The sequence below is a fragment of the Lagopus muta genome, chromosome 14 (genome assembly GCF_023343835.1).
Source record: "Lagopus muta isolate bLagMut1 chromosome 14, bLagMut1 primary, whole genome shotgun sequence".
Taxonomy (NCBI): Eukaryota; Metazoa; Chordata; class Aves; order Galliformes; family Phasianidae; genus Lagopus; species Lagopus muta.
Genome location: NC_064446.1, coordinates 8,201,618 through 8,331,341, shown reverse-complemented (window position 1 = coordinate 8,331,341; position 129,724 = coordinate 8,201,618). Strand labels below are relative to the sequence as shown.

Sequence of the window (129,724 nt, the reverse complement as noted above, 5' to 3'; positions counted from 1 at the left end):
GGGCCACTCTTCTAAACTTGGACAAGCTGGGCACACACATCACGCCCCAGCTTTGTGCTAACAGCCCAAGGCCGTGGGACGCAGCACCCACACGGCCCAGCACAGCACCTGTTGCTGTTGCAGCCATGCACAGCAGGAGCTCAGTGCTATTTCTGGGCCGTGCTGGAGGGCAGGAAGGGCTGGTGTGCCCCATAAGCAGGGGAGTGAGCTGGTTATGAAGAAAGGGGCTTAGCCGCCATGCAAACACAGGAGGGGGTAGGAAGGCTGTCCTGCACCCCCTCTGCGTGGATGGAGCAGGGCAAGGAGCTTGGGACACATCAAGCAACAGCAGCTGGGACAGTGATGGCAATTCTGCAGCAAGCCAGACGGTGCAGGGCTGAGCTCCCTGAGCATCACTATGGGAAGCATCCTACACCAGGGTAGGACAGAGACATGGCCCCCAGATAGACACAAAAGAGGGGAGCAGGGAAGGAGGGTGTTTATGGTCAGGGAATTTGCCTGAAAAGCGGCAGTCTGCATAGTCCAAGGAATCCAGCAAAGGAAATTTTGGGAGGGGTTTTTCTTGTTGATGGGATCCAGACTGTGTGATGGCACCCAGAGCTGCCAGGAGAGCTCCAAAGCTGACAGAAAGACACACCAGCAGGGCAAGTCCCCGGAGAGCTTTCAATAAGCATTGTTTTCATCCCACTGCATCTTCTGCCACCTGAAGCCCTCATCCTGCCTGAGGCCTCAGAAAGCGTGGTCTTCATAAAGAGTAGTGGCCAGCACAACCCCAGAGCCTCATAGCTGTGAACTGGTGCAGTGGTGGTGGTTCAATAGGAGCTGATGTGTTTTTCTGCAAGATGCCACTGCCAACATCATGGGAAAGATTTCAGCAGATGTAGAGCTGGGACTTGCAACTTCAGCATGCAAACCCAGCATACTTCAGAGGAACAAAAGAACAAATGGCCCCAGAATAGAAATGAAAGCCCATTTCATTAGTTCATAATTCCCAGTGTTTATTTAAGCATCAATTCTTGGGGCGGTTGTGCATGCATAGAGCTGATTAGCAATTACAGAATGTACCAGAGCATCGCCACAGCACAGCTGGGGACTGCAGAGCCAACTGGGTGACACCATGTGAACCTCAGGGCAACGTCTTTGTGATGACTTTTAATAGGAAACCACTTGACTGGGTAGTTTTGAAGGAAGAAAACATGTTTCTAAAGTCTGTTAGCTCAGCACTCTCTTGCTGCCTGGTGGAGCAACTGCCTGAGCTGCACCCAGGAGCTTCCTTCCTTCTCTTCTTCTCACATAGGGATGTATTTCCTTAAAGCCCAACCTCCATTTCGTCACAGCAGCAGGAGCCTTACAACTTAACACTGATCTCTGTCATCTTTTATATGGTTGATGAGAAGAAACAGTCTCCATCCATCTATAGCACGTCTCCCAGGGACATTTCATATTCCCCTCTTATGACAACTTAGCCAATTCTGCTCCTGAGCTCCACACATTCATCCTAAATGCTGATGAAAGCCTGTCCTGGTTAATTATAGCCATTGGGAGGTGGAGGTCCCAGATTGAACCAGACAAGGGTATCAGAGGGCAATGCAAGAGGGGCTTTCCTCCTCCAGCACTGCTTTCTGCAGCCATCCCACTGCCAGTGCACCAGCCAGCTGTGTGTATTCTATTGGCTGCCCGGAAAAAATTGTGATCACCATAAAGTACAACATAGCTCTCTTGGTTTGAACCCTGCTCTATTATTAACTTGGCCGAAGAACAGGAAAACTTTGTGCACTCAACCAGGGCTTGCTTTCTGTATTCTCCATCTTCCTCTGGGACATCAGGTGCCACCATCAGAGGCATTGGCCTCAACACAGTAGAGGTGTCAAGTCCTCCTCTCCTACAAGCTGTATTTTCCTTGTTCAGAGAGGACCCTGGGCAGCAGCACTGGAGTGTTTCCTATCTCCCATTGGGCAGAAATTCAGAGGGTAAGAGCCCATGCCAAGGAGATTTGTGTGCTCAGAGCTCTGAGATGTTTGGTGAGTCCTCCTGGCTTAATGCCTCCTGCTGCTGGCTATGCTAATTCTACACAGGGGACATGGGCATTTCCAGAAAGTCCAGTAAAAGAACAGTCTCATCACTATTCATTCCTTCAGTGCTGTTTCTCTTGGACCCGCATGTACTGACAGGGTATTCACATGGGTGAAAGCCAGGGTCCAGCTCCCTGCTGCTGCCCAACACGCCAAGCTTCCTCCTTCTGAGCTGAGCAGTCAGCAGCAATGAGAAAATTAGGTAGGTTTAATTAATCAGAAACAGGAAAAAAGGTAAATAAAAGTAGCATCTCTTGGGAAGGATAGAAAAAGGAATTTACACTGTTGGTTACAGAGCTGCTTCTGGGAGCCGAGGGATGTCTGTAACAGCAGGAAAATGGGAAGGAAGGCCTGAGAAGAAAGGCTTGCAGACGGGCTGGGACGTGGAGATGAAACTCTGAATAGAGTATGTAAGTAATACGCCTACTCCTGCAGGAACCCAGGCTGTTAATTGGATTGACAATCCATTTGATCTTACATACACATCTCCTGGCTGATTCATGCTGAGACATACTTCTGATCTTTTGAATACTCAACTTTTTGGTGAGAAGTAGAAAGGGAGCCGTTTTCTTTCAGCAACTGAGTAAAAAAGTAATGCTGTAGTACTCCTCATTTTCTTCATCACAGTGAGTCAGCATCTGACTAATGAACGCAGTCAATAGCTGAGTAATTTAACCTGGTGAGAGCATGACCCTGCCACAGCAAGACCATCTCCTGCAAATAGTAGTGTTAGGCACTGACAGATAAACAGAGATTCTGCCAGGCTGAAGGGATTACTTTCCATAGCAGCAATTCATCAGCCACAGCTTTTCCCAGGATCTTCTGGAACAGCAAAGCTCTGTTGTGGGGACTTCAGCCCAACTGCAGAGAAGAGTCCTGTAGGTGAACTGGCTGCTGGCTGGGGTGGGCTGTCACATCCAAAAAGGGTTTCACCCCCATTTCCACAGGTGTAAACCCGGTATCACTCCATGCCTATAGTACCAAAGCATAAGCAGGCCTTCCAGTAGTCCTCAAACCTCTGCTTTTTCCTTGAAACCTCCCCTGCAACCTCACTTAACCCAGTCCCCAGCTCTGGGGGACCCTTCTCATGGTGGTATTATCAGACAGCAGAAAAAGGAACCTGACTCACAGGGCCTGCACTGCACCCGAATTTATCCGCAGGCTTGTTAGCAGGGAATGCAGGTTCACGTCAGGGCTGTTTTTCCATCCCCTTTTGGGGGTTAATCTCTCCAGGGCAGCAGCTGCTGGAGGAGTCCGTGGCTCTGGCCTGCTGCAGGCAGATGTCTGTCTGATGACAGAAGTGCCCTTCAGGCCTGCCTGTGTGCTCCATCTCACGCTGAGCCGACCCTGCTGTGCACCAGGTGGGGACACGGAGCTGGTGCACACACGTGGAAGGGACACCCAAAGCCCTGCACGTGAACAAAGCTTCAGCTCCACCTATACAGATGTCTCCATTCCTTTCCTCTCTCCACAGTTTTAAAGATAAAGTGAGGAGAAACAATAGGAGCTCTGAGTGGGAAATTTCCTTTTAGCTCTGGATGTAAAGTGTTGAAAAGTAGCATTTCCCCCACTCAAGTACAGGGGTGAGTTTGGGTGGCAGATACACCTCTGTCTTAGTGAGTGCTGCAGCCTTTAGCAACACAAAGTGCTCCTGCTGATACAACAGGATTTGTAAGCAGGGGAATCATTTACTGCATCAGGAGCAGAGCTCCAGATCGTTCAGCTCCTGTTAACAAAATCACATCAAAACTGGTGATCAGTCCCTACAATGAAGACTCACTGAGAGTCCTCCTCAGCAGACAGGACAGAGCTCTCTGGGCAGAAGCACCAGGAAGAACTCAACCTTGAAGCAGCACTGCTGTCTCTTACAGCTCAGACCATCCCAGCTAAGCAACAGCAGAAGCAAGCACAGGGTCTGCCAGAGCCCTTTACACCTTCATGCCTTCCCACCAGCCCTGCCAGCAGCCACTCAGCACAGGTGGGTCTTTAAATTCTCTGCAGCTGGACTTGCCCCATAGCTCTGGGTTTGTGGGTATAGAGTGGAGGAAATCTGAGAGCTGGGGTTTTTTAATGAGTGGGTCAGCAGGTTAGTGAAGGTGAAGTGAAGGAGGTTTCTTTTAAGTGGGTGTACTCTGTAATCCAGCTCAGAGAAAAAGGCTTGAACTGCTAGAGGTGTAGAGAGAAGTTGCTTTGAGAAGGTAGGGCTTGCCTTTGTTTCAGGCACATCAGGAACTGAAAACATTAAAGGGGCATATCTACTGCTCATGGCTGTGGGATTCCAACTCTGTGGCTGATGTACCCTATCTTCTAGAGAATGGGAGCTTGGGAAGTAAAAGCATTACAGCAGGAGAAGCTGGAGGAATCCCAAACAACTGAATTCTGTGCTGGCACCAGCAAAGAGGATCTGTGCTGGTGAGCAGTATGGGGTCTCCCTTTAGCAATGGGCTCCTCATCAGGAGCCAGGAGCAGCTGCTGGGTGCCCTGGCTGCCTGCTCTTCTGCAGGTGCCTCTAAGGAGAGCTGAGAACCGGGCTCAGCACACCGTGCTAGGTGTGGGGCTGAGCCTGCTGGAAGGGCTCTGTCAGTCAGCAACTGAGTCGTGCCTGCATGAATGACCACAGTCTGAAGCTCTCTATCTGCAACTGCTTGTGATTTTGAACATCAGTTCTTAACAAATAAAACTCTGTGGAGTGTTTTCCCTGTATCACCTTTGAGGAAAAAGAAGAACAGATTGAGGCTGAAGCAGCCATGATGGATGCTGAAAGCAGAAGGTGGGTGGGTGCTACACCCAGCCCCAGCCCATGGCAGTGCTGTACCCATACTTTGGGCTGACTGAGCTGGTGAGGCATCTCCCAAAGGAAACGCTTCTTCCTTTGCTCGTTTCTTGCATTCACTGTTTCTTCTCACCTTGTGGCTCTAAGATAAGTAAATGGAACACATCTCACCTTTGATCCTGTGATGGCCAGGAGGAGCACTTACCTATAAAGCTTGTCATTGGAGAGCTGGCTATGTGACAGAGACTTCCCCTGCCCTGGCAAGCAGGGTTTGCAGAGAGAAGCATTTGGTGATGAAGCCTTTGAAGAGGGTTTGTTCCACATGGAAGTCACAGAAGGAACATTCCTGAGGCGGTGAGATTCCTCCTGCTTTTGCATATAGAGCACTTAATATGTTTATTTTGTCTCCTGTATTAAAACACTCTGTCCCTCCCTTATTTATCTTCTCCTCCAGGCTGTTCTGGATCAAGCCAAGTGTGCTCTGGCTGCAAGCTCTGTTACCACAGCCCTGCAGGGACAAGGACAGGCTGTGCTGGAGCCCAAATGGCCATGTGGAGGTGCCTGAGGTCAGCTCAGGTCATGCTGAGAGGGAACTGAAGCCTGTGACAGCAATTAGAAAGAGAAAAGATTAGGTATTTGCAGAAATAGCCCTCATTGAATCCTGGTGTCATGGTCAGAGCTGGAGTTGTCAGTGACAAGGGGGCTCAGAAGGTCACTTTCTCATCTGGACTTCCCACTGAAAAACAGACTTTCCATGTGCACTGCTCCAGCAGACCTCATCTGATACAACATGAGCTCAGCATGGAAGGGAGGGAGGCCTCTGGTTCCTGAAATAGCCCTGACAGGTGCCCTTAATATCCTGGCTCCAGCATGACAGCGCTGAACAGGCCACTAAGGAGCCTGAAATGGATTTTGAGTCACCGAGTCAAAGCAGATGTAACCCCAGACCTCTGGGTCACTTGTATTTATCCATCTCCTATCAGGAGTGGAGGCTTGGGCAGAAACACAGATGTGCCCATGAGCACACAGCTCTGCTGCTGCATGTAGCACTGGGCTGCTGTGCGTTCTGTCCTCAGCTGAAGTGTCACTGACCCTCCCAGTGGGCAGCACAGAGCTCCCGGTGAGCTGTCTTCTGCTGCTGCTTGGTGTCTGTGCTTCACTGATTTCTTACTGGAACTTTGATTTCCCTTCCTTTCAAACTGCCACTAACAACTGCTAGCTTACTGGTTTCATTGCTGTGTCCTCTGCTTGTTTTTTGTCTTGCTATTAGTGATTGAGTACTCTCAAACAAGAGGAAAAATAAATTCAATGACAGCTCTATTTGCAGTGTAACTCTGTGCTGGTTCTCCAATAGCACTTCCCCACGGTTGTGCAGCAATTGCATCTTGGTGCATGGAGCTTATTCCTCCTTCAGATCCAATTCCATGCATTGTCAGTGGAGGATGGCATTTGGATGGACAGTGGAAACACAAAGGTAAAACTGCACTGTAGGCTGTGCTGGGGCTTTAAGGTTGTCCTTTTAGTGTTGCAAATGGAGAACATAAAGTAAACTTCTTTTGGTGCTTTTGTCTTTTGATTTTCTCTTTAAAGGCATGGAACATTCTCCAGGACTGGCACCAGATGTTGTGGTTGTTTGTTCCAGCTGACAAAAGCTGGGACACAAATGTCAATGTCTCTTTTCTAACGATCCTGAAAAATACAGAGGGCTTTGGGCACCTCTGGCCACAGTGCTGCTGGGGTTTGCTGAACCTGGAGGGGTGTGGGCATAGATTTGTTGTAGGGTGGCATCACCCAGAGCTGGTACCCCCTGCACCCACTGTCCCTGCATTGCAGGTGGCTGGCAGGGGGAGGAGTGAGGTGGCAGTGGGTGTTGCAACACAGCATCCATCTAATTCAGCAACACAATGTGAATCCTTTGGAGGGAAGCTTTTAATAAAAGGTGAGAGGGTAATTCTTCATTTGCAAAATGACACAATGTTCCACAAAGACGAGGGGGAGGGGGGAAAAAAAAAGCAATATAACTGAAAACAACACACCCAACCTCAAAACAGTAAATCCAATCAAGCTTTCTTGTTAAACGCAAGCTTTGAAGAACATTGTATTTAATCATTAACAGTGCTGGATCAATATGAATAATCTGAAGCGACTCTGAGCAGCAGGGGCAGGTCATCTTTACAAAGAGATGAATATTGATGTGGTTGCTCTGAGTGCTGCACAGCCCCATGGCACGGTGGCAGAGGACCAGGGCCACTGGGGCAGAGCCTGCAGGCCAAATACATGGGCAATATGCACTGCATGTGCATAGCGGGCTGTTCTCTGCTTTATGAAGACCCGAGCTGTGCTGTGGTGCAGGAGAGCCCAAAGCACGGGCTGGTTCCCATTCCTTTTCCCGCTGCTGATGGAGGCATTGCCCGCACACTGCCATCCAGGACCAAGTGATGTCTCTTCCTTCCTTCAGCTAACTTTCCATTGCAAAATGTAACCCCTGGGGCATCAGGATAATGCTCTCTGCCTGGAATCACTGTAGGCAGAGCAGGGGCGGGCAGTTGCTGCTCTGTGATTCACAGAATCCTTCAACAAGTGACTGCTGAAGTTGTAGTTCCATTTGCTGTCCTATTTTTTCTTTTTTTTTTTTGGCCTGGCCATTTGACAGCAGATATTCATTAGAACAGTTTGTATTTGGACATTTTTGAGAGGCCCGTTGCCTTTGGCTGTGAGTTGCCAATCTGTTTTTTATAACAAATTCTCATGAATTTCCCCCGGATGGAAATGAACATAGGAGCTGGAGGAGGGGGGAAGGTTTCCAGTTTCTGGGAGCGCTTTGCAAGCAACTCAATTAAACAGGCGGTGGTGTTCAGTTAATAACGGATTTTGTCAGAGTTCAGCCAATTAAGCTCAAAGGAAAATGAGCCATTTTTGCAATGCAGCCACTCCAGCACTGTTGTCCATAAAGCTCTTCTGCTGCTCCGCTGTGCCTCACTGCTTGGACATGTGACACTGGGGATGTTCACAGCGATGGCAGGGCCCCAAATATTGCTGTCACCAACCCGCAGCCTGCTGCCTTCTTGTCAACGTGCAGGAGGCTGCTCTCCTTTCAAGGCTCTTGTGGCCTTCCAAGAGTTTTCTCTTTGATTCCCTTTCCTCTGCGCAGTTCCTTCCCCTCAAAAGAGAGGAAAACAAACCCATGTTGCTGATGAAGAGAAAAATTAAAGGAAAAAAATCCCACTCTTCATTATCTTGTGGGTACATGAAGAACGAAACAAACAACACGTGCTGGTCTCTTTTGAAGGATTGAAATGGACTCACTTTCTATGCTGGTTTATGATATTTCCATAGTTTTCAAAATGTTTTACTGCTGCCGCCCAAATTAACCAGCTTGTTCCAGAATGAGAAGTCATGTTTGGATTCAAAGAGCATTTCCTGCTATTTGTCTTTGAAAGTGGTATCGGAAATGACAAAGAAAGTTCCTTTGGAGAAATCGTTGACATAAAGAGATTGACGACTCGGAGCCAGTGATCTCATCATAGGTCTTTTGTGAAAATAGAGCATTTTGATGGCTTTTCTCCAATTTGCAGTACTTAGCAGCAGTATTGATCCGAGAGGACAAAAAGTAAGAGCAGTGTAAATGATAATCAGGAGCTATTTGAAATGAAGCTTTTCTTGCTTGCTCGCAGCTGAGGACAGAGAGAGAATGCAGCAATCAAAGCGTGTCTCCGTAACAGCTTACAGGTTTATAGCACAGAAGTCACAAAAGGAGAACGTTTACAAACTGCATTTTGCTGATTGCTGAGGGAGGTTTGAAGACTCATGTCACAGCAGCAGCAGGAGCTCCAATGCATCCCATACACGAAGCCCATAGCAGTGCAGTCAGCAACACGTGAGTCCCTCTGCAGAGCAGCTCATCCCTGAGAGATGGGCAGTGGGTGCTCCGTGCTGTCCTGCACACAGTGCAGAGAAAATGCAAAGAGAACTGAAAACAAACCATGTCCGCCTCACCTGCATGTGGCACCTGCACCCCTGGTTGGTGAGGTTGGTGAGAAATGGGGCATGGGAAATTATACTTGCTGGTTAAATAAGTGGCTGGTTTTGTGCTCAGCTCCTGTTCGTTGTCTGCGTTCTCGCAGGGAAATGAAGAGCTGTGTTTATACCAAATGGGGTTATTGAAGTATCAGAAAGCACAAATCAATTTGCAAATGAAATTATGTAATACCCCAGGAATCAAAACTGACAAACATAGAGATTTGCTGCTAAATGAATTGCAAGCTAAGATAAAAGGCAGACCATACAATTAGCCAGGTTAATACACTCCCTCGACTCAGGAGCTGCTTCCAGCTCATTGGCACGCTGCTCCACTTCAGAACTAAATAAGCAGCAGAGGGGTTTTGAAATCAGTATTGTAGCATGAGCGGCAAAGCAAACTGCAGAAGGCCTGTTGCCCTGGGGGATTTTTCCTGCCTTCATACATTGCCCTGCATCTCCCCTGGGTGTACACCCTGCCTCTGGCTGCAGGAGGACAGAGCTGGTGCCCAAAGCTCTGGAAGAAAAACATGCAAGGGACCAAAGCCCATTCCCAGGCAGGCTCTGTACAAGGACGTGACCACTGTGAGGATGCAGCAGCCCCTCAGCAGAGCCCACCCAGTGCCAGGATGGCACGGCTTGTCTTCTCTTGGATCTTGTGTGCATTATTCAAAAGAATCATTTCTGGCCACAGGACGTTGCCTAAGCTGATAACCAAAGGAATGAAAAGATGGAGGGATTAGGAAGTGCAGCAAGATAAATTCAGGCTAAAAGCAAGGTGCTGATAATAAAAAGAAAACTGAGCAAGCTTCCTAGGAATGCAGGTGTGCTTCTTACCACTGTGAAGCCAAGCCTGGCTGTCACTGCAGGGCAGGCTTGCTGCTCTCCTGCTGCCCTTACATACCTGGTGCATGAAACACATGGGGGAGCGTGGGCAGGAGGCTGTGTAGCCATTGGGACAGCATCTTCCAGCCTTCAAGTCCATTAACCTCCATCTTTCACCTCCTTCTCCAATAGGAACAGTCATTTTTTGTCTGAGGAACATGTTCTTTGAAAAATAAGATCCAACAGGGACACATCTGGGTCCATAGACAGCACAGATCAGGCAGTGCAGGCCATGCGTCAGGCCGTGCTCATCCTGAGTGACTGGAACAAGCTGCCCAACGTGGGCTCTCAAAACAGGCAGCACCTTGGGCTTCACTCTCCGAGCTCATTTGACATTTTCACACGTTTTGTAGCGCTGCTCTGACTGGTGCCACTTGCTCTTCTGTCATCTAATTAACTAACGAGACATATGATGAAGCCATGACATGCACAAGGAATGACAGGGCCACCGAGCGCTGCAGTGTGACGTTCCCTGCGGCGCCCAGCAGAGCAGCAGAAGTAGGGCAGGCTTGCAGAGATAAGGCACTAATGGATATTGAAGTATGAGCACTTCTCAGAGTGAAAAAAACCAGAGCCCCAAAAGAGACTCAAGGAGCTTTAAATTTGCTGCAGGAGGAAACTGCTGCTTCCACTGGGAGCCAGCCCTGGCTGGGCAGTGTGATGGGAGCTTCCCAAAGTCAATACAGAGCCCTTGGATCTGAAGGACGTGCTGCAATAACTCCCTTGGAATGTTTCAGTTTTGAGTCAATAAAGCTGTTATATCTAAATTGAGTTATAGGTATCTGATGTTACTCTATTCAGTTTTCATTGCCTTTTGCTTAGGAAACTAAATACCATGATGCATAATAATAATTAAAGATTGGCAGATGAGCAGGAAATCAATCCGTGTCTCCTGGGCAGATATTAACTCTCATTCACATTTTGGTTGTTCGTTCCTTTTTACAAACATGCAGCCACACTGCCTTACCCACACTGAATTAGCAGGGCTCACTGATGGATGCCCTCACTGATGGAGCATGGCTGGAACTGCTGCTCCCTGGAAGAGCTTCCAGCATCCCCTGTGACCCCTCTGCAAATGAAGTTTGCAGAACAGACTCTCCTCTCTTTCAGAAGCTCTCTCAGTACACAAATGACACTTGCAGCTCTTACAGCCAGAGTGAGTGACATGCCTGAGAAAATAAAAAGCCTCTGCTCACCTGGTTTGCAGGGGTAGATTAAAGAAACCTAACCTGTTTTCTTTGAAAGAGGAGACAGGTGGGTAACTTGATTACAGCCTACAAATGCTGTCTCAGAAAAAGCTTTGTGTTGATGAGAGGGGCTTCAGTGAGTAACTGAAAACACAGGTAGATCCAGAACCTGGAAACTGAAATCAGGCAACTTCAGAGTGGGAAGCAGGACGAGTAATTAAACAGCAGAATGGCATTCGTGGGGATAAGTGATTCACCATAATAGCAGGATGGATGTCTTTCCAAAAGATGGCTGTGACTGAAGCAGGAGACTTGTGCCAAAAGGGAAACACATGCAATTATCTCAGGGATGGTAACTGTAAGCATTAACCTTGATAAAAACATGAATAATGAGAAAAGATTTGGGATTTCTAAAGGCACTGTGAGGAGCACACGAGCACTTCCACAAGGCTGGGCTAGGGGGTCACCTGCAGGTGACTTTCTGGGGCTGGGCACTGGAGCACTGCCTGCCACAACCCTTCAAGGAGAGGCAGGAGCAGATTTTTGGTTTGGATAAAAGCACCATGAGATGTCCAGTGATTGCAGCTTCATCCAAGGGATGCCTGCTGGCTTCCAAAGTCAACAGCCTTCCTGCCAACAAAATTGCCAGATGTCCATTCAGAAATCGTTTGGATTTTTAAGTGCGTAAGAGACATTTTTGCCTAAGTGTCTCTTTATCTGTGTTCTTCCTGCATGAAAACACAACAGATAGGTAAGATCAAGAGATTTCCAATCCAAGAAGAGCACTGGAAGCACAGCACAGAAACAACAGCCTGCAGGGGCTCACGGCTACTGGTTGATCATGATGGCCATTGCAGGGGAGAAATGCTCCTGCTTCTTGAGAACTGCCAAGGAGGTTTGAGAGGAGAAGATGCGGATCCCAAACCTTAGGTAGTGTCAAAGGAAAACAAAGCTGGTAGAGAAGTGCCACATGCCAGAATATGTCCTGCCACCCTCAAAGACTGGAGCTTCTGCAGTACAGAATATCTTGCAGCATAGATATCTGATGGATGACAGCCTCAGAGGTCAGCGAGATGAGTCCAAAGGCAATGATGCTCTCACTGAGTTTGGCTGTGTTGTCACCAAGAGGAACACACAGTGTCCCTGCAGGTGCCTTGCACTTCAGTGATGCTCCAGCACAGCCTGCCCACCTGTGAATGGGTTGGGGGAGAGCCTGGGAGACTTTTTAGCAAAACACAGCCCTGACACACAGGAGGTATTTGGGAACTCTTGCAAATCCTTTCTAAATCATTAAATTTTTTAAACCTGATTAATATTATACTAATACTTTGAGATCAAGCATGACTTAAATCTTGGGCAGCAATGGGGGAAGGTCATGCTGCAAGTGGAAAACCAGCTGCAAGGAGCTGGAGGTGTCTCAAGCAGAATTAAACTTGAGCACCATCAGTGCCGCAGCATTGCTCCCTGTGTGTCCATGTGTTCGTTTATGGTCCCAATGCCACTGTCAGAGCAGGTGCAAAGGAAAAGAAGAAAAAGAAACAAAATTAAAGTAGCCCTCCATAACAATCCACTCATAACCAAAGCCCCTTTGTGTGCTGGTTAAGTAAGAATTTATTCTTCTTTCTCCAGAACCTCTCTGGTGCTCGGGGACTAATTGCTTTGTGTTCATCCCAGTTCCTGGACTGCATCCCAGCAGGCTCCGTGGCAGCCAAATCCTGATCTGTTTTTCCCCTCTACTCCTTGCAGTGTGATGGGACTTGTTGGCGCTCGTGTGGTTTCCTACAGTTGTCTCCATGCTGTGACAAGGGAGCCTCGTGCGAGGTTTCCTCCCAGTGAGGAGCCAGGGCTGGTGGGACGCCGTGCTGAGCTGGGGAGCCATGAGGAGAGCTGGGAGCATTGCTGCACCCTGCCTGCCTTGCCACCGCACAGAGGACCACAGCTTTACCCAAAGACATGTAGTCACAGCGAGTGATTCCTGGCTGCTGTGCAGAACCTCAAGCACACCCCCAGCATGCATATTTATGATCCCAATTATCACCAAACAAAAAACACAGGTTGCTGTGTAAATAACTGATTTTTAATCTAAATCGCCCAGCTTACATACTTCACCCAGCCCTGCTTAGCAGAACAGCTGGTGTTTACCAACTTCTCATTGCTTTTCCAAGCAACGTGGAAAGACGCTGTCTGCAGTCACAGCTGCCCCTGAGATAAGGAGAGCTCAGGTTTGCCTCTGCCCCAGACACTGCTCCCTCACATCCTGACGAGCCCTGGCAGCAGGGTGTGCCCAGCAGCACTTCTCTGCTGACATCTGGGCTAATAAATGATGCCCTACCCAGCTGCACAGTGAGCACGGGCCTCCAGCAGAGCCCTCTGAGCTGCTCTGTGCTCCCTGCAGGGCTGCAGGAGGGTCAGCTGGGGTTGGTTATTTTGGTTAGGGTTAAGGTCAGGGTTAGGGGGCAAGTGCAGAGCCTTGGGAGGGGAGTGATGGCTCCTACCCATGTCACTCAAGTTCAGATTTCCCTCCCAAGCAGCAGCACTCCCCCACCCAACTGTTGGACCCTGACATACTCAGAGGTTTTCTACCCTTTGACTGTCCCAGGAGGACCTGAGGTCAGCAGTGGGTGAAGACTGTGTCTGGTACAGCTGGGGATAGGAAGGTCTCTCCACCTAGCACAGGCAGTGAGGATTTGCAGTACTGTGCAATGAGGGAATGCTGAAAGGTGCCTGCTTGTAGTGGCTATTACTGCTGGGTGTTCTATTTCTGCAAGAAAGAGTAGTTTCCAAGTAATCCAAATAACTCTAGCTATCATTATGCTTCTGTCCATATCTATATTTGCAGTTACAAATACTTCCTTTTTTCCTAGCGCCTCTGGAGGCTAACATCGGAGCTACGATGAGCCAGGAATTATTCTTATCATGGTATTTCCACTGCCCAAGAATGAGCATATATTAAAGAAATCCAGTCCCTCTTTATTCCAGGATTTAAATGGCCCCCTGAGGCACCAAACAGACAGATTTGGCTTTACGTGGGCTTGCATGGTGGCTGGCAGTGCTGATGCTGGCGGTTCCTTTAGTAGCACTCGCTGAATGTGAGGATGTGAGAAGACTTTATCTACCCTTTCCCCTAATTTTTCCTCTGTCTGCCCATAATGACATTCATGCTGATGGAGGAGGGCTGGGCACTGGTGACCGGTGTCTATAGGATGGACATTGACAGCCCAGCTCCTCTGCCACAGCTCTGATCTGCCTCTGCGCCCTGCAGCACCTTGGGTTGCACACCTCCTGTACGATCACTGTGCTCTGCACACACACAGGGCTTCTCCTTGGTGTGCCTAAGGGACAGCCAACTCCCAGCCCTGTGTCCCAGGGTGATGGATGTCATGCCAACACACCCAGGAGGAGCAGAGGATGATAACCCCCAGCCCAGCTGCTCCAGGACCTGTTCAGGCAAAGTCACCTCTTCTGCCATAAAGACCCCAAAGCATCTAATTCTCCTTGGCACTTCTCTCCAGGCAAGGAGAATTCTCCTCTGTGGCTGGAGGAACCCTGGATCCTCAGCCTCCAATGTCTTCAGACACAGGAGCTGGTATGCACCAAGTTTCACGGTGTTGTTATGATGTTTAATCAGTACTTGCTACCTTGACCTCTCATCTCACCAGGAAAACAGAGCTGCTGTGTCAGCATGAGTGATCAGTTTTGTGCAGGAAAGAGCTGGTGGATGAAGGAGAGGGAAAATGGTGTTTTATGGGATGTTCTCAAGGAGTGAGTCTCCCTTACCCCCAGGCACCACAGAATCATTTGCTGTGCTTTAAAGAGCACACATTTGGTTAAAAACAGTGGGCCAGACCTACAATCCCTACATGTTTGACTCCATGGAGGTTAGCTGGTTTAGATCAGCTGAAACACAGACCCTCTATGTTTAAACAAAGCCCTTATTTTTTCACTGGTGCTCAACAGAAAGTGACCTGCCTTTAGTGTAGATCTGTGAGGCCATGGCCCCATGCAGCTGTGCCCCCATGCACAGTTCCTGTCCCACAGTGCTGCACTGCTCAATGCGCCGGCAGCTGAAGCCCTGGGAAAGCAGGACCACAGAGGGTGCTGGGCCAGCAGCCTCATGGTGACCTCAGGCATCATTTCAGGGTCCACAAAGCCAGTGCTGAGCACCAGATGTGTGCACAGCTGGGCTGCATGCAGCTGTGCAGATTTTGGCCTCTCTGGGTGAGCACCGGGCGCCTGATGTGAGCCCATGGAACGAGCCAAAGGGATTCCTTGCACTGCGTCCCCCAAAACCTCACTGTATTTCATATGGAACAGAGATTTACCTCTTCTGAGCATAGGGCTGAGGTTCTTCAATGGCAGGAACGTATGATAAAGAAGCCGTATATTCACTGCCCCAATGACAGATGCTCACAGAGTTTGAAAGGGGAAAATGAAATCAGCGTTTTCAAAGTGCAGCGAGGAAATAAATGTCCTGCGTTCAGCATTTACAAGCAGCGGACCACGTAAGTCAGACGGGGTGCCTTGCAAGAGGCCCCTTTGTGAAGCCCCAGCGGGCTGCCAGCCTTCGGTCCGAGCTGCAATCGCGGGGCTCGGTTGCTCCCTGGCGGTGAGCGGCCGCCTCGCTGCCTCCTGACTGCCTTCCCCTCCCCGCCCCGAACGCTGTGTTTTCCCGTCCCTATCCCTGCCTCCTGCTGTGGGAGGGCGGCTGTGCTTTGTATCACAGTGCGGGGCACAGACCCGCACGGAGCAGACAGCACAGAAAACAGCCAGGATAAATAAAGAGCTACTATTCCAGTTAATACACACTCGGGTCAGAGTCCCAGGTGGGGACGGGCAGCACCTTGTTATCATCCCCACCGCACACAGCTGCACTCCTGCTCCAGCACCAGCTGCTGGGGCCTCATCCTGCCCCGCTCTGCCTGCAGTGCCATGCACACATAAATGTGGGCAGGGCCTCAAGTCCCTCATGTGATGGGCACAAGAAACCAAAACGCTGCTGGTGGCAGGACCTCTGCTGATTGCTGCATCTGGAGAACATGTGGATCATGAGCATCTCATGGTGACATGTCCATTTGATCAGACAACGTGGCCTCCTTCACTCAGCCACCTGGCCCGGTACGTGGCACAGCCTGGCACGTCCACGGGTCGCTGCAGGGCTCTGGAGATGTTGGCCAGCTTGGCACCAATGAGGCCCTGCAACTCCACATCTCCCAGCTCAATGGCTGCAGCAAGGGCCAGGAGGAAGTAGGCTTCTGCGTCCTGTTCATCCTAACCATAAAGAACAGAGTGTTAGGAAGTAGTTTAATGTGAGGTCATAGGGTGCAAGGATGCTGCAGAAGAGCCCAGTGGTTCTCCAATGGCAGGAATGTATGATAAAGAAGCCATATATTCACTGCCCCAATGACAGATGATCACAGAGTTTGAAAGGGGAAGAGACAGAACCCGATGACTTGAGTGTCGTGGGCTTCAATTGAGTGAAACGGGCTCTGCACAGCCAGTGCAAAGGATCAGCACATTTCTTCCCACACTGCCTCTCAAAGCCTGGAGATGCCAGCATTGTGTGTACTTATTCTAAAGCTGCCTACAAGGGTGGCTGCTCTGCTGGCAGATGTGGTTTTCCACCTCCAGCCCCCTGTCATAGAATCCTAGAATGTCTTGGGTTGGGAGGGACCTTAAAGCCCATCCACTTCCAACCGCTGCCGTGGGCTGGTTGTCTCTCACCTGATCAGGCTTTGCAGGGCCCCATCCCACCTGGCCCTAAGCACATCCAGGGATGGAGCACTCACAGCTCTGGGCAGCAGTGCCAGTGCCTCACTGCCCTTTGGGTAAAGAATTTCTTCCTAACTCTAACCTGAATTTCCCCTCTTATAGTTTAAAGTCATTTCCCCTTGTCCTATCACTGTTAGACCAAGATCAAGATCTGAAAGCTCAAAGCAGCACCACAGAAAGCTGCTTCCTACCTTCAGCTTGTGCAGGGTCAGGTTGCCAAGGTGGCAATACACCTTGCAGTAGTACAGGGCTTCTCCAGAGCACTGCAGCATGGGGGGGTGCAGGGCGAGTGTCTTCAGGTAGCAATCTTCAGCCATCTCATACATCTGCAGAAAATAGTAGACTGTAGCCAGGCGGTGGAATGCAACCAGCTCTTGCAATTGATCTCCTAGAAAAGAGTTGCTGATATAGTCAGCCTGCAGCATGCTCACAAATCATTCCCAGCCCAGCACACCGAGCTGCATTTGATCAACAGCCCTGGGGCATAGATCTCTTCATAAGGAGACACTATGGTTGAAAACAGTCCAAAGAAAACAAAGCCAAGGGCAGGGCTGCTGATACCAATGCAAGACAAGTTGCCCAGGGAGTGTATCATTCAAAAAGGGGATTTCTTGGTGCTGGAAAGTGTTATGACAAGACTGGTTTCATCTCAGACATTTATGCTGGCATAATGCTGGCCATTAGACCTACTTCTGTAATGGAAAGAGGGTTTATTGGGTTTATTGGAACAGCTAGGGCAAAGAGGAAATGTTGAGTCTCATGCCTTCATCAGACTTCCTGTGCTCTGGTGTAGCAATAGCCCTCTGCCCAGCAGTGCCCCCACTCCTGTGGGACTGTCACACAGCTTAAAAAGGGAAGTGGCCTTAAAGAGATGTTACCCTTAGGATAAGAATAGATCCAGAGCACTTATGAAAGCAGGAGTATCTTCCCTGCATGTGCATGCTGTCTTACCCAACAGCCAGCCCGCTTTGCTAGCAGCTTCGTGTACCCTTGGGTTTGCGTCACTCACCCACCCTGATGCTCAGCCTGGCTGCCAGCGTGGCAAACTCCAGCGCCTTCTCATAGCCCTGCAGCCCGATCTGCAGCTCCGTCAGCTTATTGAAGAGCCGCAGCTCTGTCTCAATGGCCTGCAGCTTCCTGGCCAAGGGCACTGCACCACCCTGGTAAGAGAACAGTGAGTCTGGTGTGTTCCTGGAGGTATGATTACAGCACTGCCCACAGAAGGGTGGAAGTGCAGCAAGAGATGAATTGAGCCCTTGGCAAGGCAGGCAGACAGTGGGGTGGCTGGGTTCTGGGCATCCCAGTTCTAACCCTTAACATAAGTTCGATATCCCAGAGTATGGTCCTCAAAAGCTGAGCCTCTCATCTCTACCTTTCCTTAAGTGTATGAAATTCTGGCTCTGAGCACATACCCAGAATGACCATCCCACATCTGAAGCTGCCAGGATTGGTAATGCACAACCCTGCTCCCACCCTGCAGAATGACCTCTGGGGAGATCTGCAGCTATTGCAAAATGGGTCTGTGCTCTGAGATGCTTCCTAGCAAAGTTTACGCAGATGCACGCTCAGAATTCTGATAATGTCCCTCTCCACCTTCCGCCCCATCTCTCCATCCTGGCCACACAGTGCTGCAGTTCCCCATGCAGGGACATAAGGAACATGCTCAGAGGGGTCAGTACCCTGTAAAACTCCACTGCTCGATCTCTGTGCCGGCTGCCATTAAAAAAGTTATCGCCTGCTTTTTCATAGAGATCCATGGCCAAGGAGAAGTTCTCAGCTTTCAGAGCAGTCTCAATAGCTGCCTAGAAGGAAAAGGAACTGGAGTGAGACTTGGAAAGGGACATTCACACACAGATTTTAGAACGATGAAGTAAACCACATCATCCTGCACTTGAACCTCAATGCTCCAAACAGCACAGACACAGGTTGGCAAGGTGTGTGAGACTGTCATGCTGCATTTGTAAGCAACATGTGAGGGTGGAGCCAAGAGCTATACGTGTCCCTGTGCAGGGTCAGAGTGCCAGACTGACCAGCTGGGGCATCCCATGAAATCAGGATGAGAGTCAGGGCAGCCACAGCCTGCCTGCTCTGTCATTACAGTGGTGGAGGCAATGTTGAGACTGGCAAGGTGAAGAGATAACCAGGACAGGGAAAAAGTAGAGCCAGTGGGATGGGAATGATGGCAGGTACACGAGCTTCTGGGAAGAACAGATATTTGTGCCAATTGTACACCCTGCCATGATGCCATCCTCCAGCCAGAGCATACCCCTTCCATCATTACAATCTGTCAGTGCCACTGACCATGATAGCTCAGTTGCCCAGTCACCAGTTCAGTAATGCCTCCAGGGTAACAGAGTGAGGACCCAAAGCATCCCTTATGTGTGCTCAGACTGGTGATTTTCTGGACCCCAGTTCAGTGCAATGCCAGCAGACCCAGCCAGCCTTCTGCTCAGCTTTCTCTGGGCATGTGGAAGGATTTTGTATCTTTTAATAGGAACTGCTCTTTGAATGATAGAGCTCTAAAATTTTTGTGGAAGCTTTTCCTCTTTGCAGCTCATCTGATAGAATAATGTTGCAGATGGAAAGAAGCCAGTAGCCTTCTGCTCCAAGAAGTCTTCAAGCACTTCCCTGGCACCTCAACCCTCATCTATGTGCATTTCAATGGGAACTCATCACCCTCTTTCTTTGACACCCTCTCATCACTTTCTGTCCCAATGAATTCACAAACTTTCACCCAAGAATCCTCTAAAACCCGTGTATGAAAGGAAAGTTAGGACATTTAATGCCAGATAATGCATGAATGCTAAGGCAGCAGCTCCTCCTTCCAGCAGCAGGTGTCCTATGCTCATGAGAAGAACTTTCCCTTCCAAGTTTTTGAGCCCCAAATGGCTCCTGCTGAGTTGTGATGGGAATGCAGCACCATTGGTGCTGGGAATGGGATTACTCCAGACACCTCCCTCATACCTGAAAGTACATTTCCACCAGCTCGTCTTCCTGCATGAGATAGTACAGCCTTCCTGCCTGCAGCCAGGCCTCTGCTGCCTTGCCTGTCTCCTCAAGGTCAATGAAGATCCTCAGACTCTGTTTGGTGCAGTCCAGCGACTGTCTCAAAGCCCTGTGATGGTAACAGGTAAGAAAACACTACAGAGGAATCACAGGATGACAGCAACCAGCTGCAGAGCTGCCACCACACCTTCACTTCCCAGCCAACGTCTGCCACCCAGAACCAAATCTGTGACTGTTGTTTGTCCCTTGGTGCTGGCAGAAGGACAGTTCTGTGCCACACATGCAAGGCCAGCTGTCTCCTTCTCAAGCCCAGTGCCATTAGAGGACAAAGGGCAGGCAGCAGGACGAGGTGTTAGGTTGGACATGCTGCTTGCAGAAGGTGGCTGCAGCCAGGGGTGGGGGCAGTGCCCAGGACATGTTTGCTAGCTTGGCATCTTGCTTGAAACTGTGCTCCAGCTGTCCTTCCAGGGACCTGGGTGCTTTGGAACTGAAATAGCATTGCTCACATGACAGGCGTCTGCTTCCTAAATTCCTTCCCTCTGAACTCACAGTGACCCAGAGCGGGAAGGTGAACGTCCAGTTAGGGAAAGCCCCTGCCCACTTATCCTTCTGGGACAAGGGGCCAGCCCTCCACTGTTTGACATGTCTGCCTTGAAAAACTGAAGAAAGCCTGTGATTTATCCACATCTTCTTCTTCCCTTCTGCCTAAACTAATCCATCACCTGCATGTGTCAAACAGGAGATTGAAAGGTGAGCTGATACGAGGTCTGAAGTGTATTCTTGGGGAAAATATTCTAGTAGCAATAGGAAGGGCAAGCTCAGTGGCTGGAGGCTGAAGCCAGGGTTATTTAAATAACAGATAAGGAGTCTATTTTTACTAGTGAGAGGTGATTAATCACTGGGATAAGCCTCCAAAGGAAGTGATGAATTCCCTGTCACTAGGTCCCCTCTGAAGAAGGCTGGATGTCTCTCCGGAAAGCTATGTTTGGCCATCCCCCAGTTTTATCCCAGCTAGCAGCACAGCATTTGCTGGCTGTCCCTGCGATCTGGCTGACATTGAGCTCTTCCTGCAGAGCACAGGGAACCTCCCAGATCTCAGCCACTCACCACCCACCACCTGCGAGCACCCCACCTCCCTGCAGGGACTCTGCTGTGAACACCATGGAAAAGCCACTGCTCTTGCATGGATGAGCGGAGACCCCTCTCTAACAGCATCTGCACAGGAAACAGCAACGCTCAGGACTTACTCAGGGGTGCCCAAAGCCTGATAGAGTTGGCTGAGGGTCTGCTGGACATTGCCTTCTAGCTCTCTGTCCTGGAGTTTCTGTGCCAAGGAGACCCGGTGCTCGTGGTAGGTAATGCAGGCCTGGAGGCTGGGGCACACTTGGCTGTAGAAATGGCAGAGTGCCTCAGTGACATGAAGCTGACCTGCATGGTAGAGGGAAGGGAAAGAGACAGCTCAAAGGGCTGTGTTGGGGATCTGATGGAGTTCTGCACTGAGGCAAGCACTGCCCCATCCCTGCCAGAAAAGCTGTACTCACTCCTCATGTTGTGCCACTTCAGGGCAAAAACCAGCGCAAGTTCATAACAGAGTTTGCCATCTTCCATCCTCCGCCTGCTGACCATGGCCTGTGCCAGCCACAGCAGCACATGCACCGACTCCAGTTCCAGCTCCTCGCTGCCCTGCAGCTCAGCATACAGCTGGGCAGCCTGCAGCAGGTAGAGCTCAGACAGCTGACTCGCCCCACACGACTGGCTCAGCTGCCCCAGGTTGGCCAGGGCGATAGCCTGATTCCTCTTGTTCCCGGTCTCCTTGGCTTTGTGCAGTGCCCGGATGTAGTTCTCTGTGGCCTCCTGCACCTGCCCTGCTCCTCTGAGGGCAATGGCGAGGAGGTTGTGCACCGCTCCACCTTGAGTCACACTGTCTGTCCCATGCAGGGAATGTAGGAGCTGCCCCATGATGTCTGCGGCCGGGCCTGGTTGGCTGCTCAGAAGGTACATCCACCCCAAAGAGAGGGAGGACTCAAAAGCCTCCTCCTCACCTATCAGCCTGCTGAAGACCACAGCCTGGGCTGCATAGCACACCGCCCCGTCCAGCACACCGTGCTGGAGGTACATCCGGGACAAAACAGTGCACAGAGTCCTCTGGGTGGTCACTGCTCTGCTCTCACAGGAGAAGTGCAGTGCTTGCTTGAGGTAGGAACACACCAAGGCTGGGATGCTGCTCCTCTCCAGCTGGCTTCCCAGGAGCTTGGACACATTCTGGAGGATGAAGCCAGCTTTCCAAATGGGCGTTGGTGCCCCTTTGATGCCACTGGGAACAAAAGACCTGGCAGATGCCAGTGCAATGTTTGGCAAGTACTTCTTGTCATACAGATAGCTCAGGATGGGGGTGGCATCCAGCGGCACAGCACTAGCGTCCAGGCTGAGTGAAGTGGTGCAGAGACATTGAAGGTGCTCAATAAAGGGCAGTACTTCATCATTTTTTCCCAGCTGGAGGAAGAGCTTGACAATAAGGAAGCAGACCCGTGCTTCCAGAGGAGTGTTCCCCACAGCAATGGCCTCCCTCAGAACGTACATCATGACCCTCAGCTCGTGCTCAGAGCTGAAGGAGCGGCCGGGCAAGCAGACAAGCAAGGCCACCATTTTTCCCAGCAAGGAGAAGAACTTGCTCTTCATGTTCTGTTTCAGGTAGATGGAAGCAAGGTTCACGTGCAAGGCAGCCAGCAGGGGCAGGTCCCCAAGGCCCCTGCCCAGGGTGCTCATGGCTTCCTCAAAATAGACTCGAGCCTGGGAGAACTTGACTTTTTTCATACAGAGCTTACCCAAGAGGAAACAGAGCCTGACATGGGCCCAAACTGAATGAGTCCTCTTGGCCCAGTTCCTGGATGTCTCAAGGTACAAGACCAGTTCATCCTCATCAGAGAAACCATAAAAAGTGGAGTTGAGAAAGGAGAAACTGAGGTCATAGAGGCTTTGATAACAGAGCATGTAACTGTCTTGGTTAAGGAAGGTCAGAATGGGTTCAAAGACATCAGCATCTTCCATGTGTCCAGCATTCAGGTCAATGAAGAACTTGGGATCATCAAAATCATTCAGCTTGTCCAGGAGAACATCTTCCCATGTAGCAGGGGCTGACTCACTCCCTGGGCTGGACTGCTCCGAGGTGCTAGCTGTGACCAAGCTGTTTATCTCCTCCCAGGACTGGAGCAACTGGGTGTCCTTACAGCCATGGAGAACAGCCTCTGGAAGGAGATAGGAAAACTACAGTGGGACACTTCTCCGTGTCAGAATTCACTCTCTGGCATCACTGTAAAGACATTCTCCATACACTCACCTGATGGCGCTTTCGGGAACATGGCTGTGGGTTCAAAACCATCTACACAAAGAGACAAAACAAACAGCCCATAGGCTTGATTAGTGTCAGTGCGCAGACACAGCACTCAAACCTGCCCCAGACCCATGTCTCAGAGAGCAGGGTCACTTCTGGCCACAGACACCACTGCAGTTTTAGCCCCTTTATATTCTGGAGTTTGGCTTAGTGCACAAGCATGGAGAAAAGGCAGAGCTGTGCTTTCCACGGGAGCAATGGAGCTTAGTAAGGAGAGGGAACTCACCCAGGCGGTACACAGAAGTGATGTCAGTGCGTGCCAGCTCTCCGAGGAGGGTGGCAAAGTGCTGCTCACCACCGTTGCAGGGGATGCGCAGGAGAGGCAAGTTTTCTTCTTCGCTCAGAAACACCAATCCCTTTTCTCTAGGTTAAGGTGTGTAATATGGAAAAACAGTCAGTGTCTCTGCTGTTCTGTAGTGTTAGAGAAAATTGCCTGAGATTTATCTTGAGTGAACCTGACCCAGGAAAGCCCAACAGAAGCAGACAGACCTAGCAACAGCTTAAGAACTCCTTAAGAACTCCATTCTTCCATATGTAGTCTTGGAAGAGAAGCCTTTTTGGATGGGTATTGAACTGGAGGTGTCTTTAAGCCAGCAACAAAGACAGCTGTTGTGTCCTAAGAGTGCAGTTGCCAGCCATGCTCCTCAGATAGCCCTGGTCCCTGTCCCTAGCCTGGCATTCAGTTCTGTTCAGTGAGGAACTGTGCCAGTAGCTGCACCCCACAGAAGAAGGCAAGGGGGCAGAAGGAAGCAAAGAAAAATTCTGTTTTCTGAGCAATTATCAGAGCCCCCATCCTTGCCAGACTCACTGCCCCTCAGAGAAAAGCTACTAGGACAAGAACATTTCTGATTGAGACTGTGAAGCCAGCTCATCTGGTACACAGATGTCCTGGGCTGCCTTATCCAGCTCTAACCCAGAGCCAGACCTTTTCCTCTCCAAGAATCACCTGAAGCAAATGAAATATGATGGCTTTGTGTGGGCAGAGACTCCTGCAGCCTGTTGGCAGAACAGCCTGGGTGAGGCTTCTGGACAGACCTCACGTGAATCCTCTACAAAGTCTTTGCAAAGCAAACTACCTGCCCTGGACTCTCATAGCCTCGAGCTGGGACTCGGAGTTGACCCATCTTTTCCACCCAACTTGAAATTCAGATAGCAACAGTAAACTTACAGAGATTCACAAGCCTCAGCATTTACGGATTGCACTGGGACAAAGCCGATGTTCCCACTGCTTAAAGATCTGCCCACAAACCACGGGAGTCCTGGGAGGAGGAAGCCAATGACTTCTATGCTGTCTCCCTTGGAGAAACTCAGTTCATCCCATGCTGCTCCTCTGTGATCCACTGTGGCTGTGCACTTGCCTTTGACTGGGAAACAAAAGCAAACAATGGCATTTCATTGTGAGGATCACTGTTAAAACTTCCTTGCTTGAAAAGACTTAGGTGAAAAGAGCAGGATGTCATCTTGAGAAGACTGCCTCTCTGTTCCCCAAGATTTGTTGTGCTCTCAGGCTCAGACCTCTACAGTTTCTTCTTGAGAAAAAATATTTTGATAAAATATACAGAAGGCATAGGTAAAACCCCACAAAGCCAAAGAGTGAAACCTCTGGGAGCTGCACTAGTGAAGGCAGCTGGAAAAATGAAGTTGCTGTAGTTTCACAGGAGATGGACTGTCAACTTTCTGCTAGGAGTGAAATCCTTAATAGTGCAAATGTATAGGAGAATCTGAGGATGCAATACTCCCGTGCAGCACCTCACAACGTGGTGCCATTGTCAGATCAAGAGATGGACCCTTTGCATTTCGGACCAAACCCAGGTCTTTATGAGCCATGTCCATCCCTGGGAAGGGCAGCCACCCTACATGGTTATCACTCACCAATCGGCTGAGAGGTTGACTCACTGATCTCCTTGGAGATGCCAAAACTCATGGCGTAATTCCTCAGGAACCACCTGTAAGGTAAAAGGGAGCCTTGCTGATCCTCTCCAAGCAGCCTTCAAGCCACTCCCAGGGATGGTCTCAAACAAGCAGAGCAGATGGACAGTACTGCCAGTCCAGCCATGCCTTGCCATGGTGGTATGGGGCATGGAGGGCAGCTCGCATCTCCCACGTGCAGCTTCACACCTTGTGGAAAGTATAGGATGATTTTGCCAGCCCATAAGGAGGATTTCACCAGTAAAAGTATAAGATCTGTGCATATCTTCATGACTCAGCAAGGTGTGCAACATCAGGCCACATTTTGACCGGCATTACTTAAGATTCGGGATGTTTTTTAGTTATCACAAGTAATCCTGTGTATGACCTAAATCAATACTATACAAGAATGGTACCTGAACTAAGTCCTTGCTCTATCCCAATAACAGAACCTGAACTGGTTCCGATCATCTCAATGCATAGTGCATATTCTCAAGGTTATAGGGCTCTTGCCCGATGCCAGAGGTAAGAGCAGCTCCTCTGTTGTCCTGATTTGGTGTTAGCTGTGAGTCAGGAATGGATGCTTGGCTTGAGCACCATTGATTGCCTGTCTTACTACTTCTACTTACTGGTAGAATGGGTGAGGTACTGGCTCTAGGGCAGTCACAGGCACCAGGCTTCGTTGGCCTGTCAGCAAGGACATCCCTTCCCATTTGGAATCCTCTCCAATGTTCTTCACATGGACCAGCTCATTCCTGCAGAACTTCAGGCCTTCCTCTCCCTCCCTTTCTGGCTGGCATGCACCAGGCACTGCTCTGGAAAAAAAGTGACCTGTGGATAGAAAGAGTCATGGCCAGGTCAGTGGCATTGGTGCAAGGCAGAGCCCAGAAGAGGGCTACACCACAGCCCTGCAATCCCTCCTCACCTTCCTGGAGCAGCAGACCCAGATATATGGTGGCCAAGCGATTTTCATCCATGGACACTCTGATCTCCGTGTCCTCCACAAGTGCACAGTTCAGCCAGTACTCCTGCTCAAAGAGAAGCTGCTCCAAGCAGCGGCCTACATAGCCTAAAAACAGAGGGGAAGCAGCATCAGCACCCTGCTTTGCTGGGCAGCACAAGCTGCTCTTCGGGTGTCTCCCAGTCTGCCATTTGCAGCAGAGGTGCAATAGAGGAATTACCAAAAATACAACCTCCCAAATCTTTATCACTGTTCCAGAGAGTGGTTTTGTGAATCTGTGCATGAATACCAAGGCCCTTTGATTAACATTCCTTTCACTTTAAGCTCTTCTCTCTGTTACACTGCGTTTATTTGTTGTCACAGAATACCTTCTCCAAAAAGGCTCTTCACACTTTTTTTTTTGTATCCACCCCACCTTGAAAACATTACCTAAAGTTAAATATGTGGAAAACTTCCAGACTTCTTCCAGGGTTTTGAAGGTGAGAAGGAACCGATCTTCCTGTGCCTGTATGCACAGCAGCCTGGCTGATAGCTCCTACATGGACACAAAGCAAGACTGAAGGGCTGGGAGTTGAACATGGGGTCTCCTTTGGCAGTGTGGCAAGAAAATCAGACCCCAGGGTGTAGAAGCACACGCTGGGGAACTTCCCAGTGGGTTGGGTGTCCCATCACACACCCATGCCATCAGGCCAGGAGTCCCCCTGTGCCGTGCTCTTCTCCTACCTTGAACAGAGCACAGACATGTCTGTCGTCACTCTCCAAGGCCCACAGCTTCCTTCTGGCTGCTTCCTGCAGCTGGGCATTGGGGCACCGTGAGGAGCGGCTCTCAATGGAGAAGAAGAGTGAGATCTCTTGAAAAAGAAATGTACAGGGTTAGAGGGGAGGAGGAACTCCATGCAATACATCAGCATCATCAGGGCTCAGCCTGAGGTAGCGTGAACCAATCCCATCCTCCTCATCCAGACACATGGATGAGGAACTCAAGGGGTGACTGTGCTTGGTTAGCACAGTGCTAGGCTGCTTTAAGTTGCTGGAGATATTGGTGATGCTGAAGGCAGCACCTTACCTGGCGGAAAGCCCTCCCCAGCTGCCAGCAGCACTGAGGAGGGCTCTGGGGAGCCTTCTGCTGCCTCAGCTGGGCTGCTTGGCTCTGACGCTCCTGCCTTGCCTACACAGGAACACAGAAAAGCCACTGTCAAGTTTTGTGGTGGAATCTTGAACATTGTGCCTAAACACAACACCTAAAAGCAAAGTCCATGGGCCATGCTGCATGTCTGGCTGGGGAGCTGCATGCTCATCACCCTAAAATGATTTATTATTTAGCCAGCTTTGCTAGGCAGTCAAATAAACTGTTATTTCCACAATAGAATTATAATCCTTACATATAGTCAACAGCAAAGAATGGCCCAAGGCTGGACATGCGATTAATGGGCTTTTCTTTGAAAGAAAATCCTCTACATTTCTCAACAGCTGATGTGAGAGCTCTTAACAAAGGACTTCATCCAGGAACTCCTTTCCCCCCCCCCCCCCCCAACCCCGCCCCTGCATGGGGAAATGGAGGCTGGGAAGCAAAAGGAGACGGAGGCAGAGCTGAAACAGAGTGCCTGCTGCCAGGGCTGGGCTGTGCCTCCTTCCCACGTCCCTCCCTTCCCCTCAGCCCACGGCCCAGCAGCCCCTCAGTATGGTTTTTCCTTCCCAAGGACAGGTACCTGATGCCATGGTCTTCTCCCACCACCATCGTCCCTGGCGCTCGGCTGCTCTGTGCTGCAGGCGGTCCCAGTGTGGCAGGAGCAAGGGCGAGCAGGGACAGCAGGACTCACACTCCTCAGCTGGGGAAGAGGAGCAGTGGGGAGAGGCATTCAGACCCCGGGTGGGATGCTCCCAGCCCAAGGGCTCTCGTGGCATCTGAGAGGCAGCTGAGGTGAAGGAAGGGGCAGGTGGGGCACTGCTCATGCTGGCACTGCCAGCGGTGCAACCAGGCATGCTGGGGCTCCCCACTGAGCAGGCCAAATGGACAGAGCAAGGGATCCCGTGGGTGAGAGGAGAAGTGGGTTTGCTCCCAGCGGTGCTGGCTGCTGCTTCAGTGGTTATTTTCATTTGGGCCCGACTCAGAAAGGGAACTAGCGAATTTTTCAAGAGACCAATTGAAACTGCTGGTGGAGAGTTGTTCCTAGCTGTGCTATTGACTCATTTACCTCCCAAGTGCTGAAATATTTTGCAATATGGGGCAGGAAGCAGCCCCAGCCCCAGGTGAGAGTGTTTCCAGGCTCTCTGACCCCTCTCCTGGCGCTCCCTGGCTCTCCCTGCATTACCAGCCTCCTGCAGCACCCCAGGGCCCTGCAAGCCTTCCAAACAAAGAAGCCAGCACTCAGCAATGAGACCTCAGCAGCAGCACCAGCAGCATGACACCCCTATGTCCCACAGACCCATTTGAACAGAGCAGGACTGTGGCCTCCCAACAGATAGCTTACCTGTACACCCCAGGGCCAGGTCCTGGTGCCAAGGGGCCCCCAAGCAGCAGCCCATGTGTCCAGCATCGCCACCAGCCCCAAGCCGGCAGGCTGCTGCTGTGCTGCCAGAGGAAGCGAGCCTCTCACCACCAGCTCTACTGCAGCTCAGCCCATCCACAATGTACAATGGGCTTTCAGAGCGGGCCCTGTGTGCCAGCAAGGCGGGGGCTGGGCACATCCCACCGGCCAGCATCACTGTCCCACTGTTGCCCCAGGCTGTGCTCTCACCCTCGCCTTTGGGCGCCTGTCACCAGGCCCACGTGGCACATTCCTCTCATTCCTCCTGCTGGAGCACCAAGCTTCAGCCTGACTATAGGGAGATCTGCAGCCCCGATCTTCCCCCAGTCCAAAGCACCCCACTCCCAGTGCCGCTGCGAGCACCCCTCACCTGCTGGCACCACCTGCAGCTCCTCCAGTGCCCTCCATCCACTCCTGCATTGCCTTCAGTTCATGGGCAGAGCTATGGCCCAGCGAGCCGCCCGTCTCCGCAACACAAAGAGCCGGCTCGCTCAGGGCTGGCAGGTCTGGTCTGTGGATCAGCAGAGCTGTCTGAACCCCAGCATGAACCCAGGAGGACTGATCAGATGGCTGCGCACTCTCTGGGCTGCCCGTGGTGGATTCTGGCTCTCTCTTTGCTCACACGCTCTGACCCTCCCCAGGCTACAACAGTAGGACCCGCTGGGTGGCCTCAGTGTGCTACACGTGGCAGAGGTGTGCAAAGCATCCCTGGGAAAGGTCAACACAGCCCCTGCATGAAAGGAAAAAAACACCACAAAAGAAACTCTAGGGAGACAAATCACAGGTAGACTGGGCTTCTAAGAATGCACTTTTCCTTTAGGAAGGGCTGACTGCCACCACGGCAATGCCTTGCTTGCCATGCAGCACCAAAACATTGGAACTGCCACCCATCCTTCTCACCCTCCCTGCTGCAGCCCTCAGTGCGAGTGCCAAACACCACTGTTATTTCCCAGCATGCCAACACTGAACTGATCCTTCCAGTGCAGAGGAGGACCGGCGCGAAGGTGAGCAGCTGGGACACACTCTGCCCCTGGCAAGGAGGCCGCCTGCTCCCACTGAACCATGTCCCAGAAAGCTCCGGATTTAGAAAATTCCTGCAGTCGACCTAGAGATGCACTGACACTGAGAGGGCTGAAGGAGGAACTGTGCTCCCAGCAAGGCTCCCAAAGCACCCAGGTGGCACACGCACAGCCCAAGTCTGTGCAATGCCAGGCACAGCTTTGCAATGAGGTTCTGCTGGTTTGGGGCTGCATCGAGGCATCTCTTTTCTAACAATCTTGTTGCTTCACACAGGGTGCTGTTTGTTTTAGCAATATCTATTTATAAATTGCTGTCAAATCCTTCTGCATGGAGGACAATACTGAAACAAAGATGTTGTTTCATTTGTTGTTTTGAAATCTCTGTGCTTTTATCTAGACAACGTAGGGACCAAACCCACCCCTCTACAGGTAAAAGTAAACCTCATGTCTGACCTGGAATGTAATTTTCCTTTTGGCCAGCAGCCCAAACCGCTCCCAATGCACTCTCCCACTCAGTACCTCAGTAGCACCAGGACTCGTGCACAGCCCTCACTGTTGCTGATACCAACCCAGCCTCCCAAATTAGGAAAGGCTGCAGAGCAATGCTGTGGGATCCCATCTGGTACAGCCCACTGCTGACCCCCAGGGCCCCCCCTCTCTGTGCAGCCCCAGCAAGCGCTGCTGCCAGCTGTGTGTCCCTCCCAGGGCACTGAGTGGGAGGTGGGGGCTGCCCAGCACCCCTCACCCAGGGATGCAGCACTGCCAATCTCTGGGGCTGTCTGACAGCTGCATCCTCCTGGCACCAAATCCACTTTGCTAGATTTAGAGACTGCTGGTGTGATTTCTCCTTTCATTCTCCCATTGGCTCCTGAATACGAAAGACCTCAGACAAACTTACTCCTCTCTGGTATGCTCACAACCCCCTTATCTGAACCCCAAACTCCACCAGGACTAATAATCCTAATATGGATCTACGCTTCTGTGTCCCCACACTGAGCTGCTCCAGGGACCTGCAAGAACTGCTTCCCAGCTGTGTTTGCTCAGCTGGGGCTGGCCAGCACCTAGCCAGCAAGGTATGGCCAGCACCTAGTCAGCAAGGTATGGCCGTCCTGCCCCGTCCTGCCCCATACTGACCTGATCTGCAGGGCCCCACACCGTGTCCTCCTCACAGAACCTCAGCTCCCACCTCTCCACGTCAGGTCCCCGTGTGTGCAGAGGTGCAGACGTGCCCGTGAGTGTGCCCAGCGCCGCCACTCCCTCACATGGGGAAAGGAATTTCTTCCCAGAGCCACTTATCATCTCAGGAGCCTCTGTTTCCCAGCAGAGCAGAGGTCAGCACACTGCCCTGCCATAATCCGCCCGGCACGCTGGTGGGGCGCCGGCTCTGGGGAGAGCCCCACTGCTAATCCTGTGCCACATGGAAAACAACAGAAGGGTTAACAATCTCTTCCACCATTCCCGTTTCCTTTGGGGAGTGCGCAGAAGTTGACCATTCCGTGGCAGGTTCAAAATGAAGCCTCCCTGCTTCTCACTTTGTGCTCTAGAAGGGAACCTGAAAGAAAAAGGAAATCAGCCCCAGCCTGACGGCAGCAAGGACAAAGCAAACAAACGCGATGAAGCATTTTGTTTCAGGTCAAACAAATTTCTCATCCGTGGTTTTGATGCTCGATGCCAGGCAGAGCAGTGCTTTCCTCCCCCACCCTCTGCGACCCCCCCCCCCCGGCCCCCCCCAGCGCCAGCAGCGCTGCCGGGCATAGGGCAGAGTGCGGTGGGGGCATTTCCTCATTCCTGAGCTCCTGTTCCTGCTTCCACCTGCAGCGGGCAGGCTGTGACGGGCACCTGCAGCGCAGCTCCTGCTCTGTGCAGCGCACTGCCGCCCGAAGGCGCTGCTCCGCACAGGGGAACGCGCTCCATCCGGCGAGCGAAGGGTTACACGGCCACGGGGCTGTGCCCAGCTGAACTCAGCGTTTGGTGCTCAGAAGTGCTGAGGCCTGCGCCTCTCCCAGCTCGCATTGTTTGCAGTCGGGGCGGAGGAAGTCAGCACTGCTGGACAGCAGGCGGTGCGGCTCAGCCGTGCGGCTCGGAGCCCCCAGCTGTGCTGCTGCTGCCCAACGCCTGTGCTGATCGTGGGGCCCGCAGCACTTGGGGCTGCTGCTGTGCTCTCGTCCTCGCTGTTTGGTTTGGGATTCGCAGCCTCCTTCGCACTCCCCATGTGGCCATTGTGGTACTAATGTGGCTTTGGAGCAGTTGTGGGAGATGTGTAGTGGGTTTTGGAGCTGTCATGGAAGTGACAGCTGGTGTGATTTCTCCTTTCATTCTCCCATTGGCTCCTGAATACGAAAGACCTCAGACAAACTTACTCCTCTCTGGTGTGCTCACAACCCCCATATCTGAACCCCAAACTCCACCAGGACTAATAATCCTAATATGGATCTACGCTGCTGTGTAGATCCTTGCCTTGATCCTTCCAAAATGATGGGAGTGCAGAGGCAGCACAGAGCTTACGTCCTCTGCTAAATAGGAATAACAGCTCATAAAAGAGCCATGACCCCTCAGGACTCTCCTCCCAGCCCACCTCTGGCTGGGTCCCTCCTGCCTGCACTGGGACCGGAGGAGGGGGCTGGTTCCAGGCTCCCACCACACAAGGGGACACGAGGTATTGTGAGCTTCTAATGTCCCCAGCTTGTTCCACGTCCCAGACCCCCAGCCCTCCTGGATCGTGTATGTGCGGGGCAGGCTTCCCCTCAGCATAAGGCACAGCAGGGGAAGGTCATTTTGCTGCGTCCCCTGTGGAGCAGAGGCTGCTGCCAAGCCCAGAGGCTTTTCTATTCCAGACCAATAAACCTGAAAGAAAGAGGCACCGTGCCCTTATTTGTGACGGGCTCGGGAAGCCCCCTCAGCAGAGCCGTGTGCTCCAGAGAAGCACACCTGAGAGCCTTCCCCTGTGTGACCAGCAATGCCTTACCAGACTGTTTCTGCTTTGAAGTCCCGTCTGCAGTCCCACAGCTCCGCAGGGGACGCTCATTAGCTAATAGCCGGCTCCGCAGAAGCACGCAGCGCAGGCAGCGGGGCTCTGCCCCTCCGCTCCTTAGTTGCCAGAGCCAATAGATGGCAGCAGCCGCCGCGCCATCAGCTTCCCGACTGAAGCATTGCTCCGCATCACTCCCTCTATTACTCTTCCCTGCCTCTATTCTTACCCTTTTCCTATTTTGCCACTGAAACAGAAATGATCAGGACAAGAAAGGAGAGCTACAAATGACGGAGTGAGCACAACGCTGCGGATCTCCCATTTTTCATTTTTCAATCTCAGCTGCTGTAAGAAAATACTCACAGAAACTTGTTTAGCTCACCTTATAAACAACGAACATTTATAAAATCCCCACAGTTTCCTATCCCTTCCCCTTCCAGTATTCACAACACAAAACGCAGGGCGCTGGGTCGCTGGGTCAGAGAGTGCCCCAGGTTGGAAGGGACTCTTAGGGATCACGGAGTCCAGATCCTGGCAAATTCTGAGCTTCCAGCTCAAGTTCTGTGTGACAACAACACAATAAAAAGAAAGAATTTTAAAGAAATGTTCCGGCACTTTTGGCCAGCCAGGAGTTGTAGGCTTTCCTCTGGAGGAAAGAGTAAAACTGATGAAGATAGTAATTGCTTATGCTGATCTTGAGGGTGTTTTTGAAGCTCTTAATGAGCCAAGCTGCTGGTGAAGGTGTTGGTCCTGGTGCCATTTGCTTTTAAAAGGAAACAAAGCGGCTCAGCGAGGCTAAGCATCGTGTTTTGATATTTTCAGGGTGGAACATTGTGATTTGTTGGCTTGCAAAGCTTTGCTGCTTCAATTTTTTTTTTGTACATAAAGCGGAGGTTGAAATCAGGATGAAAGCTTTCAGTTTAAGCTAATTAATCTGAACACTTTGATGCAAATCCCATTGTGTTTTCTCAGTTTTGTTCTCCGGGAATTTATTTTAAGTGTCTGCATTCCATTTTCAGATTGGGGGAAAGGAAAGAAAAAAAGTGAGATTTCCTACAGAAGAGATAACCCGCCGTCCACCCAGGGCTGGAAATTCTGCAACAGTTCTTACATTAAGAAGAAATGATTTTTTTCCTAATTGTGTGGTTCAGTCTCACCCTGAGCTGCCCAGGCTGTGAGGGATGGGGATGAGCCAAGGGCCTGTGATGGGGAAGGTGATGTGTGGTGGTGGGGAGGAAAACTGTGCTCCCAGAAAGGGCTGCTTTGTGCAAAGAGCGCTTGGCCCCAAAAGTCCCCAAGTTCTGCAGGAACTGCTCCGATTTCAGTTTCCCCGTGAAACAATATGAGGAACAAAAGGAAGAACAAGCCCTTGCGATAACACAGCTCCAGCAATGAGAAAGCAGCAGCATGTGCCAAGGCTCAATGTCTCTTATGGGTAACACGGCCGGGTGGCCCTGGGGAGCTCAGCAGGCACCGTGCCCTGCTCCCCTGCACCTGCTCCTCCTACATCCCTCTTTGAACACTCATTGCCCCAGAGCCTCATGGTGGGCACAGCTGCCCAGCACCACCATCCTGTGATCCCGACCCGGGGCTGGAGGGAGTGCAATGTTTGCCCTTCCATCAGTCCCCATTGCTTCAGGGAACTTAAAAGGGAAAACTAAAAATAAACCCAACTCCCTATGACCTTTCATGGGTTGAAATGGGTCTGGCAGTGGTAAAGCGGGTCAGGTACCTTGGGGCCAGAACCGCAGCTGGAATAGATCTCCCTTCTCATCACTGTGCCTGGACCTGTGGGTGGGTGTGCAAGGCTGGGAGCAGCAGCTGCACCCAGACAGGGCACAAACTTGGGTGTGTATGCAGGGGGTAAACAAAGCAGCCCCAAATATGGGACCTGAGGGTGCCTGGAAGGCCGGCCCTGCTACACACAAGCTGGCTTTGCAGGATGGCCGCAGCCCACAGATAGCACACACAGCATCACCTGGAGCGCACTCAGCTCTCAGCCTTTCTCCTTTGTCTGCTTCTATTTTTTCATTATTTCTTTTTCCCTGAAATCATTTGCACAGCACTAACGAGTGAAAATTCAAGTTTGCTTGAAAACAATCTATCATCTGATTATCGTGGTAATGCAGGCAGCCTGGGAACAGCTGCCTCTGCCTGTCTGCGCCTCCTCCTGCCGACACACGGAGCTGCTGGGAAGGAAGGGCCGTCGTGCTGCGGTGTGAGCTGGAGGAAAGCCAAGCTGCTGGTGAGTGACTGGTAGAGCTGTGACTGAGGAAGAGGAGCGGATCCTGTGCTGGTGTAGCACTGTGCTGCCAGGTTCCACCACGGCCCTCAGGGTGCTAAAACATCCACTGCCCATTCTGGTTCCAGTCGCCCTGTTTTCCTCTTGCAGCTGTGGAGCACGGGGCTAGAAGTGGAGGTTGCTCTCTGAGATAACTGTCAGTCCAAGGGCAAAGGAAATGCGTCGCAAGCCTGTGAGCCCTCTGAAAGTTCTTCCATGTGACTGTGAGTGTGAATTTGTATGTACGTGTGTATCCAGGTGCGCTGAAGGGAATGCTGTAGCTTCAAGCGAAACAAGAATGCAAGAGCTCAGGCTGATGATAGGCTGACCCCTATGTGTGCTGAGGACAGAGATGCTTATATGAATTTTAACTGTCATCTCCTGGGTCCATCAGGAGCTGTGAGCTGATTTGCCCTTGTAGCATCCCCACTGCCACACACTGCCCCGGTCCCCACGTCATGCAGCAGGGAGCAGGGATTCCTTCCCTGTGGCCCCCGCAGCACCCCACTCTGAGGAACGGGGCTGCCCCAAAGCCTCAGGGGCCAACATCCCTACTCTGGGACAGAAGCCTGCATGGAAGCCCACAGTTGGTGTCTTTCTGAGCCACTGCCTGGGGAGGTGGTGGGCTGATTTCTGTGAGTTCCTGGTGCTGCTATAGCACAAGATATATTTTGAAGGCCAGCCCCAGCAATTTCACACGCAGTCAGCAGCTCCTGGCTCTCCCAGGAATCAGCCAGCAGGAGTCAGGCATCAGGGAAAGAAGCAACCCAATTATCACCCATGTGGGGACAGCTTGGTCCCTTGACATCTCACAGGGAGAAGGAGGTAGGGATAAGAAGCCCTGTGTCCAGGGAAGCAGTCAGTACGATTAAATGAAATTAGCACATTTTTCCCCCTGTTCTCCTGCCCTCATCAGGATCCCGTGTCCCGTTTTGCTGAGTCCTGCAGGCAGCAGCCTGAGTTACTCTGTGCACGCTGTGCTCTGAATGAGGCAGGCGCCTTATGGGAAAAACACACAGCTAATAATTGCTGTGAAAGACTGTGTTACAATGCACAGACACAAAGGGATGAAAGGAGACTACGCTCACATCCTGACATTTCCTCATTTCTGAGTTCTTGTCTCAGGCATCCCTAATACGCTTTCAAGGCAGCTTTTACAGCCAGCTTCCTCTGTCAGAGGAAAGGAAACGGAATTTCCAAACACCCCAGGATGGTGTGGGGCACGAGGGGCTCAGCATGGTGACCTGCCAGCCTCTGCCTGGGGCCAGCCCCAGCACTCCCAGAAAGAAAGCACTTAGAAACATAGTATTATGGAATCCCAAAGTTTGAAAAAGACCTCTGCAATCATCTAATCCAACCATCAGCTAAACGATGTTCCCTATAACTTGAGCTCTATCCCCACCCAGACAGCACCTCTCCCTCTTATTTCTGCTCCTGTTTCCATCTTGCAACAGCAAACAAAATTTTGTTAAGGGGAGACCTTTGCCTAGATGCCTCTGCGGGACCCCACTGCCCATGGAACCCCCACACTGCCCCTGCATGGGTTCCAGGATGGGAGATGAAGATGGGGACAAAAGAGGGCTGTGCTGGAGCACCCAGAGCTCTGCCAAGGCACCATGTCCTTCTCTGCAGCAATCCCAGCCTGTCTCTGCTGGAAATTTCAAGTTGTTCTGATGGCAGCAAGTTAACAAGATTTGGAAACCAGGTCAACGGAAGGAGCTTAATTAGCTTGCTGAACCGTGGGGATCAGCTCTCATCGTGTCTGCTTTGTTGACTCCTGGGATGGAGGTTATCAATACGGTTTTTGTGAGCCTCGCACCCCTGGTGCTCCCCAGGCATAGGGAAACTTTGCAGCCAAAGTCCCCAAATCAGCAACATGGAACAGTCCAAGCTGCCCTGCTGTGTTGTACGGCAGCACTGCTTTCTCCCTGCCTGCTTCCCTTCAGCCCTAAAATGACCCTCAGAGCCCCCACTGCTGCTGGCTCAGGTCCTCCCACCCAGCCAGCACTGCTCGGTGGGGCAGAGCCAAAGGGGACAGGCAGTGAGCTGGCAGAGTCACTGGCAGTGCAGGCACTGCTCACACAACCTGCTGCCTGTCTTGTCGTGTCACCGACAGCATCTGCTGCCACGACGAGAATAGCAAAGACATGGCAAAGCAAAAGGCCCTCTCTGAGAAAGGAGCGGGAGGGATGCAGGGCCCTCCATGCTACATGAAAGCCCCTTTCAATGGAGGCATGGCCATGGCTCGTTTCTCTGAATGGCAGCACAGCTTCTCGGGGCTCTGCTGGCATGTTGTGCTCAGCCCCATCCCTGTTCTCACCCCGGGAGCAGCTCCACCAGGTGATGCTTTATTCTGACAGGTGATGCTTTATTCACAAACAAACCAAGGAGCTAATGGTTTGAAACCCTTCCAGGAACTCTGACATGCTGTCTTTGCTGTTAGTGAGAAACGAGCCCCCTCTCCATCCTGCAGCCAGACACCCTGCGCCCTGTGCGGGACGGACACCGGGGTTTCCTGTGTGGGGCAGCGTTGGATGGCTGCTGGGGGGAACCTCGCTGTCAGAATACCCCCTCCCCACGCCTATGTCCTGGGACAGCATCTCGTTGCATCCTGCACCACCGCAGCCCCGAGCCAGAGGGATGGCAGCACAGCGGTGAGAGCATCCCGGGGATGCCGGAGGCTGCAGCAGGACGCAGGACAGGGCGCGGGGCCGCGGGCAGGCGGTGCCCAGCAGATGGCGGCGGTGCCGCGGCGGAGCCCCGCAGGCATCCCCGGCCCGGCCCGGCCGCCGCCCCCGGCGCTGCCCCCATTGCTGCCCCTCCCGGCCCGGTCCCGCACGACTCGGCCCGGCTCGGCTCGGCCCGGCTCGGCCATCCTGGGCTGCTCCGCGGGGCGGGGCGGGCGGGCGGGGAGAGGCGCGGCACCGCGCGGCCCCACACCCCGCTATAAGAGCGGAGCGAGCGGCCGCGCTCCGCAGTGCATGGCAGCGCCGGGCCTGGGGCCGTTCCTCCGGGTCGGTCCGGGCACCCGCCCCGCTGCCGCCACCCTGACCTTGGCATCGGGACAGAGCGGGCGGCGCGGCGCTGGGGATGCCTTAACGAGAACGCGCAGGGACCTCTTCTAGCGAGGGGAGAGGCGACCTCCTCCCCGCTATCGGAAGAAAAAGAGGATTTAAAGAGCGGCTTTGCCCCCTTTGTTGACTGCGAAGGGCAGAGGAGGACCGGCAAGATGAGCACTAGCAGTAAGTACGGCTCTCCCTTCCCTTTGCTATGGGAACAGGGCTGATGTTGCGTGAAGCTGGTGGGGAGGAATCGGAAAGAAAATGTGACACCGGGGCTGACACATCGGATGGGCTGGGTATCTTTTTCTCTGCCTCTTGCTTTCTGACAGGGTATGGCTTTGCTAGTGTTCCCTTCGTGCGGGCTGAGCCGTGGTGCTTATCTCCCCTGAGTACTTCTTGGCTTGCATTTCTGGGCTTGGAGGGCAGATCATGCAGTAAAATGTCGATATGCAACATGGTGAGAGGGAGCCAGGAGCACTCTGCCAGGCAGCAGCCACACTTGCTGATGCTTCTGCCCACGTATAAATAGCCATTAGGAGAACAGCCAACGGGGATGAGGAGCAGAGGAAGGGGGTACCCAGGAACTGGGGAGCTGAGCAAAGCACAGATGTGGCACAGAAAAGCATGTGCCTTCTGCAGCTGGGGATGTGGGTGTTCCTATTGTGCGCGGGTGAGAGATGGGGACAGAGGCGTTCATGCACTACGTAAGAATTGCTAAAGAAGCAGAGCATAGCTCAGTGCTGCATGAGATGAGAACTGGCACCTGCTCCTGGTCCAGTTGCTCCTGGTTTTGCATCCCTGTTGCAAAGTCCGGAAAGATTGATCCAGTCACAGTCAATGTCTTCTCATTGCTGTGAGGGTGTGTGACAGCTGTGTCCACCTTGCTAGCAGACCTCTGGCCTCTTCCTTTAAAAGCACATGGCACCGAGCCCCCAGAGCTGCTGCTGGTTGCCACCTGCCTCCTGGGACAAGGTCCTGTCCCTCCTGCGTGTCCTCACAGCTGTGTGGAGTGAAGAGGCAGAAAGTAGCAGAGCAGTGACTTCTCTGTCCCTTTGGTGTGCTGAGGTTTCTCAACCTGAGATCTTGGGGTGGTTCCCAAGCAAAACACCGTGAAAAATGTCTTGGCATGCTGCAAGCAACAGAACAGGTGATTCCAGATCTGTAGGGCTGTGTTAGAGGTGTGAACGCTTTCCAAGTGCCCTCTGCATGAGCCATGCCTGTGGCAGGAGTGGTGCCCTGCTTGGGGGCAGTGAGGTTGGCAGTGCCCAGGTAGGGACTGCTGGGGACTCATTTGTTCCCAGCTCTATGGGATGCCTGGTAGCACCTGGGTTATGAGTAATGATAGTGGGTCTGGTGCAGAGGACTGCAATGGCTCTCAGTGTTTGCTGGGGTCAATGATTGTGGTGGCCAAGTAGGGCTTTTAGGCTTCTTCTAAGCCAATTCCAACAAATGTGTGTTAGTTCCTCCTGGGGGTTCCTTTCCAGCTCTTAATAGCCAGCTTGGATGCTGACAGTGATAAGGGTTGTTTATGGTGCCAACGTATCGTAAGTATCTGATTACACCGCAAAACTTCACTTATTCCTCCCCCACGTGGGGGGAGTGGTGCCAGCAGAGCCACACGTGCATCCTGCCTGGTGCTCTCCTGCGATTTGATGGGAGGAGGCCACCAGGTTGGGGGGTTGGGAGCTGGAGCCCCCTGAAAGCCACATCTCCTCCTGCCACCAGCTCACTCAGTGCCCCTGGGGGCATCACTCAGCTATGCCTTGGCTTCTGAGTCTCCCAGCAGCAGACTGGCACTGTGGGTCTTGCCTGAGCCTTCGGATGGCTTTGCTGAAGCGGTGCCATTTCCCTTTCCCAAGTAGCTACGTGGTTTGGTGAGATGTGGGAAGCTGCTCCAGCTGCAGTTTGGTTGCAGTGCTGTGGGCTGATCACTGGGGGTGGGCACTGCTTGGAACAACACCTGTACAAGAGCTGTGCAAGGCAGCAGGCACTACCCTGCTGAGCTTCCAGGCTTTTGCAGACAGCTGAGGGCTCAAAGCAGAGCTTGCCATACCCACATTCTGGCTTGTCCTTAGCAATGGCATGATCCTCTCCCAGCTGGTACTGAGAGCACGGGCAGGACTGGGGCTTCCACTTGTGTGCTCTATGGCTGCTGTGAGCTGCTGAAAGCTGTATAGCTTCTTCTCTGCCCAGCCTGCAGCCCTCAGGCCTGTGTGTGCCTGCTGGAACCCTTGGCATCCTCTGTGCCATCTGGCTGTCAACCTGTGGTGCCTGGCTATGACCTGCTGTGGCTCTTGCAGCCCTTTTCCAGCAGCTGCTGGCTCAGGAGCTCACTACCACTTGTTGGCTATGGAGCAGCTCTACTGCTCTCAGCAAGGATTCTCTTGTCTGTGAGGGAGGGCTCTGAAGCAGAAGGGCTGTGCCTGCAGGTCAGCTATGCTCAGCCTCCCAAGCCTGGTCCTGATGCTCGAGATGCTGCTTATGTTGATGTTGGAGGAAAAAGAGAGGATGTCATCACCTCACGCAGTGGGACTTGCTTTGCACCCAGGGTTGGAGGACTTCTCCTCTCCCATTGAGCAGAGAAGGCAAAGCCATGTGAAAACTCTGCTGTTAAGGGGCAGAGGAGAAGGCCTTTGATCCTGGGTGTAAACTCATACCCTGAGGCTGCAGAGTGAGAAGACCTGAGGGTGCAGAGTTGTGCTGTCTGGGAACACAGCCTCCTGGCACACGGCTGTGAGCGTTTGGAGGGCACTATGTTGATATTTACATTCACTCTGCTATTTATACCTCCCATTCTGGTTAGCACTGCTAATTGGTTGCAAATGGATTCATGCATTCCTAACCAGGTCCATCAGTGCTGCATTTCTGCCGAAGCTCCATCCTGTGGTACAAAGCTTTGACCTAGACAACATCCCCTTAAAATCACTCCAAAACCTCCTGAGCTCTGGGCTCCAGCCCTTCCCTGAGTAGCTGGGGCAGGAAAAGCCCATCCATCCCACCCTGCTCCCTTGGAGCGGCTGTCACCTGTTGGAGCACGGGGAGTCTGTGGGGGCTTTGGTATGCGAGGTGGAAAGTTTCCCCAGACCATCCCATCCTGGCACCTCTCAGATCCCCCTGCAACAGCTCTGCTGGTCTCAGAAGGCCCAGAAAGGAGGTATGAGGAAAAGCCGGCCGGTACGGCGCTTGGGCAGAAAGGCTTCATGACACACTGATGAATGTAACGTGTTTGCCTGGTTATTTTTGTCTTTCCTAAGTCGTGTTCCCTGTTGCATGATGATCCACTAAGCGTAATTACCCAGTAATCTGCAGGCACATGTGGTTACAAGGTGTTTACCAGCAAACTCTATTAAGTCCCTGTGTAATTAAAGAGGAATCACACAGTACCGTGCATCTCCAGGAGCCTCAGCCCTGCCCCATAAGCTCACCAGGTTGGGGAGGTTCTGCATCTCCTCACAGAGCAGGGCAGGACGTGCTAAGGAGGCTGTGAAGCTGCTGAGGGACCCATTGATACGATGCATCGAAGTCATCTCTTCTCCTTGAGCTTGCAGTGCCAGAGATCTCCTGGTTCTCAATACCCAGCCCTCTGCTGCCACCAACATCCCAGTACAAATCCTCTCCTTCCTCCTGCACAGCCAACCAAAGGGACAACTGTCAACGGCATTCACTTCAGTGCCAGAAAATTCAGCGCCCATGCAGTCTCCCTGTCCTCAGGCTGGTGGATGGACTTTGGGCGCTCCTGCAAACCCTCTTTCTTGGCAGCTTGCCCTTCAAAGAGCAGAAGCCATGGAAAGTGGCCCTGCAGTCCAATGAAGTGCATGCTGTAAAGTCAATTGAAGCAATTGAATTATTTCAAGGGCCTGCCATGCTCTTATAAAATAAATAGCAAGTTTTCTAATGACGGAGTGACGATTGGTTTAGCCAGATAATTGTATTTGTGATGCCAGCAGGCTGGACTAATGACAGACTGTCCTGTTATCAGTGTGGTGCTGCCCTTGTGCTCAGCAGAGCTGCGAAGGAGCGAAGGCAAAGCCACCAAGTTCCTGCCAGACCCCGCAGTCCTATCATGATGATGCCATAATGAAGTGCTTGGAACATCTAATCAGATATTTTTAGACTAAATACATCAGTGCCTCTCAGTTGTGAGCGCTGCAGTGCCTCTGGAAGGCATCCTGGGGGTGGGCTGGAGGTGGGAGAGAGACGGGGTAGAGAGGAGGGTTTTGTGAAGTGGATGGGGACAAGGAGTGACTGCAGCAGGTGGAGGGAAGGCAGAGCTCGACTCCAGATGTTTCAGCCCCAGAAAGCTTGCTCAAGTGCCCTGAAGAACAGCCCCATTGGAAACACTTCCCCTTCCAGAAAAGGGCTGTCTCTGAAGCTTAATAGCACCAAACTGAGCAAGTGTGGCAGCAGACTTGAGCATATGGTTCCCATATATTTGATGGCGGTTCAGATTTTTGATAGGCTGTAGTTGATAGAGGCTTTTTCCAGTTCTGGCATAGCCCGAATGCCTTATCATTATCAGCCACAAGCCCAGGGCTGGGAATTGACGTGCTTTCTCTGCTGCCTGGGGCAGAGTTCTGAAAGAAAGAGGAGCCAATATGATTTCCTTACGCAGCCTTCCTGACCTTCCTTTTTTCTTACCCGTTTTACCTTGGCAAAGTCCTTCTCTGAGCCTCGAGCATTGCTTGTTTTTCTCTTCTTGCACATTCTACTTTACTCCCATCTTGAAATGTTTTTGAAGCTTGGACAATTGGAGAAGTCCTCAGGAGGAGGGCATTGCAGAGGAGCGGGAACATGTAAGAGAACAGTACGTGTCTGCAGCCATCCTGCTGACCTCCTTCTTTGCAAGGAGTGCCCCACAGTAGGGAGCACCAGGCTGCCTTGTTGGTGCAGTGCCACCCCAGAGCCCTTCTCAGATCTGAGTCCATTGCAATCTGAATTCAGGTTCTAGGGGTTGACCTGCTCTCACAGCAGTGAGCTGCAGCAAGGTTCCTCAGCACAAGGGGATCATAACCTAGCACAGGACTGGAGGTGTGAGCCCATAGGTGCCCACACCAGACTCTGCAGTACCACGCCTGCACAGCACATGTAGCATCTCACAGAAGCGCAATGCAAGCGCTGCTCACCTTTCCCACCCCTGTGCTGTGTACCCTCCAGCCCTGGAGGTGTTGCTTCTCCTCATACATCCATTCTTCTGCCAGCCTCGATGCAGGCATCCCACTGAGGGCTGTCCTGCCCGGGGCAGTGGCAATAGGGATCTATTTATAAACAGCTGAGGTTGGGCTGGGCCGGTCCCTGGCTCAGCTCCGCTTGCTGGGACATGTCAGGCAGTGTGATGGGGATGTCATGCCACAGCTGCTCCCCAGCCCGGATTCCCTGCACAGGTGGGGGGGCCCTGCAGGGTGGCGGCGTGAAGGAGGCTGCTTCCCCCTTGGCCAGGGATTTGTCTTCTGAAAGCTTTAAAAGAGGAGGAGGAGGACAGGAAGCTGTATGTGAGCCTGCTACTGTAGCATGGCAGGAGCTTCCTTTGAGCCCCAGGGCTGTTCAGGAGGTGACTGCATCTCCTGGCACCCCCCTTCCAAACCAAGGGCTTGCCTTAACCCTGGCAGGGCTGCTCCCTGCTGCTGCCCTGCCCTCCACCTGCTGCTCTGAGTCACCAAATGCTTGCAGGTTAAATCACCCCTGTCTGCAGCACTGCCCAGCTGGGGTTGTGAGCAGCTTCATCACCAGGCTGTGCTATGCCAGAGCAGTGGGGTGCCTGGGGATAGGCTCCATGCCAGCAGGGCTCTGAGCTGCTAGGAGAGACCCAGGGCAGGTGCCTGTGGCTCGAGTGGCTCGAGCTTTGTTTGCAAGCTGGACATCAATGATCAGGTGCAGAGTGCAGCGGAGGTGTGGGGAAGCTCCCCTTGGCTGGGGCAGGTCCCAGAGCAGGGAGCCAACCACACTGCTCTCAGCAGCCCCCAGAATGCGGTCCATAAGGGCAGGGCAGACAGGCGTGCTGCATGGCTCAGTGCCGGCTTTTGCTGTCAGCTCTGCTCCAGATTTTCGCTCTCTCTGCTCAGATTGCAATCCTCAGAGTGTAATAGGGTGCTTCCCCGGCTCTGCACAGCCGCTGTCTGCTTGGATCAGGGTGCCGGTCCCTGCCAACCCTGCCTGCACTCTGCTGGTGGCACAGGGGTGCCCCTGCCTAACCACCCCCACCTCAGCACCTCCTGGCTCTTGAAGGATGGAAAAGGGGGGGCAAGGTAAGCTGAGCTCTCTCCAGCTGCTATAAATAGCTGCATCACCCACGTCATCTGAGAGTTCTGTGCCTGGGCTGGGGCTCCTGGGTGCACTTGAACCAATAGAGAAGGGCTCTGGTTGCTGCTGGAGGCACAGAGTGTTGTCATGTTAGTGCCCAGTGGGATGCTGCTCAGGCTATACCTGGCCGGATCACAGCTGGCACAGTCTGCAGCAGGGACCTGCTGCAGCAAGCACTGGGCAGAGCCCATCAGCTCTCACCAAGATGCTGGGGTGTGTTGGGGGGGGCACAGGTGGAGGATTCCTTGTTATTCAAGGCAGATTTGAGGGAGGAGGCTCTTCTGTAGGGAGTGATCAGATCAGAGAGAGAAAAGTGGTTCTCCTTGTGCTGTTGAAGTGCATCTGAGGTTTCTGAGTGCTTTTGCACTCCCTCTGGGTTGGGGTTTGCTAGGGAACCTTGGTCATCGTGATGTCACCCAGGCTGTCTCCCAGGATTCAGTTTTTGGGGTGCTCTGTGTCTTTGTGTTTGTGGCACATCTCCCACTTCTTGGGATCTCAGGCTTCTTGATCACAACATGCATGGGTGCACAGGGAGATTCACAGCCATCTTCCCAGCATTGGAACTTTCCTGCTTCTGCCTACAGACACCGGGACACCAGCCTGGGTGAATCACAACTCAGAGCCCTTAACCAGTGGGAAAACATTCCTGAACCCATCTGCATCTCCTGCAGAGGGGCCTGGCTGTGCTGCCCCAGCATCTGTCTCAGCCATCCCCAGGAACAGTGTGGTCTTCTGTCCAGGCAGAGCTGTGCAACGCAGTGTGTGCATTCTCCATTCCTCTGTTTCTTTTTTTCTTGCATTTTTTTTTAAAGTCACTGTCTGCGTGGAGAGTTATGTGGTGATGACAGTTTGTGATGGGTTACATACAAAATCCCTTGCATCCCTGAGGATGCTACCAGTTGAAAGCTTTTATGACATTTTAAAAATAGCCACAGAGAGGGAGAGAATGAGTAGATGGATGGGTAGGTGGATCCCTAATAAGGAGAGAAGAGGAAACAGCAAGAGGGGAATGGAAAGACTTCAGTGAACGGCATGCGAGTGACTGCTGGGAGAGGGGGTGGTGTGGTCATACCGAGCTGCTGAGCTGCGTGCCCAGCAGGAGTGGGAAACCCTATAAAAAGCCTGGATCTGAGCTATGCTCCCTGCACATGTCAGAGGGAGGGATGGGGCAAGCATCAGTGTGAGCTGTCTCTCCTGCATGCACTCACTGTGTTCTACAAGTAGCTGTTAAAAATAATCCCTGACTCGGGCTGGCTTCTGCTCTGGTGTGGTTCCCAGAGCATCATCTGTGCTTCCCTCCCTGCTGCAGGGATCGAGCTGAGAACTTCCTTGGGAGCTGACAGACAGGGCTGGCCCTGGCGTTCCCAAATGTCGAATTCCAAAGTAGGCTGTGCTCCAGGAAGGGGAGGAGGCTGCTTCTGTCTTGTGCTTCCCCCCCTCCCCCCCGCCCTGCTGCTGGCTCACAGCACCCGGAGGCAAAATGTGGGGTTGGGGCTGTGGTCGAGGGCACAGCATCCCCACACTGCATGGAGCAGTGATCCCACTGTGGGACAGCCCTGCTCTGCCTCGCATCACTGCTGGTGCAGCTCTGCAGCCCTCGTGGCAGCTCTACCCATCACTCAGGGAAGATTATACCGAGTGTCTCCAAGAAATGCTAATTGCTTTGGCTTGCACTTGGCACAGCAGAGCCATCGGGCACTCGGAGCTCTGAGTCAGCTCAGAGATCTGCCAGATCCTTGCTCTCCTTCCCCCAGAGTCAGCAGAGCTCTGCTGTGGCCGTGCTGCTCCCTGCATCCCTAATCCCACAGAGCTGTGCCTGGTGCCCCAGCTGTGGGACACTTGGGGTCCTGGCACCTGTGACATAGGATGGCAGGAGCTTCCTGTCTTGGGAAGCGCATGGCACTTGTCCTGCAAGAGAGTCTATCAGCACCCTTCTATCCTCCCTGAGCCCTTCTGCTGCTGCCCTGCTGTCCTGCCCCTGGCAATTAAAGTCCTGTGAAGCCAGGCAGGCTGCTGGGAAGCATTTCTTGGCTGTGCCCCCACTCAGGCAGCAGGAAAGCAGCACTAACAAGAGTCCTCTGTCCAATGTGCCAGCCTGTCACATCCAGGCCATCTAGCTCTGCTCCCCCATGGTTGCTTTTCCCATGTGTGTCAGCAAGGCACAGAACTAGGGAAGCTGAAGAGCATACTCCTGGTCCTGTGCTTCCCTCTCTCAAAGGGTCTGCTTTTGCTCTCCATTGAAATTCTGCAGCTCACAGCTTTATTTAGCGCTGTAGCAGAGGAGCTGCAGCCCAAACTCAGCTTAGGTGCGTGCTGTCCTCACCCTGCCCATCACCTGAGTGTGGTGGCATCCCACACTGCACCCAGTGGTGCTGTGAGCCCCTGGGGTGTGAGCAGGGGGAGGTGTGGGAGTGTCCCAGTCTGGGGGTGTCCCAGAGCATCCCTCAGGTGTGGGGTGAATCGGGGCCTTGCTGAAAGGTCATTTGTGGCTGTCCTGGCTCATGATGTCCCACATGGCTCTGGTGGCACAAAGGGTCTGATTCAGAACATAGTTTTGCTCCTTGGCAGGCAGTCCTTAGCTCATTTGAGCTGAGAGCACGCACAACAAAGTCTGTGTTGATTATCCCTCATGAAAGGGAACTTGTTCCCTGAAAAATGCCAATTCTGTTGGGCATGCTGACTGCCCGTTAATTGGCACTAATGAGGAGCTGGAAGGTGGCTTCTAGGGATAGGCAGGCTGCACTGATATGTTCGGGGATGGGAGCAGTGTGGGCATGCTGAGCACTGGGCCTGGGCTGTGCTGGACAACATCACCGTTCTCCTGCCTGCACGGGCAACACTTAGCCCAACCTGGAGCAGAGAATGAGGAGGGTTAAGAGAATCTCTGATGCTTACTGTACACAGATGGATTTATTTACGTTTATATGCAGAGAGGTGGGAGAGGGGGGCTGGACTCCCACTGTTGCAGTCCCCACTGGGAGCACAGTGCTGCTGGGCAGCAGCATCCAATGCCAGGCTTGGTTGTCTGCCTCCAGCCCAAGCAGCAGAGGTTCTCTGCCTTTTTTCTCCAGGCCCTGATGAAAGGCACTGAAGGCTTTTAGCAGCAGACAGCCGTGTCTGCCCGCCCGCCGCTCCTTGCGCTGGCAGCTCCCCCCGTGCCTTTTGAAGTCAGTTTCTGGGCGTATGCAGAAGCCAAGGAGAGCATGAGAGTGGGAAGGAGGAGGGGAGGATGATGTCTGTGCAAACCCCTGCCTGTACTTGGGGGAGCTCATTGTTTAGCAGTGCTGCTCCCTCATCTTGCCACATTGTCCCCTTCACACCCAGCATCCCCAGCACCCTTGTGCCAGCAGCAGGGACACCCCATGTCCACACATGGAGGTCCAGAATGCAGCTGGGGATATGAAGCACAATCTGAGAGCATCACTCCCCTGACAACCAGCTGTGGAGAAGACAGACCCACCCTCATGGGGCTGGGATCAGACCCACAGCTTGGCTGATCCCCCTGTGCTGGGGGAAGGAGGGAGGTGCTAAGGAACTGGACACAACTGCCCAGGCTCTCACTACTTGTTGCTTTAAGGGTGTCTCTGATGTGAGGTTCTGTCCCAGAGTGTTGGAAGGGCTCCTCCTGGCTCTGTAGCAGAGCAATGCCTCCACATACCTGTATAGGATGTCCTGCAGCATAGCCTCAGGCTACCAGCAGGGGAATGGCCCTGGAGGGAACTTTTGGGACAGCTGCAATGGGGGCTGATGGGCACCATCCCAATGGTATAGCTCAGTGCACACCCTGGGTCACATCCCCAGAGGTCATCCCAAGGTGAGCACTGAAAGGCAGCTCTCCTCCTCCTCCTCCTCCCCCCCCACATCCTTGTGCTTTCTTGCCCCATCACTCCCTCCTGCTGCAGCCTTCCATTACTGCAGACCTGTCTCCCCTTCCTTCTTTTTGGCTTTCCCCCTTTCTTTCCTCTCTTCCCTTTTTTCTCCATCAGCTTTGTTCGCTCTGGCTGTGTACCGGCGTTGCCATGACGACTGCTGGAGCATCTCTGCATCCCGCAGTAGCGGTCCTGCACCCACCCCAGCCCTGGGGAGCAGCAGGATGCCCTCCTGGCCCTCAGAAGGACAGCCACCCCCTCCTGCCAGGGTGGGCTCATTGGAGACACCTCTGCAGCACATCCTCTGTGTAGGCGGGGATGGAGCAGAGCATGGAGTGTTACTGCTGGTCTGGATGGGGCCATGCAGCTCCTCATGTGGGGGCTGGGAGGGGTGCTGGCAAGGCCAGTCTGGGCAGATGTCTCTTCACGAGCTGTGTTCTGGTTTTTGGGACACGAGCTGAGCCACGGCTTGGAAGCAGAGTGTGTTTTGTGTCTCTGGTGCTGCTTTGCAGACAACATTTTCTTTCAGCATTTGTCAAAGCTTCCGTGCCCCTTTCATGAGATAATTAGGGTGACGTGTTATTAGTTGGTTACTGGGGGAAAAATATATTTACTGAGGATTTATTCTGGAAACAACATTAATCTCCTGTATAGTTGCTAAGTCCCCATACATAATCTGGTTTTGATAATCAATTGCTATTGCAACCTCCCTTATAAATCTCAATTAAATGCACATTTAATTCACATAAAGTTGCCAAACTTGCTTGTACATTTCTGTCCTGCTGTTTGCCGTAGGCAGCTGTCTGTGTATGTAGCTCAAGTTTGTTTATCAGCCAACCTGAAACCAGAAACTCCTTTGCCAAGGAGAGCGGCAGCGCTCCTCTCCCATGGTCCTACAAGGAGATCCCTGCACATCCCAGCTCCTTCTGGCAGAGCTGCACAAACACAAGTGCTCTGCAAACATTGGCGTGCGCAGCCCTTCCCCTGCTGTTCTTTGTGCTGGGTTTGCAGTGGGGGAGCAGCAACGTAGAATATCCTGAGTTGGAAAGGACCCATAAGGATCATCCAGTCCAACCCTTGCAGCCTCTCTGTGCACAGCAAGGCTTGGATGGAAACCCAGGGCTGGGGGGGGGCTCTGTGGGGCCCTGACCACCCCGGGCCAGCAGCAGGGACATCTCAAGCAGCAGCCAGGTCGGAGTGGAAGGAAGCGGGGGCTGTTGTGGGGCGAGGCAGTTGGCCTCAGCTAGCAGGATGTGTCCCGGCCAGCTTCCTTTGGAGCTGCAGGGAGATTCCAGCCATGAACTGCTTCTCATTGGGGCCATGGTGATTTATTTCATCCTTGTGTTTTTGCAAAAAGCATGCAGTGAGCTGTGTTGGTGTGCACCCTGGAGAGGGAGCGGGACAAGGTTTGTTCAGGCAGAACTCGGGGCCACAGCTCCATGGCATCTACCAGGGGACACACAGACAGACTGGGCAGGAGCATGCACACCTCTGCTGCCATTCTTGGCATTGGCTTTTGTATCTCACCTGTACCCCGGGTGCTGGAGCTGATGCTCCCTGCAGCACAGCTTGCCTGCTGCTGCCACTTGCCAGTGGGGGGTGGCTGGAGCTGTGACAGCCTCAGTGACAGGGGATCATGCTAGGGGAGCCATAAAAGAAATGATGAAGCTGTTGGAATTGCTGGGAAGATGTCTACTAAGATCTCTTCCTGAGCCTGGCTGGAGCCCAGCTTGCTAATTATGGTGATAGGGGAAATACACAAACATACAGATGGCACAAAGAACAAAAACTGCTGTCTTTTAATATTGAAAGCTCTGCTTCCGGCCAACTGCAACCAACACATGGCAGGAGATAAAGGCTAACAGCTTTGGGCGAGACCAATGTGTGCCGACAGCCTGCATGGGAGCTGCAGGATCCCTGCAGAGCCCCACACGGCTGTGTCTCTCCTGGGCAGCAGTGTGGCCATCCCCATTGCTGCTCTGGCTGTCCTTGTTGACCTCTGTGGTTGCAAGGGCCTGAGTTATAGTTTATAGAAGATACTCTGTCCCACACGGCTTTAGCATAACCCCTGGTGCAATGGATAGGGTGGGGAAGACACCAGGAGACAGCCAGGTGTCCCGCCAAGCTGTGCAGAGGGAGCAATCTTTTTATGACCACTTAAAGGCTCCATTTGCTACCTTCAACAGAATTAGAGCAGGGATTATGTTAGATTAAGGAAGGCAGTAAACACCCTCCGTGCTGCCCATGTAACGCGCAAGGACCACGCGGGGGCTGTGCTGAGCCCTTGTCCAAAGGCGGGCTTGCATGGCCTTTGTGGGGTATCCACACTGAATGACTGCAGGTGTGCTTTGTCTCTTCTGCTGTGGTTTGGTTGCTTAGCAGGGATGTGGCAGTGTCCTTCACTCCGCAGCTGTGGGCTATGGAGCGCCCCTCCCAAATCCCAGTTGTTTTAGCCAGCACCTTCCTGGGATATAAGAGCGGAGAGAGGAATGTGAGCCTGCTGGGGAAGCTCCTGGTGCCGTTTTGCTGCCAACCCCGAGCTGTAATTCATCCCCAGGAATGGCACTGGCTGCGCGGCGGCTGGTCTGCAACCGTCAGCCTCCGAGCACGCACCGGTGGCAGTGAGGTCGCCCTGTAACGTACACCCCTTTGTGTCCTATTTATGGGGAGAGTGTCCCCTCTGTGACGCCGGCGCTCGCTTTGCCAGCTGTCACCCCCAGTCCGAATTCCCATTTTGTTGCATTCATATCTATACCGTGTCTCTGAATAGAGATTTGATTTCAAGTTCCCTCCCTGGAGTAGAAGGAGTTAAAAATAGCAAATCCACCACCCCTCATTCCCTGGCTATGACGCAGTCTCCCAGGTTGGAATTACAATGCCGGCACGAATACGGTCTAAAATAAAACAAATGAGCGTATCACACTCTGCAGAATGAGAGAACGAGCTCCGTGTCTGGAGCGATGACATGGAGGAGGCTCTGCCTTCTACCCTGTGCTTGCAGAAGGAGAGAATTCATCTCTCTTGCAGTGCTTGTATTGGCCAGATAAATGATGCTATGCACGGAGCGATTAGCAGAGTAATAGAGGAGGCATTCAGCCCATCAGGGAATCAGCGGATCGCAGAAGAAACAGGAAGAAATTAGCTTAGTGCATTACAGTTTAGAGCTGTCTTCTTTGAGCACCACGTACCAGCCGCCTTCCAGGCAGCATCCAGATGCTGAGCTGTTAGCTGTGCTGGGACACGATACATCAGCAAGAGCAGGGTGTGGGCATCAGCCTGCTTCCAGCTCACCTGATGGGGCTCTTTCTCTGATCTGGGTTAGAGAATCCTAAATCCCCCCATTTCTCGCTCTCAGACACTGCCCCACTTTAAAAAATGCTGGCTCCTGGCTTGCTTTGTAATACTTTAAATATAGCATCCTTTATGTTTTTTGATGTACGCACCATATGTTTTGAAAACTGCAACAAAATCCGTGGCGCTCGTGGGTGGAGGTTGAAGGGAAAAAGCATTTCCATACGGGAAGCCGCAAATACGAAACACAGCAGCAAACAGAAAATCCCTCCGTGCAGCAGCCAGCAATAAGCTCCTTTCTGCCCCGGCTGCCTCAGTGCGTGCGAGGGGCCGTGCCGAGCGCTTCCACTGTGTCAGCCCCTCTCTCAACCCGGCGCTGACTCCTCGAGTTCTGTCTCCACCACGCACATCTGGAGCCCCTGACTGGAGGACCCCTGGGCATCCGTGCACGTGGACACCCCAAACCTGCCCAGCCCACCGAGAGCAGAAAATAGCACTGTGTGGGCTGGGGCTGGGCTCAGTCTGCAGCCAAGGCGCTGTCAGAAGCTGCTGGGTGAGTGCTGTGCTGCTGCAGCTCACCCACTTGTCACGCCTCATGAATAAAATCCGGGGGAGGTGATGGGCTCCTGCCGGCCCCAGGCTGCTTCCTTGTGAGCCAATTCATGGTCACTGTCACCCTAGGCAGGCTGGAGAGGGGGTGGCGGCAGTGGGGAGGGGGCTGGTGAGACACATATAGGACCACTAAGGTCACCCTCGTGTCTCTGTGCCCACTTGGGGTGCAGTTCCCAGCCTGGTTTGGGGAGCAAGCAGGGCTGGAGCTCCTGTGCCGTGGGTGCGTGGTGTATCATCAGCGCAGGACACACTCATCCGCCTCACTCCGCTGCGCTCATACACAATTTATTGGTATCTCTAGCAGCCTGGGCAAGATTTTTAAGCTGAACCAGATGTAAGGATGAAATTCCATCGTCAGCTTCGCAGCAGGGATCCCTCCTCGTCCGCCTCACACAAACCTTCCTGCAGCCCAAAGTGCTGAGCTGGGGAGCGCCACACATCTGCGGGGCCAGCTGTGGTGGCAGCTGGGCAGTGGCAGGGCTGGGTACGTGGTGGCTCCTGTCCCCGTGTGTCACCCCGTGTCTCTCCTGCTGATGATTGCTCTGAAGGGTGGCTAAGCCCTCTGCTTCCAGAGGTGATCCCTCAAGAGAAGCCTGTTTGGACTCTCTGGGCTGAAATCCAGCGTTCTCACAGCCTCCCAGGTGAAGGGCTGATGTGTGTGTGTGTGTGCTGCTGTCTGCTGGGGCACTGCATGGTGCTCTCAACTTCCACTCAGGCAAGCAGAGCCCCGGGCAGTGCATGTGTGCTTGGGTTCAGCCCTGGGGATGCCTGTATACTGCATTCCCTCTGCCCCACACACACGTGCCTCACCCTGCTCTCTTTTTCTCAGCAGCAAAGAGAATGGATAGCTGCTTGTCCAGCCCTGCTGGCCTATGCCATGTCCCCACTCCTGTCTTTAAGTGACTCTCCCCCAGCAAATTAAGCTTGTAGGTGCTGGGCAGAGATGCTTTGCCTGAGCTGCAGCACCACAATAAGGCCCCTCTGCAGATTCTCTTTGCAGCCTCGCCCTGCCCTCACATCTCTCCTCCCACCAGCTCCTGCAGTTTCCCTCTGTTTCCCTTTTGGCACGCTGAACATGCACATCCACATCATGTCTGAGGCTTGGCCTAATGCTCCCTCATTTCTTCTGGTTCAGCCTGAAGGCTTTTGCTCTTCAGCTGGAGCAGCTCAGAGTCCCAGGATGCATGCACCCAGCCCTCAACCCCCAGTCCACTGCCAGCCTTGCCGCTAGGCCTTCAGTGCAGCATCCTTGCTCCTGCTTGGAGGTACCTGAGGCAGGACCCTGTGCCATCTGCTGTCACCCAGGGACTGCCATGCTGTCCCCTGCCATTCAGTGTAAGTCCCTGCTTCAGGCTCACCGTGGTTCCTGCCCTGGGCAGTGAAGCATTTCAGCCATTATTAATTAAAATGCAATCTATCCTCTCTCTTCTTCTCCCCAAGCCACGAAGAACTGCTAAAATATTCTCAGGGATAATAGGGAGGGGAATTAAATAGTTACTGTGAAATTCAAGCTGTGCCTTTTGGAGATTGATTGCTGCTCCTGGAGCCTCCAATTCCCCTTTGAGTACTGTGTACCCACAGTCATGCTCGGTGAGATGCACAGCCTGCCTGCAGACATCATACCCCAGGTTCTTGGAGAGGTGTCTCTTTCTTTCTTTCCACAGGGGTGAGTGGTGGTGGCTGCTTTTGGCCCATGGGGGACGAGAAGCACCCAGTTTCAGGATATGGGGGGCTCTGTTGCTGCGATGCCTGCAGGCAAGCAGTGCAGTGGCACCAGGCTGCAACGGTAGTTCAAGGAGCTCTGGTTGCCATGACAAGCTGAACAAGTACTGGCTAGGAAAAAGGACCCCGGCAGTGCTTGGTGGGGATGGGAGCGAGGCAGTGGGCACGGCGGGTGCACACACCTACATGAGCTGTGCATGGCCAGGGGGACCAGTGTGGGTCCAAACTGGGGATGGGGCTCCCAGGGCTACGTGCTTGACCTGTGAGTGGGACTGCTTTTCCTGGATGATGTTTGCATCAGTGGTGCTCTGGGTGTGCCCGTGTCATGGTGAGCCTGTGGTGACGGTGCGGGGCTGCCAGCACGGGTGTGAGCTGAGTGCTTTCTTTTGCTGTGCTGTCCCACATCGAGGTCCTCATGTTCCCCAGCAGCATCAAAAAATGGAGCAACAGCTTCTTTCTCTCCTTCTTGGCAATCTGGACATCAATCTCCAGGCAGGGGTTCTTCCAGCAGCCCCTCACCCAGTACTGCCCACATTCCTTGTTGCTCGGGGTCTGCCTGTAGGTTGGGCTGACCCCGCAATGGGTCCCTGGACTCCCCTGGTCCTGGCAGGGAAGTAAACATCCTGCAGGCTGGGGCTGGGTCAGCGTGGGGGACAATCGCCAGCTTCCTCAGTGCTCACGTTTAGAGAATAATTTCCATGAACACAGCCAGGAACTAACTCAGCTGCACAGGCAGAGCCCAGAATATTCGCTGCTCTGTCTGTTTTCTCCTGTTTCTTTCTGTTCTCTTTCCTTTTCTCCTTATCCCCACCCCCAAGCCCTCCATAGCAGTGCCTGACCTCCCTCCTCTCTTTTCAGGCTGGCAGCAGTGTTTCCTCCAGGCCAGCTCCCTGCTGTACCCTTGCCACTAGCACAAGGCTGGTGCCACCTGTGTCACCCATAGCAGCAGTGACAGCATAGCAATGACACCATGATGGTGACAGCTTGCTGCCCTTTCCCAGCTGCAGTGTGACGTTACCCTGGGGACCCCCAGGGCTGGGATCTGGGGAGCAGAGCAGTAATGCAGGACCCATCCCCACTAATTGCACCCACATCCCATATCCTGCTGCCACCACCCCTGGCACCCACATGTTGTTTATGTCCTGTGTCACACCGAGAGAGGTGGGGAAACAGTGTAGGGCAGGTGGATCAGTAATTGGCTGTGATCAGATTAGGGCTGGATTAGGGTGGTGGCACACTAAGGACTCGCTGTAAGCTGTAGATGGCCGCTGGGATCCCAGCCCTACCTACTCTGCACTTCCTAATGATGCTGTGCTCAGAGTCCCCCAGCTATTTCGAGGCAATTTGGTGACCTTCCAGCTGGGTCCTGGTGCACTGTAGCTGGGATGCGCACACCTGCACTGTGCCTCACCAGGCTGTGCACAGCCCCAGTGCCCTTCCCCAACAGCAGAGCTGGGCACAAGCACACCCACGGCACCACCCGGCTCCCAGCTCATCCATCCCTTCCTCCCACAGCATTTTTACAACCATGGCCGAGCTCCTCCCACCCTTGGCCAGGACGGACCCTCAGCCCCACTGTGATGAGAAACTCACATCCACACCTTCCACCCTTTCCTCTCCACAGGGGCAGCAGGGCTCCTGCAGTGATGGGAAATCCTGCTCCTCGCCTACCTCTGCTCTTCTGCTCTGTCTGCAGAGTGAGGGGATTTGGGCTCCTGTCCCCAGGGTGCAGCCTCTCCCTCCCCATCTCCCTGCAGGGTCTCCTTCATGCTCCCCAGCCCACCTAGCACAGCACATCCCGACCTCTCTCTCAGCACCAGCACTTCCAGCAGAATTCCTTCCTGGCCACTCACTGCCACTCCTCAGCCTTGACGCCTCTGGCCTGGCACGCTGCCTTCCTCTTCCCGAGCCGCCCAGCCCCATCCCGGCCTTCACCTCCACCCACCCCAGGGCTGCAGCACTGCAGGGTCAGGGTGCCCAGCTGCATCACCCTTCCCAGTGCCACCACATTCCCACGTTGCAGACCAGCCCCAGCAGCACCCACCTGCTTCAGTTTTCTGGTTATTAATTAAAAGGTGAATGCTTTGCTTTTTTTACAGTCCGAGCATTGTGCAAGTATTAATTAACGGCAATTAATTATATCAGGCCTCCACATCCCCCTGCAGAGATGCTATCTCATAAACATAGTGATAGCAAACACAGCGTTGAGTTGGGTGGGAGCCTCTCATTACCTGTTGCTAATGGTACAAAACCCACCTGCAGCAGTTGCCTAATTGGCCTTACAATTAGAAGACCTAACAGGCAGGTAGAGGGAGATAGGGGTAGGAGCTGGCCTGAAGGATGATGGATCTTTATCCATCTATGCACCTTGGTGTGCTGCCATGCAGGAAGGGATGGCACAAAGCTGCTCTGGTGCTGTCCGGGGGCACTGCCTCTCCCCAGCGCAGGCTCTTAGCCCCTTGTTTGCATACAGCCGAACCAGCACAGGGCACTGGGCTCTGACCGGAGCTGCCACATTAATCCGGATCAGCAGAAATCTGCCACGTGCCCACGCGTGGTGCGCTGCCGTTGCGGTCTGCCAGTCTGGTGCCAGCAGGGACGTGCGGCAGCCCCGGCCCCGGGCAGCACGACGGCACTAATCGCCGGGCGGAGCCAGCTCAACGTCCTGCTATACAGCAGCAAACCGGGGAGAGATTATGGCGTTCCTCAGGCAGTGCCCACCCCCTCGTCCCGGCTGCTGGATCCCAGCCTGGAGGCCGCTAATGCTACTTACATTATTAGGGGATTATTTGGGTGTAATGAGCTTTGCCCCGCTCAGCTGTCCCCTACACGGAGCTGCAGGGATGTGTGACACTTCCTGCGTGGGGCCGCTCCCAACCAGGCACGGCCCCGCTGAAACAATGCCGTAATGTTCCTGGTGAAAAATTCCAGCATGAGGCCAAGGTTAATCCCAAATCAGCAGCGCTGGGCTCAGCTCTGAATAAAGGCAGTGCCAGGGTGGCGGTGGGGCTCGGAGCCGGGTCCTGGCACGTCACCGTGGGTGCCAGTAGGTGCCACAGTGAGGCAGTGGGTGCCCTTCTGTCCTCCAACCCTTTTCCTTTCCTCCCACCAAGCACAGGGGTTTGGAGATATGTTGCTATGGCCACAGAGAAGTTTCCCCTGGAGACCAAGAAGCTCCAAACAAGTGATGCCTGCACTCTCTGACACCGATTTCCCCCCTTTTAAAAATTATTATTAATATTTAGTGAAGTGTTGATTTAATTTGCAGCCTCTTACCACCCCGCTCCCCCCACTGCTTTTCCGGCAGTGGATTGCTGTGGCAGTGTCCCAGGGCTCAGCTCCCGCCTTGTTCTGCGCAGTGAGAGCACAGCATTCGTGCAGGGGAACGTTCCAGCACTGTAACTCCTGCTGTGCTGGACACCCCTCCAGGATGGGAACCCCCTTAGTGGGGTCAGTGCAGGGCATTGCACCGCACTGTGCATTCATTGAGCATGTCCATGGGCACTTGGCCTTTAGGATGGGCTTTTACCGTGAGACCATCTCTAATGTTACTTTGACTTTTCTTTCTGTGCTTTGCAAGCCCATAATGGGCTGTTTCTGTTCCCCGTCACCTGATCTGCCCCTCGCTGAATGAAGAGCTCTGCGATGAGTGCACTCCTCTGTCCCACACCTGTCCCCTCGCCCCTTGAGGTGTGCACACCTCCGATCGGCTGCTTCTCCTGTTCCTGGGAACAGAGCACAGTGCCTGGTCAGGAAGCCACCCCAGCCCTTTGAAATCCCTACCCCTTAATAGCTGGGCTGCCCAAATTGCAAGTTGCTCTCTGAACTCTCAGCAAATGAGCACTCTGCTTCTTGGCTGTGCCCACAGCTCACAGCAATGGACAGCCCAGAGCTGCCACTTGCAGGTGGAGCGGGGAAAGCAGGAGCTCCTCCTTGCAGCATTTGCTGAGTTCATGTCTGGGGCCTGTGCTGAGACAGCAGAAAGCCCCTCTGCTCGATGCAGTTCCTGCCCTGGATGACTGTCAGCAGCATTGTTGTCCATAGCAGGGGTGTCAGTGCCGTGACGCCTGGCCAGGCTGTGTCCCAAATGCTAACAGACCCTTTTCCTCCCACTTTTCCTTCCCTCCTTCCTGCCAGCAGTTCCCTACCAACAAAACCCCTACACCGCCGGGAGCGGCTCCACCGTCATCCAGTGCTACCGCTGCGGGGACACCTGCAAGGGCGAGGTGGTGCGTGTCCAGAGCAACCACTTCCACATCCGCTGCTTCACCTGCCAAGGTAGGACGGGACAGGTTGGTGCAGTGCTCACAGTGTCCCTGAGTGTTGTCAGCATCACCAGGCTGTGTGCAGGAGTGGCCGACACCTTGGAGCTGCTGCTCCCTGTGAGCTAAGTGAATGCCACCAAACACATCTGGGGAGCTGCTGTATGCTTCAGGTGAACAGGAGGATGAGGGGGTGCCACCAGCTTGGCTGAGCTGAGTTGTAGCAGGGGAGATGGCCAGGGCAGGCAGATGGCACAGCTGTGCTCGAGGTGCCACGGATACTCTGTGCTCAGCTAGGATTCAACTCCCCCAGGAGGCTGTGGAAATAGAGGGGAGAGGTTGCTTGTCCCCTGAGGACGGGTGCAAGAACAGAGCTGGGGAGCTATAAAAGCCAACAACCCAGAACTGATGCTGCAGGGCTCCTCAGCGCATTTGTGAAAGCAGCCGCTCTCCAGCAGGCCCGCGGCTGGTTCTGTGCATTGTAAAGCATCTCATTACCGGGGCTTTTAAAGGTCTCACAGCACCCTGTGCTAAGCAGGGCACATATCCTGTCCCCTTGGCCATCATCTTGCCATTCCCCCAAGCACCCGGGGCTCAGCAGAAGGGGACAGTCCCCTGGGGCTGTCACCACTCTGTACAGCCCTGGCTTGCCTTGGGGGCCAATGTGCACGGCCCATGCTGAGCTCCTCCCCACCCCTCTCCAGCTCTGGTGTCTGTGAGCAGAGGGAAGCTGCTTGCTCAGACAGCCGCTGGCTTCAAAGGGCACAGAGCTGCTGGAGAGCTTGGCACAGTTCACTGCCTGCTCTGCGAGTGAAAGGGAATAAATAATGAGAGGAAATCCTCCTGTCTCACCTTCCCTCTCAGCCCTTACCCCTGCCACTGGCTGCTGCCAGCTCCCGTGCCAGCCCTGAGGCTTGTCCCCGTGTGTCCCCTGGAGTGTGGCACAGCTGTGAGGATGTTCTCTGAGTCCCACAGCAAACAGGGTCTGATCCTTCCTCAGGTGTTCATGCTTCTGCTTCCCGATGCCACACAAGAGCTGGGGGCTGCCTGCCTGTCCTGTACCTCATCATTTGGTGGGATGGGTGTTATGCATCATGTCCAATGGTCCCTGTGCAGTCCCTGCTGTGCCTCCCAGAGTATGAAGCTCCTGGGGTCTGTGTAGACGGAAAAAACGTAGGAGGGAGATGACACCAAAGAGCAGGGCTTGCCGTGTCTCCTTGCATCACGCTGACGGGCCGTGCACCACTCACAGCTCCCACCGGAGGGGATGGAGCAGGGCTGGGCTGGGTACCGACGGACAAACAGCAGTGCGAGCAGCTCCTCCGGGAGCCGCGTCCCGCACCCGCGCGGCCCAACACTGACACCTGCTGGTGCTGGGCCGGGTCTCAGCGGGGAACCCTCGGCGATACCCGCGGGCAGCCGGCCCGGCGCTGCGGCCGGGCAATGCACCCCGGCCTGCCCGCGGGTCCCATGGCCGAACCCCGTGCTGATGGCTGCGTGTCCCCCCCGCAGTGTGCGGCTGCGACCTGGCCCAGTCGGGCTTCTTCTTCAAGAACCAGGAGTACATCTGCACCCATGACTACCAGCAGCTCTACGGCACCCGCTGTGACAGCTGCGGGGACTTCATCACTGGGGAGGTCATCTCGGCGCTGGGCAGGACCTACCACCCCAAGTGCTTCGTCTGCAGCACCTGCAGGTGGGACATCAGGCACACGTGGGGGCACACTGGTTTGGGGGCTCATCTCATACACTTCATCTCACGTGTCCCTGTTCTTCTCCTCGGCTGCAGGAAGCCGTTCCCCATTGGGGACAAGGTGACGTTCAGCGGGAAGGACTGCGTCTGCCAGAACTGCTCCCATTCGCTTATCAGCACCAAACCCATCAAGATCCACGGGCCCAGCCGTAAGTCGGTCACTAGGGTGTGATGTGAGGGACCCCAGGGGCTTCTGTGGGCACTGCTCCTCAGGCTGACAGGGCTGTGTGCACTCTCCCTGATGTCCCTTTGTAACCCTGTCTTCATGCCCTCCAGCAGGGTTTTGGCTGTGCCCATCATCACTGGGGTGGTGCTGGGCACAGGTGCCAGTGCTCGGGGATGGGAGGGGCTTTTGGGGCTGGCATGCAGCACGGCACGAGCATTTGGGGAGGTTTGGCAGGAGGAGCAGAGCAGCCTTTGTCTCCACCCAGGGTTGCAGGTCAGTGCTGGTTTCGGAAACTCCCTTGCCCTGTGCTTGACCTGGGTGGGTGCTGCTGTCTTGTCCCTGTGTGAGTTGCTTGTGCTCCTTCCCTTGTGTTGCTGATACCAACTTGAAACTCAGCAGGACCTGGGGGAAGGCTGCACTGGGTGGGTTTGGCCGGCCTTCACTATGACCTCCCGTGAGTTTGGGGATGTGGCTTCACTGGTGAGCCCCAGGCACAGCACAGGACTTCCCTACCTTCCTCCATCCCCACGCTGAGCCCCACGGATGAGCTGGCAAGAGCTGTTCGTTGCCTCCTTTAGCGGGGCCATAGGAAGGGGAAAGGCAGCCATATGCTCGGCCTCTCATCAGCTTCCTCCTTTCCCACCCCTTCCAGCCAGTGCTCCCTGGCCAGCAGAGTGGGGTTACCCAAGGGCACTGTGCTTTGTTCACAGACAGCAGCCAGTTGTATGGTGTCTTGGGGTCCTGGCACTGCCACCCAGGGGAATGGCAGGGAAGGAATGCCTCTGCAGGGCTGCCACCTGGGGCTGCTGCTATGCTCTTCAGGAGAACAGCCCTGGGAGCAAGGTTCTGTGCCTCTCCCTGCAACTCCAGATTGGGGAGCAACCTGAAAACCAGGCAAGCAGCACTTCTGTGAGGGAAGGACCAGATCCCAGCTCAGCTAAACTGCCCGCCTGTTTTCTGCCAGGGGCTCACCCAGCTTTGCTCCGTGGGCAATGGCTTGGTGTGGAGCTGCCCAAGGCTGGGCTATGCAGAAGGCCTTGCTCTGCTTGCACAGTGCCTCAGGAGGGAGGAGGGCAGTGAGGAGAGGGTTAAGGAGCAACACTATGGAACCTGCTGCACCGGGGCAGAAGAGGATGAGAAGCCAAGGTCAGGGGTCCAAGGCCCATGTGCTTCCTGCTCGCAGCCTTGGCAGGAGCCAAGAGTAGCAGGGAAGGAAGGGAGTCTCGTAAATACTGTGCTGGGGCCGGATGCAGTGATGGAGAGCGCAGCCCTTCCTCTACTCTGCTCTGCTGAGCACTTCCCATCCCTGTGCCCCATGGGAGCCCTGGGCAGCACAGCCCCACGGAGCCCTGGCCAATGCCATGGTGCCAGCCCCAGCAGAAAGACTCTCCTCCCGACTCATTCTGATGACAGGCAGGGGCAGGTGATATCTTCCATCTGTGGTGCAGGGATGATCCCCCAGGGGCAGAGTTTTCATCCATTCCCCCTCCTTTTTGCCCCCCTACTCCAGACTGCGCAGGCTGCAAGGAGGAGATCAAGCAGGGCCAGTCCCTCCTGGCACTGGAGAAGCAGTGGCACGTCAGCTGCTTCAAGTGCCAAACATGCGGGATCATCCTCACCGGAGAGTACATCAGCAAGTGAGTGCTGCTGGTCGAGCTTGGCTGGTCTGTCTTTGCCTGCTGGTGCTGCAGTGAGCATCTGCCTCTGGGCAGCTGGCTGTGGGTACCTGGCTATGGGCACCTGGCTATGGGGGGCAAAGCAGCAAGTGATAGCCCATTGAGCAGGTGACTCTCAGGTGTGTGGTGGGATTTTGGCGGTACAAGGAGTTCTTGGCCTTCTTACCTGCCTCACCCATCTCCTTCCTCTCCTGAAGGGATGGAGTCCCATACTGCGAGTCTGACTACCATGCGCAGTTTGGCATCAAGTGTGAGACGTGCGACCGGTACATCAGTGGCAGGGTCCTGGAGGTGAGTCCTGGGGCCACGGCCACCTGTCCTGGGCTGTAATAGGGACAGTCCACCCAGAAGTGTGTGTCTTGGGGAGCTGTGGGAGATTCATCACTGCCATCACATTATTCCTCCCTCTGGGCCTTGGGCAGTGGGTGTGTGGACACCTTTGTCTGGAGTGTGGCAGTAGAAGGAAGAGCAGCACCACATTGCAGACCTCTGGTGTTTGGTACCAAAGCACCCAGTGCCATGGACATGCCCCACATGTGGAGACTCCAGCTCTAACCAGCTACTGCCATACCTGTCTCCAGAGCATCCCCAGCCTGCAAGCACATCCCTTGCAGACTGCTGGTTGCCTTGGAAACACATCCAGCACAGCCACCCACCCAGGTGAGGGCTGCGGCACCCAGCTATCCCTGTCTCCCCCCCCCCAGCCAGGGCCCTGTCCTGGGCCAGATTCAGAGGTGGCTTTGCCTATTGGCCAAGTCTTGGCCAGCAGGAGCTGCTTGTGCCAAGCTGCTGTGGGATGCAAGGATGTCATGGGGATCCAGCAGCAAAGATGAGTGCAAGCAGCCATGGTGCAGGTTTGAGGCAATGGAGCAGCTGCACAGCCTGCAGCAGCCAGCAGGTGGGAATTGCTGCCTGAGGGAGGAGAGGTCCTTCAGGGCCAGTCCTGCAGCCCCTGCTCCTGGAGTGGAGGATGCAGCCATGCTTACTGTTCCTACCCAAATGTCTGCAGGGGATAAAAGGCTGGAAAACCCAGCCTGATTATAATCCAAAGGGTCAGAAGGTGGGAGGCAGAGAGAAAGATGTCAGAATAAAACATGCTGTGGTTTTTAGATCCGCTGGTGTTTCCGTGGAGCTGAGCTGTGGCAGGATGGGGAGGTAGTAATGCTGAAAGCATGTGCAGCTGCTGCTGAGACCTGGAGCTGCTGGGTGGGGGAGTCACTCCCAGGGCAGCACTGTACCCACCTCTCTGCCATTCAAGAGACCCCTGACAGGGAGCAACATCCCCAAACCCGGGGTACCACAGCTCTACTGTGGGCTGAAGAAGCAGTGGTGCAAGCGACAGCTGAAGGAGGGGTCTGGAGCCTGCTGAGAGCTGGGACAGGGCACCTCCAGCCTGGGTCACCCACAAGAAGTAATCAGCCACCCCCTCCCCCCAGTTCCTGTTAGCTGAGCTGAGAGCACCAGGCCTGGCCAGGGAACCTCCCGTGAGGCTTCAGCCAGGGCTCTCCAGCATCTTGCTCCCATCCTTCTTCAGGAGCTCCTGAGCCCAGGAATGCTTTCTGCTGACTTCAGTTTCCAGCACTGGCTGCTGTGAGCATGAGCTCAGAACTGCAGCAGCTGCTGTGGCCAACTGCCCAGCATGGGGCGCTCAATTGGAAACCCCAGAGAGGAGCAGGGCGAAGCCAGCGCTTCCTGAGCTCAGATCCTGCTGGCAGCGCTGGGTGGCACCGCTGGCACTGCTCAGTGCCTGCCGGAGAGCTTCCTCCTGGAGCCAGGGGTTCCAGTCGTCTTCTCTAGCAGAGCACAAAATGAAAAGGGCGCCTTTAAATAATGTGAGGCCTTAACGAGCCTTCCCGTGCTATCCATCAGCTGCTGGGTTTTCCTAAGGGCTGGAGCTGTGCAGCCAGGCACGAATGATTAATGAGTCTGTAAGGGACCCTGTGTGATAACAAGCAGATCTCGCCACCCACAGCTTCTGCCACCCTCTTATAAGCTGTAATGTGAATCAGTATAGTAGAGGAAAAGCATGCACACTTCTGGGATGTCTGCCTTTGGAGGGATGGGTAGTTGCTCAGGCTCTGCACTTCACAATGGATGAGGCCCTGCTCCCCCTGCCAGGTCTGGTGCACTTCCCTGCCAGCCTACCGCAGCAGCACATATGGACAGACAGGAAAAGATGTGTGTGTTATTTCTTAGTGTCAGCACACTGAGCCACTGAGGGGTCTGAAAGCACCGACCTCACTTGGCTGCAGCACATCCTGGCTCCAAGAGGGACCAGAGGAGCAGCAGAGCATCTGGGAGGATCTGTGTCTCTGACATGAGCTGACTCCAGCAGCCCACAGTCCCATTCCCGTATGGGAAATATGGAACTGCAGATACAGTGGCCATGGTGTTTAGGAGCTGAGGCTTAGCTGCATTGTTTTCAGTCTCTTTTCCCACAGCTTACAGCTGAATCCTCCGATTGACACAGTGATGGTGGATCCCTCTTGGCACAAATCAGAGGGGAGAAGCCACTGACTGCCATCTGTGCCCTGGGAGGATCAGTTTCCTGCTGATTTTATGGGCAACCACCTCTTCTCTGGCACTTCTCGCTAATCTTCACATCAAATTTTTCTATTGATCTTCCCTGCTTCATACTGTTCCCAACTCCCCCTGTCACTGCCATTCCTATTATCAGCGAGAGCCTCATCTTCCTCATCTTCTGCTGCCCTCAGTCACCCTGCATACTGGTTGTTGCAGGAATGCAATGACCGGTGGGGCTGTGCCCTGAGCCAGGGCTCCCAGACCCACAGGTCGGGTCTGTTTCTTGCATGAAACACGCTCTGCTTTTCTCTACTTTGTGTTGCTCTCCCTGAGGTTTTGCCCCTGAGCATGCCCAGGCCCTGCCCCACTCAGGCTGTTCCCTTGCAGGCGGGTGGGAAGCACTACCACCCCACCTGCGCCCGCTGCGTGCGCTGCCACCAGATGTTCACCGAAGGAGAGGAGATGTACCTCACAGGTAAGAACTGCAGCCCTGATGGGGGCTGTGCCCAGTGCAGGGAACCCCAGGACCCCTTCCCACCTGTCCCACCTCCGTTTTGTCTGGGTTACACTGAGCATCTTAAGGCTCTGTCTGCTCAGCTGCTTTGGTGCTGGCAGGAGCTCATTCCAGCCTCCATAGGAACCATTCCCAGCTGCAGTGCAGCTGGGGACAGCATAGCCAGATCCCACTGGGGGACAGCAGGCTCTGGGCAGGGGCAGGAGGTGGTGGGGCTGGGATATGCAGGGACAGGACGGGGCTGGGACGTGCAGGCACACAGCTGGGTGATATCTAGCAGTGGGTGCGAGCTGTGCACAGAGCTCAGGTGCTTTCCCTCTGCACTCCAGGCTCTGAAGTGTGGCATCCCATCTGCAAGCAGGCAGCCCGGGCAGAGAAGAAGCTGAAGGTAGGTGGCAGTCAGAGGCCTCTCCAAAAGCTGCAGGTCCCAAGTGCTGACCCGAGACCCTGGGCACTGCGGGAGCACTGCCCCAGTTCAGGGTGGTTCCTTACCCTGCAGGAGCTTCATTCCTGAGCAGCACTCAGCACTATGCAATGTCTGCTGCTCCTGGCTGTGACCTGCCTGGCTCTCACTGGTCCTTTCTTTTTGGCTCCACAGCACAGAAGGACATCAGAAACCTCAATCTCGCCACCCGGCTCCAGCATCGGCTCCCCCAACAGAGTCATCTGCGTAAGTAGATCTCTGACCTCAGCCCCACAGGGTAGAATTGAGGCTGTGGCCATGGGTTTGGGGTGATCTGGAAGGGAGAGTGACAATTCCCACCCCTGTGTTTGGGAACAGCATGGACAAGTCATGTCCCCTCTTCCCATTGGCATGTAGGGAGCACCCAGAGGGACACTGTCCCACTGCCCTCCATCCCCGCCCCTCTGCCCTGTCCCTCTGCTGCCTCCTGTCACCTCTTCTTCCTGCTGCCGTGGTGCTCGGGCTCCACGTGCTGGTTCTGTGTACTGTGTGCTCCATCTTCCCCTTTCCTCTCTCCTTTTCTCCCTTTCCGTCCTTTCTGTCTCTGTCTCTCCCTCTCCCTAGGCTAAAGTGGATAATGAGATCCTTAATTACAAAGACCTGGCAGCTCTTCCCAAGATTAAAGCCATCTACGAAGTGCAGCGTCCTGACCTCATTTCGTACGAGCCCTATCACAGATACACATCGGATGAGACGCTGGAGAGATATAGCTATGGGGAGGTACTGAGCCGGGACGTGCCCAGAGCCGAACCCCCATTTGGGGACATGGCATGGGGCTTCACTCACTTCTCAGAGATACCAGTGGGCACACAGGAAAGGGGATTTCTCCCCAAGGCTTCCTTCCCATCAGCAGGTGCTGAAGTCACTGTTAAGAGTGAGGTGGCATGGAGCTGTCCCATAGCAGCTCATGGGCAGGAGGGCACAGAGGGACAGGATTTGAACAGATCCCACAGAGAGCAGGGGGAGGTTGAGGTAGTCCTGACAAGGGCTTTGTAATGTGCTGCAGCCACATCCCTCTCATCCCTAGTCCCAGGGCTTGTCACCCCCAGTCCATCCCCCCCAACAGCTGTCATGAATCTGCTCTCACCAAGTGGGCTGTGGCATGGGAAACAAAGCTGCTGTGTGGCCACCACCGTTAACCATGTGCTGTCTCTCTCTATCTCTCCTCCCTGCCTCCCGCTGTCTCCAGTCCTTGGGGACCCTCTCCCCGTACTCGCAGGTAATGGCACTGCAGACCTTCATCATCGTGCTGTTACTATGGGGCTGTGCTGAGCATCCCCTGCCCGGTGCCAACCTGAGGTTGGGGGACACAGGGACCCATCCCAGGGGACTGCTCCTGTCCAGCCCCAACTGGACACACATGCACTCAACAGCATCCTCAGCCCAGGATGCCTACCTCATCTCTCACCCTCTGCTCTAACCTTCCAAACCTCTCCTTGTCCCCAGGACATCTATGAGAGCTTTGACATCCGGCAGAGGCGAGCCTCCAGCCCTGGCTACATCGACTCCCCCACCTACAGCCGGCAGGGCATGTCCCCCACCATCCCGAGGTCCCCCCACCACTTCTACCGCTCAGGTGAGGATTTGGGCTGTGGCTCCAAGGACCCCTCTGGTCTTGGCCAAGGACAGAGGAGGAGCGGTGGGTGCAGGTGGTGACCTGTGCTGCATGCAGCCTGTGGTTCTGCCACCCTCTGTGCAAGCCGCAAGAGAAGGCTGAGGGGGCTCAGAGCTTAGGATGAAGGTGGCCCCAAGGTCCAGCAAAATGTAGAAGAGAGCAGCCCACTCAGCCGGCGTGGTAGTTCTGGGGTTGTGCATGGAGCACTCATGCTGCAAGTGCTGCTCCGGATTGCAGAGCTCAGCTGGAGAGGAACACGCTGTGTCTGCCCGCTCTCCTGGCATCTGGAGCTCGATAGGAATGCACTGCACAACCTGAGGCAGTGTGTCCAGAGATGCTGCCTCCTCCACCATCCCTGCACCGCACCACTCACCACTGCATCAGGCACAGCTTTCCTCTCACCAGTGGTGCTGCCAATGGAGCACTTCCACATCTGTCTTCATCAGAAGATGCAGGGCATCTGCTCCATCATGGCCCATCCTGGACCACATCACCCTGTCACCTCACTACACAGGCCATCCCCTGCTCTTCTAACACCGCTGCCTTTAACACCTGTTTTTTTCTGCCTCTTGTTCTTTCTCTCGGTCACTTTTGGCTGCTTCTGCTCGGCACCACGTAGGCACAGAGAGTGGGCGCAGCTCCCCCTACTATAGCCAGTTAGATGTGAGGTCTTCTACTCCAACCTCATACCAAGCACCCAAGCATTTCCACATTCCAGGTAGGCTCTGGAGCCCCTGGCCCAGGGGAAGCACCGTATGTGTCGCATGCCCGCATGTGCCATCCCCTGTGTGCTGCATGCGTAGCTCCACCGCCTGCCTAGAGCCAGCTGGCAGCAGGATCTACCCTGGTAGAGGCCATCCATAAGCAGGACCTGCAGCTTGAACCCTCCTCCTCCCTGTCACCACCCAAACGTCTCAGAGCCTTCCAGTGTCTGCTTGTCCCCTTGTCCCCATGCCCACCCTTCCTCTACCTGCACATCTCGAGGAGCCCCTGCAGAGAGCCATCCTCTGCCCTCTCCCCCAGGACCATGAGGCAATGCGTGTCAGCCAGGGGCCGTTCTGCTCTCCCCCTTAAAGGTGATTATTTTATACTCCCCCTAGGGCCCGCCGCTCCCTCCCCCCAGGCTCTTCTGGGCTTGCCAGCTGCCTGCTGCCCTTCTGCAGGGATTGCAGGGGGCCACCAGGTAAGGGCCACCACCCACTCCCAGAGCCCACGGGGATGGGTCAGAGGGGGGGCAGTGGGCGGGAAGCAGGCAGAGCACCATCCATCCCCTGCCCCGCAACAGGCACTTCCCACCACTCTGTCCCACCATGGGACCCCCAATGCCCGGAGACACCCTGCACCACAAGGACACCCTGACCACACTCCCACCCCCTCCCCCCACCCAGCAGGTCGGTGCTTTATGGATGGCCCCCTCAACCCTCCGCCAGCTTGGCACCAGGCGCTGGCTCGCTTTCCCTCCCAGCTGGCTCTTCTCTCTCTCTGCTGCGGAAAGAGGCTTTGGCTGAGTTTGTTGTGCCCCAGGTAGCTCGCAGGTGGTTCTCGCAGGTGTTCTCCCCCATGGTGCCCAGCTGCAGGCTGGCAGGGCCGGTGGTGCATCTGTGCCCCCCGCGGTGCATGCTGACCGGGCGCTCGCTGCATGGCACTCATGCATTGCCACCTGCCCAGCTGCGGTGGAATCCAGCCTGGATCTGGCTGGATGCTGGGGCTGCACTGGAGGCTGCTGCGGGGCAGCATCTCCTGCAGGACCACCGTCCTGCCCCCGCTGCAAGCTCGCACTGAGCTCCTCTCCATGCTTCTTTCCTCCTTTCTTCCCTTTCTCTATCCAGCTGCTGGTGAGAGCAACATCTACAGGAAACCTCCCATCTACAAGCGGCACGGTCAGTCTACAATCTGGGAGCCAGGCATGGTGGCTCTCAATGTGGGTGATAGATAGGGGCATGGTGGGAGATGCAGGCAGGACTTGGGGAGCAGGGCTTTGCGGATGGTAATGCTGCTTCCCCTCTGAGCAGCACAGTGCAGGGCACAATGCAAGGAGCAGGGTGGAGGGGAGGGCTGCTAGCCATGGGGCATCCTTGGGAGGGGGACTGAGGACACAGGAGGGTGGCAGAGGGGATGAGGGTGACACCAGGAGTCAGAGCAGCCCATGTAAAGGGCTGCAGATGGCGATTTGCAGTTACACACGGAGCCCTGCAGGAATAACATAGCCCATCCTGGATGGCTGCTGCGTGTTGAAATGCACCCAGGAGGCTGGGGAGGAGGAAGCCTGGGGTGGTTCATGGCTCTGCTGGGCTTGTACTCTCTCTGCTTGCTGACATGTGTAGCTGGGCTGCAGATGCCTGAAGTAGTAACTGTGTCTCCTCTCTCTCTGCGGGCTCTCTTTCCCACCTGCCCACTGCCTTGCTGTCTGCCTGCACCTCTGCTGTAAGTAGCTGCTGTCGGTGAGGTACCCTGTGCTTGGGTGGTGGGTTCTGCCTGTACCTTCCTTCCCCTGCTGCCTCCAGGACAGTCATAGAGGGTGGCTGGAAGGAGCCAGGGGCTATGCATGTTCCCAGTGCCCATCCCCCTACAAGTGTCCTGGCCTTGGGACTGAACCCCTTCCCCAGCTGCTGGGGTCCCCCCCCCTGCTCTCCATGGTGACCCATTGGCTGCCCCAGAGGGACTGTGCCCTCCTCCATCTCTTCCTGCGTGAACCCTGCTGTGTGCCTGTGCAGCCATAGCCCTTGGAGAGGGGACAGCCTGGGGACATGGTGCTGCTGGCACTGAGGCTGCTGGAGTGCCAGACCCTGCACTGGAGACCATTGTCTGCCACTGCATCCTTGTTTTCAGGAGGTGTCAGTCATTTGAGAATGGGTTATTTCCAGCTCTGCTCTGAGCTCTCCCAAACACAATTTATTACAAAGTGCTGGGAAGAGAGGAGGGTTTGCTTTCATCCTGGTGTGGAACTTTTATAAATGTGATGTCCCTGTTACAGCTCTCCATTCTCCTTTTGCAGACAACGTCCCTGCAGCCACCAAAAGCAAAACCAGTGAGGACATTGCACAGACATCCAAGTACAGCCCTGCCTACTCCCCCGACCCCTACTACCACTCCGAGTCAGAGTACTGGTCCTTCCAGGGATCCCCCAAAGGTAACAGCCATCCGTGGCACTGCGGGAATGGAAAACCCACAGAGAGGGCATCACCCTGCATTGCACCTGGACCCAAAGATGGGGTTGAGCTGAGATACATACCAGAGTGACCCCCAAATCCCAGCAGTCCTTGGGATCTGTCTATCCCCATGCCTCTGGGGGCCGTCTCCTGTCTCTGTCCCAATCTGACCCCCACATGTCTCCTTGCAGCCCCCCGAGCCCGGCGGTTCTCATCAGGAGGTGAAGAGGATGGCTATGAGCGGGGCATGCACAAGGTAAGAGGTTTCCCTGTTCGAGCCTGGTGGGGTGGTCACAGAGGGTGGCAGCGAGTCAGGAAGACACAAAGTGCGTCACCTCTTTGCCCAGAGGTGCCACGTGCCCTGGGATGCTTCCCAACCAGCACTGCCATCTCTCTGCCCAGATCCAGAGCGGCATCGGCAGGCTGATCCTGAGGGAGGAGATGAAGGCGCGCTCCAACTCCTACGCAGACCCCTGGACCCCACCCCGCAGCTCTGCCAGCAGCAGAGAAGCCCTGCACACGGCTGGCTATGAGGGCTCCCTCAACGGCTGTAAGCACAACTGTCCGCCCCTCTGTCCCATGCAGGAAGGGGCTGGGAATGGGGGATGCACCCAGGAGACCCCTTTCTTCCTGAGGCTCTGTGCAGTCCCCATGCTCTCATGGGGCTGGGACTGTGTGGGGATACCTGGGGAGCTCTGAGGAGGACCACGGGATGGGGGGGATCTCTGCATGGTGCAGAGTGCTCAACCCTCTGACCCTGGCTGTGCTCCCCTTGCAGCCCCCCGGATGCACTACCTGGCTGACAGTGGTGAGTGTACCACCCCTCATCCTTGGGGCATGGTCCTACCCAGGTGTGGAGACCAGAGGCTGAGAGCTGAGCTCAGAGAGCCATGCTGGGATTGGGGAGGTGTGGGGAGAGGAAGGAGCCCTGTGCTGTGCCAGGGCAGAGCAGGAGGGAAGAAGATTTTGAAAGGGGCTATTGGGATGGAGGAGGGAGGGCTGCCATGGGAGAGAAACACACTGGGAGGAGTTGGAAAGGAGACAGAGCCAGGTGAGTTTGGAGCTGGACAGAAATGAAGAAATAATGGAAATTCAAACAGGCTGTGAGCAGCTGGGTTGGGGAGGCAGGAACACATCTGTGCCATGCATGGGAGCAGTGGCCGAGGAGATGTGTCAGAAAAGGGGAGGTACAGGCATGCAGCAGTGCTGCTGGGTGCATTGGGCTGGCCCTGCGGTCTCACTCATGCTCCGTGGTGGTTTCCTTCCAGATCCCCTCATTTCCAAGTCAGCCTCTCTCCCTGCCTACAGGAGGAACGGGCTGCACAGGGTGAGTGCCTCCTGCTGCTCCCTTCTCTGCATCCCTGCTGCCATGCCTGGCTGTGCCAGTCCCAAATAACCCTCAGTGGGCACTGCCAGAGAGCTGTGCCTGCCCCACTGCAGGTCTCAATCCCCGTCCTGCAGCTCACATTGCTTTGCTTCACACCCTATAGCTTAGGAGACCTGGGCTTGTCACTTCCCTGTCGCTTGTGCTTCAGTTTCCTCACTGCCAGGCATGGGGGTGTCTTCCCCTTTTGGGGACATGAGAGATGCTGTGCTGGGAAGAAGACTGTCTGGAGGGGCCCCTTCTCACCCCTCCCTCTCTCCTTGAATCCCTCCCGCAGCCGCCCAGCGCGGAGCTTTTCCACTACGACAGCACCAACGCCGTCAACTGGGGGATGCGAGGTGAGGCTGTGGGGCAGCAGGCAGGGTGGGGGGCCAGCGGGTGCCGTGGGGCTGCTGCCCCACTGCAGGCAGCTCCAGAAATGGGATCTAGACCAGAGGGACGAGGGCAGAAATGGGGGGGTCCCCGCAGCCCGGGAGGGGGCTGCTGGTGGAAGTGGCTCATGTCTCTTGTTTTTTTGTGTCCCACAGAGTACAAGGTAAGATGGCTCCCAGGCGTGACTGCCACCTGGAGGTGACACCCAGAGGAGGTCCCAGAGAGGTGCCCCTATGTGCCCAGACCCTGTTAAGGAGAAGCTTTGCCCTATCCCTGCCTTCTTCCCCCTCCATCCCCATCCCGACAGCCCATCCTGGCACTGTAGGGCTCCCAGCAGAGCTTCAGCTTCCTGCCTGGGTCTCCAGCCCTGTGCTAGGCAGCAGTGTCTCCCTGGCACGAGGCAGAGGTGGGTGGCTGTGCTCGTGCTCCCAGCTCACATTCACCTCTGGGTCACTCCTGGCTTTGCAGAGCGAGTAGCAGAAATTTGATTCACCGTTTCAGAGCCACACAGGTGGATTAGGGTCACACCAAAAGCAAGCCACCTTCTACCCTGTCCCACCAAAGCCCTGCTGTGCTACTTAAGCCCCCCCCAAAATGTGGCAGGGCGAGGCATTGTCCTGGTGCCCTATTGCTGGCTGTAGAGAGCTGCCATGGTGCTGCTGTCCCTGCGCAGATTTACCCCTATGAGCTGCTGCTGGTGAAGACAAGGGGAAGGAACCAGCTGCCCAAGGATGTGGACAGGACTCGGTTAGAGGTGAGGCATCTTCCAGTGGACACATCTCCTTGGGGCTTACCCTCCCTGGCCCACGTGGGGCAGTGAGGGGGGCTCATGGGCACGCAAGGAGCATCTCCTGTGCGAGCAGAGCTGCAGGCTGCAGTCCCCTGTTGCACCCCTTTGGGGGGGTCTCAGTGCCAGACCCCCTCCAGCTGCAGCCCTGCACTGCCATCAGCCTGGGATGGTGGCCCTGGCCCAGCAGCTCCTCTCTCCGCAGCGGCACCTCTCCCAGGAGGAGTTCTACCAGATCTTTGGCATGACCATCGCCGAGTTCGACCGCCTGGCCCTCTGGAAGAGGAACGAGCTGAAGAAGCAGGCGCGGCTGTTTTAAAGGCATTATAAATATATACATACCTATAAATATATACATAGAAAGATCTCTATATTGCAGCTCTGTATGATTCTCAGTACTGTACGTGGCAGAGGCACCCTCTGCTCCCCTGAGAGTGAATTGGAGTCTCACGGATAATTCTGTGCTCTTTGTTTCTTTTTCTTCTCGAGCTTTGATTCTGCATCCATCTTTGGGGGCTTCTGGGGGCTGAAGGTGGCAGGGTGGGGGGGTGCTGTCAGTGCTGACCCTCTGCAGCAGCCACAGCTCTGGAAGCCCTGTGCTGTGTGCTGAGGGTGGGAGTGGATGTGGTGACAGCACACCGGTAATTGCTGCTGTCAGCTTTAGTGCAGCAGTAATGAGCCAATTGGGTTTATAATGATTTCACCCATATAAACTACAGCTCCCTAAATCAAGCTCGGCTGTTTGGGGCTATGAAGAACTTCCAGCAGCAGTGCGAGAGATAAAGCCTGGAGAGGCCAGAGCTTCAGTTAATTCATAATAATAATGCCACAACAATGAGAAGCTTTTAATTTTCAAAACATTTTATGAACGTTAAATAACTGTTCCTCACCACTCCCAGCATAGCAACGATGGGATAACTGGGCCAGAGTCCCAGCATACACCTCTGGGACAGCGGCCAGCCAGCAGCACCCCACGGGCTGCCATCGCTCAGGACATGCTGAGTGACTGCCGTGACCCAGAGAACAGCGGGTGCCTCACAGCAGCTGCAGTGCCCACGGTGCTGCTTTGGCTGTGCCATAGGGATGGCTGCGCCCTGTGCCCACAGCCCGGGGCGACCCTCTGGTTTGAGAGGGAACTGGGGCTCTGTCCCAAGGACAGAGACGAACGGGGGCACATCTCTGCGGGGCTGTGCGCAGGGGGAGCAGGGCTGGGCTGCTCAGGGGACCAGAAGGGGCTGCCGGCTCTATGGTGCCCCGCACTACAGGCGCCAGTTCTCGTCGGGGCACAGCGACAGCGGCAACGCAGGGTCGAGGGACGCCAGGAGAGAGCGAGCACGGAGTGCCCCGGGAACGGCGAGGCGAAGCACGGAGCTCCGCACGCGGCTCCGGAGCCGCCGGCACCCGGCGGGGCGGGGCAGCATCCCTGCGGGCGCGGCTCAAGGCGGGGCCGTGCCGGTGCTGCCCCGCGCCGAGGGAGGGGCGTTGCGGGACCGCCGGCACCGCGCCGCCACTCGCCAGTCCGCTCCTCCCGGGGCGGCCGCCGCTGCCCGCGGTGCGGACCATGGACCGGCTGAGCGGTGAGGGCACGGCGCGGGCGGCGGCACCGGGCGCCGCGGGGGAAAGGGCCGGGGGTCGATGCGCGTGGTCACCTGAGGCTGGGACGCGGGCTGGCGTTGGTCGGGCGGGCGAAAGGGCAGCGCCTTGCGGGAGGCTGTGCGGGGGATGAGCGCTCGGTGCGCTCGTCGAGGAGGAGGAGGTCCCGCGATTGAGGAGAGGGAGTTTCCGCGCCGCGGCCGTGGCACCGAGCGCTCGGGGCTGTCGGGTTGGAGCCGGACCGACCCCGGTGCGGTGCCTGCGCTGCGGGGAAGGAGCGGCGTGGTGCTGCCCGTCAGTGCCGAGCGCTGCCCCGGGGCTGTGCGGCAGCAGGTGGAGGCGTGGGGAAGCACGAACGGGTCCTGGCTTTGGTTGGTGCCGCAGCAGTACTAATGATGCCGGGGATGTGGCTCTGCAAGGCAAAGTCTCTGTGTGCGCTGCTCGGGGTCAGCGCCGGAGAGACCCGAGGGTCAGGAGTTCCCCCTCCCGATGGAAAAGGATGGGGTGGTGTTTCCGCAGTAGAAATGTGATGTGAGGAGTTTGAATCTGGGGATGCAGCACGCAGTGTTGTTGCTCAGTACATTGCCTGGCATCACAGGAGAGGACAGGAACAGGGACAGCCACCCCTTGCAATTCACCCAGCCCACCTGCCCCGCAGTGCTGGCTTTGAAGGAGGCTGCTGCTGCAGGAGGAGTGTTGTTGTCAAATACACGTGGTGCCAGGGCCCAGAGGACCTCATTGATGGGCAAAGGGGAAAGCTGTGCAGGCTGCTGGGAGGATGTCCCTCCTGTGATGGATGTCTACCCCCACATGATGAGCACTGAGGGCTCCCCACATCGTGGGGAGGTGATGGCATGCTGCTGAGCCCATACTGGCTTAGTAGAGATGAGCTTAGACGTGGCACAGGATGTGCATGGAGAGGTCCTTTTCCATGACTCCTGCATGGAGGCCCACTGCCCCAATGCCTGCCATACCCCACTTTGCAAAGGTTTCCCCACTGAGGCAGAGCTGTGCTGCTTCTTTTACCCCCTCATAGGTGCCTTCTATGGTAGTGGTGGAAGTGCCTGCTGCTTAACTTTCATTGTGTGTAATGAATGGCTGTTGGCACTCGGATTGCTTTTTGCTAATGTAAACCTTCTCCAGACTTTTCTGCTCATCACCAGAGCCACTGGATCCCTCTGAGGCTGTAGCTGTGCAGGGAGGGCATGGAGTTTTGGTGGATGAGGGGCCTCTGACTCAGTCCCCAGCCTCTCCATACTCTCTAGCAGCTACTCAATGCTGTGCCAATGGAGAGCTATGGATGTGCCTGTGATTTGGGGATGCTCCACGCCATGAGCCTTGCTCCAGCTGGGCTGTACTTGCTTCTCCTCATTAATAACTCTTCTCTGACCTTTTGTGCCACAAGAATTTCAATCTTGCACCATATCTGTGGTCTAAATCCAGTGAAGCCAGCAGAGATGTGTCAGGGATAAACTTGGCTCCAGCTCACCCACAAGAATGGGGAGGCATTGGGCTAGGAGGGAGGGAGCCAGGCTCATTCCTGACCTGCTGCCTGAGCCCCACATGCAGCCTGGTGAAGGGGCGAGGAGCTCTGAGGCCAGCTGTTAGCACCAGGCAAGTGCCGAGCTCTCCCCCGCATTGCAGCCATTCCTTCCGCTGGAAGCTGAGCTGCCTGGTGGCGGGGTCCTGTTTATAGCCCAGGGAATGGGGATGAGCTGGGCTGCCCCAGTGCAGGCAGGCAGTGTGTCATTGCCCCATGCAGCAGTGGGGCTGCTGGGCAGGGTGGGAAGCAGTGGGCTCACGCTGTGTTAGCACCTTCCAGGCAGTGAACCCAGGGATTCCTATCGCATGGGACTGCCTGGAAACCTGCCTCTTTCCAACGCTTGCTCTTGACCTGGAAGTGCTGTTTTCCGGTGGAAATGTGCTGAGCTGCATGCTGACGTGCCCCGTGCTACACAGCATACAGCAAAATGCTGCCTGCAGGAGGGCCGGCACTCCTCATCCCATCCCAGGAAAGCTTTGTATGAGGTTTTGAAGTTGTCTCATCCTGAACAGTTGGAGGGCTTTGTAGAGGAGAACAGGGAGTGAAAGCTGGGCTCGGCCCAGTGTTTGCCTGTTGTTCTGTGGCCAAGTTGCTTGCTGGGACACAAGATAAGGGTTTTGCAAAGTGGAGGCTTGAAGTGGTTTCTGACATCCCAGACTCACGTCCTAATCCTTTAACTCTTCCCTACACCAGTCCAGTCTGGCACAGCTAAAGGAAAGAGTATTTCCTCCTGTGTGGAAAGAATCTTTTTCCCATGTAAATTAATGGCAAAACTGCCACTTCTACACAACCTGTATGGAATATCCCTCTCCCAGGGTAGGCAGCTTGGTCAGAAAATCCCTGAGGAGCTCTGCATTGTCCCTGCTTCACACAGCAGCCTTGGCATGAATAGTGCTGGGCCCTGCCACCCGCAGCCTGGACACTGCCATGGCCAACAGCACCCGGCTGTCATCACCCCCGGCTGCCAAAAGCAGTGGCATCATTCAGTGAGCTCCAGCCCCTCTGTGCTAATGATCTGCAGCCTCTGTGGCAGGGAAGGATGAACATCTCTGATTTGGTGGGCCCACCCTATGGAACCTGCCTTGGGTTCTTCAGTCTCTTCGATTTTTGCTTCTGATAACACCTCTCATCAAAGGAGGGCTTTTGGCAGGCAGGGAAAACACTGGCATTTCGTAACAGTTTGGAATGAGCGCAGATCTTTGCTGGGAGGAGTTTCTATGTTCAAAATCTTTTTTTTTTTTTTTTTTTTTTTTTTTTTGAAGTGGGTTTTGCCTGCATGTGATCCTGGAAGCGATAGGAGCAAGCTCTGGGCGCCTCTGTGTGCTCTGATTGCTGGCAATTAGCAGGAGAGCTCCGGGGAGGTGTGTGAGGAGCAGCCTGAACAGTGGCTGTGGTTTTCTCCCGGGTGCTTTTGAACATTTGACCCAGCAGACTCGCCGATGGCAGAGCAGCCCATTTGTGTCTCACTGTCTGGCAGGTTCAGCCTCCATGTGACACAGTGCCAGTGTCATCTTATGCTTTTGGAAACTGAGGTTGTACAGGGTAGAGCCAGAAGTAGGAGATGTGTAGGAACAGGTTTGATAGCTGGCTTTTGTATGCCGAAGCTAAAAGCAGGTAGGGTGAACCAGTCCCAGCACCAATGGAGACATCAGCGCTTTCTGGGCGGTCACACCATCCTGTGTGCTTGGACTTGGCTTTCCCACCATGCTGCACTGGCTGTCCCGGCTCCACTCCTGCCTTGAAGGGGTTAAGTGGGTAGGAAATGCTGCAGGCTGGTGGCCTTGCTGCTGCACCTGATGCTCGCCAATGGAAGGAAACGGAAGGGCTGTTCTCAGCTGAGCAAACACGCTTATCCTGCCCTTGAGGATGCTACGGCAGCACGGCTCCGGCCCCCAAAGTGCAGAGACCCTATGGGTTCCCCCATGGTGTCCATCCCACAGGGCTGGTTCTGTGGTGCTGACTTCATAGCAATTTTGCCCCTATGGGATTTTTCTACCCCTGCTGGTTTTCACTCCTTCCACCACCTCCAGAAGGAGGTGTCCCCATCATGCAGCATGGCTGGATGCATTCAGAGAGGCAGAGCTAGCTCTGGCTGATTCCCCATCCATCCCATTCCTGCAGCTCCTGTGTCCTCCCACCCTGCCCACTTCTAGGGGAGAGTCCTGTGTCCTCTTGTACACAATGGCACCATGGCACTTTTCCTTTAAGAAGCACATCTACTGTATGGAGCTTTGGGGAAGGGTGATGCATAGGACACAGAAAGCTTCCATCCATCCGTAGGGCTGGGATGCCCATTCAGGAGGTCCCCTGCATGCAGGGTGTGCACCAGGCAGTGCCTCAGCCACCCTGTGCTGCTCTGTCCCACTGCTGGGGCCACTCCTGGTGTGGGGGCACGGCAGCATCCTGCTGCTGCTGCAGGGCTGGTTTTGAAGAGGCCAATGCCAAAATTTTACTTGGAAATAGCAGAGTTTATTCTGGGTTCTGGCTAATCCTAACATCTCTCCTCAGCCTGAAGCTTGTTTTTATACATTGCTCAGCAGGTCTTGCCCCTGCCCGACTATTCCTTTAAAAGGGCATCTCAAACCTCTCTTTTCCTTTCATTACTTAAACACGTTCTCAGCCAGCAGCTCTTATCAACCCAGCCCCACTCCCTGCTCCCAGACTCCCTGCAGAGCATCACACCGATTGCTGAAATGTCACCCCCTGAGTGCAGCCCTGTGTGCTCACAGAGCTGTGTCCTTGGCACTGGGCTGTGCCTGAGCTCAGGGAATTCTCACCCAGAGGCTTCGCCGTGTCCCTGTACCTTTGTTTGCTCACCTTCTTGCTTCACTCAGCAGTAAAAGAAGGTGATACACAAAACTCTGGGGTCAGGGCAGATGCAGCCTCATCGTTTCAGAGGGGAAAAGTTTGCTTTGGGTGAGCTAAAACAAACCTCCACAGTCTTCTCCAGGAGATGGAGAAATGTCAGCGCGGAGGGGGCAGCCCCTGGTAGCATCCCTAGCACGGGGCACCAAAGGGCTCCTTATCTGCTTCGGTCACAGGAGGTGGTTGGGGGTGATTCAATCATTCCCATGTTAATTATTACCTCTGCAGCTCACGCTGATGGAGCCGTTCTGCTGTGGTTCAAGCGCTCTGGTGATCACATAGCAGGCAGGGCATGGGCCTGGGGGGGCTGAGAGAGGGGGCTCAGGCAGAGCGTGTTTGGAGCATGATCTGAGCTCCCCTTGGGCCGGGCTCACGGCTCAGCTGCTGGCTTCTGGGGTCACTGAGAGCAGGGCTGCCAGATAAGGCTTTCAGCAGAGCTATTTATATCAGGGAGAGAGCTGCTGCTGGCACATAGCTGGACCAGGCACAGGGCCCTTCTCTCAAGCCGTGCTGAAAACAGCAGTAGCAAACGTGTGCCGGTGGTCAGCACAGCCCTGAGTGCCTGGGGTGCACGTTTCAAAGGGTAAAGCATTCCCTGTCTGCTTTGTCTCCCTGGTGTTTCTCCCTTGGTCCCAGTGCTGGAGCAGGGCAGAGGGCAGTGAGCTGTGGGCTCCTTGCTGTAAGATGAGAACGCAGTGGTCGCTCTGTCGGTGGGAACCTCCTGTCCCCTTGAGCAAGCATGTTGCACGTTCAGCTCCCAGCTCCCAGCCTTTCAAGGCTATCAGCCGAGGATACTAAATACTGCAGAGTTGTGTTGATGAACTCCCCAGAAGATCTGTGCCCCTGCCTTGCCCAATGCCTGGCCGCACAGAGTGCTGCAGGTCCTGCAGGTCCCTGCTGCCTGCAGTGCAACAGGCACTCAGGAGGTGTGAGCCAACTGTGCTCAGCGCTGGGGGTGCTGCAACCCCTGAGCTGGGGTGCCCTAAGGTGGGGGTTAATGACTGTGGGGGTGGTTGGAGAGGGGGTTTGGGGGCACAAAGGAGGAGCCCCAAGCACTGAGGCTCTGGCTGCTAGAGCTGGAAGTGGAGACACTGCCCCCACCCATCCCTCTCAAGGGGCCCTTGTTCACAAGGAGGAGATGATTCATGGACATCAAGCGGCCCCTGAGCAAATCTTCCACTGTTATGGGATGTTTCCAGAGCATGAATGTGATAATTAATGGCTTGCTTTTCTCTTAAACCCTCTGTGCTGCAGCATGCCAAGTTGCTGGGTACGCACTCAGGCAGGAGGGGACTTTCCAGGCTCTCCTTGCTGCCAGCCCAGTGCAGCTCACCCTGCGCCCGCCGGGGGCTGAGATGCTGCAGGGCCTCAGGCAGTATGGATGTGGAGGAACAATGGTGGGAGCGCCTGCCTGCTGCCCTGTGGGAATGTGGGGAACAGTCCTGTGGGAATGGGAACGGCCCCCCAGCACTGGGCTGGGAGGCTTCAGCCTTCCTTCCCTCAGAGCTGCTCTGAGTGCTCAGTGCCGGTGCCCTCAGGTGCTGCAGTGGCTCCCTCCCCTCCTGCACCCCACCCTATTTCTGGCATCCCAGGAGCTATAAACATCTGTTTACTGCCAGTGGCGACTCCAAGCAGGGCTCCTCCACAGGCAGAGCATCCTGGGGCCCTGCCCACGCCAACAGGAAGGATTTATTTTTGCTCGGTTTTTATTTTAGCTACAAACAATGGCCGTCACTCCCAGCATCCGATTTCCCCCGGCCCCCCTCGCCCCCAGCCTCCACCTGGTGTGGGAGGAAGCGGGGCCTGGAGGGGACAACGGAGCCACGGGCTGAGTCCCTGCAGCGATGTTGCAGTGCTGCTCCCTGGAACTGTTCCCCCTCCTCGGGGCTCCTTTGGGCTGTGGCTGCCAACCAGCTCTGCTTTGCAGCCACACGTGTGTGGTCTTATCTCTGCCTCTGTGACAGACAGTCCATGTACACGGAAACTGCTGCGTTAGCTTGGCCGGAGACTCTTCTTCCCCTTCCTTCTTCTCCTCTTCCTCCTCCACTTCCCTGCAGGTTGCTGAAGCAAGAGCTGCTGCTTGCTCCTGTGACTGAGCAGAGGCTGAGGAGAGGGGACATGCTTTGCAGCTGCGCCCAGAGCCTTATCTCCAATCCAGAGGACACTGTTTCCCAAGAGGAATGTGTTCACAGGGTCTAAGAATAGAGCTGGCCTGGGCACGAGGTGGAGAGTGGTGTGGGGTGCTGCTGTGGAGAGAGGCACCCTGCTTGATGCTGTTTGTGGGGTGTACTGGGATGCAGAGCAAGCACTGCCTGCTGACCTGAGCAGCAGCAGCAGCATCCTGGTGGTATTGTGAGCATCATTCTTGTTGCTGGTGTCCAGACCTCCTGTCCCAGGAGTGCTGACCTGTGTCTTATCCAGCCCAGCTTAGCTCATGCTAAAGCCATCTGCATCCATAGCTCCCAGCCCTCTCAGGCACAGGGACCTCTGACATCTTCCCATCCCTGCTGCAGTAGACGTGGAGATCAGCACATCTCCATTGCAAGGCTCCATATCCTAGGATGCCTGCACCCAGCACAGAGAAGTGGTCTGATGGTGTTTGGGCTGCAGGAGAAACTCCAGCAGCACCCAGCAGATGGGACCCTGTGTTTGCACTGCTGCTTGGCAGCAGGGAACATGGGCTGGGCTCTCTGCGGCCGGTGCCCTACTCGCCCAAGGGTGGGCTGTGTGCTGGCACCAGATACCGAGCCCCTCTGTGCCATCCGTGCAGTGACCCGTGGGCAGTCTCCCCTGGCTTCCTGCAACCACCTCATTAACCTCCTGTGGGCTGGGAGCTGAACAAGTTCAGGAAATTAATTTCTTCTCTCCCTCCGCTCCCCCAGGCGCAGGCTCGGCTCTGTGCACCCGCTGCAGATCAAGGCCCCTTTGAGTGGCTCACCCCCCCACCCCCCCTTGGCTCCGGGGGCAGCTGTAACAAGGGAGATGCAGGGGACAGCTCAGCTGGGGAGGAACAAAGGAGTCTTCAGTGCTCTGCTTTGAGTGCTCGTTGGCCAAGGCGCTGCCTGCTCTGTGGCCCTTTGGCCCTCAGTTGGTCTGGTGCCCTGACACGGGTCTGAGAGCTGTGATGGGAGATGTCCTGGGGGATGTACCGGGGGCTGCAGTGTGCTGTGAGAAGGTGGCATAGAGCATGGTCCTTATCTGCTGAGCTGGGGCAGGGAGTGGGTAAGTGTCTCCCCAGGCGCTGGCGGGATGTCTTGCTTCTCTTCTCAGCTGCTTCCTCACTAGCCCAGCGCCCTGCCAAGCCTCGCAGCTGGATCCTGGCTGGCCAGAGCAGGATGTCTCACCTGGCAGTGTGTTTCCACCATTTCCATTCTGCATGCATCCTGGGAATGTCTGCCCCTCTCCCCTGCCTCGGTGGAAAGGAAGAGCAGTGGGAGCTGAGCACCCACCCACCTATGTGCTGTGTGCTGTTTTTCCAGCTCCAAAGCTTAAGCAGCAGCCCTGGTCCCACTGTTCCAGCCTCTCTTTCTCCATGGGCTGGGAGATGCTGCCCATTCACTGGTGCTCACCGCCCTCCTTGGGGTCTGCCTGTGGAAGACGGGCACTGGCAGAGTCATGCTGAAGGGCTGTGCTGGTGTTTGGCTTGGCGCTGGGGAGGAGGAGGAAGCAGAAGGTCTGTGGAGATAGAAGACCATCAGCAGAGGCAGCAGGATGTGAGCTGCATCCTGCCTGCGTCCTGGGGAGCGGTGCTTTGGAGCTGGGCATGCTGTCCTCTTGCCTGGGGGGATTGCCTTGGCTGGGCACTGATCAGCATCAGCTGCCTCATGTTGGGCTCCCCTTTGGCTGAGGGATGTTTTGCTCGCCCTGGGAAACATCCCCTCACCGCTGCCTGGCTCTGCACTGCCCTGCAGCCATGAGGCAGACAGTCCTTCCTCCGAGCACCACTGCTGTGTCCCTGCAGAGAAGTGATGGTCCAGCAGCGCACCCAGTGGCTGTGTGCTCTGTCCATGAGGCATGCACTCTGCTTTCCAAACATCCCATCACTCAGCACATCCCAGCTGCCACTGCGGTCCCCTCTGGCCTCTCCTCTGTCCCTGCAGACCCACAGCCAGCTGTGGGGCCACCCCAGCTGTGCTCTGATGATGTTCAGTTGCTGCCAAGATCTCACTCACACTTGCATTGAAAGAAACAGTTGTTTTTTTTTTCCCCTCACTGTCGATAGCCCCCAGAGCCGCAGGTTTGTTGGCATTCTGAGCTGGGCCGTCTAGGTGCTGGATGCTACAGGTGCTACCCACATAACACAGGAGCTGGGCTTTGTCTCCAGCTCTGTTTTGCTCAGCAGAAATCAGGAGAGCAGCCTGAGAGCTGCACACTGGAGCAGCTGAGGAGCCCATCCCAGCTCTGTTCTGGGGCTCTGGTTACCGGCGGGGCTCTGTTTCAGACCATGGGCTGAGCAGGGCTGGAGGTGCTCTGCAGGCAGCATGGGCACAGTGAGGGGTGCTCAGAGCCCTGTAGTACATCGGGGGATGAGCAGAGCTGCTGCCCAGCACTGTGCCTGCAGCAGGGGTGCTGTGTGGCAATGCCTTCCCTTCCCTCCTCACCAGCATGCCAAATACTGCCTGAAGGGATTATTTTTTTCTGGAAGCCTGCTCTGAAATTCAAGCACACGGTGTTGTGTTACACATGGGTGCAGCCTTGCAGCAGCACACAGCAGGTGTGCATCAGGTGCCCCATCCCAGAGAGGGAGCACCAGCAGCCGTGCTACACTGTAGGTGGGACAGAGGTGTAGTGTTAACTGCATGGAAATATTCACGTGCTGAGCCCTTTGATAGCAGTCCAGCAAGCTTGCAGAGCTCAAGTTTCCACCCACAGGCTGCATCCCAGCGTCTGTGTGTGGGTGTGTGCAGAGGGAGCACGTGTGCACTTGGCAAACAGCCGCGAGCCCAACCCAAGATCTCAGCCCCACGGGGGTCTTCCATGTGTCGCAGCCCTTTCTGCCTTCTCTGAATCTTTCTGCACATTTATTTCAGCACCTCTGGTGTTGCCCCTGTGCTTTTCATGCCTGGCTGTGATGTGGGGGAGAATGTCCTCAAGGCAAAGGTTGATTCAGTTCCTGAGCTTGTCACAATTTTGAGCCAAAAGTTGAATCAAAATGTGCAAGATTGGCTTGGAAAGTGCCCCATGCCTCCCATGTGCCCTTGTTGTCCCAGCTGCCTCTTCTGCTGAGCCTCTGTTCTGTGTGCCCTTCCCCACATGCAGAGGGGCTGTGGGTGAAGCCCAGCATCCTGACATTGCTACGTTCATGGGCTTTTCTCTGCTTCCCCCAGTGCTGGACCAGCTCCTACCAGAGCTCAGCATCCTGCTCAAGCTGCTGGACCATGAGTACCTGAGTGCCACAGCCCAGGAAAAGAAGGTGGCTGTGTCCTCCATCCTGCAGAAGCTGCAGCCACCCACAGGTCAGTGTTCCACTGCCATGGCACCCAGTGGCTGTCCCACTGGTACCGTGTCTCCAGCCTGCTCTGTGGCCATGAGTTGGCATATCTAGGGGGCAAGAGGTGCTGGTGCCTGGCCATGCTGCCCAGCTCCAGGCTGAGCTTCTCTCCTCACTCCCAGGGAAGGACACAGACTTCATGTATGTGAACACGGCCTCCCTGAGCAATGGCACCAGCTTTGTGGAGTCTCTCTTCGAGGAGTTTGGTACGTGGGACCATCTCAGGATGGTGCTGGGGTCTCACTATCAGGTGCTGAGCTGGGCTCCCAGCTGGCCATGGGGGCTCTCAGGGGGGCAGGAGGGAGGCTAAAGCTGTGTCCTTGTGCCCGGGGAGGGCATTGTCATCCTGGGCTCCTGTTCCTGCTGCCCCATAGCCATGCCCATGGGTGCTTGGCCTGGAGCTCCCTGGGGACATGGATGCCCAACTCTAGGGTCCTGCTACTCCCTCACCCTCTTCGCTTCCTCCCAATCCAGACTGTGACCTGCGGGATCTCCGGGACATGCAGGAGGATGATGGGGATACTGGTGACAGCATCGGTGTGGAGCTCGCGAGGAGCCAGCCAGCAAAGAGCGTATGTCCCAATACTCTAAACTCTGCACCAGCACAGGGAGGTGGGACCTGCTCCCACCTCTCACACCAGAGTCCCTGCTGGCCCCTCGGGGATGCGTGGCCTCTCATTCGCTGGTGTTTCTGCCACAGGTTCCTGCAGACCCCCCTCCGCCTCTACCTACCACCCCCCCACCTGAGGATTACTATGAGGAAGCGCTGCCCCTGGGCCCGGGCAAGGCCCCCGAGTACATCACCTCCCGCAGTGAGTCCTGCTCCTGGCCGCATCCCACCTGCCCCACAGCCAAACAGGCAGAGCCAGACCCTCCTGGTGAAGGAAGCCACCCGCACTGCACTGCACCCACTTATTTCCCGTCCCATCCCACCATGCTGCTTTGCACCAGGCTGTTTGCTCCTTGGTGGGGAGGGAGCAGTGAGCAGAGATGACAGCCTTGGTGCCTGTGTGCGCTTGCAGCAGGTGGACATTGCTCTGCCTGACTGCAGGCTTACCCACAGCCCTGGCCATCCTCTGCTTCCCCTGCAGACAGCTCCAGCCCCCCCAACTCTATCATGGATGGCTACTATGAGGACGCAGACAGCAACTACCCCATCACCAGGATGAACGGGGAGCAGAAGAACTCTTGTAGGTACCTGGGTGCCCTCACCAGGCAGGGAAGAGCTTCAGGAAAGTGGGCGTGAAACATGGGCTCAAGCAAAACTGAGTTGCTACGTGCTGAAGGTGCAATGCGGCTGTGCCTGGCTGCAGCGCTGGCAGGAGGGGAGGCACCGAGCTTTCCTGAGCTGCTCCTCTCTGCTGCACCAGGAGCCTTTAAAAGTGTAAGACTTGCAAAGAAACAAGCCAGCCCTGGGGCTTGGACAGGAATGCCTGGGACTGGGTTTTGGCCTGCAAGCATCATGAGTAATGTGGAGCGGAAATGGGGGACATAGGAGTAGTGGGGTCAAAGCAGCAATGCTTTCAGAGCAGGATGTGGAGCTGCTCCATCTGAATGGGGTGACTTGCCTACTCCCTTCCAGACAACGACTCAGATGCCATGAGCAGCTCCTATGAATCTTATGATGAAGAGGAGGAGGAGGGGAAAGGTCAGCAGCTGACACACCAGTGGCCATCAGAAGAAGCCTCCATGAACCTGGTGAAGGACTGTAGGATTTGTGCTTTCCTGTTGCGCAAGAAGCGTTTTGGGCAGTGGGCCAAGCAGCTCACCATCATACGGGATGGCAAACTGCTGGTGAGCCCGGTGCTGGTGGGGCACCAGGGGTGGGAAGAAACCTGCAGGTGGGCTAGGGGGAGGTCAGCAAACCCTGCTCCAAGACTGCGACCAACCAACAGCACATGCAGGGGTTGCTACTTCTTCCTTTGCATGCAAACAAAGGGCTCCTTGATTTTGGGGCCCCTTGGCTACCGAAGGAAAGGGAGAGGGCATGCTGCAGCCCTGGTATTGTTGAGTCTCTGTATAGCAGAGACACAGCCACCTCCACCTGTGCCGTTGGCTGCAGGGTTGCTCATCCCTACCCACCATCCTGGGCATGGATGCATCCAGCAGCATCAGCTGAACCCTGCTTCCCTTTGCTTCTCCCAGTGCTACAAAAGCTCCAAGGACCGGCAGCCGCATGTGGAAGTGCCACTGAGCACCTGCAATGTCATCTATGTCCCCAAGGATGGGCGACGCAAGAAGCACGAGCTGCGCTTCTCACTGTCTGGCGCTGAGGCACTGGTGCTGGCTGTGCAGAGCAAGGAGCAGGCTGAAGAATGGCTGAAGGTAGACTGCTGCCTCCCCCTTGCTCACAGCCTCCTCTGGCTGCCCTGGGGAAGAAGAAAGGGAAGGGGGTTTTCCTCTGGCTCTTATCAGCCATGGGGACGGCTGGCTAGCTGCTTCCCAAGCTCTGGGCGGCTCCTGTGCCGATAGCCTGAGCCCCTCACCAGGGAGTGGAGTGGGGATGTTTGCTCACCCCCTCCTCTTCCTCGTGGCCCTTTCCTGTCTTTGTTCTGGGTGTGGGAGGCAGAGAAGGGGCCATCTCTGCTGCGAGCCCTGGGCTGAGAAAGGGGCTGTGCTGCCTCTCCTGCAGGAACTGTGACATGGGAGACAGCGGGGTGTGTAGTGCTGGCAATGTGATTGTGCAGATCCCAGATCCCTCATGTCCAACCCTCTGACTATGCATCTCAACAGCAGTTGTTATTTGGAAGGGGCCTCAGGCAAGCAGGATTTGTGTCCCAAGCAGGGCTCATGGTGGGCAGTAGAGCTGGGTGCTGCAGAGACCACAGTTGCCAGCTGGGCTTGGGCTGTGCAATGGGAGCTTGGCAGTGTGGGGACAGTTGCCTTGGTCCCCAGCCCATTGTGAGGGGCTACTCAGAGACCTTTCTCTGCAGGTGATAAAGGAAGCAAGCACTGCAGGAACGAGTGGGATGGAAGTCCCCATGTCCCCAGTGATGCCCTGCAAGATGGATCTGGATAAGGTGATGTTTTCTGGCTGTGGCTGAGAGGACAGGGACCGGCCCACGTGCCATGTGGGGCTGGTGACCTTCCATCCTCACAGCAGGTCTGCAGGGCCAATGGGCTCCCAGCGCAGAGTGCATGCCCCAGCCCTGTGCTGGAGGGACAAAAGCCCATGCGTGGTCATCGCTTGGGGCTGGGCAGAGGGATGCTGCTGAACCATTGCCTGCTCCACTGTTCTCCACAGAGGCTGTCACAGGAGAAGCACACCTCTGACTCAGACAGTGTGGCGACGGGTGAGACCTGCTCCCCCATGGCGCGCAGAGAGCTCTGCGACAATGGTATGGTGAGATGGGATGTCGTCCTGGCCCACTGAGCAGGGACACTGCGATGGGTGATGGGGGCTATCAGAGCTGTTCTCTTCCAGGGAAAGTCAAGAAGAGCGGCTTGGCTGACCTGAAGGGCTCAATGAGCCGGGCAGCAGGGAAGAAGATCACCAGGATCATCAGCTTCTCCAAGAAGAAGCCTTCCCCTGAGGATACGCAGACCTCCTCCACTGAGGAGGATATCCCATGCTGCGGTTCGTGGGGCTAGGGGCAGAAGGGTCCTGAGCTCCCTTGTGAGGGGCTGTGGGAGCTCCCATTGAGCTGATGGAGAATTAGGGCACTCCTTGGGGCTCCAAAATGGTGCTGAGACTCTTCTGTTCCCAGGCTACCTGAGTGTCCTGGTCAACCAGTGCTGGAAGGAGCGTTGGTGCCGCCTCAAGGCCAACACCCTCTACTTCCACAAGGACCGCACCGACCTGCGCACCCACGTCAATGCCATCAACCTCCGGGGCTGTGAGGTGGTCCCAGGACTGGGTCCCAAACACCCCTTTGCATTCCGTATCCTGCGCAATGGGCAGGAGGTGGCTGCTCTAGAGGTGAGCAGGGCACACCACCTCCCTGGGCACGTTCCTGGGAGGATTGTCATGCTGGGGGAGCACCTTGGAATCATAGGGAGACCTCTAAGATCATCTAGTCCAATTGTCAATCCATCATTGCCATGCCTACTAAATGGCCAGCACGTCCACTAAAACATCATTCTTTGGATGGAGCCCAGTCTGGAGATGCTCAGCCCCATTCGAGTGCTACCAACGTTCCTCTGTCCCAAGTTCACCTTTACTTGCTGTTCTGGCTTTTATTAGGAGAAAATCAGCCCTTTCAGAAGCCACCACATGGTGCCTCGCTTTCCCCTCCTGTGCATGCTGATGAAGCCCAGGGTGCCTTTATGGTGCAGGGATGTGCAGTGAGGAGGCCAAAAGGGCTGAAACAGGCAGCTTGCTGGGGGCTTGGGAATGCATGTGCTTTCTCTTTGATTCTCCTAAATCTTGCACACGTGCTTTGCATAGAGAGCCCTTCCCTGCAGTGAGGCTTTGTGTTTTGGGGTAGGAGTGAGGGTCACTTGAAGCCAGGCATGCTCCGCAGCCCCTTCTCTCTCCACAGGCAAGCTGCTCAGAAGACCTGGGCCGCTGGTTGGGCCTTCTCTTGGTGGAGACGGGCTCCCAGACTGCACCGGAGGCCTTGCACTATGACTACGTGGATGTGGAGACGATTGCTAACATTGTGACAGCCGTGAGGCACTCCTACCTGTAAGACTTTCCTCCTGCTGTGCTAAACCATGATGGGGTTGGATGGTGAGCCTCATCCTGGGCTCCTGGGCAGGGGCATGGACTGTGACTGGGTTTTCTCAAGATCCCAGGAGATAGAAGGGACATCCCAGAGGCTGGCATTTCTTAAAGCAAGGCATCTTCCCTTGGGCAGGACTGAAATTAGAAGGTGCTTTTTGAGAAGTTGTGGATGCCCCATTCAAGGCCAGGTTGGATGGGGCCTTGGGCATTCTGATCTAGTGCCTGATTTAGTAGTTGGCAACCCTACTCATGGCTGGCAACCTTACTCGTGGCAGGGGAGTTGGAATGAGATTATTTCTGAGGTCCTTTCCAACCCAAGACATTTTATGATTCTACGACTGTATGATTCTTTAGTAATGCTGATGAAGAACCTAAGGGATATGCGTGCTTGGCTAGGGCAGCGTGAGCATTCAAAAGTTGTGTCCCTGCCCAGAGCTGGGAGATCAAAGTGCCCATTGTGGGGCTGGCAGGAATGTCCTGGAAAGGAGGCCGATGGCACAACCATCCCTCATCCCGCAGGTGGGCCAGCAGCTCCCAGGACAGCCGGCCCGACTCCTCCCGCGTGGTGTATGATGATGTCCCCTACGAGAAGGTTCAGGTGAGTGTGACTCAGGGCCTCACCATGTCCCACCGCTGTGGAGGAGGTGTTCTGGGGAGCCTTGGTGGGTTGTGGCAATCCTACAGGTGTTTCAGCATGCTCTCCTGTCCCCACCACAGGCTGACGAGGAGTCGGGACGGCCAGCAGGAGCCCAGGTGAAGCGCCATGCCTCCTCCTGCAGCGAGAAGTCACGGCGAATTGACCCGCAGGTCAAAGTGAAGAGACATGCATCGAGTGAGTGGGGGTCTGCAGTGGGACCCTCAGGATGGGGGAAGCCTGCGGCCTCTGTGTGGAGGCTGATCCCACCAGGGCATCCTGGGTTGAGCTGTGCCAGCCCAGTGGGACCATGAGAGGTGTCCTTGCAGCTTGGGTTGGGCTCAGGTGGGGCTTGCTTAGGCTGGAGCCATTGTGATGGGCTCTCCTTGTGCATGCAGATGCCAACCAGTACAGGTATGGGAAGAACCGGGCTGAGGAGGATGCCAGGCGGTTTCTGACAGAGAAGGATAAGCTGGAGAAGGAAAAAGCAGCAATTCGCAGTGAGCTGGTGCTGCTGCGGAAAGAGAGGAGGGAGCTGCGGGAAGCCATGAAAGGCAGCTCAGGTAGGTTGCATACTGTGGCTGAGGATGCTCGAAGGCACCCGGGTATGGTGGGAAGGACCGGGATGCAATGCAGGGCTGGCAGCGTGGCCGTGGCACTTGTGTCTATAGTCAGGCTTGGCTGCAGCACACAGCTGGGCCAGCAGCCCCATCTAGTGTCACTACCCAAGAGGATTGATGGCTGCCCAGCCCAGCAGCCTCAACCACTGAACGGAGCACTTGTGTGATCAGGAGTGAAGCTGCAGGACCTGGAGCAGCGTGTGGCTTTGCTGGAGGAGCAATGCCGGCAGAAGGAGGAGCGCCGCGTCGACCTGGAGCTCCAGCTGAGTGAAGTGAAGGAGCAGCTGAAGCAGTCGTTGGCAGGAGGGCCGGCCCTGGGACTGGCTGTGACCAGCAAGGCTGAGAATGGGGTACGCACCCCTTCTTCCTTGCTTCTCTGGCACCCGCAAAGGGGTTTGGGGTGGGGGCAAGCAGCACGTGGGGATGAGGGGGCACCCCTGATATTTGTCACTTTGTGGTTAGAGGTGGGAAGCAAAGCACTGACCTCAGCTTTGACTCCATGACAGTTGTGCTTTCTTGGCACTTTCTGCTCCCTAAGTTTTGTAAATCCTTCTTATTCTCTTTTCCGCAGGAAGCTACAAACAAGCCAAATGGGAGCCCCCCTGAGCACTTGGTTCCCGTTAACAGTGCAGCTGAACTGAGAAAGAGAAGCCCCTCCATCCTTCCTGCCAACAAGGGCAATGTGCTGAGGAAGGCCAAGGTCCTGCTTCACTCCTCCTCTCCTCCCTGCCCCCCAAAGAAATCTCAGTTTTTCATCTTGTCCCCATATTTGACCAAGAATTTGGGGGATTGTGGATGATCCTTACTCCAAACACAAGGGATGCTGCCTGGGTTGCATGTGGGCTGTCCCCTTCAGTGGCAGAGGCTACTGACATGAGCCTAGCCTGCAGGAGATTTGAGGGTCCCAGGGCTGGGTGGGCAGTAGTGAAAGTATCACCTCTTCAGTGCCCAGGGCAGCACTCACCAGCCTTTGGAGATGCTGGGGTGGTGCAAATCCCCCAGGAGGGAAGGAGGCCCTCAAAGGGCTTGGTGCTCATTTCTCCAGCCTCTGATGTCTCCTCATACCCCTCTTTTTCTCCTTTTCTCTTGCAGGAATGGGAAAAGAAGCAGACTTAAACCAGGCAGTGGGAACACCTGCCAGGCCCCACTGGACACTGTGGCCTACTGAGGAGCTACAAGGCCCCTTTCCCAGGCGTGGGGAGAAGTGTCGCCTCCCTTGCCCCTGTGCTACAGTGCCTGCCACATGGGCAATACTATGAACTGTGGGGAAAGGGGCGGGAGGGGATTTACACAGAGCGAGGTGCTGGAGCAGGCTGCCCAGAGAAGCTGTGGATGCCCCATCTCTGGAGGCACTCAGGGCCAGGTGGGATGGGATCCTGGGCATCCTGATCTAGTGGTTGGCAACCCTGCCCATGGCAGGGGGGTTGAAACAACATTATCTTTAAGGTCCCCTCCAACCTAATCCATTCTATGATGAGGAGGCAGATGGGGAAGAGGATTCCTTTGGCAATCAGGGTCACATACTACTGGGGAACCTGTCTCTGGGGGTCCTCCCGCATGGCCAGGAGCGTGGCACAAGGCATGTACCTGTGTGACACAGACAGTGTGTGGGACTGATGCAGCCATCGGATGCTCTGCTTCATTGAGATCCATGTTCTACCCCAGGGACACCAGAGGCCTGGCTAATGTTTTCCAAAGTGACTGGATTCTTTGGGGATTCGTGGCTGCCTGGACACTGGGGTTTATGAGCTCAGGACCTGATCCCTTGGACATGCCCATAATTCACCCTTCTCACTGCTCTCAGCTCCATGGGGTCTCATCTCAGGGTTCTTTGTGCCTCTGGCTCACTGTGTGTCAGCTGCATGTCCTCACTGAGTGCCTCCTCCTTGTCCTTCAGGCACACTTGATTCCTTTGGGAACAAAGCTCAAGCATCAGCAAATTAACAGCAGGCATCTTCTGACCTTACTGAGCAGCACACTAGGCTGTAAGAGCTGAGGCTGGAGGCAGCCTGACTCCCCAACCCCGTGCTGCTTTCAGGGGAGCAGAAGGGCCTGGGACACAGTTTGCCAAAGCACGTCGTCAATGTGGAGCAAGGGGAAGTCTGAAAATAAAGAAATAAAAAGTGCTTTCAAGTGAGAGGACTGGAACAGAAAGGAGGAATGGGGGAAGGTAATTCAGCACAGGTAGAAAGAGGGAGAGGAACGAAAAGGGAAGGCCCAGGCCGGTGTGCCAGGGACAACGGAGCACCCACGGCCGCTTTGTGCTCACTGCCGACAGTTACCCTCTGCAGCTTGGTGCCCTTTTAACTCGGTCAGCAGCTCGTAATAAAACCACTGGCACTGGCAAAGCCCTCCCCTGGCTGCAGGGAGCGGACTGGTGTCGTTCCTCTTGCTTGCAACGGAAGGCCAGCGTGGCCTGGGGCCCCGCACACAGCGGCTGCGGGAGCAGCGGGACGGATCCTCGCGCAGCGCACCGCGGGCTCAGGACGGCCGGATCGGAGCTTCCTCCGGCTCGCCGCGGCGCAGGACCCGCGCTCGGAGCGCAGCGCAGCCCGCGACACGGCGGCACCACCCGCGGGGGGCGGGGCGGGGCGGCGCGGGGCGCGCCGGGAGCTGTAGTCGCGGCGGGGCGGCAGGCGGCCCGGGGAGCATGGCCGGCCGCTCGCTGCGGGCCGCGGCTCGGCTGTCCGTCGGCGCGGCGCGGCAGGGCAGGTGCGTGGGTGCGGGGCCTCTGCGGCCGCGGGCGGGCGGGCGGCGGGGAGCGGAGCGGGACGGGACGTGGCGGCGGAGCGGGGCTGGGCTCGGCGCGGCGGGCCCGGGCCTGTCCCTGTCCCGTCCCGTCCTGCTGGGTGAGCCGGGCCGCCCCGCGGAGCCGCGCCGTGCCGTGCACACTGGCCCTTCCTGCGGGGCGGGTCCCCGTGCCCGCGGCCGGGCCGCCGCCGTTCTGTGCGCGGGGGGCGAAGCGCCGTGTGCGTGACGCAGGATTCCGGTCGCTTAGCGCGGCTGTGCCGCGGTGCCCGGGTCGGGGACGGCCGTCGTGTCCCGTCGTGCCGGCAGGCGTGGTTGGGGTGCTGTGGGTCTGAGTTACAGAAGAGCAGTGAATTTCAATAAAACGCAGGCAGCTGGAAAGGAAAGCGAACAAAATGGATGGTCCTTTATTCTGGTGTCGGTGCGGTTTTTTTGTGCGTTTTTCTTTTTTTCCTCTGGAGAGAACTGGAAGCTGCACAAACTAATAAAGCCATGCCTTAATGGAAGCACTGACTAACCGTGCAGCCCTGCCGCCTCCCACTCGCCTTGTAGGTGTGACAGCTGCCGTGCACCTGCAGCACGCCTTCTGAATGCAGGCCTGTGTCCATCGAGAGAATTCTGATCTTTAAGGACAGCTGACTTTGGCTGCGTGGCTGCAGTCAGCATCTCCCCTCCATCTATCTGCATGCCCTCTGACATCAGTCTGTAAATCTTTCTGAACACCGGCATTGTGCTATGGTCCTTTCACACCCACTAAGGCTTCCCCACGTCTGTCACCTCAGGATGTGTCAGCTTCCTCCTGTGGGATTCCACCTAATTTTAGGGCAGCTGCGACCAGGACTGTGTTCAGGAGATAGAGGACAGGCTGTAAGTAGCACTCGTCCTTTGTAGTGGTGCGTTTCTTTCATCCTCAAGGAAGAAGTAAATTGAGCGGTGTTTTCAGTTCTGCTTCACACTCCTCAAGTTTCCCTTTGGAGTCAGCCTGCGGTTCTTTTTTCCTGCCTCCAACTTTTGAGGCAGGCTTGTCTGAACAGCCCATGGCACCCGGGGCGTCGCGCTGCTCATTAGTGCTCTGCAGCTTGGTTTCACTGGCTGGAGACAGCGCTCCATGCCGGCAGCTCTCTGCTTCACGTAGGCAGGGCCCCCGAGTGCAGACACAGCTCGCTCATGGCCCTCTCCTACGCACTGGAACACACCCGTCTGTGTGCTGTGAATCACCTGCATATGGAATTGACTCAGTCAGCTTCACTTCTTGAATGCAAAAGAGTTAACTTGCTTATATTGTGTTGTTTTTTTTTAAGCTGAAGGTATCTAACCTGTGAGGTGCTTAGCAACGCTGCTTTCTTAGCTGAACTCAGCTTCCTTGACTCATCTGCAGCAGGGCTGACCTCCCATTCTGCAGCTCTCCAAATGAAATACAAGAAGATGAAGGACAGGGCTTGAGTTAGTGCTTACCACAGCCATGCTTTTCCCCACAAATAAAGCTTTCCGGTTATTAAAGGTTCATTCATGGATTTTGAAGGCATGGCAAATGCGTTACTTCTCTTCCCTCACTCCTGGCCAAATCTTCTTTCTGTAACTTTGTTAACCAGGCAGCAAAACGGGTGGGACAGGCATCACTCGAGGTGGGGTGCTGTGCCCCAAACAGGTCTCTGTGCAGCCTCTGCTGGGTGTTGGGATCTCTCTTCTTTGGCGTTGTGGGAACCCAGAATGGCAGCTGATTGGAAGGCACACCTTGACAAGCCCTTACCTGGTTCCTTAATGATCTGTGCCAGGAATGTTCTACACCAGAGCAAACGCACTGAGCAGAAACACTCAGGTCTGCGTTTGGTGCATAATAGGAATAGGAGCTGCTTGGTGCACAGATCGTGTTTTATGTGCCCTCCCATAAAAACTGTAGGTGCAGATATCTTCAGTTTGTCATTAGTGCTGTGGGAGATCTAACAACCCTTCATTCAAGATAAAATGAGGGCACACCTCAGCTGCTAAGGGAGTGGTAGGAGGTGCTTGGTGGTCTTTGGGTAGGTATATCTCTTAAAGTGTGCTTTGGTCACACAGGTAAAGCAGTCTGAGGCACCCAAAGGGGACGCCTCTGCCCTTTCCCACATTGTGCTTCCCACATCTCTCCAGACCTTGCACAATGTCTTCTCTTTTGTACTGACACTTGTGCTCATCTGATGGCCCAGCAAGGTTTTTTGAGCACACTGGACAGAAAGCACTCCTGTTGGGTTTGGTTTTGGCTGGTTTAACTCCATGAGTCTTCATTCTACAGAGAAGAGACTCCCTGGAGTGAGGGCCATGGACCCATCCTTAGCCAGTCTTTTTTCTTTCACATGTTTGTTAAAACATCTCTAATGCCTGCCTCCTTTTCAAGAACAGCTTGCGAAAATAATTTGGAAGTTTACTTTCTGCTACTGACCACCTGTAGTGGGAGGTTAGTAACAGTGCAACTAATAGATTGTTTTGTCAAAATCTGACTCTATTCAAGGTATGTCAGGGAGGTGGCATAGAGTGACATGAATCTAAAAAGATTTCTTCAAAATATTTGTCTGTTCTCTGTGCTAGCTGCCTGTTTCCTTTGAAAAGAGCTAAAATGTTGCCCAGAATCCTGTGTGCCTGCTTTTAGTAACGATGCTAAACTGAAATTCTTTCTTTTGACTGTGTTGGAACTTAACTTTCCCTTTCTTGTCACTAGTTTGTATTTCAGGGAGTCCCTGTGTGTTTTCAGCACTGCAGCTCAGCAGAGAAGTACAGGAGATGAGTGTGGGCCTGAAGATCCTCGTGATGAGCCGAAGCATCCCCTTTCTGACTGTGCCTTAGAGCACAAAGCCATCAAATTGGAAGAGCAAGTTCGAGACTTAACTGTGAGTTTGCAGCTGGTAGCGTTGCTGACTTTCATTTGGGCCCCTTGACTTTCACTTTCAGCCTTGTTCTATTAGAGCCATAACCTGCACACAGCAGCACTGTGTTGTGACAGCATTCAGAGCAGCTTTGCCTTCCCTACAAACACCAGGTGTCAGTACTTCCTGGGAGCAGGCCACTGACGGCTGGATCTCAGCTGGCAAAACTGTATGTCAGAGGTGGGCTGTGGTCACATTCTTTCACAGCATTGTACAGAGGGAATGTCAGTAGCTTTGTCACAGATTGTAACATCCTGGGTCAGTGTTGTCTGAGAAGTCAGCTCTGGTGGCTGGTGAGAGGAATAAATACTGCAGCACAGGGCAGTTCTGGGGATAACTGTCCAGAGTACTTCAGCAAGTGACAAATTAGCTTGTTACAGATCTGTTGCTAAGACCTGCCTGCTGGAGAAAGGAGCATCTCAGTGTGCGCAGTGAGTCATGCAGAAAGCAGCAGCCTGACAATGTGCTGAGCACTCAGTGCTCCTGACCTTGGGCCTTTTGAGGGGGTTGCAGTTGTGCTGATTAATCAGTAGGAGAGGGATTGGCTTTGCACGTTCTAATGAAAATGCTGGAGCCCAGTGCAAACCTCCTGGTGTGTAATGGCTTCTTTTTCAGTGGTATCTAAAGGATTGCAGTTGTGTCAGAAAAATCAGTTTTATGTCACTGTCTCCTTTTGCTGTTACAGGAACGGTACCGGAAAGCTTTGGCAGATTCTGAGAATGTCCGGAGGAGAACGCAGAAGTTTGTGGAAGATGCCAAGCTCTTTGGTGAGCACAGTGACACAGAGCTGTGTGTGCTGCAGGAGCCTGCCTGAGCACAGAATGCTGATCGGCGGCTTTTCTCTCCCCTCTGTCCTGCTCTTGTTCATTGCAAAGTGTGGCATGATGTTTGGCCTGGTCTGCTGGTGTCTGGGTGTTACTCCTCGCTGTGCCCAGCTGTGTTATTTCATGGTTTTATGGACTTTTCTAAATACAACAGGCCTGGTGCTGTTGAAGGTAGTTCTGCTCACTTCATGGAAATTGCAGGTTCTTCTGCGTGCTGAGAAGTGACTCTCACAGGATGTTGTTTTGTGGGTTTTCATCAAGCTGTGGTCTCCTTTATTACATTTATTCTATATTAACAGTCTCTTCTCCTCTGCTCTGGCTTTTAGGAGGTGCATCCTGTCTGGGACAAAGGGGGGTGGTTGCTATCAGATGGTCTTTAAAATTTCTCCAATAAACATTTTAGCGTCAGTGGAGTGAGTTGGATTGCAGGCTGGGGACGGAGGCAGGTGTAGGGGGAAAACTGCTGTGTAGTCACTGCTCTCTGCCAGCTCTGCCAGCTCCGAGAGTGAGAAACTGTTGTTTTCCATAGCACATGTAAAGCTTTTTTGTTAGTTAATTTTAATGGCTTTCAAATTAGAGCTACATCTGTTCCCATTGTGCTACAAAATGGCTGTTGAGTTCTGGGAAAATCAGCATTATTTGTGAGGTTTTTTTGTTTGTTTGCTTGTTTTGAGTTTTAGCTTCCTGTATGCAGTGTGCTTTAGATTTGGGGGGGGGGGGGGGGGGAATTTATTAACATTACTCATGAAATAGGAGCACAGGGCATCTGTAGAGCATTTAAAGTAGGAAGTAGACCCTGGTGTGAAAGGAGATGGGTTGGTGGCTGGTCTGCTTTTTGTTGCCCCTCCTTCACACTTTTATCATTCTGTACATGTTTAAACATGTATCTACAAGCACGAGCAGCACTGAACTATTGTTTCTCTTGTCTGTTTTCCTGATGTATCTTTCCAGTAAGGGCATCAGTGTGAGGAGAAACTGGTTTTCCTGAAATTTCTGCACTGTGTGATTCAATATTCTGTAAATGTGTTTTATCTACATCCCACATGGGTGGTTTTTCTGATGAAAAATGCTGTGGTTTTTTTCATGACCAACTATATTATCCAGTCCTTCCACAGAGGTTTTACCTTATGAATAAAACTGTGGATGTACAAGTGAGTGATCTCATATTATACTCACTTTCCTCCCCCGTGTTTGTTCCCTGTATGCATGGACATGTGGCTTCCAGACCTCGACTTTTTGCCTGGCATTGGCACTGTAGCTCTGTACGTTCTGTATGTTGCCCTTCATTATTTTCTTATTTCTTTGTTCTGTAGGGATCCAGAGTTTCTGCAGGGACCTTGTGGAGGTAGCAGATATCTTGGAGAAGACTGCTGAGAGCGCTGCAGGAGAAGCAGAGCCTACAAATCCAAATCCAACCCTCCAGAAAATCTACGAGGGCCTCTCTCTGCTAGAGGCCAAATTGCAAAGTGTGTTTGCCAAACACGGCCTTCAGAAGATGAGCCCTGTTGGCGACAAATACGATCCGTACGACCACGAAATCGTGTGCCACGTCCCAGCCGAGGGCATGCAGCCGGGCACCATAGCGCTGGTGACTCAGGATGGCTACAAACTGCACGGCCGCACCATCAGACACGCGCTTGTTGGCGTGGCAGTGGAGGCACAGGAGTGAACGTGGGCTTGCCCCCTGGCACCTGACTGGGCTGAGGAGCTCTCAGCGCTCGTGACAGCTGCAGCTGCATGTCTTTCCTTATTTATTAAGCTAGATTGGTATCGTGCGTTGGCTTCTTCATAATGCAGTCGTTTTGCCGTTAATTATAAGGTACTTGTGTATTTAATGATCTTGTTTGGAGTATTGGAGTAGTAGTAGGAGTTCAGCTATTTGTCAGAAATGTGGCATTGCAGCCCGTTCTCTGATGCTCATTTCTCCGTTAGAACTTGGATAGGGAAGGAGAAAGAGAAAGAAACAGAAATTCTCTGAGATTTAGGGCTTCTTGTCTCTCAGCTGCATCTCTGAGACAGATTCCAGCAGTGGCCTTCAGGCAAGTAACTCCTCTGCTTCAGTTGTGTTTCTGTATTGAGGGAATATAATAATACTTATTGACCTACCTCACAGGGATGTGGTGGGGCTTTTTCTTTGCAGAGCACTCAGAAGAGGAAAAACTCAAAGGGCTGAGTATTATTATCAGGCCGATTTGGGTATCTTCCCTTGTCTCCAGGCCCCTTCGGTGGGAGTCAATAGGATTGATTGCTTGGGGTGACATTTAGGGCCATTTTTTTGATGTCATTTCAGGAAAATAATCCTGAATTAATGAAACCTGTCATGCTACAGTTGAATAGGTTGAGGTTGTAAAGAGAATTCAGATGTTGTGTCAATGCGTTAATATTTGTTTTCTAGGTGAAATTTCAACTTGCCTCCTTGTTCCTAGAGGTAACACAGGGAGTGATGGTTCTTGGTAGAGCCGGGAAACTCCTCTCAGATCTCTCTTTCTCCAACCAAAAAAGTGTATTCTAGAGGAGAGTAATCTCTGTTCCCTGGTGGGTATTTGTGCATCTTTCAAGCATGATAAACGATACGCTTTTTGTTGCAGCTGCTGGCGAGATGGAGATGTGCCCTTAAGTAGGAAATCTGGACTGCTTTATTTTCTCAGGCTCTCCAATAATGGTACTCAGATAGCACTAACTTGCAGTTGACATTCAGATTCCACCCTTGTGTACTCATAGTAAATGTGAAACCGTTTGGTTTTATTTTTGACACAAGGAGAAGAAAATCTTTTCTACAAAAGTCTCAAGTGTCCTTGAAACAGTTTTAGAAGCGGGGACAAGAAAGGAAGGAAGAAAGGACGAGAAGCAGAAGGCAGGGGAACTGAAAGCTGACCTCAAGCCATCCTCCTAGTTGAAGGCATGTTGTTGTCACAGTATGGCATATGTATTTCCCAGAGGTCCTTTTGCCAGGGAGTCCATTTATCTCAGCTGAAAGGATGCAGTCACCCATTAAGATCAGAATTTAACCCTTGAGAGAGCAGTAAGCAGTGTAGTGACAAAAGAATTACATAAGCCAGACTGTGGTTTGCACTATATAAAACCCCCAGGCATGGTGGTTTTCAGATTATTTCTTACAAATTCATTAATTCCTGCCTTTTTACTTTTTGGAATTGGATCTATGGTCTGGCAGTTATTTGAGATCTGATTGCAAAAGCTCTTTACTGTGGTGGGTGCCATCACTGGTTTAGAAGAAAGCTCATTCTTCTCCCATTCCTTTTGCAGGCTTTGGTTTTGTAGTCCTTTTATGACGGACTTCAGGGTAAAGCAGCCTCCAGTTAGCTTCTATCAGCATTACTTCGCATGGGGAGACTTTACACAGAACATACACAGCTAATGGCTTGTCATCATAGAATTTTTAGGGAGGTGCTTGTTGTGGTATGCTTCACACAGGCTGCTTTGGTGACTGCTGTATGTGGGTGACCCGGAGTGGTTTTGTGCCTCTGTGTGGTTAGGTGTGCAGAGAGCCACTTCAGCTTCCAGCCCTGGGACAGTGCTTCATGGCAGCAGCACATCACTTAGGAAGAAGCTCTATTCAGTGCTCTGCTGGAAATGTTAGAGTTACAAAGGATTGTTGTGTTGCTCATTGGACATGCCAACTGAGTGGCCAGATCATGCTGTTAACCAAGACACAAAACAGGTGAAATTTGTGAGGTGTCAATACGAGTCTTGTTCTGCCTCGTGACTGCCTGCAGCCTCTTCTGCAGAAGCTGTATGTTCAGCAGGAGCAGCTCGGTTCTCCTCTGCCTCCTTACACCCTGGTAGATCAGCAGAGCCATTTGCAAACAGCAGGGGAGAGCCAGCTGTGGAAATGAATGTGTGATGTGAAAGATTATTTATAAGGAACTGAACAGAAATGCAGGCATTTTATGTAAGAGATTGTTTTCTCTCATAGAAAGGCTGCAACTTAGCTGAGCCATACTTAAAGTAGCAGGTGGCCAAAAGTGATGGGATCCAAAGCACCTTTAAACTGACCCACCGTGCAGCCTGACTGTGAAAGTATGCTACGTCTGCTTGGTGCTCCCTTGGATTGTTTGGTAGGCCTGCCTGTCTCCTCAGTTAGTATTCACCCTTTTTTGCCTTAAGAAGTCCCCTAAAATGCACTCCAGTCACTGCCTGTGTGTCTGCAGTAGGTTATCGGTTAACTGTGTATCTGAATGCACTGAGGCATTGCTGTGTGGCTGGAGCAGGAATCTGAGGGCTCAGGTTCCTGTGCAGTGTTTCTGAACCCCTCCCAAGCTATTTTCCCAGTTTGTGCCCCAGTTTTGTAAATCTGTGAAACTTCTGTAGATCTAATTAGGCTTTATGATGGTTATTGCAAGATATAAGTAGTGCTTAGTGGCTCTTGCAGAAGTTACCAAAGACTGTTGTTGTTTGTCCTGATTTCCTGCTGGCTTTGAATTGTGAAAGGGGAATGAAAGAACCAAACCTGGATTCCATCACGGAATTTACATTTCCTGGGCAGAATTGGATTCCCTTGCCTTTCAAGCACACTTAATGATCTCTTATTGCAGATGAGATTGCCTAAGGGTGGAGTGCAGTTGTCCTCTGTGTAGCTTCCCTGTTTGTGCAGAGCTCACACACAGCGCGGTGGGATGAGTCCCCTTTGGGTGCTCTGCAGAGTGACACCAAAGAGTCTGACCCGTGAGCTTCTTCCCTGCTGTCACTTTATGCAAACCATTTTTTGAGGTAGTTAGAAGGGATGGAATAGCAGAGGAGGGCGAGTGCTGCGTGCCTCTGTACCTCGTGCTGGTTTCCACTTGCTCACCCAGCCATCAACTGAGCTGGGAGTGCAGAGCAGGTAACCCATAGTGTGCTGGTGAGGCGTGGAGCTGCAGCTGCCCGTGGGAGGCTGGGCAGCCCTGCACTGAGCATTGCTGGCTCCTCGCCGGGGCTGCAGCAGTGCTTCCACCATGTTGGCTCTGAGCAGGAGCTGTGCAGAATGTGAATGTCGCTTTGTGGACCTTAAATTCTCAGCTCTTCCCCAGCAGAGCTGCTGCTGGAAGAGAACAGCTGTGATAAATCAGTGGCTGCAAGAAGTCCTCTCACTTTTGAAAACTGTATTTAAGTTTTATATTGTGAATATTGTGGTGTTTGTTTTTTTATTTTAAAACATGAGATGTTTTGGTATTACTTGCAAAGTCAAATGAACAGAGTGTTGCTAATCTTCAGAAACTGTAAGTCCATTTTGGTGGGTGAGAAACCTATATATATACTGTATGTTGTGTTTCTGTGCTGTGCTTACCCAGCGGTTCTGGCTATATGGAAGAGGAAGACTCGAAGTGGGACCAGTGCAAGTAATTGACAACAACATTTGAGTTAATGTTGGAAAGGGCTGATTTTCTTTACATGTCCAGATACTGTCCGTTTGCTAATAAAAAAGAATTGCAATTGCTGCTTTTTCCTTTCTTTTCCCACTCATTGCAAGTGGTGCTGTGGATTGAAAGGGCTGTTCTACAACTGGTTACCTAAAGCAAGGACTACACTCCACCTCTATTTATTTACTGATTTATTTTGACATCTTACGAACAATCTGTTGGGTGGACTCAGAAGTGAGCATGGAAGTCATCCTCCCTCCACCAGTGAGCTGCCAAGGGTTTGTGTGCCTGCTGCTCCTGGAACTCCTGCCATGGACAGCTGGGCAGGAATCACGCTCTGCCTGCCTCAGGTGCTTCATCCTGCACAACTCTTAGCAGTTGAAATATGTTGTCTTGTGTCATCTCTGTCATTCTGTTCCCCCACTGCTTCGTTTCGTTGTGTATTTCCCTGTATGTGAGATGTGCAGTAGCAACACGCTGTGCTTACAGGACTGTTCCAGGTCTCATGCCATCCCCAAGTGCTTTATTCTTTCAAGGACGTGCTGGGGAGAATATCAGCCTTTCTGATACGGCCGTGATTGCAGCTGGCATCATTCTCCCTTCCCGCCCCCTCTGCACCGATGTCCTGTTATCCATTCCAGGCTCTGCCTTAGCCCTGAAGGTGCTAATATCAGCAGGCCTGGCCGTGCCGCGTGTGCTTCTCCCTAGGGAAAAAAAGAAACAACTCTGCAAAGAGCCGGCCGTCCTGGGGGAAGAGCTGCATTTTTGTGCTGAGCCGCTGGCAGCACCATCCCCTCGCGATCAGGCTCTTCCTCCTGGCCTGGAAACAGCTGCGATGGCATCGCTCCGCGCATTCACTAACCAAGAAATGCCGCTAGCTGCTGCCATGCCAGTCACCGCTGGTTCTTCTGGTTTTCTCCGCAGCAACGGCGAGAGTCGGGAGTTTGCAAACCGCAACCACCCCCGTCTGCAGCGTGAGCAAACGCAGGCGTTCCGCTCGCGGTCAGCACGCAGACACGGCAGCCCGTTCAGCCCGGGCCGGCAGGGCTACAAGCAGCGGCGTGCCCTGCCCGGGGCTCCGACGCCGCGCGGTCCTCCCGCCTCCTCCCCCGGAACGGAACGCGGCGCACCGCCCCGTGCCCTGACGCGCGCTCCGCTCCGCAGCGCAGGGCAGCAGGCGGCGGGGCCGCGCCGTGCCGTGCTCGCAGCCGGGGGGCTCGGGGCCGTGCCTGCCGCGAGGGGCGGTGCCGCCGAGCCCCGCCGCTTCCCACGCCGCCCGCGCCATGGCCCCGCCGCGCGCCGCGCTGCTGCTGCCGGCCCTGGCCGCCCTGCTGGCCGTCCCCATGGCCGCCCGCGCCCCGCCTCGCAGCGTCGGTAGGCTCGGGTCGGGTCGGGTCGGGTCGGGGGGAGCCGGGCGGGGAGCCCGGAGCCCGGCGGGGCTGCGGCACCGTGCCTCGGGTGCGCCGCCAACCGCCGCCCCTCTCTGCCCGCAGCCGTGGTGGGCGCCGGGCTGGGCGGCTCGGCCGTCGCCTACTTCTTGCAGCAGCACTTCGGGCCGCAGGTGCAGCTGGACGTGTACGAGCAGGGCGGCGTGGGCGGCCGGCTGGCCACAGTCACCGTCAACAAGCAGCAGTACGAGAGCCGGGCCGCGTCCATCCACGCGCTCAGCCTGCACGTGCAGGACTTCGTCAAGACGCTGGGTGAGTGCCGTGTGATCGGCGGGACGCGGCGGTACCTCGGCACGATGGGCGCCAGGTGTCCCAGCGCCCCAAGCCCGCCGTGACCGCACCGTGGGGCTCCGGGCGGACCTCAGAACGCCGCCGCTTCGTCCCGTCCGGAGGCGGCGCCGCCCCGTGGGATGCCCGAGCGCGTGGGCTCTCACGCTGCCCGGTGCCCACGCGGGAGCTCGCTCACCCCGTTACCCGCACCCCACCACCCGCCCGGTGGGCCCCTCTGCTCCCCGCAGGGCTCAGGCAGCGCCGCGAGGTGCCGGGGAAGAGCGCCGTGTTCAGCGGGGAGCACTTTGTGCTGGAGGAGACCGACTGGTACCTGCTGAACCTCTTCCGGCTCTGGTGGCACTACGGGATCAGCTTCCTGCGCCTGCAGATGTGGGTGGAGGAGGTGATGGAGAAGTTCATGAGGTAGGGCCGTGGCTGGGTGGGGAGAGGGATTCTCCCCGGCGCCGGGGCCTCACCCCGTGCTGCCATCCCCCCCACAGGATCTACAAGTACCAGGCGCACGGCTACGCCTTCTCCAGCCTGGAGGAGCTGCTGCGCTCACTGGGGGGTGAGGCCTTCGTCAACATGACGCAGCGCTCGGTGGCCGAGGCTCTGCTGGAGGTGGGCGTCACGCAGCGCTTCGTGGATGACGTCATTGCAGCCGTGCTGCGCTCCAGCTATGGCCAGTCGGTGCTGGTGCCCGCCTTCGCGGGTGAGGATCCGTTGCCCTCTTGTGAGCGTCCTTGCCGGGGTTCCTCCCCGAGCGGGGCCTTGAGCGCCTTCCCCTTCCTCTCCCCAGGAGCCATGTCCCTGGCGGGGGCCCAGGGCAGCACGTGGGCGGTGGAAGGAGGCAACAAATTGGTGTGCTCGGGCCTGCTGAAGCTGACCAAAGCCAACGTCATCCACGGCAGGGTGACGGGTGTCTCTCTGCACAGCTTGGGTGAGCCCAACTGCGGGTTTTGCTCTGGCCCTGTGCACCCATGGGTGCTGCTGGCGTTGGGGTTGTGGGTCTGCACCTGGAGAGGGAGGGCTTGCTGGGGATGGGTTGATGGTTGGACCTGATGATCTTAGCTCTTTTCCAACCATAATGGTTTTGTGATTCTGTGAGGCGGGTGGTGGTGGCTGTGGGGATACTGGGGGCTCTGGGAGGCTCTTAGTCTTTCTGAGAGGCTGTTTGTCTGTCTGAGAGGCTTGGCCCTGCCCTGCAGACCTTCGTGTCCCTTAGGTCCCTTCTTTGGGCCAGGTTCCCACTGGCACTATCCATGCTCCAGCACAGCAGAAGGTCGGACAGCTGTGCTTTGTGAAGGGCAGCTTTGACCCTCTCCTCCTTTTCTCACCCTCATGAACTTCTCTAGAAGCTTTCTCTCGCAGGCTCCATAAAATGCTTTCTGTTGCCCTAAAGCATTAGCAACTCATCCAGAGCCACCAGATTCTATGGTCCAGCACTGGAAAACCAGGGGCTGGAGGCAGTGCTAAAAAAAATCGGGGACCATACAGCTTGGGGCCAGTGCTATAGCCACTATCTGCTATCTCTCTTCAGAGGGGAGAGCCCTGTACCAGGTGCACTACACGAGCAGCGAAGGCCAGGGCTCGGCATTCTACGACATGGTGGTGGTGAGCACTGCCCTACACCCCAGCAGGAGCAACTTCAGCTTCCAGAACTTTGAGCCGCCCATTGACAACTTCCCTGGCACCTTCCAGCCCTCCGTCACCTCCGTGGTGCACGGCTACCTCAACTCCTCCTACTTTGGCTTCCCTGACCCCAAGCTCTTCCCCTTCGCCAGCATCCTCACCACCGACACTCCCACCCTCTTCTTCAACGCCATGGACAACATCTGTCCTGTCAACGTCTCAGCAGCGTTCCGTCGCAAGCAGCCCCAGGAGGCGGCGGTGTGGAGGGTCCTTTCTGAGCAGCCGCTGGACAAGCAGCAGCTGAAGACCCTCTTCAGGTCCTACTACTCGGTGCAGGTGACGGAGTGGCAGTCACACCCCCGCTACGACTCGGCCAAGTCGCTGCCGCCCATCGTGCTCCATGAAAACCTCTTCTACCTCAGCGGCGTGGAGTGGGTGGCCAGCTCCATGGAGATGATTGCCGTGGCGGCCAAAAATGTGGCCCTCCTAGCATACAACCGCTGGTACCAGGACCTGGAGAAGATAGACCAGAAGGACTTGATGCACAAGGTGAAGACTGAGCTGTGACGCATTGGGTGGTGGTGGGCCCGGAGCTGCAGTCTGCAGTGGGCAGGGGTGTATTTATTGCCTTGGGATCACCATGGGGCTTGGGGCAGGGGGCGAGGGACAGGCTGTGTCCAGATGACTTGAACATGTTTTTCCTTCAGGAATACAGCCCCTGTTGCTTGTCTGTGCCATGCGCTGGAGATTTCTCCCTTTTCCTCCTTGGGTGGCACTGGGATGCGCTGTGATGAAGGGTCATCTTGCTTTGGAAGGGACCACGTAGGGCTTCAAAGCCAAGGCCATGCAGGTAGCAGGACCCTGCTCCTGCTGCTCCTCGCTGCTGGGCAGAGCCTCTCCAGCCCAGGCAGCACCACGGGCTGAGGCATGGAGCAGGTCAGACGGGGGCCAGCAATGCACTTTATTATTTAGGGCCTCAAAAGCTGCCTCAGCTTCCCCCAGAAATCAACTGCTCCCCACCCCCTGCCTCTACGCCAGGCCCTGGGCTGCAGTTTGCACGTGGGGCTGGGGGTGGTGGGTGAGGACCTTCCCCCTCCATTCTCCTTGGCCTTTCACTGGGGGTTCAAAAGCTCTTGGCGAGGCCAGAGGCAGGATGATGTGCTGGGCTGCTTGCAGGGCTACCCCAGCACTGGGTGTCCCCAGCCCAGGTTGAGCCTGGTGGAATTTGCAGGGGGATTTTGGGGAGCCCTTGGGGGCACTCCTTGCCCCAGTGTTGAGCCTGGCAATGTTTGATAAGCAAGAGCAAGCTGCTTAGATGCCTGTAGATGACTTTGGGCGTTCATTATGCAGCCTCAGAAGATGCAAGTGCAGCCCACAGCGATGGTCTCCATGACCATCTGGTACTTCTTGTGACACTTCTTCCTCCCGGAGGCCTTGTGCCCCACCTCGCCTGGTGCCTGGCAGAGCAGCCTCCGGACAGGCAGCCGACTGTAGATGGGGATGCTGGCCATGGTGCGGTCCTCCTGCATGGTGAAGGGGTTGATGCAGCCAGTGCAGAGGCACCGGGCCTCGGGGATGTCTGCCGGGATCCGCGTGGCATCGTGGTTGATGCTGGAGGATAAGGAAAGCAGTGGGAGGTTAGGGGGATGGTGAGACTGGCAGGTGGGATGGGGACAGTGGGCTGGGGATGGGCAGGGCAGTACCACTGCAGGTGATATGGGGAGCACTGCATCGTGGTTGCTTTGAGATGCTGGAGCTGTGGTCACTCCTGCATCTGCTAACTTGGGATGAGTGTGTACGGCCCTGCCAGAGCTCCCCAGCCCTGAGGACCCTGCCCCGCACTTACCTGTAGGCCCAGGGGGACAGGCTCCTGCGGTTGGACCTCCAGAGACGCAGATTGACCTGGCACTTGGTGTCGCCTGGCTCGGAGCCATTCCTCAGCTGGTGCACCATGTCCTGGATGCTGCGCTCGTAGTCCTCCATTGGAGTGTAAGGGTCGTCCAGGGCCCTGGCCAGGGCGGGAGCGGCCATGGGGAGCCGTGAAGGGCCCCTTCTCCTCCCCTTGGCTGCTCTGCTTTCATCCTTGGCTTCTGGCACCAGAACCATGGCAAAGGTGAAGATGCAGAGGAGAAGCTGAAGAGAAAGGAGTGCAGTGCGTGGCTGCCCTAGGCTGCAGAGCTTGTGCAAAAGGATGCATCCCTGCTTAGGGGATGGACACTTCACCCAATTTCCTGGCATTGGGGTGGCACCGTGCATGCTGGGTGGTGAGCACATGGTCGGGGGAAGCCCCAGGGTATAACCCATGGTTGCAGAGCCCCTTGTCCAGGGAGCCGAGCCCAAAGGGCCCTGTGCCTGCCCTGAGCATCCCCAGGTGGCCCCATGCCCCAAGCAAGCACACACACCAAGCTCAGGGTGTACCTGGGGCTCCTTTCATTTACAAGGAGCCTTAGAGATGAGACACGCAAGAATGAGATCTTTATCCAAATCCTCCTCTCCCTCTGTGCTCTGAGGACAGAGAAAGAAAGGTGCCTTTTCCTCTCCTTCTCCCTCCGGCCTCGCAGGGCCGAGCTCCGTGTGCCGGCAGCCGGCATGCTGCCCAGTGCCGAACAAAGTTGCTTTCTGTAGTGCTGCTCTCCGTGTGGCTGCAGCCGGCCGAGGCAGCCCCACACCCTGCCCGTGGTCCCGCTGTGACACCGTCCTGCGTGCGTGCAGGGTCCAGGCAGAGAGCTGCGCTCCTGGGCTGTGCCGCGCTTCCCTCAGGCCGCTGCAGGTTCGCTCCCCGCTTTGTCCCCTCCGTGCCATGCAGTGGGGTGACGGGCCCAGCAGGGCCGGGATGAGCATCTCCAAAGCAAACGGAGCCAGGTAGCCACCCGCAAACACGCTTGTACATAATGGCATTAAAGAAGGGAAGCGAACAGGCAGCCCCGCGCCGCGGCACGCTACCTACCAGGTTGGGAGCCCGCTCCATGGCGGCGGAGGGCCGGACGGCTGCCCGCAGTGCGGCTGGCACAGCCGAGCCCCGCAGCTAAATAGGGAAAGCCCCAGCCCTGCGGCGCTTCCCCGGAGGTGTGTCTGCTGCGTCCCCAAGGTGTCAGCAGCTCAGGGCCAGGGCCAGCGTGGTCTGGGACTCGGCCACCGCCTCCTCCCCGGTGCTGGCTGCAGCAACCTTGGCTGTCCCTCCTGGAGCAGGCAACGCAGAGAGGTTCAGGGGCAGAACCTGTCTCAGAGAAAGGTCTGGGGTTCTGCTGGCAGTGACAGCATGGTGACAGCCCCCATGGCTGGGGGGCACTGCTGGAGCAGGTGCTGGCAGGAGGACGGTGGGTTGTGTGCAATGCTGGTGGCACAGTGTGCAGGTAGCCTGGAGCTTCTGTGGAGACAACTGAGGGTCCCCAGTGATGTGTGTGCCACCAGCAGCTCTGCTGTGCTCATGAACCCCCATGACTCACACCATCAGCGAGGCATTGGCACCATTGCATCCTGCACCCTGGCTATCTGTCACCAGACCCTTCCCTGCTGCTGTCTGCAGCCTGACGGCTGTGACTGGGGCTGTGCCCTGATCTGCAAGCTGTGGGTGTCCTAGGGGTGTGCTGGGGATGCTGCCCCAGTGCTGTGCTGCATCCACAGGCCGAGCCTGGGGGTGCTGCAGTGAAGGAAATTGAGGCATGGGAGGTGCTGACCCCGGGGCTGGGGACTGCAGGTGCCTATAAAGGAGGTGTAGAGAGCAGGGGGAGGGATGCAGTCCCTGTCCCTGAAGCCAGGAGGATGCTGTACCGCACGGTGGTGCTGTCCTCCACCCAACCGCAGCGCAATGCCCTTCCTCCATTCCTCCTCCCCCTCCCAAATCCCCCAGCTTCGCTCACTGCAGAGGTGCCTGGTGCTGTTCCCTGCTCCTCGGGGGGCACCTTTTAAGCTTTGAAGTCTGCTGCCCCACGTCTGGGACTGCCACTGGAGCAATGCCCTCTGCTTGCTCCACATCCCCCCATCCACAGGCTGGAAGGCCTTTGTGCTTCGTAGGGCAATGGGAAATTTCCACTTCCTTTTCCCAGTCCAGGAATTGGGCCTCAACCCAGAAAACGGGGTGAAAGCCATCCCCTCCTCCTACTGTGTCTCCCCTCCTTTTGGCTACCACAACCCAGAGCTGCCGCAGGAAACACGCTGACATCCCCAGGGGCATTCAGCAGCACAGTGCTTCAGGGCTGTGGCATCTCACAGTCAACGAGCAGTGTCACCTCTGTCGCCTGGTGGGGGCCTGGTTGCTCTGCAGCCACCTGCACCCACATTATTGCATTATTGCCTGGGACCCAACGCTGGTTGTGTGCTCCCCAGGGCAGCGCAGGGCAGAACGCAGCCCCTGGCCATGCCCAGAGGGTGCCGGGCTGCGCGGCCGCCTGCGTTGTGTCAGCGCTCGGCAATGCTGTTTACACATGAGAGAGGCTCAGAGGCATCCACGATGGGAGCCAATTACCCAGTTTTGATCTTTTTTGGTGAAAAGGAAACCAGGGCTTTTCAGACATGGCCAAATTTGATAAGCTGGGGGAGGTGGCTTTTCTCTACCAGCCTTGAGCCAGGGATGGAGCCGGGGTGCATGGCTGGGAGGGCACTGCACTGGGGTGGCTGCGAGATGTGCCCAGCCCAGAGCAGGGTGCGCAGGGTCTGCCGTGTGCCCCTGTGATGGAAGGAAGGGCTGGACACTCTCCAGGGCTCCCCTCTATGTGGACACCATAGGGGAGAGGGCTATGATTTGGGTTCTGCTGTCCATGCTTGTCTCTGTTGCCTCCCTGCTTTGTTCCTGCCTGCCTGCTGCTATGGGCACCGTGATGGAAGTTGGAGCCTGAAGACTGGGAGCCAGTGCCCAGACAAGGTGGATCTGATCTGCTAGCCAAAGGAGACCAGGGCGCGTATTTTGTAACCATCCATCATGAGATCCACTGTCCTGCCCTCAGCTGAGCCAGAGCTCAGCCATCTCCAGCCGTGTGGCTGCTCCCTGCAAAGCAGAGCTGTGACCCTCAGTCTGGGTGGGAGCCTGCCACTGCGCAGTGCCACACAGAGCACCTGTACGTGTGCCCAGATGCGGCCGGAGCCAGCAGTACTGCGACTGCAGCATCCTCCTATCTCCCATGACCAACATTTTCCACTCATCAGATATGAGCGTGCCGCAACGAGCCGGCCTGGCCGGAGCCAGGAGGAGAGCTGGAGTTGGTGGTGCTGGTGTTGGGCCCCCACGTCCCCGTGGCCCTGCAGGTAGCACCCGCCCGCGGCACGGCACTCACATCCATATTTGCACAAACGCTGTGCTGGTGTGCGAGCGGCTCCGGAGCCACCCAGACCAGAAGGGCTTATTTTAAGCTCGCTGGAAAAAAAACGTTGGTTGGTGGGAATTAAAACTCTCCATTCTCAAAAAAGGGAAAAACAAAAAGATCTGTGTTCTGCCTGCTCCTTCGGTTGCATAAACATAAAGACACATCTGGAAGGGGCAGCCAGGACATGGCCGCTTCGTGCGGGGTCAGTTGCCCTCTGCAGCCACCCATCAGTGGGACGGCACCCTGCTGGCAGCCCTGAGCAGGCAGTGCCCACGGCCCTCCCTTGTGCTGCAGAGAACAGCCAGGGCTTGGTGTCGGGACGCAGCTCCGTGTGTGCTCGGCCCTGGGGGACCCCGCATCTCCTGACAGCACATCCTGGCCCAGAGGCAGCTGCCAGCAGCGCCAGGCGGGCGGGAGGGAGTGCACATCCTGCACAGCCCCAGCAGCATCCATCAGCGTTTACAGCACGTCGCCCGTTACACGATCCAGACACACAGGTTCCTCCTGTCCTGCTTCTCTCCCGCCTTTTGTTTTCTTTTACTTTCTGCTCTTGGAGACAGAGCACCTGATGGAAAAAGGCTGTGTGTGCTCTGGTTCCTAGAAGCACGCCGCTTCCTTCCGCTCCCCGCTGCCTCTCTGCTGCCCTGGGCTGGGGGGGACAGCGGGGCCACGGCAGGGAAAAACTCTCATCCCAGCAAAGCCCTCTGGGTGTTCTGTGTCAGGCAGCAGAGGTCACTGCAGAATGGACAAAGCAGCTCTGAGGGAGAGAGGTGGCAAAGCACTGCAGTGCCCACTGTCCCTGCAAGGATGTGGGGAGCACCCAAGGCCATGTTTCCAGGACAGCAGTGCCCTTATTTTTAGGGCTTTGGTGGCTTTAGCTTGCAGGCAGACATCCAAGCTCTCGGTTTCCCAGGGCTGAAGTAAATGGAAAGTTGAGCAGTGACACTGACGTCTGCCCCAGCTCTGCAACTCCTCCCTGCAGAGCTGGGGACGGGGCCACGCACGTGCAGGGACCCGCAGCGCCAGGAGCTGTCACCACTGGGAACCCAGCAGGGATGTCCTACCCTGCTGCTGTCCCGCACTTCCAGCTGGATGCGCCGAGCTCCAGCTGCTGCTGAAGGTCACCTCCAGAGCTGCTCCAGCCTGGGCTCACCCGCTGCCCATGTCCTGCCCATGCCACCAGCACTGCAGCACTGGGCAAGGCTCCTGCAACCCCCCTGTAGTGTCAGCAAGCAGATGAGGAGGCCGTAAATTCAGCACTTGGTTCTGAGCGGGGCTGGCTGGAGAGGGAATTCTGCCATCATTCCTCTTTCTCTCGGGAGGGCCGGAGCCAGCTCAGCCCCAGGGGCTGCTCTTGTAGGGACCTGCAGCAGGACTGGGGCTGCTGGGAGCGTGCAGACCTTCGTGCACAGCTGAAGGCAGGGAGTGCAGAAAAGTGGCTTTGCCGAGGGCACAGAAACAGAACCTGCTGCAGAGAGGACTCACTGGGCAGCATCCTACTGAAGGAGTAACAAAAACAAACCCGCGCCGTGGAATCCTGCTTTGCCGTAAATGTTTTTCTTATGGAGTTGTAATAAGACAAGAGCTGTAAAGATAGTAACCTCCTAAACATTACCTTATTAAGGCTTCTTAGAAACCACAGGGCATGACCCCACTGGGTCATGGAACAAGAGAGCAGCATCCAGAGAACAAACAGAGGCTAACGTTACATTTTTCACTTCATTTAGGAAACCTGGTTTCTAATTATAGGCGTTGTTTAATGGCAGCATTTATCCGTGCTTTACTCAAAGCCAGCCCACCGACAGCAGGGGCTGAACAGGAGACAGCAGCAAGATGCTGTGCTCCCAGTGTGTGTGGTGCTCAGCATGGCCCAGCCAGACCAGTACCAGTAGCCACTGCTGACAGTGTGGGGCTGAGTCCAGTACCAGCACAGGGCGTCCTGCACAAGGGCAGGTGCTGAGCATCGCTGGGGTCAGTGTGGCTGTATGTTCCCCAGCCCCTCAACACGCACTGACCCTGCTCTTCTTGCTTAGCCTCCCAGGGACCTTCCCAAGCTCTGCCTTGCAGGGGACAGGAAGACACCAAATGCTGACATGCTGTGCAAAGCCTGGCACAAGGGCATAGAGACCTTGGTCCGAGATCTGGGGCTGCCTGCAGCCCACAGGTGATGGGGATGGGCATCCTCTCTGCAGACTCTGGGACCTCGGAGGCTGGCAACGTGTGCCTTTCCCAGGAACCGCCTGGGAATGGATGCTGAGCCAGAGCATCATCGGGGCTGGGGCCACACAGGGCACTGCTGCCAAGAGCAGAAGTGGCTGGGGCTGGTGGTGAGCCCACGGAGTGGCTGTGGGCACCGGGTGCTATCTGCAAAACTCAGGCGCTCATGGCCACGGCCGGCCCTGTGCGTGCGGGCGGCCCCGTGGCTGCCGGAACGCTGTTTTCCCAGGCCAGATGGAGCTCCTCAAAGTGATGGGAACCACAAGCCGGGCCAGGGAGCATCTCCGCTTCCTTCCCCCAGTGGGACAGCCGCCAGTATCAGCGCGCTGCAGCCCCGCTCTGCCCCGCTGCCAGCCCCCAGACCCACGGAGCAGCATGGGCAGGGGCTGCGGGGATCCAGCATCTCTAGGCAGCTCTCTCTGAGGCGTCCCCGTCGTTCCCAGGCGCAGGGCTGGCTGCTCCCACCTCCTCCCCCCGCGCCCCGCACCCCTCCTTCCCGCGCTCCGCTCTCCCCCTCTCTCCTGCTCTCCCTCTCGGACTTAATGACTTCCACATGGGCCTCTGGCATCCTGAGCCAAGCCTCCCAGCATTGTCTGAAATCTCCAAATTTAGAAGAAATATGAAAATTGTCAAGCGGCCCTTCCTTAGGGGGTAAAACCAACACTCAGCTGAGCGGCGGCGGGTCAGGGCGCGGGGCCACGTGACGGCACCCCAGCCAATGGGTCCCCGCGGCGCCCCTGACAGATGCGCCCGCCGGAGCCTGGCCTCCTTCTCCAGCTCATATAAGGTAAAAAGAAAAAGGTTTTCCAGCTTCTGAGCCGCATGGAAGGAGTTTTCGCCCAGCACTCCCATGCCAGCTGCTTAAAAAACCCCAGCGGGCAGTGTGGGGCCGCAGTGCCAGTTATAATGGGACAGGAGGAGGTGGCAGTTGTGTGCCCGCGCCCCACGATGATGTGGGACAGGGTGGCAGGTAGGTGCCCGTGGGGCGCGTGGGGTGGGCATGGCGTGGGGCAGAGGGGGCAGCAGCAGGGGATGGCGTGGGGTGCCCTGGTTTGGTGTAGTACTGAGCGGAGGAGCCCCCAGTGCGCCCCGGCGATGCTGCAGGGGGTGCGCGTGGGGTGAGCGGCATGTGGGGCAACCGTGTGGAGGCAGAAGTGATCCTGTGGGATGAGGGGAGGGATTGCTGTGCATGCACCTGGGATAGAAATGATGGCAGGGCAGTAAGAAGCCAGGATAGGGCCGGCTCTGCAAAGAACAAGGCCGCTCGCTGGGCACTGCTGCTGGGCAGGCGGCCGCCAGCTGGGGGGAAGCGGGCTGAGGTCACGGCACAGGAGCCATGCCTGGGGCTGCAGTGGGCACGGTGGCAGCGGTTGGGGCACTTCAGCGCCTCTGGGACACCACGGTGCCACAGTCTCAGGCTGTACCTGTCCCACTGTGAGTCCCTGGGAAGCGGCACTGGGGTCATGGCGGGCAGTGAGGAGCGGCTCTGCTCTGCCTTGGCCCTGCCACTGTGCTCATTTTGCACTGTGTGCACTGGTGAAGGACGGCCCGGTGCACATCGCTCCCCAGGCTGCGCGCATGCAACGCTCGCGTTACTATTGGCTCCATTCGTACCAAAACTTTACATCGAAAGCCCTGAAGCACTCATCAGGTGCTCCTACAGGCCGTGCCGGTGTTTCACTTTTGGACACGTCTCCTCCAGGGACCTGACCCATCACCTTCCCTCCACACAGCTCTTTCCCTGCCACACCAATGGGGAAACAGAGGCACAGAGGAGGCCGGGCTGTGAGGACCCCAGCCCCATGGCTGCCATCCCTGCAGCACCCAGCCTGGGAGCGCAGGGCACTCGGTGCCTTTGTGCTGTCTCCATCAAGGTGTCCATGTCCCCAGATACGGGACTCAATGCTGTTCCTGCCCAGCCATGGCCCCAGCCCACAGCACTGGGCTGATGGAAGACAAGCTCATTTCCAACACACACACACACAAGCCTCTGCCATAGATTTCCCAAGCAGTTATCAGCAGGAATTTGGGGAAGGCTGTGTCTAGACAGGCTGCAGCTCTGGGTGGCTCCTGGATGGAGTGGCATTTCCCTCCACGCTTGTCAAGAGGCAGTCTGGAGATGATTAAGGGCTTTTTGTTGGTTTTTTTTTTCATTTTCTTGGTCTCCCTTTCTATTCTAACAGAGGATCGGCCTTGTGCCTGATCAGGATTTTCCGAGGCTCATTCCCAGCAAAGCCTCTGCCCATCCCCATCCCCATGCATGGGTGGGTGGGAGGGTGACTTTGGGCATCACGTTGACCCTGTGATGCTTAGTGGGAACTGGGGCTGTAATGCTCCATAAGACCCATGGCAGGAGAGGGGCTGACAGCTGTGGGCATCTGCCTAGGCTGGTCACGGTGGGGTGCTGTGGGGTGCAGCTGCAGAGCTGAAACCGATGCGGGGGAGAAGCAGCACAAGCTGCTCATGTCTGTGGGAGCGCGCCGGAGTCGGATAGCAAACGATGAGGCAAGAGGCTGGAAATCTGAGCTCTGGAGCCGTTTCACCATCCTTTGACCTTGGCCAGCTACACACACACACTCACACGGAGGAGGAAAGAACAGACCCTGTGCGGGGGGAGGCTTTGCTGGGAACCAGAGTACGCTGCAGCCAGTGGTGCTGGGCAGTGCTGCTCCCTCGCTCACAGCCCTTTCTCCTAGCCGGCACCCCTGCACGGCACTGTGGGCTGTGCTGGCTGCCTGCTCTGGGGAGTCCCCACAGCTCCCCGGGCACTTTGGCTCAGAGAGCACACAGCACATGCCAGACTGGCATGACACTGCCATGGAGGCCAAGGGGAGAAGCCGAGGGCTGACCCTGTGCCAGGGATACGGTAGTGAGTTCCCATCTTGCAGCAGAGAGACCCCAGCCCAGACCCTGGGACGGGACAGGGACTGCTCCCAGCAGCAGCAGCCAAATCTCAGCTGCACACTCACCCCTGCAGTCAGCAGCACACAGACCTGTATGCCAGCACAGGGCAGGGAAAGCCACAGCACGGTGCAGAGCTGGCCCTGTGGGGCAGAGTAGTGCAGTGGGACCCAACCTGGGCTCCAGCACTATGGCTGAGGATGCTGAAGAAGGCATCTTCCCACTGCTGGGCACAGGTGAGGGATGGAGCTGCTCAGTGCTGGCTAGAGGAGTTGGGGATTGTCACGCTTTGATGGGGATGGGCACTTCTGGATTGCTGCAAAGCCCTGAATCAGTTCAGTGACCTCTGTGTGCAGGTGTGAGCTGCAAAGGGCATCACCATGAAAGCGGTCTATTGAGACCCTTTCCCTGTGGCTGCAGGACAGTGGGATATCCCGGCAGTTCTTGAGGCTCCCCATGGGACAGCAGGAGCTGTGGGTGCCAGCAATGAGCTGTGTGCCCTGACTCTAGGGAATGAGTGTGCCTGCCCCTACTTTGCAGGGCTGGTCCCCACTGTGGGGTCTGGGAGGTGCAGGGAGGTGAGTGAGCAGCATCCCTCAGATGAGGGTCTGCAGCCCATGTGAGCCGTGTGTGGGGGCTGGGACCCACTGTGCTTCATGCAGGTGCTCTGTGCTGGACACGTGGCCATGGTGGTGCTCTCTGCAGGACCAGCTCACTGCTGGCTGCTACCTGGGGAGAAGTCTTCTCTCCAGCCAAGACTCCTCACCGGGGTTCCATCCGCACGCATTTTGCCTTCCTTTCCTTCTCCCTTTCACCCATAGCTGAGCTATGGTGAACTGTTCCGCTCACTGGACCTGCAAGGAAGGTGCTGTCCCTGCTGCTCTGCTGCAGCCAACAGTGTGAGGGCAGCTCATGCCTACATTTGTCTGTCCCACAGCAGTGAGCTGCTGCCAGCATGGCTCTGCCCTCTGCAGCCCCACAGGGGTGTCAATGGGAACACCAAGGAGGGATTCCCAAAATGAGAGGGAGCACCCAGATTGCTGCATCAGTTGCTGCGGACTCAACTGTCCCTTTGAGGCAGGCTCAGTAATGTTTTCATGCTCCTGCTTTACTGTGGTGACGGAACAGCACAGCCTCAGCATCTGGGGCCTGTGCAGGGCTCTGCCTCCTGCGGTGACTGTGGCACGTGTCCCCTAGGGTGTGCATGGGGCAGCCCAGCTCTGGGGGCTTGGCAGGAAGATGGCAATCTGAGAGCCAGCGTGAGCTCAACACTGTGCTGGATCATCCTCTGTGCTTTGTCTCCTCACAGGGACCTGGCTAATTTGGGGGTATTTTCTTTCAGAGTACGGTGTCTCATACAAACTGGGCTCAGCGTGACTGGGAGAGCCAAGCTGGGGCCATGTGTACATGCACAGCGTTCCCCTGCTCCTTTGCTGGAGCAGAGATAAGATGATAAAGCCCCGATAAGCAGCAAGGAGTGCTGACAGCCCCATGAGCTCCAGGCCATGCCTTTGTGGACAGAAACCTGGAGCTCGGCTGGTGGTGTCTCACTGTGCCCTGGGACCAGCAGCCTCATGGCCAGGGAGGGCGAGGAGCAGAGCCAGAGGCAGCAGGGAACACCGTGGATGCTGGAGAAGCCCTGCTTCTGCCAGAGCTGTGTGGGAGAAGTCTCACTGGGGAGCTTTGCTCTGCGCTCCTTTCCCCTCAGGGGTCTGGGGGTCAGTGACGTGAAGGCCCCCCCCGCAGGGACTTCACCCCTGCACCACTTCCTCTGGACCGGGAATGTGCCATGTAAACAGCACAGCAGGGCTGGCCTGGACTGCTCCCACGCTCCTGCTGCCCCGGGTGTCAGGGAGGCTCACCGTGCCCCATCCCCAGCGCACCGTCCTGCTGGGATGAGGAGGCTGGGGGAGATGGCGCTGAGTCCTGCCATGCATGGGGAGCGAGATAAGGACAGGGGTTTGGGTGGCTGGCTGGGAGGCAGCAGGAAGAAGTGAGGCCGTGGGAAAGGCGATGGATGGAAGCTGCAGAGGAGGTCAGGCTGCTGTGCAGCTCTGCTGTTCCTTGGCCATGTGTCTGCACAGATCCCATCGCTCATTCAGCCCTGCTGAGCTCCAGTAGTGCTGAGCAGCTTTTCTCCCCCTGCACAGCCAGCAGCACCTGTCCACCTGCACAGACAAAGCAAAGCCAGCCGTGCTGCAGTGCGGACAAGAAGGCATTTTCCCACTGGCAGAAACTGCCACGCCAGGAGCACAGGGACTATCCTGCTGTCCACTGTCACCAACAGGGAGGTGCCACTGGGGTTGACAGCCTGGAAGTGGCACTCCGAGACACTGCTCACCTGTCTGCTCTCTCCATGGTGTCACCACCCTGAGCCCTGCTGGGGATGCACAGACACCAGATGAGGCCATTTGGCTCCAAGAGGGGACTGTGTGCCCTGGAAGGAGCACAAACCAGGCGCATCCTTCCCTCTGCACCCATCCCCTGCTCCAAGACAGAGAAGCAGCCCCCCTAGACCTGCTCCTTTGTTCTTGGCATCATAATTTATCCCAGCAAAACCCACAGAGAAAGAGCAGCATCCCCCTGGGCCCCCTTGGCTCGCCCCCAGCATGGGAGATGTGGGCTGCACAGGCTCCAAATCTGCCTTTTTGACCATAAAAGGGCAGAAATTCTGCAGCCCCGGCAGGAGGATGGGAAAGGAAAGGCAGAGCTATTTATAGCTGAGCATCAGGACCGCAGCCTGAACTCGGGGTTAATCAGCCTGTGACCAGATTAGGATCTCCCTTGGCCCCATCATTTTCTCATAAACCTTTGATTTAATACCACATAGGCAAGGGAAGGAGGGAGGAGGCCATCGGGGCTGAGGGGATGGAGGTGCTGGTTGGGCCAGTGCTCTGCACAGCTCCATGGAAGGAGCTGCCTGGGCCAGCGGGTCTTGCATGCAGAGCCATAGAAGGCAGCATCCATTGGTTGGGACTGCTCTCATAGCTCAGTGGCTTCAGTCCCTGCAGAGATGAGTGAGCAAGAGCTGACCCCTCCACAGTTCCGGCCTCTGCTGTCAGCAGTGGCACTGTGCATGGACTGCATGGTGTCCATGGGCAGCGCTCACCTCTCCGGCTGCCACACAGTGGGGGCTCAACCCGCTGGACGTGGCACCAGGGGTCACAGCTGGACCCCAGGAGGGTGGCTCTGCTGGGGGGCACCGGAGCCAGATGGGAGCACGTGGTGTTGATGCCGCCTGAGCTCCTGTCCTCTCCTAGCACGGGACAGAGTCCTGCTGAGGTTTGAGGCTTCCACCTCAAGGCCCAGGCTGAAGCAATACTTGGGACGGGGCCCTCGCCGCTGGAGAAAAAGGCCGGGGAATTTCAAGGAGGAAACAAATCCCAACTGTTATTAAAAAAGGACATTTCCTGCAGGAGCGGCCGCTGCAGAGAGGGGAAAGGGCGCAGTGTTGTAACCGTGGGGAGGGCTCTGACGCAGCCCAGCGCTGCCGGCTCGCCCAGCCAGGGACGCGGCTCCGCGGAGCAGAGGCGGAGGTGAGCGTGGGTAGCAGCGCGGGGCAGCGCCCGTGGGGCCGGTGGGATGGGGTGGCATAGGGAGCAGCCTGCCTGGCCCTTCAAAGGGCACACGGTGGCGGCTGGCAGCTCCCTTCCCTGCAGCCACACAGCACATCCGCGCCCACGCGAGCGAGGGATGAGCAAACGGGCTGATGGCATTCATAAGTGCGTGGTCGCTGCAACAGGGAGCGGCGTGCGAGCGTGTCCGGGGGCTGTGGGAAGGCTGAGGTGCCGCTCTGAGCGCTCCCACAGCAGGGCTGGGGGCTGCAGCAATGCCTGGGGGCTGACCCCTCCTCATACACTGTGGTCCTGGGAGGGTTGAGCATTTGGCTCCGGCGATGTGTGCTGGAGGGGCAGAGCCCTCTGCCCGGCTGCAGTTGGGCGGCTGCGCTGCCCCCAGGCGCTGCGCTCGGCTGTTCTCGCAGGCAGCAATAGGAGTGTGGGGAGCAGGGGGTGGCAGCCTGCACACCGTGGTGAGCCCTGCTTCCATGTGAAACTGGGAAACGAGCAGAAACAAGGGGACGGGTCAGGCCTCGCCATGTTGGGCTTTTTGCCCCTCTTGAGGAGGTGGAGACCACAACAGAGATCGGGGCACCTCCTTCTCCAAGACCCCCTCCGGGCAGAGCGAGCTCCCAGCAGATGTTTTCCTTCCCAGCCTGGTGGGATGCACAGCCTGGTGCATTCCTCCGCCTTCTGTGGCATTCCTTCCCCCCACCAACACCTCCCTGGGGACAGCAGCTGAGGTCCCCAGCCCCACACTGCAGGCAGGGAGGAGTCTCCATTCCAGTCTTTCCTACTGAACTGCCCAGGGCCTGTCGGGGTGGTGGCAGTGGGGAGGGGGCTGTTTCCAGGCCCACCACACAGGGCTGGGGCAAGGCACCTCTGGTGGCTCTCTGGGGCTGGGGACGGTGCATGGAGCAGGGTGTACTGGACTCGATCTGAACAGAGGCTCTGTCCCCAAATGTCAGCTGCCTGCTATGCCTCGCTTTGGGAGGGAGTTCACCGGCACTGCTGCAAGGGGGACAACTGGCTGTGCTGGAGAACGTCCCCATCTGAGAAAGGAAGTTCTGAATGCCGTGCTCATTGCAAAGCTTTGTGGGTGCACAGAGCTGCTGGTGTGGCTTGGGGACCCTGTCATGCTGGCAGGGCCCAGTCACGGCTGGGTGATGTCTGGCCCCGGCTTCTGGGGAAGGGAGCACGAGGCCGGGTGGTGATGTGCAGGCAGTGGGAGGAGGGGGTGCTGGGTCAGGCAGGAGATGGGCTGTGCTTTGCCCTACAAGGGATGCATGGCACTCTCCAGGTGTCTGATCGCCCCCTGTTTCACATCAGACCTGAGTCCCCAGTTGTGCTGCAGCAGGAAACTGCCCGCAATGCCTTGGGTGTCGAGGGGCTACCTGCAGAGACCCCAGAGCTCACTGCCCACACAACTCCGCACTGACTGCTGCCCTCTGTCTTTTACAGCCTTGACCATGGGAGTACCCAGGGACGCAGACATCACTGGAGATGCTGGAGGTGCACAGAGACTGTACATTCCCGGACAGCGAGAGAAGGGCAGAGCTGGCATGCCAATGTACTACCCACACCAGATGCCCTTTGGGCACTGGCAGCAGCACACAAACCCAGCAGCCCCCTGAGCAGGGCTGGCTCTCAGGGCAGTGCTCAGCCTGAGGCTGCTCCCTGCTAAAAGCAGCCCGGCCCCTTCCCAGGGAGCTGCACATAGGGAGTGCACAGGTCTGGGAGGCCGAGCTCTGACATGGGGTAGCAGGCTGTCAGAAGGGGCCCTGCGAGCAGTGCTGCCCCATGGCACTGAGCCCCGTGGCTGTTCCTACACTTGGCTGGTGCTCAGGGCTGGCCCGACCCGAGCTGGGAGCAGTGACGGCCTGCGCCAGCAAAGGCGGCTCCCAGACATCCCTCCTGGGTGACTCACACTGTGATCTGTGCATGGAGTTTGGGGTGCCGTGAGGCTCTTCCCTTTCTTTCTTCCCATTAAATCGGGGCTGTGGAGCTGGGGGATGGCGGCTGGGGGAGCGGGGGGCGAGCAGAGGCTGTGGGTGCCCGGTTCCCAGCTGGGTGCTCTCAGGGGGGCCGTGCCGGATGCAGGGCGTTGTGCTGGAGCTGCACCATCTGCTTCTCGTCAGGCTGCTGGGAGCACCGCCGCTCCGGGGCCGGCAGTGGGACATGGCTGTGATGGATGGTGTGTTTATCGTGCTCTAGCGTTACTCAGGATGTTAGTGCTCGTCTGCAAGAGATGTTTCTGTGCTTGGCTGCTCCCTCCATCCTCCCCTCCTCCTGCTCCCCCCAGACCCTTTCCCTTGGGCCCACACAGGGGTTGCAGGGGGTGTCCGTCCCACAGCCTCCAGCCCTGCCTGCAGCTGAGCTCCTGGGACCAGCACTGAAGCCTTCCCACAGGTACTGCCCAGCAGCAGGCTTCTCTCTGGTGAGGACAGGGATGGTGGCAGGGATAGGGCTCTGCAGGGCTTTCACATGCTCCTCGTCCTCCAGGGGACACAAAGGAACAGCGTGCAGGGAGAATGCATTGTGTGAGACCTGCATCTCACATCACCCCAGGGGTGTCCTGGCCCTGCTGAGTGACAGACCCATACTCTACAGCCACCCCAGCAGCCACATCCGTGTGGTTTGAGACCACAGGCAGTGACTCCCCACTGCTGGGCCAGGTTCCAGATCCTGCAGCCCTACAGACACACTGGGATGCAGTAGTGGCCAGTGTGTAGCCCTTCTCCAAGCACAGCAGTTTATCTGTGTGATGCCGCAGGCCGTCCCCACCGGCCCCCAGCCTCATCTATCCTGCAGCCATGATGCCCAGCAGAACAGCCACACGCGGCCATGCGTGGCACAGCACACATCGAGCGCGGCTGGGGGCTCCTCCATGTCTCCCAGCCCAAGGTGCAGTGCTGCATCTCTGGTCAATTGGGAGTCTGAGATGAAGCACTGTAGCTCGGGAAGGGAGGAACTGTGCCCTGGGACCCCGACACCCCTCAGACTGCCGCCTGCTGGGAGCATTGATGCCAATGGAATGTGGGAACTGCGCAGTGAGATGGGAAGCACCGCTCATGACTGGATGTGGGGGTCTGCTCCACCCCCCTCTGCTGCCTCTGGGGCTGGGCCCCCAACCGTGGGAGCAGGGGCTCTCCCAGATGTGTTTTGGACGCTGCCTCTGATGGAGAAGCATAGAGAACGGAGCCTGCAGACACACAACGTGTCCTCCAAAGATCCCATAGGGGCTGCTGACCCCCAGCCATGGGGCAGGGCTCAGCCCTCTGCTTTGTATCCCTGTGACTGAAGGGCAGAGGAGCGGAGGTTTGCTTTGAGGCAGAGGAACACCCCTGCGCCCGGTCAGGATCCCCAGAGCTCCCAGCTCCGTGTAGGGGTGGGCAGGGACAGCGGGTCACACAGAGCGGCCAGAGGAGCAGCTGTGCAGGGCAGGGGCCGGTGGGAGCCGCGGTCGCCGTGCTCTCAGGGTCCAGTTTTCCCAGGAATCCCTTAGGCGCTACGTTGGGGATTCCTGGAAATACTGTTCTTGGGGCCACGGCTCTGCACCTGGAGACAGCCCGGCCCCGAGCGGAGCCGCAGCCCCGCAGGAGCCAGGGACGAGGTACGGGGCCGCGGCTGCGAGCGGGAACCCCGGGCAGCCCCGATGTGGGGCGGTGGAGGGACCGGCCCAGGAAATGTCCCCTCCCGCAGGGCCGGGGCAGACGGCCGGCCCCTCGGTCACAGCCCCTGCGGGCGGACACCGCCGGTGCCCTCCGCGGGGCTGCATGCGCGTCATCGAGCCGTACCAATAAAGGTCTCTACTGCAAGGAACTGTCGGAGCCATTTCTCAGGGGCGGGGAGCGGCGCGGGACGCTGCGGGCTGATGTCGGAACCGCCCGGCCGTGCAGCAAAGCCCCGCGGTGCCCCGCGCTCCGCTCCGCCCAGGGCAGGCTGCATCGTGCGGGAGGGAGGGGGGCCGGGAGCAGCAGGGACAGCGGGGACAGCAGCAGGGACAGCAGGTGGCAGTGCTGCCTTGGAGCAGGCAGTTCGTTTCGATTGCAGCTGGCGGAGGAGGGGTTAAATGCCATGCGGTTTCTCTCTCTCTCACACACACAAATTAAAAAAATACGGCACTTAGTGCAGGAAATGCCAACTCCGTTTTTTCTTTTCTTTTTTATTTTTTTATTATTTTTTCTAATTGTTTCCTTTTTTTTTTTTTCTTTTTTTTTTTCTTTTTTTTCTTTTTTTTTCCCAGCCAGAATATTTATCAAAGAGAGATTCTATTTGGACCACATGGGCAATCCTCGGCCAAAAAGGGTCGTTTAAGGCCGAATTCCCGACCTGCCCCCCACATGCTGCACAACTGCTGCCCCAGCAGCTGCGGGGCCTCTGGGGCTCTGCTCTGCACTGCTGCACATCCACCAGCATCACAGTCCGGGGCAGCACGGTGGCTGGGGGTGAACCTCAGGCAGGGACACTTGGTGCTCAGTGATCCCCAAATGCTGTGCATAGGCTGCCTGCAGCTGTGGAGCACCGAGCCGTTTTTCCTGATAGGGAAACTGAGGCACAGACCCCTGCCTCACCCCAGCATCCCATTGTAGTGTGGGACAGGGAGGGGACATTTTGGGATGGCGCATTTTAGGAAGGTTTGTCCTTCCCTTTGCGGAGCAGCAGGACTTGCAGAGCAGATGCAGGGCTGGGCCTTGCCCCTCCTGCCAGCACTGCACATCTCAGCCAGCACACTCCAACAGCGGGTGGCTCTCCCTGGGACTATTCCTGGTTCACAGATATCACCAAAATGACCGGCTGCCCCATGCCAGCACAGTCCTCTCTGAGGCACCAAGAGGGTCCCAAGGCCTCTGTGGGTGGGCAGAATGGTGCTCTGTGTTGATGGCCATGAGGGAACTCACACCTGCCCTCCGCCAAGCACAGCCCTGATGTTAGTCACCAGCGTTTCTCCATGCCTCAGTTTCCCCCTCTGGGCAGTGCTGGCACTGAGTCACACCCAGAGCAGGGACGCAAGGGCTGGGCTGGGCTGGGTGCAGCGGCAGCAGGCGGGCACTGTGGTTTCTCCCTGCTCCTAGCAGGACGAACTCGCCTGCAGAGAGCAGCAGTGGCCCCAGGGACCTCCCAGCAGCTCTGGAAGGCAAGGCCAAGCTGCCACGCTCCCTTTTTTGGGCAGCTTTCTTATCCCTGCTCCCCCTCCAAGATTCCTACAAAGTCACTGTCATTGCAGTACTCTGTAGTGCTAAATCATCCCGTGCTGTGGGGAAAATGCTCTCACTTTCCCCCCTCCCATCTCTCCAGAGCCACGTGTGCTGAACCACAGCTCCAATCCTCATAATACTGCTGGGGGTCACTGCCCACAACAGGGCATAGCCCCACTGCCATCCCTTGGAGAGGCTGAGGCCAGCAAGTCGGCAGCCCAGCTGTGCCCCCAGCCCCCCAGGGCGGCCATGCTCCCTCCACACCGCAAAGCATCCCAGCGTTTCCCCAACAGGCAGCAGCAATCAGCTTAAAGCTAATCCTTGCCCAGCGCTGGCCTCTGGGCACAGGGCCCAGGGGGGGCATGGCAGAGCCCAGGCAGCATTCGCTGTGCTTTCATTCGCTGCCAGGCACTGAGGGGAAGCAGGAGGATCCAGTGAAGCTGCCCCAGAGCCAGCGCCGGGTGCCCCTGTGCTCCTTGGCAGCACCGCGTTGTGCCCTGCGGGGCTTTGAGCATCCGCTCACCTCGCCCTTTGCCGGGAAGGTCTCGCAGGATAAAGGCTTTTTGCACAGCAGATTTACAGAGATCAGCGTGGCTCGGGGGAGGACGGCTGCGTGCAGACGCACACGTGTGCCTATGGGAGCAGGCAGGCGGCTGAGCCCATCTGCACCCTGGGAGCCTCTCTGCACACAGGAGGCACAGGGGGGCGAACTGTTCTGGGGGATGCTGCAGGGCCCCCCCGCCCCGCTCCCAGCCCCGGCTCGCCGCCACCCGCCCGGCCCGCTGAGTCAGCACCCACGCAGCACCGCCGCACCTCCTGGTCTGCCTGCTGCCGCGTGGCTGGGACAGGGAGCTGCTGGCTCAGCAGGACGGGGCCAGGATCACCTCACGGCGGCCGGGAGCCCAGCAGGCACAGCGTGGCCATCCTGAGCCAGCCCCATTGGGATGGGGAGAATGGAACTTGCCGGTGCCCCTGGGCACCCGGGCAGCAGAACTGCTGGCACAGGAAGGCTGTGCCCAGCCCTGCCCTGCAGCGGGAGGCACGGCTGGGCACGTTCAATCCGACGCAACGCCCGAAAGCCCCTCGTCAGCAGCTCCCGGCTGTCCCCGCCCCGGCCAACAGGCCCAGCAGCTCCCAACCTGCTCAGCAGGCCCTGCCGAGCTCCCAGCCTGGGAAAGCAGCACACACCCCACCAGGGAAGAGGCAGCCACCAGCAGGCTGCGAGTTCCCACCACCCTGCCTGCACTGCCGGGCCAGGGGCGGCTGGGGCCGGCTTTGATCCTCCCCGTGCAGCCCTGCCCCAGCACAACCCGTCATGGCTCCTGCCAGGCTGCAGCACAAGCCTTGAGGGCCTCACAGCTGTTGTGAGGCATCAGTGATCCAAGCACACCTGCGTGACACAGCACTGCCCCCACTACCTCCCCCTCCCACCCCATTCCCACTCTGGACTTTGGAATCAGCTCAGGCATCGCTGGAGCTGGCAAAGAGGGCTGAATGCAGGGCCTGGCACGTGCGGCAGGCAGAGCTCCAGCCCGGCCCCCCTGCCCTTGTTTGCATGGTGACGAGGGAGAAACTAAACACAAGCATGGCAGGCAGCTGCCGGGACACAGCCAGGCCGCTCAGGCATCCCCTTACTGCTGGGGCACCTCCGGGGGTGCTGCAGTGACAGTGTGCCCCCAGGGAAGGTGACAGCCACAGTTGTCCCCTGGCCCACACCCACAGCTGGCACAGCACTGCATACACAGGGCCGCCATGAGGCACTTCCTGCAGGCCCTGGCTGGGCAGGAGGGAGGGAGCAGGCAGAATTAGCACAGGAATACACAAAGCACATTTTCCCCTCTGCACCACAACCCCATGCAAATAGAGGGGTGTTGGCTGAGGGAAGGGCCTGTGCCTGCAGTCTGTGCCTGTTTCTTGCAGTGAGCTGCTCAGCCTTGCACAGCTGGTGAGAGCCAGGCCAGCCCTTCCCAGCTTCACACAGCACAGAGCTGGAGCCACGACCAGCAGTGGGGCTGCACCAGGCCCCCCTCCCACCCCTGGCCCTGCAGCTCCCAGCAGGGCCATCGGGGCCAGGAGGAACACAGCAGCTCCATACCTGCCCTCAATTAACAAGTGACCTACTTAGAAATCTGGGCTAAGTGGGATGAGGGGAGCTGGCTGCTGGGAGGCATGGCGTAGAGCAGGAGTGTCAGTTTGGTACAGGACAGAGAAACTCATTCCCATTCTGAGTATTTCAAGAAATCCCCTACAAGTTTTTATAACTGGGGAAGAGAAACCCAGTCTGGGAACCTCCTGTGCGTTTCTGCTCTCACAAAGAAGCAATACAGGAACGAATTTGGTTCACGTCCCACATTAAGACAAGCACTGGGCTGAGGAGCAGCCCGCGCTCACAGCCAGCCAGCAGAGCTCAGCCCTTTGTTCAGGCTGCAGGGATGGGCCCATGGCTTCTCACAGTGCTTGCAGTGCGCTGCTCCTAGCTGGCTTTGGGCCACACTCTGCCTTCCCCATCATGCTCCCACACGGGAGAGGCTCCACTGGAAGAAGCCAGCACCTCCACTGCTCACCCTCCCAGCCCTGCTCTGTTCCCCGGGCCTCAGGGGCCAACCCTCCATCCCCTTCCCCCCCCCAGGAACAGGAGGGAGCCAGGCAATACATAGCAAGGGGCTGCAGGGCTGGGGGCTCCCAGCTCCTCTTGTAAGAGGCCCAGCTGAAAGCCGGCACCTGCCTGGGGCCACTCATTTCCCTGGGGCAGAGGAGATGGCATGGGCATTCACCTGATGAAACCCTGCCAACAGCAGGAGCAGTGAGTGAGTGTTTCAGCTTGCAGAGTTGGGTGCTGGTCCTCCCCAGCAAGCACTCGTTCAACAGGACACAGGAGTCAGACATACAAAGCTGCAGCAGGCACTGCCTCCATGCTCTGGGCTCCTTCCTGCACAGAACCAAGCACCACGGCCCTGCCCAGGGACAGTGCAGCCATGGCAGCTCACACCTTTCAGCCACAGCACTGCTCTCGCCTTTCTCCCAGCAGCACTTCCAGCTACCAGGCAGCACTGGAGGGAATGCTAGGACTACCCTGCTCCTCCTGATGCAAGCTGAGGCAACGTGCAGCTTACTCTGCTCAGTTCCACCTGAGAGGAAAGCTGTGCTATTTCCTTGCCCCGTGCTGCAGCGACCCAGGAAAGGAGAAGGCTGCTTTGAGTGGGCAGCAGGACCGAGCTGCATTAGGTAGCAGAGAGAAAATGGTCTCTTAAAGACTTCATTCTGACGCTGTGTGTGAAGCACACCATACATGTGGTTGTGCAGCCGGCAGAGAGCATGCAGCCCCCAGCTCTGCCCATGTCCTGTGTGATCTGTGGTTGCAGTGAGCTCCTGCAGCGGGGCTGCACCATGCCTGCTTCACCAAACCTGGCTGCTCCCAGCAGCAGGGGAAGGAGGAGCACACAGGTTAGCCCAACATTCAGAGCTGGCTCCAGAGCAGACATACAGGTCTCCAGATCAGGACAACACCCTGAAGACGCCAACCATAAGCTGCAAGACAGCTGACGTGGCACTGGTTCAGCCTTCGACTCTGAGCAGAGGCTGAGATGCAGACGTCAGCCCTGTTTCCCGATTACTGCAGCAAGAATGAAGGCAGCCATGATCTGTAGGGCAGGCTGCCCTGCCCTCTTAGACAGGGGATTTGGGTGCAAACATTTATTTCCTGGAAAGTGCTCCGTGGGGCTTAGATTCCTTCCTATCCCACAAAACCCCTCTTCCAACACAGTTCTCAAGCACCTCACATTCCCCCAAGGACCACAGCTCATCACCATTAACAAGCACCAGCAGCTGGCAAGCTATTTAGAGGAGCAGGACTGCTCGTAGCCATTAACCACATACACAGTGCCTTCCTCACCTTGCTGCCCTGCCAGCACCAGAGCTCAGCCCCCTGCAGCACAGGGTGTGCTCTCTCCTGCTGCGTGCTCCACAGAAAGCAGCCCCTTGTGCTTGAGAAAAACTAAGCTCCTCTGTACTCCACTTGCTCCTTGCATTTCACCTTCCTGCAGGTTTCAGTGGGCAGGGAAGCTGCTGCAGATGGGGCATCAGATAGCACCACAGCCCTAAGGGATGGGTGGGGAGCAGGCAGCTGCCAAGCCCTGAACCTCTCACCAGGAAAGGCTGAGCACAGCACGGCTTGGATCCTGCGAGCTGTTTGCATGTCGGGAAGCAAAAAACAAGCCACTTCCAATCAACATCATGTTGCCAAGCCTGAGCTCTGCCCTCTGGGAACCAGCTGCCAGGCTCCAACAGAGCTGCCATTTGTGGCACTGACGCAAACCCCAGCCTGCGGGGAGCCGCCCTGCTACCAGGTACCGGGAAGGTCAAGGGACGCAATAGAGAGAACTGTCACTAAGGAGAAAGGTCGTTTAGCAGAGTGACTTACAGCCATAATCAGTTTAAAGGATTTGTTAACAGCTTCAGGCGAGCCAGTCAGGAACTTGCTACAACCGTGTCAGGCAGCCTTAGCACAACAGCACCTTCCCACGCCTGGGGTGCAACGCAAACAGGGAAGGCCTTACTGACGGCCCTAGGCTGGCCATTGTAGCACGAGCCCACCTAAGAAAAGCAATCAATTAATACATCCTGTGCAACCTGAGAGAAGAATAGTCCCAGCTGGTGTACTCTGCTTTCCTCCTCAGAAGAAAAGGGTCTCAGGGAGGAAGGAGAGTGCTTCCAGGATGTGAGTCAGTGAGAATTCCTGGCCATGCCTACTCTCCTAACAACCCTGCACCAGGAGTTTCCTGACCTTCCACTTGCACAATGCGAGTACCAGCCCTGAGGGCACATGAACATACCCTCATTGTGCAAACACTTGCCAAGCCGTTAGCAGGGCTCACCCCACCAGGTGATCCCAGCTCAGACACACCTGCTGCAAACAATGCAAAAGAGAAAGAACAGCTCAGCACAGGGCAGAGCAGTGCTGATCTATCTGCTGCCTGAGGGACTTTGTTAGCTCAGAGGACCCACCTGATCTCTATGCTGCCTTCCCACTGCCAGCCCGGTACCTGCATGGAGAGCTTGTTCCTCTGTGCTCAGCCTGGGCAAAGCCCAGCTACAGATATGGCAAGTGCCCTGCATCTACCATTGCAGAAGCCAGCTGGCTTGGTCCAGCTGCAGGCAGGCAATGGCCAACTGCTTCTGAATATAGGAGCCAACTACCTGGCCCCAAGCTGGTCGAGGTCAGAGCACTGCACTTGTGGACATCAGGATCTGTGAAACATCACTCCTTGCAGTTGCATAACGATGAGCTCTGCTGTCTGCACTACTGAAAAGCAGTGACCTGTTGGTGTACAAACAGCACCAGAAGGCCACAGAGCAGCGAGAGCCAGTTAGGCAGCAGAGTAGGCTTTGCAGAAACCAACCTCACACCCTGCAGGGTTCCCAGCTGAGCACACCGGATTGCCCACCCCGTTCTAACAGGTTCCACTGCACTTCCTTTTGGCACCGGTATCGGCCAGAGCCACACACCAGTGACTCATTTATGGCACGAGGAAGGGAAAAGCAAGGTCTGTTCCTTGTGCCCTTGGCCTGGCAGACCACGAGGCCCCGCAACGCACTGCTGCGTCACACAGAACCGCTGCCCCACCTCAGCAGGGACACTGAATTGCATGTAATGAAGCATATGCTCTGTACTTACAGGA

At 55.8% G+C, this 129,724-nt stretch overlaps 6 protein-coding genes and 2 long non-coding RNA genes across 20 annotated transcripts; 5 read left to right on the top strand and 3 right to left on the bottom strand.

Moving 5' to 3' along the window:
* Positions 1 to 15,706: 15,706 nt before the first annotated feature.
* Positions 15,707 to 31,747, bottom strand: SH3TC2 (SH3 domain and tetratricopeptide repeats 2). 2 transcript variants are annotated; one of them, XM_048960701.1, is made up of 21 exons: positions 31,356 to 31,747; positions 30,651 to 31,068; positions 28,868 to 29,227; positions 28,441 to 28,541; positions 27,679 to 27,798; positions 27,036 to 27,137; positions 26,693 to 26,820; positions 26,399 to 26,504; positions 25,934 to 26,077; positions 25,638 to 25,839; positions 24,973 to 25,046; positions 24,269 to 24,464; positions 23,327 to 23,463; positions 23,047 to 23,088; positions 21,251 to 22,954; positions 20,957 to 21,137; positions 19,668 to 19,818; positions 18,383 to 18,505; positions 17,713 to 17,863; positions 16,895 to 17,091; positions 15,707 to 16,202 (listed from the first exon to the last, which is right to left on the bottom strand). In XM_048960701.1, the coding sequence occupies exons 3-21, from the start codon at positions 28,915 to 28,917 to the stop codon at positions 16,011 to 16,013; spliced, it is 4,101 nt and encodes a 1,366-aa protein (XP_048816658.1). In that variant the 5' UTR covers positions 28,918 to 29,227; positions 30,651 to 31,068; positions 31,356 to 31,747; the 3' UTR covers positions 15,707 to 16,010. The 2 variants fall into 2 exon arrangements, with proteins under 2 accessions (XP_048816658.1, XP_048816659.1); XM_048960702.1 differs by lacking the exons at positions 28,441 to 28,541; positions 31,356 to 31,747 and having other exon boundaries at positions 30,651 to 31,202.
* Positions 31,748 to 37,678: 5,931 nt separating this feature from the next.
* ABLIM3 (actin binding LIM protein family member 3) lies at positions 37,679 to 72,730 on the top strand. Of its 11 annotated transcripts, none has more exons than XM_048960584.1 (22): positions 37,679 to 38,007; positions 57,759 to 57,896; positions 59,393 to 59,576; positions 59,670 to 59,782; positions 61,310 to 61,436; positions 61,673 to 61,766; positions 64,386 to 64,473; positions 64,842 to 64,900; positions 65,111 to 65,182; positions 65,540 to 65,695; positions 66,165 to 66,194; positions 66,422 to 66,551; positions 67,210 to 67,308; positions 68,420 to 68,470; positions 69,586 to 69,720; positions 69,931 to 69,995; positions 70,142 to 70,289; positions 70,518 to 70,547; positions 71,008 to 71,066; positions 71,401 to 71,461; positions 71,651 to 72,249; positions 72,488 to 72,730. In XM_048960584.1, the coding sequence occupies exons 1-21, from the start codon at positions 37,995 to 37,997 to the stop codon at positions 71,695 to 71,697; spliced, it is 1,899 nt and encodes a 632-aa protein (XP_048816541.1). In that variant the 5' UTR covers positions 37,679 to 37,994; the 3' UTR covers positions 71,698 to 72,249; positions 72,488 to 72,730. The 11 variants fall into 11 exon arrangements, with proteins under 11 accessions (XP_048816541.1, XP_048816542.1, XP_048816540.1 ...); XM_048960585.1 differs by having other exon boundaries at positions 57,756 to 57,896; positions 69,601 to 69,720; XM_048960583.1 differs by having other exon boundaries at positions 57,756 to 57,896.
* Positions 72,731 to 73,768: 1,038 nt separating this feature from the next.
* On the top strand, positions 73,769 to 92,228 carry AFAP1L1 (actin filament associated protein 1 like 1). Of its 2 annotated transcripts, XM_048960756.1 has the most exons (19): positions 73,769 to 73,859; positions 83,611 to 83,739; positions 83,897 to 83,980; positions 84,249 to 84,346; positions 84,475 to 84,586; positions 84,866 to 84,964; positions 85,357 to 85,568; positions 85,920 to 86,099; positions 86,708 to 86,794; positions 87,019 to 87,112; positions 87,199 to 87,351; positions 87,482 to 87,693; positions 88,256 to 88,401; positions 88,960 to 89,038; positions 89,158 to 89,272; positions 89,473 to 89,637; positions 89,866 to 90,044; positions 90,266 to 90,394; positions 90,787 to 92,227. In XM_048960756.1, exons 1-19 carry the CDS (start codon positions 73,844 to 73,846, stop codon positions 90,808 to 90,810), a joined length of 2,313 nt encoding a protein of 770 aa, XP_048816713.1. In that variant the 5' UTR covers positions 73,769 to 73,843; the 3' UTR covers positions 90,811 to 92,227. The 2 variants fall into 2 exon arrangements, with proteins under 2 accessions (XP_048816713.1, XP_048816714.1); XM_048960757.1 differs by lacking the exon at positions 84,866 to 84,964 and having other exon boundaries at positions 90,787 to 92,228.
* Positions 92,229 to 92,302: 74 nt separating this feature from the next.
* Positions 92,303 to 101,600, top strand: GRPEL2 (GrpE like 2, mitochondrial). The gene is made up of 4 exons (XM_048960679.1): positions 92,303 to 92,406; positions 95,138 to 95,306; positions 96,028 to 96,109; positions 97,480 to 101,600. Exons 1-4 carry the CDS (start codon positions 92,345 to 92,347, stop codon positions 97,833 to 97,835), a joined length of 669 nt encoding a protein of 222 aa, XP_048816636.1. The 5' UTR covers positions 92,303 to 92,344; the 3' UTR covers positions 97,836 to 101,600.
* LOC125700258 (uncharacterized) lies at positions 101,581 to 102,791 on the bottom strand. The gene is made up of 2 exons (XR_007379825.1): positions 102,386 to 102,791; positions 101,581 to 102,227 (listed from the first exon to the last, which is right to left on the bottom strand). It is a non-coding gene; the product is annotated as an uncharacterized LOC125700258 (long non-coding RNA).
* A 15-nt stretch (positions 102,792 to 102,806) lies between these two features.
* PCYOX1L (prenylcysteine oxidase 1 like) lies at positions 102,807 to 105,603 on the top strand. Its single transcript, XM_048960677.1, has 6 exons — positions 102,807 to 102,897; positions 103,017 to 103,223; positions 103,490 to 103,664; positions 103,742 to 103,953; positions 104,041 to 104,181; positions 104,782 to 105,603. Exons 1-6 carry the CDS (start codon positions 102,807 to 102,809, stop codon positions 105,438 to 105,440), a joined length of 1,485 nt encoding a protein of 494 aa, XP_048816634.1. The 3' UTR covers positions 105,441 to 105,603.
* A 114-nt stretch (positions 105,604 to 105,717) lies between these two features.
* Positions 105,718 to 110,148, bottom strand: IL17B (interleukin 17B). The gene is given in 4 exon segments (XM_048960678.1): positions 105,718 to 106,484; positions 106,577 to 106,583; positions 106,586 to 106,647; positions 106,720 to 110,148. Coding segments are annotated over 4 exon segments (786 nt in total). The 5' UTR covers positions 107,178 to 110,148; the 3' UTR covers positions 105,718 to 106,225.
* A 2,984-nt stretch (positions 110,149 to 113,132) lies between these two features.
* Positions 113,133 to 122,666, top strand: LOC125700379 (uncharacterized). The gene is made up of 3 exons (XR_007379892.1): positions 113,133 to 113,360; positions 118,708 to 118,827; positions 120,310 to 122,666. It is a non-coding gene; the product is annotated as an uncharacterized LOC125700379 (long non-coding RNA).
* The last annotated feature ends 7,058 nt before the right edge of the window (positions 122,667 to 129,724 follow it).

Bases quoted from the DNA above. Each gene is read 5' to 3' on its own strand.
- SH3TC2 (XM_048960701.1), bottom strand. From the start codon at position 28,917: ATGCAGGAGTGGATGGAGGGCACTGGAGGAGCTGCAGGTGGTGCCAGC. The intron at 24,465-24,972 runs GTGAGTGATAAC...TTTGTTTCCCAG, and splicing joins GTCAACCTCTCAGCCGATTG to TCAAAGGCAAGTGCACAGCC. The intron at 21,138-21,250 runs GTGAGTACAGCT...TCTACCATGCAG, and splicing joins GAAGTGGCACAACATGAGGA to GTCAGCTTCATGTCACTGAG.
- ABLIM3 (XM_048960583.1), top strand. The intron at 67,309-68,419 runs GTAGGCTCTGGA...TTCTCTATCCAG, and splicing joins CAAGCATTTCCACATTCCAG to CTGCTGGTGAGAGCAACATC. The intron at 69,721-69,930 runs GTAACAGCCATC...GTCTCCTTGCAG, and splicing joins CTTCCAGGGATCCCCCAAAG to CCCCCCGAGCCCGGCGGTTC.
- AFAP1L1 (XM_048960756.1), top strand. The intron at 87,352-87,481 runs GTTCGTGGGGCT...TTCTGTTCCCAG, and splicing joins GGAGGATATCCCATGCTGCG to GCTACCTGAGTGTCCTGGTC. The intron at 90,045-90,265 runs GTACGCACCCCT...TCTTTTCCGCAG, and splicing joins CCAGCAAGGCTGAGAATGGG to GAAGCTACAAACAAGCCAAA.
- GRPEL2 (XM_048960679.1), top strand. From the start codon at position 92,345: ATGGCCGGCCGCTCGCTGCGGGCCGCGGCTCGGCTGTCCGTCGGCGCG. The intron at 92,407-95,137 runs GTGCGTGGGTGC...TCTTGTCACTAG, and splicing joins GGCGCGGCGCGGCAGGGCAG to TTTGTATTTCAGGGAGTCCC. The intron at 96,110-97,479 runs GTGAGCACAGTG...TTTGTTCTGTAG, and splicing joins GGAAGATGCCAAGCTCTTTG to GGATCCAGAGTTTCTGCAGG.
- PCYOX1L (XM_048960677.1), top strand. From the start codon at position 102,807: ATGGCCCCGCCGCGCGCCGCGCTGCTGCTGCCGGCCCTGGCCGCCCTG. The intron at 103,665-103,741 runs GTAGGGCCGTGG...TCCCCCCCACAG, and splicing joins GTGATGGAGAAGTTCATGAG to GATCTACAAGTACCAGGCGC. The intron at 103,954-104,040 runs GTGAGGATCCGT...TCCTCTCCCCAG, and splicing joins GCTGGTGCCCGCCTTCGCGG to GAGCCATGTCCCTGGCGGGG.